General features: G+C 38.3%; 2 protein-coding genes across 5 annotated transcripts in view; one reads left to right on the forward strand and one right to left on the reverse strand.

The window, feature by feature from the left end:
• Positions 1–1,670: 1,670 nt before the first annotated feature.
• CFAP95 (cilia and flagella associated protein 95) lies at positions 1,671–70,205 on the reverse strand. 4 transcript variants are annotated; one of them, XM_046664802.1, is made up of 7 exons: positions 69,918–70,203; positions 49,641–49,749; positions 37,518–37,636; positions 36,475–36,612; positions 18,880–18,946; positions 9,041–9,114; positions 1,911–2,041 (listed from the first exon to the last, which is right to left on the reverse strand). In XM_046664802.1, the coding sequence occupies exons 1-6, from the start codon at positions 70,067–70,069 to the stop codon at positions 9,055–9,057; spliced, it is 645 nt and encodes a 214-aa protein (XP_046520758.1). In that variant the 5' UTR covers positions 70,070–70,203; the 3' UTR covers positions 1,911–2,041; positions 9,041–9,054. The 4 variants fall into 4 exon arrangements, with proteins under 4 accessions (XP_046520756.1, XP_046520757.1, XP_046520758.1 ...); XM_046664803.1 differs by having other exon boundaries at positions 36,544–36,612; positions 69,918–70,195; XM_046664800.1 differs by lacking the exon at positions 9,041–9,114 and having other exon boundaries at positions 1,671–2,041; positions 69,918–70,205.
• A 42,648-nt stretch (positions 70,206–112,853) lies between these two features.
• The window catches only part of PTAR1 (protein prenyltransferase alpha subunit repeat containing 1), a 49,965-nt gene continuing 18,639 nt past the window's right edge, over positions 112,854–144,179 (forward strand). The window contains exons 1-5 of the mRNA XM_046664434.1: positions 112,854–113,027; positions 121,826–121,995; positions 131,724–131,790; positions 141,322–141,426; positions 143,263–143,476. Of these exons, the coding sequence (XP_046520390.1) occupies positions 112,942–113,027; positions 121,826–121,995; positions 131,724–131,790; positions 141,322–141,426; positions 143,263–143,476 (642 nt within the window). The 5' untranslated portion in view covers positions 112,854–112,941. The remainder of the gene's footprint in view (positions 113,028–121,825; positions 121,996–131,723; positions 131,791–141,321; positions 141,427–143,262; positions 143,477–144,179) is intronic.

A 144,179-nucleotide genomic window follows, 5' to 3' on the forward strand; every position in this document is an offset into this window, starting at 1 on the left:
TTCTAAGTTGATCTCTCACAGCAGACCCAGGTCATGTATGCAAAATGTGATGTTAGTCATTGTGACAATATAGAATTCCTATATGAATTTGAACTTTATTTTCCAAGTACTAGGCATTGTTCAAAGGTAATAATATGGCCATTAAGACTATTTCCTTACAAAAAAAAAATCAAATGATGAGTAGCTTCACATCCAGATTCGCATTCTTCAAACAGCTGTCCCCCCTAGATACATTAATGAGCGTTAGGAGGGATTAAACTTGAATTTGTAGCCTGTGGGAGGAAAGGTAACTCCAGGTAGGTATCCACTAGAATAGGCAATATATAAAGAATTAACATTATATATATGTAATATATATATTTATGCATATAAAATATATACGTGTGTGTGTGTCTATACAGAGACATACTTTAAAGCAGCAAGAAATTATAGTAAAACTGCTGGTGAAGGCTTACGTGGCATATCCACATTTTCTTTATTAATTACCATTTCTCCGCTCACAACACTTATAATCTTTCCCATATTTTGCTAATCAAGAGCTGGAGGTTGTGCTAAATTAGCGTTTATTATGAAATGCTATTTGATGAATTTATTTTTTTAAAGAAAAATAATGAGAGTAAATTTAGCTTAGGCTGACCAAATAATTAACCCTGTTCTCAGAAGAAATAAAAGTTCAACTGTACCTCAAAGTCAACTGAATCAAAAGATCAAAAGAATGCACTTTTTATCTAACCCTGGGCAACCTGCTTAAACCTCTTTGGGTCTCTCTTTGCTCATCTGTAAAATAGGAGGGTAAGTCAAAATAATTAATAAGATTTCTTCTAAATCTAACACCAGACGACTCGACTTTCCCATCAAAACCCTAAAGTTTCACTAAGGTTCTGTTTGCATTTCTGCTGTTCCACACACACAAAAAGTATTATCTTGAAAAAGGGCAAACACTACACTGAATAAATAATCACCGTGCAGGTCGCTACCATAGATAAATCAAAGTCCATAAATAGACATTCCCCCCAACACACATACACACACACACATATACACACACAGACACACACACACATGCACACATGCGCACACACACACACACGCACACTCACTGTTATTATAGGGCCAGTGTTGCCCAAACCTCAGCCGTTTGAATTTCATGGCAAATCTAAATACCGCTTATATTTTTATCACTTAAAATTGGAATTTAAATTAGCTCACTTTTTAAAAATTAGCCACATCCTAAGCAATCATAAGCTTGATTGTGCTAGCTTTACGCATTTTTCCAATAAAAACTAAAATAAATATACAGTCCATAAACACAATGAAATAAAATTCTACCAAGTACCATCTAGAATTGCATTGTATACCCTGAGTGCTACACATACTAAACTTTGGAAAGTACCAGAGTAGCTTGTGAAAAGAAGGATGTATACATACTGGTCTAGAATGTACGATTTTGTTCTTGTTTTTTTAACAAATACCATTATTTATTTATTTTTTCTTAAAGATTGGCATCTGAGCTAACATCTGTTGCCAATCTTCTTTGTTTAGTTTTTATTCCTCTTCCCAAGCCCCCCAGTACATAGTCGTATATTGTAGCTGTGAGTGTCTCTGGTTGTGCTATGTGGGACGCCGCCTCAGTATGGCTTGATGAGCGGTGCCATGTCCACGCCCAGGATCTGAACTGGCGAAGCTGAAGCGGAGTGTGCGAACTCAACCACTTGGCCACGGAGCTGGGCCCGAGATTTTGTTTTTAAAGGAACCTATTAAAGTAACATTTCCATTGCATTTATTAGGGTAGAAAACCTTCAGGTGTTACATCCCTTATTCTTTCATTAGTTAGAGAATCTGATTCCATACATTATTTTAAAAAGGGGACAATAGGACCACCAGTCAATGGGAAGAGCTTTTGTTTTACATAAGAATTAGCATAAACCCCACTCTCGTCATGCCAAGTGTGGACACCAAATCTTTTGGAACCATTTAGATCTGTGAACTGAGAACGACATTTTCTGTGGACTATTGAATAATCGTCTTGACAAGGATAATCCTATGGGGAGGGGAAAAAAAAGAGAAATAAAATTGAATGGCTGAAATATGTAAAAAGGAGTGATTTACAAAAGTTGATCTTCAATGTGTTAGCATTATCATGATCCAAGTTTAATTTTCAAACAATTTATTAATTTAATCTTTCAAATGTTTAAATGAAAAAAATGGCTATTGCATTTATAAGTACTTCTAATTCTGAAAGAAGAATGTAGTTCATAATTGTTTTATTTATAAAAGTAAAAAGATAAATTATTATACATTTAAAATTTTTCTAAACCATAAATATACAGCATAAAGAACAATTTAAATTTTATGATCATCTACATAAGACCAAAACAAGCTATCATTACATACTTTTTTAAAATTAATGTTATAATTATTCCAAAGAATAATATCTTCAGATATAACATTAGTAATTGCTATCAAGTCATACTTGCCAGTAAAGCTCAAAGATTCATTCCTGTCAGAAATTTACCTCAGTCTGATGTGGTATAATGTTTAAGGTATATATCCTTAGGTCACTTCATGAAAGCTTCTATTGTAATACAACGAGACACTATCATTGACCATTTCCCAAAGGAAATATGGACTCTTTCAGGTGACATCAAGGGTAATGGTAGACGAGGAACATAAAGCCCTCGAACTGATTATCTAATTTCTGCTTTAAATTGGTACTAATTTTAAAGCACTAAGACAATATTGAAATTAAATCACCCAAACTATAAAACAATGAAAGAACACCCAAATAGTTCTAATCTTAGGTTGACTTTATTGAAAATAACTGAAAAATTTAACCATATGTTCAATTATAACAATCGTTATAGTGTCTATGTATTTACTGAGTGCCTATTACGGGTTGGGCACGGTAGCTGAGTGTTCATATTTTTTAATCCATAACACGACTCTGATGTAGGAATTATGACTCCCACTTTACACATAAGAAAAGGTCATTTGCTTAAAATCTCAGGAGAGAATTTAAAGAATGCCGATATTAAGTAACTCAGCCAGGACTGCCAACTAGTTATTTGACTGTAAGATCCACTATCCCTCCAGGACCCTTGTGAAATTCTTAATAATTAAGAGATGAAAAGAAATACAAACAATAAAATCCTAAAGCTACATAATATCCATGTCACTTTTCATGCAGTTTGGGTTTCTGCTTTTTCTTGGTGGGTTCTATTTCTTTGGGGTTTGTGTGTTTGTTTGGTTTTGGTCAGGCAGAGGCCCTTTAAGTGAGATTGAGCATCACTGGCCCAAACTGCCCCCAGAGGGAGGCAGGATCTGCTCATTCCCACCCCAGCCCTCGTGAAACTGAAGAGAGCTTCAAATGCAAGTTCAACGTGTTCCTTTAGCATCTCCAAGGCGGAGAGGATGATTTATTTTGATAAGATGAGTGACAAGATTAAATGTGATGTTTTAGGAAAAGGATTCTGGCAGCAGAAGGTATTAAAGACTGAAGGTGGTAAGGACTGGGTTCCGGAACTGTGATTAGAATTGGATTTCAACAACTCACATCTCATCAACTGATGGATGGGTAAACAAAATGTCTATCCACACAATGAAACATTATTTGGCAATGAAAGGAATAAAATATGGATAGATTCTATAGCATAGAGGAATCTTGAAAACATTCTGCTGAGTGAAAGAAGCTAAACCAAAAGATCACACGTTGATGATTCCTTATATAAGGTGTCCAAAATAGGCAAGTCTACAGAGACAGAAAGTAACTTTGCGACGGGATGGGGAGGGGGAGGAATAAGGAGTGACTGTTAATGAGTGTGATGGCTAATTTTATGTGTCAACTCTACTGGATTATGGGGGCACCCAGATATTTAGCTAAACCTTATTTCTGAGTTGTGTCTGTGAGAGTATTTCCAATGAAATTAGCATTTGAATTGGTAGATTCATAAAGCAGTTTGCCCTCCCCAAAGTGAGTGGGCATTTCCAATCCATTGAGGGTCTGAATAGAAGAAAAAGGCAGAGGAAGGAAGAATGTAGCTCCTTCCTGCCTGATTGCCTGAGCTGAGATATTAGTCTTATCCTGCTCTTGGTCCTCTGGTTCTCAGGCCTTCAGACTTGGACTGAATGACACCACTGGCCTTCCTGGGTTTCCAGCTTGCAGACAGCAGACTGTTGGACTTCTCAGCCTCCATATTGTGTGAGCCAATTCTTTATAATAAATCTATTTCCACATATATATATCCTATTGGTTCTATTTTTGTAGAGAAACCTGACTAATACAAAGGGCATGGAGTTTTTTTTTGGAGTGATGAAAATGTTGTGAAATTGATCGTGGTGATGACTGTATGACTCTGGATATACTGAAGATCACTGAATTGTATACTTTAAAAGGGTGAATTTTTATGGCATGTGAATTATATCTCAGTAAAGCTGTTATTTTTAAAAAGTGGCTAAGTAGGGGTGAGTAATCTGAAGTTAGGAAAACTGGTTAAGAGACTGTTGCCTATTACCATACACAAAATTGAATACCTCCCATTTTCAGTTGTATTGGTAAACCAGCTCTCCTGGCAAAAAAAAAAAAACCAAAAGCCAACATAACTTATTTGCAATATTTGCCAATTTCTGTGGTATAAATATTCCCACTATGAGTGACTTCAAGCTACCAAAGCGAAGTCAGTGAACACTGAGTTGGGAAGACGTGAGCATAATCAGCTCGTGCAAACTTTAAGAGGTGACTCCAGCTCACCCTGATTCCACTTCTCCCATTTCCCATTGTGTAGCCACCACACAATTTAGGTAGATTGCCCCTCTCCCAGCTCTAGGGGCGAATCTAACTGACCTAAGACAATCAGGATAATCTCACTCTACTCTCAGTGACGGTGATTGGTTCAGTGTTGGGCATGTGGCGTGAGTTTGTCCAAACAGAGTTAAGCCCAAGATTTTTGTTCAATGATTTAGGGGAAAGAAACACTTTTTCCACTATTGGACATAAATGAGGGAGCATCTATCTCAGGTTGCTATTGGCAGCCCTCCTATGACCAGTCTAGCATGAAACCAACATCATAAAAGGCAGATTTGAGAGTCAGTAAGAAGTATGACGACATTGCTGCATCAATCCTTCCTGAAGCCTGACTTTTCAAAAATGTGAGCCAATAAATCACTTTTATTGTCTGACCTGGCTTGAGATGGGTTTTGTACAACCTACTAGAAGCATCCTAAGCAACGTATACCTGAATAATCTGCAATATTGAAACACTGAGGTACTGAGAGTCAGAAGAGAAATGAGTCAAAACCAAGGGAGCAGGGCAAACATAAATAGTAGGAGTAAAGGCAAACAGTAAATTTACGACTAAGCATATAATCAGGAATCAGCAGGATGCAAATATAGAATAGGTGAACAAAGCAGGTTTTCAAAACTAAGAACAAACTATTAGGAACCTGGAGGATATAATCATTATAAGAAAGCAGAGCAAGTACGTTTTTCAAAGTTTAATACAAGAGGCACAAAGTAGAATAGAAGAAAGCAGCTGCACCAGACACCTTACAGGACCTTGATATCGACTGCGGCTCAGACCCAAGGCCAAACTGAGATGGTGGGAGGCTTGGACTAGCAAGTAATTTGGTGTACCACTCAAATGAAGTATACAGGTGGTAATCATTTCAAAATTATTAGTAGCTTTCCCCCTTCACTGTGTGTAGCTACCCATTTGCCTAAGGGGAGATCAAAATTTGTTTCAGAAAAAATGGCAAGCCAACAGTAAAGTGCTATCACCTTCTAACATGCAAAATAGGATTTTTTTTAGCAAGACTCAGATTATAGAGTTCTCCAAATGTCTAGAAAAAATATCCTTTGCCATTAAGGCTTAACTAAGAGTTGGAATGGATATGAAACCGGCTTAACACAAGGTCGACATAAGGGAAGCCATATTGTAAAAAAAGAGCCCATGTTGTAACTTTGAATGACCTCTGACTAACTAACCCAGCTGGATGTGCACCCTCCAGGAGATCCACCTGTTCATAGATTTTATGACCCCTGCTAGTGCATATATCTCCCCGCTGCAATAAGACCGATAACTTCATTCTTTTGAGTTCCTTAGGAATGTGATGACCCCCCAAACAGAGAGTCTATGCTGATAGCCATCATCAGTGAAAACTGAAAGATTTAGTGTGGCAACTCCCAGTCTGTAACACCAGAGGGTCAACATTCCTAATCCCCTCCCCTATAACCCACTGGCCTATATAACTGCTTCAAGTTTCTGTGCCCCCCTTAAGATGGTTCTTTTGGACATTAGTCAGCCATCTTCCCTCTTGCTAGCAAGCTATAATAAAACATCTCTTCTCTGCCACCATCTTGCCTCTTGACGATTGCCTTTTGTCTTGCTGAGAGCAGATCATGCCCTTTGTGTGGTAACAGGAAGACAGAGAAGAGTCTGTCTGGGGAATTGTAGGAAGGAGAAAATAAGCAAAAAGGAGAAAGTAGGATAGCAGAAAGAGCCCATGTATTTCCCAATTTTCCCATCCTTAGACTTTAATCAGGCAGAGTCCCTTTGACCTGGACAGAGAGCAGTGCACGAGATACATAAGAATAATGGCAGAAAGGAATAGAGAGTCTCCTGTCCCCCACCCCTCATGAGAATTCTTTAAACAGAGCACTTCTCAGGCTGCTCTTTCATTTGCCTGCAGCATAGCCCTACCCAAGCAGGTGGAGAAACAGGGTCAGGCAGCAGGAGGCCTGAGAATCATCAATCCTGAGCCACTTTTGGTATCCTGTGGCAAGACAAGATCCTGGAGCTGGCCCCGTGGCCAACTGGTTAAGTTCACTCACTCTGCTTCGGCAGCCCAGGGTTTCACTGGTTCGGATCCTGGGCGTGACCTGGCACAGCTCATCAAGCCATGGTGAGGCAGTGTCCCACATGCCACAACTAGAAGGACCCACAACTAAAATATACAACTGTGTACTAGGGGACTTTGAAGAAGGAAAAGTAAATAAATAAATAAAATCTTAAAAAAAAAAAAAGACAAGATCCTGAAGTAGCTGCAAATCTACAGAGGGGACTACTAACAGGGGCTGCAGAGCAGAACACTGGAACTTGGACTGAATGGGAGTCACAGAAGGTTTCTGTGGGATCTACAGTATCTATGGGAGTGGAAATGAGGCTGAGTCATTCCAAACATGCCATCTGGGCTCCAACCGAGCCCAGAAAGAGAGAAACAAAAAAAGACTGAAGGTTACAATGTCTACAGACTTTAGCTACTGATGCTGGCAAGGAAAAGGGCAACCAGATGGACTAGGGATACCACCCCGGAGACCAGAACAGGCAGAGAACACCGTACAAAAAACCTCACTCTTGTCCTCTGGCGTCAGGATGCTAAATCACATCCCTCTCTCCATATACCTGGATGCCATCTTAGGGAGAATTGCAGTTACTACTGCTGTATAACAAGCCAACCCATTGATAGGGGCGTAAAACAATAGCCATTTCCAGATTCTTTGGGTCAGGAACTTGGAAAGCGTACAGCAAAGACAGCATCTCTCTGCTCCATAGTGTCTGGGGTCTCATCTGGGAAGACTTGAAAGCTGGAAGTGACTTATGGGCTGTGGCTGGAAACCTCTCTCATTCTAAATGGTAGTTATTCTGGCTATCTGCTCAGACCTCAGCTGGCATTGTTGACTGGAACAACTGCACAGGTCTTCTCCATATGGTTGCTTGGGCTTCCTCATGCATAGTAACTGGGTTCTAAGAATGAGGATGGCACAAAGAGAACCAGGAAGTAGTTGAATTGCTACCCTCAGAAGCCACATAGCATCATTTCCACCATCGCCACAGTTCACCCAGATTCTAGAGGTGGTAACACGGACTCTGCCTCTCAATGGAAAGAGTGTCAAAATCACTCTGTAGGAGCATGTGGGATGGCAGCACATGTTGCTGCCATTTTGAGAAAATAACAATCTCCCACAGGGAGAAAAGTAGTTGTATCGGGCTTCCCAACACCACTTCTAGGTTCGATGATTTGCTAGGAGGACTCACAGGACCCAACATATACTCGTATTTGAGGCTATGATTTAGTCAAGCAAATGGCTACAAAGCGAGATCAGCAAAGGGAAAGGGCACATGGGCTGAAGTCCAGAGGAAACCAAGTGCAAACTTCCAAGAGTCTTCTCCCAGTGAGTCACACAGGATGCACTTAATCCCCCAGCAACGAGTTGTAAAATGCTGGGGAAGCTCTCTAAAGACTCAGTAGCCAAGGTTTTCTTGGGGGCTGGTCATGTAGGCAGTCTCTGCTTCGCACATACCAAAATTCCAGAATCCCAGAAGAAAAGCAGGTGTTCAGCATAAACCACGTTGTTTGCACAGTTTAGGCACAGAGAACCATTCTTATTAAGGAATTTTTATCCCGAAAGCCAAGTTTCTAGATGCCAACTAGGGCCAACCTTGCAAGCAGGCTTTTTAACGATTAGCAGTCTCAGTTCTGCTATGTTAGCTCTTTTCTGCAAATGGGATGGGAGAAGATCTCTGAGAATGTGAATTTTTTTTAAAGGAAATTAAACACTGCCTATAGGAACTATTTAAATTATGGAATCAGACTAAGCTTTAAATGGATTGAAGAGTTAGTGTCTTCCCGCTGGTGGCAGGTTCGGGAAGAAGGTCAGTTATTAGTTAGACACATTTCCTCTGCATATGTGAGGTGCAGTCACTTGCTATATTTTCAACACCCTAACGTAATATTTAAATGTTTGTTCAACATCTATTTAGTGGGGGTGAGAAGAAGCGTTTAGAAATTGTGTATAGAAACAGATTCATGAATTACCACATGCTGCTGTTGGCTGGCCCACTATTCTGTGCTACACAGATCCTGAGTTCTGACAAGTTCCCTTAACATAGGACAGCCACTGAAGGCTTCTTCTGAGCCCTTCAGGGAGATGAGGGCAACTGGAAGGATATATCTGAGGTGTGGAACGAGTGGGCATCAGCACACAATGGCTTATGTAGAGCCGGACTGGAAGAGACATTTCACAGGAAGAACTTCAAGGACTTACCTGGCTAACTGGGGCTAAAGAACCAAGATGATCCACGGCTTCAAACCTGGATGGCTGGGAGAGTTATAACACCACTAAAAAGAATAAGAAAGACATGGAGATGGGGAAGGACTTGTTTTAGGAAGGAAATGATGAGTCCATTTTAGATACTTTTAATCTTAGATGACAGTATAAAATCTTTATTTGGAAGGTGGTGCTGTGGGACAGATGGCTGGGACAGAGGTCAATGCCCTATGCACAGTAGTGACCATCGGCTGGGGAAAATATCTATAAAGAACATTATTGAGATCATGGATGATATTTGCATATGGACTGTGGATTACACAATTATACTGTACCAATTTTCCTAAGGTTAAAAACTTTACCATAGCTAAGTGTCTTTGTGCTTAGGAAATACACATTGAACTATTTACTGGTAAAGGGCACAATGTCTCCGGCCAACTCTCAAATGGTAAACAACTGGTAACTCTGGGTAAAGATTATATGGGAGCTCCTTGTGCTACTCTTGGAACTTTCCCACAAGTTTGAAATGACATAAAATAAGTTACCCCAAAAAAGTGATGGTTGGGGAGCCATGGAGTGGATGAATTCTCTGAGATTGTATAAAATGAGAAGAACATTGTTTTGGGATCCAAATCTTATTAGAGACACCCATGGTTGGGTCCATAAAGAAGCCAGGAAGGACAGAGAAGAAGTGTTGCAACGTCATAGATTCTGAAGGGAGAGGGAGGTGGAAGAATGCAGTTGTAGCCAACAATTTCTCACTTTCAAAGAAGCATCTGGAGCACAAGATCTGACAAAATACAACCAACGGTAAGAATCAATCCCATCATCTTTGAGTGTGCTTTTTCAGGGTAGTGTTGAGAAAGCAGAATGAAACATCCTGATAAAAGATGGAAAAGAAAGAGTGTGAGAGAAAGGAACACTGAGGGCAGATGGGCCCTGTGGAAACAGGCAACACTAGAGATGGAGCAAGAGAATCACCACGTGGAAAACCTGCTTTAAGGTTAAGAAAACTTCTTCCTTCCTTTTCTTCTCTTTCTCTTCCTTCTTCTTTTTAACAGATCATGGAAAGACAGGTTAGTATGTTACAGGAGGGTCCTCTTGATGAGTGGGTCCCCCAGTTGACCTTCCCTCATTATGAAGGACAAACAATATGGTTTTATCTCTTATGTCAGTAAGATGTATCACTGTATCTTTAAGTGATGGGTATCTTACTCTTAGATCCCCATCCGCTCCCCACCCCACCCCCTTTGCCCCCTGGGTGCTATATTCTTACTCTAAGCACCGTTATCTCCCAAAGCCTTTTCCAGAATAAAATGACATTGATGTTCTTAGGCAACCTTATACCCAGTCCTCACGTACTTTTTCCCAATCTTCCAAGGTACTGTTCCATGGTTACACTTACTCTTATTTGATTTCATCCTTTTTCTTTAGGACAGTTTCTTTTTGATAGCTTTATTTTTCAAGGTTATTTTCAGTTTTAGGCCTGCCTTATGGAACATCAGTAACTCTGCCTAATTTAATATTATAAGATAATTTGAAAGCATAGCCTCAACTCCTTCATCCAGATCATCCATAAAAATGCATAAGGGGCAATGTTTCCTGGCCAAATCAGTCACTGCAAACTAACCTTGTGACCACCATTAGAGAAAGCTATTAGCCACCTGGCATTCATACAGCAAAGACTGTTCTTCCCTAGCATGCCTGTAAGTGTGCTCATTTGGGGTACTGCATTTACTCTTAAACAGGTATTTGAGGTGACAGGCTTATTTATGTGAATGTCACATTGGATGGAATGAAAGTAGATATAAAAGTAGAGAGCTGTGGTATTTTGTTTCATTATTTTCATTACATATCATATATAAAATTCTTTAGCACTTATATGCATTTGACTGAAGACCTGCCTTCCCCTAATAAGGCTGTGTTCTAAGCACACATGCACAGTGATGTGGGAGGAAAAGAACAATTCCTCTACAGCCAAATCTACTTCATGAACCCTGGGGATCACGGGACATAGGCATCTCAGACAGATCCCTTCATTCATTTCCTTCACTACTTTTAAAATGATTTCATTTCTACTGGATATTTTTTCTCCCAATGACTGCATCACAGACATAGAGTAATTGGCAATGTAGCTATAACAAACACGTAACTAGTTGGATATATTTTTGTTACATCTTCAAGAAACATTTACTACCCCTTTTTATTTAATAAAATTTACAAAGGAAAGCATTTGTAACAAATACAGGTAATTTAACTAAAAGAAAATACTCATGGTAAGTGCAAGGAAGTTTGGGCTATCGATATAAAACTAAATATTTGTATCATTAGTGAATCCGGTCATCATGAAGAAAAATATGGAGCTCTATATGAACAATCACTTCATCAAAAAAGCTGACTTTTAAAGATTAACATCATATAAACTTAGGAATGGCCAGCATCAAAAGCTAAGCAATCCACTATTAAGCCTTATGCACAAATTTTGATTGGTCGTATCATTTTAATCATATGAAACATAAATATCATTTTTCTTACTCCTCAGTCTACATTATGTGAGGATACCTGTTTTTATATTTATAATGGTGTAGTTAGGTATAAATCTGAGGCCCAGGGTTCTCTATTTTTAAATTTTTTGTTTTTTCTTCTTTACAAAGTCAAATATGTTCACTGTAGAAACTAACGATAATCAAAAAGAAGAAAATAAAATCTCCCACAATCTCAAGTTCCTGAAGTAGAACTGAGCTTTTATGACTTGACATAGAAACAAAACAGAGATCATGGACAATTAACCTCAAAGGTAAAGGTATAGTTTCAGAGGAAACTGGTGTCTTTCCACTAAAAGGACACAACACTAAAACATACTTAAGAATCTGAGTTCCTGAGAATTCAGTCCCACAGTTTGTCAACTGTTGGTGACATATGAGATAAGCAGGAGTTAAAATATTTATCTCCTAGTTTTCAAGTAGATTTGAATTGAATGTCTGCCAAGGTCCTTAATCAAAAAGATTACTTAGTCATGAACAACTATTAGGATGGGACAGGATCAATGCAAGAGAATCAAATCAAATAGTAGAATTTGAGAGCCAAAGAGTTAATAAAGTTATTCTGTCTTTATCAGTCAGCATCCCCCAAAGAAAAAGAACCAACAGGAGATAAATATATATGATAGATAGGAAGGATAGCTATCATCTATCATATCTATCCCTATTTGTTCTATTTCTGTATATATCTCTCTCCAAATATAAAGATGTGTATATACATAGAGAGAGAGAAGGAGAGAGATCTTTCCTTCCTTCTGTCCTTCTACTCACCCATCAGCAACTATATAGTCCCCCCAAAAAGACAAATCCTATTGTATCCCAATCAGCTAGGGAAGCTGTGGAAGCCTATGGAGCTATAGGAGCAACTGCCAGGAGATCCTAAGATTGAAACTGGGCCTAGAAAACGTGGTCCCTTAGTGCTGGCAGAATGCCATGAGACTCAGAACAAGAAGTGTCTGCCTGTAAGCTATAAAATCACGCCTACATCTATACATACAAGGTCAGCACACATATGTATGACACACACTGAGATCTTTCAGGTATGGTTTTAGGTTCAGGAAGGCCACCTTCTGCTTCTGAACACAAGTAAGAGAGGGCTGTTTCCATGGTTAACTAATGCTGGTTAGCAGCATTTTGGAACACCTTGACATTGATCAAAAAATACTCGGTACAATCACATGACCCCTTCCCTCTTCTCCAATTCCACCCCCAACAACTACCTCATTTGCAGAAGAATCTAAAACTCTCTCTCATTTCATTTCAGTCAATAGTACATAATAAACTAAACAAACATTTATCAAATGGCCATTATTCTTTTGTTAGTAGATATTGAGTCAGAACATTAAAAGGACAAAAAGGAGAAAATTAAATAGTAGATATAATAAGATGCAGTACAAAGACAAGTAGCACAAAAATAAAAGTCATAAAGACACATCACGGAGTCTGGAACGTTACCTAGTTAAATTTCAGCCTTAATTTTCTGGAAAAAAGTTTGGCAAAACCACACTTTATTCTAGACTACAAGTTTATACACGATAATTTCATGTGGCCAGATTTACATTGCACAACTTTTCATGCTAGTATATTTTCAAAAGAGAACCCCCCCACACACAAAAAGAACAAGAGAAAAATAAAAGGACTGTCTGTGTTGGAATGGAATTATGGAAGATCAGGTGGACACAGAATGGAGCAAAGATACAAGGAAAGGGACTTAAAAAGAAGTGGGGATGAAAGCTAATGTAGTTCAGACACGTGATGGTTCCTACAAAGCCCTCAGTCTGTTCTCGATTCACTTTCTGTCCCAGCTCTTAGTGCTTTTCAGCAAGCCATTCTTTCCCTTATTTTCTTTTCAAGGTCCCTGGTAGGCATCCCATCCTAGGAAGCAGAAAACTAAAGGCAATTCCAGCCTTTGGGAAGTGTCTTTAATGTGAATGAGCCTAACTGAACAACAAAGGCTTTCTAATGATGTTATCCACCTCTGACTCCTAGCCAAGGTGCATTGTGGTCTGGGATGACTGATATTTATCAATCAGTACACACCATCCAGTCAGACTGCACAACTCTTGGAGGCCTCTGGTCAAGCAGGTATTAAAGTTCCAGAGGCCCAGGCTGGGCCCACTCAGCCATGAGGCACAGGTGGCTAGGGCTCACAGGACTTTTAGGAGGCCACAAAAATGTTTTCATTTTTCTTAAAATCAGAATTTTCAAAATGAATATAACAACAATTTGAACATACTCAGTGCCACTAAATTGCACACTAAAAAAGGGCTAAAATATTACATATATTTTACCACAATAAAAAAAATGCAGATGCCATTTTGAAAAACTAACTCTATTAAATGATAGAGGCTCATAGCTAAGCCAGGAAATGATGTGGTAATTTAATATCCATAAACATCTCAGGACAGAAACCAACGGTAGCTATTACACTGAAAATTTTGCTTAAAATAGGGTATACAAGTCCAAAGTACTTCCAAGAAAAAAGTGATTATTATATGCTTTAGTTTTGTGTAATAACATTCATTAGTATATCTGTAATAATTTCAAGAGGGTTAACAATAAGATGCTCATATAACATGGCCTAAAATACAATAACAGAGTCAAAAATAGGCAAGGAGACAGTGTAAAAGAAGGGAAAAAAGGTGGGTAATCTTTACAAAATGCCAATTAGAAATATAACCTAAGAAGTATATTTCTTTAATAAGCCTTTAAATCCCCTCCAAAAAGAATATAATCCAACTTGGATTGTATTTGTCTTTATACTAAAGCAGTTGTAAAATATACTGTTTAATTAATTTATTTTTTTAATGGAAGAAGGAGCCAAAGAAGGCAAAAGTGCTTAGGCCCCAGGAAAGCCATAAAGCAGCCCTGGGTCCCAGGAGTCCAGAGGAGGGGCTGGGGCTACTCAGGTGGCAAGATTCTGAGGGACTTAAGGCCACAGCGAATTTCCAATGAGCACAGAAATATCACTATTTTAACAATGCTATATCCAGACCAGTGCAAGGAGCCCCAGCAGTAGGACAGACCAATCTTGCTGTTGTTGGGAATAATGCTGAGCAGACACAGCCCCTTTTCTTACCTACTCTGCAACACTGCATGGACCCCTTGTGGTCAATTTGGAATGCATGTCAACTTTAAGATGTAATTCTCTCTTAAAAACTTCCTAGGCTTTCCAGCCCTGAATGAACTAGGATATGCAACACTTTTTGGTTTAAAGCTACTCATATGCCTGGAAAGATAATTCAATAGGCATCTCTATTTCGGAAAACAAAATGGTACTTCACACTGGATAACAACCAAACAGATGTACCCCAATGGCAACTGCACAGCTGGGAGGAGCCGTTAACCTCCAAAGTGCTCCCACTGAGGGACTGGTGATTTGACTCAGTCTTTAGCCCCACCCTTCCTTCCTGCTGTCTTGTAGGTTGATTTCTAACACCCATATTTAGAATCTAGCCAACACTCTGTCTTACTATTTTTTTACCTTCTCAAATCAATGGCCTTGATTCCATTATAGAAACACTCCCAGGGCCACCTCCTGGGCTCTGTCATTCCCCAGAATTGTTCTACATCTGAAATTCCAATAAGTTCCAGTATATCCCTTTTGCTCATTCCTCCAATTCTTCTAGTTGTCTCACTCCTTCACTACTGCCATGCTTGCTTTTCTTTTATCTCAACATTTTCATTCCTTTGACCATTCAACTTCCTGAGTTTGCTAGTCCCCGCCTGAACTAATTCTTTTCCTTACTCATCCTGAGTGTGCTGAGTCGGCTCTCTACCATTATTCTCAGCTCACTTAGCCCCTGTTGTAAAGGCTCAGATACCTACAAACAGCCAGTCTTGGACCAATCCTCTAATGTATCTTCACTGCAACTTTTCCTCTATTTTGGTTCTTTGGGAGAAGGATGGCAAAGCTTTTAAGAGAAGGTATTTTTCATTGAAATTGGGATGAGCCATAATAAGTACCAAGCTTAAGAGGTGGAGTTATGAAGAAGTAGCTTGCAATTCGCTTCCATTTCTCTCCTTGGAAATGATTTCATAGTTTCCTAATACTCTGTATTTCCTTACTGATGTCTAGAGCTATGGGGTGTTATCTCGAGTTCCCTTTAGACTTCCTATAACGCTGTCCCACTTTATGCAAATATGAATGAAGCAAATGTAAGAGACCATAATATAAAAATTAATAAGGTCTCAATTCATGCACAAAATCTGAAATAATATGAATCCACATATTTTAAGATTTCTTCAGAAATTGCATAGTTGCAAAGGCTGTGGCCTCAGTGAATGAATGGTGAACTGTGTTTATGCTAAGGCCACATGGTGAAGTCTCCAGCAAGTAAAAATTATTCTCCCTCCTTAGCATTTTATGAATAATACACTTATTTATGTGCTTGGTAACATCTACGTTGGAATTCAGTCACTATTCTATGGTTATTTAACCATCTGCTGTCATGATCATTTAAAATATTTTTTGTATCCTATGACAATGTAATGCAAGCATTCATTAAATGGGGATGCTAGAAGCAGTGCTAAAAGCATGCCTCAAAATCAATCACATTGGCATAGAACTTAGAAGTGAATGAACGAAACTCTAAATAAAGCCAAACAACTGCCACGGCATGCTGTGCTACTAATGTGGAAACAAGCCACATGAGAAATGGTAGAACTAATGCTGAAAAAATTAAAATCACAAATATAGAGCACGATAGCTAAGATTTATACACCCTGAGAATACATCCCACATTCTTTATGTTTACGCCTATGGGGAAATCAGTCCTTTGAATTTTGTGAATTTTTAATTATGTCTTGCAACGTCCTTTTGTTTAGAGATAGAGCTAAATCCCGTGTATATAAGGAAATGAGCCTGAATTGTATTTTTAAACAATATATTTGTTTCCTTGTGGTTTTGCTGACTATAAACCATCATACATGCTGCATTCGAAAAGTCTAAAAAGTGTAAAGATGAAGCAAATCACCTAGAATTCCACTATTCAATAGCGAACTTTATTAGCATTTTGACAGTTCCTTCAGTATATTTTTACATAGTTTAAGTATACATGCAATTTTGTATCTTAAAGTTTCTTTTAACTTTAAATGAAATTTTCCCAAGATACTAAGAAATATCTATGGACATTATAAAGGCTGTAAAGTATCTCATCACATGATTATAATGTATTTAATTAGTACTGCTCCCAATACTAAAACGTTAGGTACCTTCCAAGTTTTGCCATTGTAAATAATTCAGTGATGAGTATCTCTGGATATAAATTTTATCCCTAGTTTGAATTATTTTTCTTTGGGGAAATTTCTTAAAACAAGAATGATGAGATCAAATAGTATCTTGATACCTATTGCCAAATTCCTTTCCAGAAAGATTAAAACAATTTACAATCTCCCTGGCAACAGATAAAAGTGCCCATCTCACCCCATCTTCACTCCACTGAGTATTATTATTTTAAAAAATATTGCCAATTTTATTAGCAAAGTAAATCATTGTTTTAATTCACATCTTTTATTATTTGTAAATTGGGATTTTTACCTACATTTATTAGCTAGTTAATTATATTTCTTACTTTGTAAACTGTCTATATATGTCCTTTGCTCATTTCCCTAGGGTCTTAACATTTTTCCTGCCAATATATATGAGTTCTTTTTGTATATTATCCATAATATACACAATTAACACACAAGGCATATTAACCATAAGCTATCATATTTGCTTTTTTAATGGCTTGAACACTATTTTTTAATAAAATAAATAAATAAGAATATAAGATAAAATGAAGGTGGTATCATGGGTCCTTTACTTCCCTAAATTGGTATGTCACCATTTCGAAAAACTTTCGATTATTCTCAAGCTGTGCTACTGTTTCAAAAAACTTTTGATTATTCTCAATCTGTTTATTCTTTCAAATAAGTCTTAGAATCTTAGAGTTCTTATAGAAAACAAAATCCATTGGGATTTTTATTATAACCATATTAAATTTATAAATTTAACTTACAATTAATTTAGTTTTCCAGTCCCCTAAAATGGTAGTTATTCCCCTGTATTTGAGATTTCTGTCTCTGTTACCTTTGGGTTCATATTAAAAAAAGAAAAGAAAGAAACAATGGCTTCAAACAACAATTTATCATTATCTTCTTCTTGGACTCTCTCATGAGTTGCAATCAGATGGCAGAGAGAGCTGCAGCCCAGGCTCACCTGGGCTAGATGCCCAAGATGGCTTCCTCAATCATAAGTCAAGCTCATCAGTGTTCCTTCTCCTGGCCTCTCTCCAGCAGAGCCACCTCGATGTCTTACATGGTATCTCAGGCCTCCAAGTTGGAAGCAGTCTTAAAGCTAGCCTAGATCTAGCATAGGGTCACTTTTTCCACATTCTATTGATCAAATCAGTCACCTGACAGCCAAGATTCGAAAGGTGGAAGAATATTCACCTCTTGCTGGGGAAGTGGCCTGTGCAAACAGCAAAGTCTGCCATCTTTGGAGACAAACTACCACACCTTCTTTTGTGTTTGATCTAGAATTTTCCTCATAAAAGTATTTTAAATTTGTGTTGCTATCATAGCACAAATCTGTATGTTTTTTCTTTTATAGTTTACTAAGCAGTTAGCGCTGACATGAAGGAGAGATAGGGTATTTGACATACTTATTTCGTATTCAATCACCTTACTAAATGGTCTTATTTACTCTAATTACTTCTTAGTTTAGTATCTTGGTTATCCTAAGAAGATAGTCATACTATGTGAAAATCAAGATGACTTTTTCCTCCCCTTTTGCAACAGTTAAATCTCTTATCTATTGTACTAGTTAAGACTTCCAGAACAAGACTAATAGGAAGCAGCCTTGTCTTGTTTCTGTTATATAATTTTTAAAGTACAAGTATGTTGAAGTTATAAACTAGACATATTTTATCAACATACACATTTCCCAGGGCTAAATTAAGCCACTTTTATGTCTCAATGCAATACAAATGAGTAGAAAGGTAGGTTTTTATTCCAGATAAACTGAATTCAGGAAGGGGACAATAAAACAAGATAGGAAGAAAGTAACTAATATATTTTGGACACTGCAATATTTTCTCCCTGTAATCTATAAACTTCCAAAAATAAATCATAACCATAAAAGATTCCATTGACTCCCACAAATAGCTAATATCTCTAAATAATATAAAACATCACAAATCTCAGCAATTTGTCCTTTCTTCCCAAGCTTGACTATTTACCTTAGATGGAAAGAATCATTTTAAGTATATAAATAAGTATTAGAATATGGCTTTTCAGCCCTCTTATACTCACAAGTGGAGTCGTAGCCTGATAATCATATGGTGGAGCATATTCTTCAGCGTATGTTGTCAATGTACACCTAAGAGGGATAAGTCAGTATTTGAGAAAAGAATGACTCCAAAAAGAAAGACCTTTTAAATTTTTAGTGGTATAACTTTACATGACATAAATACCATTTCATGTAAAGGAAGATTGGCCCTAATAAAACTTTTAAAACCCACAATGCTCCAACACCTTATTTACAGTGCTACCTCCCAGCAGCGGGGTGCTCTTCCTTCAATTACTTTCAATTCAGCACCACCTGCTACTCTCCTGTACTAATGATGCTCTATCAATCCCAAGTCCCTCAACCCAGGGGCAGCCCAGACTTTTGGGATTCTCTTTACCACCCACTTTCTGCCTCTCAAACATTTTTGATGCTATGCCCCATGATCTCTGCTAGATGACAACTGAAGAGATAATAGAAGACAACCCGGTGGACTGAGATCACATGGCTTCCCCAACCTCCACCCCATTAAACACACAGAAATCCTGCATGAACTACATCCGCCCCGCCCCCAGCTCTACAGGCACAGCCAAACTCAAAGGGAAACCCTGAGGTGCTAGAAATGCAGAGGATACTCGTTAGAATGAGTGATGTTCCATTAGAATGTCCCATTAGATGTCCCTCATTAGAATGACACAGAGTGATTAAACTGATGTCCCAAAGCTGAGGCTGGAGTTTGAACTGCACAACAAGGGTAGGAGACACAGTCTTGGGTTCACAGAAGGCAAAGAGCTGAATTCCTGCTTACAGCCAGGAGTCTGTAAAGGGTGTACTTCCACGTAAAAGAGACCAAAGAAACTCCAGCCATCAGTCTAGGGAAACTAGCAAGAAAGTTTCTCTCTTTTTGGAACTCAGGGTGGGGGAAAATATTATTCTCCTATGAGAAGTTAAAGCCCTACTTCTGTTCCTGGCCAGATTATGGGACTAGATGGTCAAAGAAACTCCTCTGAGAACTGCACACCTAAAAATGTTGGGTACAAGGAAATTTAAACATTTTAATGTATGGCTGAGGTGGTGGGGAAGTAAGAGAACTCAACAAGTAAAAAAATTCCAAGACAAGAAGAAAGTCCAACCCAGAATTGTTATTGGGTACAGGTGCTTATATTTTTCTGGTGGTAACCAATTCCTATCAGGCTTTCAAGGTGTGGTTCCAGAGTAGCAGCCTTAGCATTACCTGGGAACTTCTTAGAAATGCAAATACTTGGGTCCTACCTCAGATCTATTGAATTAGAAACTCTGTGGGTAGGGCTCAGCCATCTGATGTGTGTTTTTTTTTTTTGAGAAAGATTAGCCCTGAGCTAACATCTGCTGCCAATCCTCCACTTTTTGCTGAGGAAGACTGGCCCTGAGCTAATAACCATGCCCATCTTTCTCCACTTTATACATGGGACACCTGTCACAGCATGGCTTGACGAGCAGTGAATAGGTCTGCACCTGGAATCTGAACCAGCGAACCCCAGGCCACCAAAGTAGAACGTGCAAACTTAACCACTGTGCCATGGGGTTGGCCCCAGCAATTTGAGTTTTAACAAGCCCTCTAGGTGATCCTGATGAATACTAAAGTTTGAGTGTTGGCAATTAAAAGAACAAAAATTAGAAGTGTAACTTTCAAACCAGCAAAGGGGATTTTTTTTTTCTTTTTTGAGGAAGATTAGACCTGAGCTAACATCTGCTGCCAATCCTCCTCTTTTTCCCAAGGAAGACAGGCCCTGAGCTCACACCGAGGCCCATCTTCCTCTACTTTATATGTGGGATGCCTACCACAGCATGGCTTTACCAAGCAGTGCCATGTCCACACCCAGGATCCAAACCAGCGAACCCCAGGCCGCAGAAGTGGAACATGTGAACTTAACCACTGTGCCAACGGGACGGCCCCACAAATGGGATTTTTAATGTAAAAAACCAACCTAATAGAAAGTAGGAAAGGAGAACAAAAAGAAGAGAAGAAAATCATTTCTGCTTGTAAGACAAATTAAAATCACAAAAATAAAATTAAATATCTTTGCAGCCACAATGAAAGTAAAGAGGTTAAACCTAACAGCGAAAGTATTTTCTCAGACTTAAATTGAAATCAAATTGTATTATATAGTCCAACTCTATGCTTTTATACCTAAAATTATTTTCAAAGAAAGTTTGAAAGTAATGATGAGGATTTTTAGATTGGTTAATTTTAAAACAGTTTATGATGAGGATTTTTAGGCTGGTTAATTTTAAAACTACAGATGAGAAGCAGGCTCTGAGGGGTGGAATTTGCTTGTCCCTTTGTTGGGAAACATTTACATTTCTAAGGGAAACCTCTATCTGTGAAGATGCTTCCCTCTCTGTGCCAAGAAGAAGGAGGATGGTCTTATCTCTAGAAACTCTTAATCACTGCCAGAGGCACGGACTTAAGTTGTTTACTGTCTGGCAACCTCATGTAACTGACTTCCCCCCCAAATCCTCCTTTGTCTTTAGCTGAGGATAATATTCAAGCGGTGACTTCTGCCATTTACTCAATCCGGTTTGATTCTTATCTAAAAGTTGTGGGACCACCAAATGGTCGGACCCTACAGGCACTGATACCATTTTAACTTTTTTACATATTCTTTGTCTTGTAAAGAGATAACTCACATACCTATGCCTTAAATTTAGCTCTAACCCTCAACTTGGGGCAGCAGAAGCTCTGACTGCCCATGGGTCCTGTCCCCATGCTATTCTATTCTCTAAATAAAAGAGCACTACTGCCAGATCTTAAGAGTCTAAGAAATCTTTCTTTCGACTCCTTGGCTCACCAACCCCGCATCAGTAAAAGAATATAAGAAGATATATCCAGCAAGTATTAACCAAAAGCAAGTTAGTGTTCTCATATTAATATCACATGCAATAGACTTTGAGTCAAAAATTATTAGTTATAAAGATCATCAGTTACTGATTAAAGGAACAAGTCATCAAAAAGATATAATAATCCTAAGTCAATAAACCTAAAAACACATGGAATATGTAGGGCAAAAAATGACAGAATCACAAAGATAAAATGACAAACCCACAGTCGGAGAGGAATATTATAACACACCCCTAGATCCTTTGGTTCCTTAAATCCAAATCTCTACTGACATCCTCCAAAACCATACATGTCAACAGCAAAGCAAATAAAATCACACAACCACACATGCGTAGAACACAACAGAGGCTAGAGAAGACTATAAACTTCAGCTTATGTGTAGTTGGGAGAACAATCCAGAATCAGGAGAGCCAGATACGGAGCCCATGCTGGAGCAAAATCAGGCAGAGATTACATGGAAGAGGAGAGAGTGGCAAGTCCCTAGTGAGGATGGAACACAGAGGAGATGGCCCCCAGAGAGAGAGCATCCTTCCCTGATGGAGAAATACTGAAAATGAGTCTGAGACCAGAGGATGTGAATGTTGGCTTTCCAAGAAAGAGGTTTGGAAAGCATGCAAGACAACAATGGCAGTCTTGAGAAGGTGCTGCCTCTGGGAAAGCGGAGGGCAACTTGCAAGGTAAAGAAAAATAAGAAATCAAGCCCAGAAATTAAGAGTCCTAGAACTATCACTCTTCCAAAAGAGACATCATTAAGGAAATAAAGTTCACTTCACTGTTCCAACAGAAGAGGGCAATCTTGAACTAAGATATTGAAGAAACTGCTCAAAGTTCTCATTGCCCCTCCAAAGAATTACCTCACTGCGGCTAGTTCAGGAAAATTCAACATACTTAAATGAACAGAAAAAGGTAACAATACTATGAGAAGAAAACAGTAAATGAGAATCAAAACCAAGGTGATGAAAATATTCTCCCAGAAACATTCCTAAACAGTCACAGAAGTCCTCCATCAGCATTTCTATTCAACGATGTACTGGAGATTCTAGCAAATGCAGTAAAGCAAACAAACGAAAAGCATAAGTATAATAACTAGAACGGAAGAAAAAATTTTTATCTTCCACAGATGATAAGATTGTCTACATTAAAAAAATCCAAGAGAATCGACAAATCATAACAATAGGCAAGTTTCAGGAAGGCTGTTGGACACAAGTCACTATACAAAAATAGCATATCCATATACTAGCAACAAGAAATTAGAAAGCATAATTAAAGTGGAAAAATCCCATTTATAACTGCAATAAAATTTCTAAGGTTCTTATAGGAATACAGCTTACAAGATTTACAAGACGTCTATGGAGAAAATTATAAAATTTGTTGAAGGACACAAAATAATTCCTTTATTTACAGATGGATGATTCAATATATGTTACATATGTGTGTGTGTGTATAATTTCTAAAAGGTGTATAGTCTGACATTTTATATATAGGTATTGATTAAATTATAATTTAAAACTTCCATTGATCAAAGGACATCATAAACAGTGTTACAAGAGAAGCCATAGACAAGAAGATATTTATTATAAAATTAGCCAAAACAAAATTAGTACCCAGAATAAATTAAAAATTTCTACAAATCAATGAGAAAAAATCCCATATAAAATGAAAAAAAAGGCTCTAAACAGTAGAAGACATCAGAATGGCTAATAAATATTGAAGATAAATTCAGGCTTAAAATTCAGTCTTAAATTCAGAAATAAGCAAAACGCAAAGTAAAACAACATTGAGTTACCAGTTTATATCCATTAGATTGGTAAAAATTAAAGATCTTTATAATGTTTACAAGGATATAAAAGAATGAGTACATTCATACACAATTGGTGGCAATATCATGCAAAATTGAAGGTGCATATATCTTAGGACCCAGTAATTCTATTTCTGAGTATAAAGAAACCCTTGCATACATTCTCAAGGAGACATGTATAAGAATATTCAATGCAGCCTTATTGTAATAGTGAAAATTCAGAAGCTAATGTCCATCAATAGGGTAGATATATTGAATGGCTGTTTAAGTCATTTCTCTAAAGAAATATGAAGCAAATATATAAAAGTATTAACTTACATTATATGCAGGTAATGAGTAGACGCGTGTTTGACGAGGATTTTCTATGGAAATATTCCACAATTTTTAAATGTATTAAGTGTTACTAGATGACAATGAACTTGTTTCCCTACTGTATTTTCATCCAAAGTTATGATTCAAATGATATGAATATCAGTCAAACATCAGAGTGTTGCTTTGGGCAGGCCAACCTTGCAAGGCAACACTGAGCATCTCTGAACTCACTTAAAGCAAGCAGAAACCCATTGCACCCATGTTCGGGTCCTCCTCCCTCTCTTTATTATCACCTCCCAGCATAGAGTTAGATACAATGTAGGCACTGAGAAATATTTATTGAATAAATAGAGTAATAAAAATAAAATTAGAATATAAAGAGATATAGATTTATTACAACAAGAATTCAAAGTAAATAGAGGTGGAAGATTAAAATATTCAGTTATCTTTTCGAAAAGACAATGTGGCTCAACAAAATGGAAACTTTTATAATACTGAAGGATGACTTTCAGTCAGTTACTTACAAACTCTTTTTGATCCCCCTTTTCTTAATCTGAAGAACAAGGCAACAATCTTTAAGTGATACATTTCATCAAACTTGAAATAAGATGGTCTTTTGAGAATAAAAATATGGAAAATCAACATGGATCTTCCTCATAGAAATCAGCTTAAGGCTGTAGCAGAATAAAGAATATAAAAAAAGAACAAGTCCATTGGAAGAAAAATGGCCTTCAGAGAAACTCAGAAAACTAAGAGATAAGAAACAAAAGGGGGGCATTCGTTGTCCTCATTGTTTTGGGGAAGAGGTGTCCCAGCTCATAAATAGACCTCTCTGGTTCTTGGAGAAGAGCTGTAGTACATCAAGGCCAGTGCTGCAGTCTGACTTAGGGCAGCCAACAATGACTTTAATTCATTGTCTGGAACCACCAGGAACAAGCCTGTGCCACGTGGCCCTGCTCGATCACTCCATTACTAGCCGTAGCTGTTAAGTCCAACTATCAGCCTCTAGCCCACATCCAGTCAGGGTTCTCCCATGGGATTTCTTAATAGAGACCAACAGGAAAGGGCCACTCACTCTCCTGTGATGAGAACCATGAGATGTAACATCCCTACCTTCAGAGGGAATAAACAAAGCAAACAGAAGAGAATCCTTGAGGTTTTCTAGTCCCAATTCCAGCAGTCTCTGAAGCCCAACTCTTCCATGGACTTTCCCAGAGTTCCATAAGGTATTCCAGTACCCTTTTAACAAACTCACCTTTTGGCCCAAGATAATTTTAATTGTGCACCTGTCACTTACAACTCAATGAGTCCTGACTATTACAATCAGGCAATCAGAGTCAGAAGACATCGATCACTGTAATCGATCATTCTCACTCGGATTCCAAACACAATGAACAACATTCTGATTACTGCTTAGCCTTCTATATGTTTTTTTACCAAGAGACAGAATGCTTTCAAAAAAGTGAAAGATTTATACAATCTGAAGAGAAACCAGAGTATTGAGAATGCTTTTATTAGGCTGACATAACTGATATGCTTGAACATTTTATTTCTCACCATAAATTAACTAATTAAAATTCTGGCTTTTCTTGTGAGTTTAATGAGCACAAGTCAATCTCCATGAGTCAGATAAATTCTGAAGCACAGATAAAATAATCTTTCTGAAAATGTAAAACTGAAGACCAGATGCTAGTAAATTCACCAGGATAATGCCACACTGTAAGGATGCTTGGAAGTTGAACAACTAGCTTTCACCCAGCACCACCTACAATTTGCCACACACATCCTCTTCAACCTTTAATGGTTGTAAGGTAGAGAACAACTAAAGATGTTTTGTAAGATGAGAAAGGAAAAGTCTGATATTGAAGTTAGAATTTAAAGCCACGGTATTAATTAAAATACCAACACTTGCACTAACACTGGTGGTAACGTGCAAATCTATCTTGCCTTTGTACGTCCTATATCCTCTGTCTAGGGTGCCCTTCTCTCCTGTTTATCTGGCTAACTCCAACTCACCCTTCACGACTCCGCTCAGATGTCACTTCTACCTGGAGGCCTTTCCTAACGTTCCAAACCTGAAGTATGTGCTCCCATTGTATCCTATGTTCACCCTAGCATGTCGCAGTGTGTAGACTGGCTCATTTAACACCTATTCCAATCTCCCTTCTCCCTTGTCTTTCTCTAGTTAGAAACGGAAAACATCCATATAGTCAAGGTTGGCCATGTCACAGTCTATCCAAAAGATGTAGGATGAAGATACTGAAGAGGGTTTCCCTTTGCCTCTTCACTTTCCCACTTCTTTCTTTCTAGAACAGATTGATGTTGGGAGGCATAGCAACCATCTTGAGACTATGAGGATGACAGCTACCTAGCAAAGCTTGTAGAGAAGAAAGATAAAAAGTTAGCCAGATCCTTGATGACACTGTTTAGGTGCCTACCAGTCTTGAGCTCCCTTATATTTCATGTCAAGTGACCAAATTCCTTAATTATTCAAGTTGTTATTAGTTAAGTTTTCTCTTACTTTCAGCCAAATGTATTCCTTACTGATACATGATGAGAGTATTGACTGGTTATTTTTCTGTCTCACGTACTAGACAATGAGCTACTTCAGGAATGAGGGTGTCTTTTATCTCTATATCCCAAGAATCTAATTGTTCCTAATACATAGTAGGCACTCATTAAATGTTTAGGTTGAAAGAATGAATTCAGATATGTGAGACAAATTTAACTTCTTCTAATTTTCAAATTTAAATTCTTCTAATAATTTTTGGAAGCCATCTGAAAGAACAATATAAGGCTTACATGTTAGAGTAATAATTTAACTATGTAGGTGCCCAATATGTAATCAAGTTAAATACAGACAGCAGCAAAGATTTTTGTAATTTTGGAAAGTTCTTATTCCTATGAAATAATCTCTATGGTTCAAAGACACATACTATAGTCCTATCCACTGGATCCACTGAAGGCTTTAAGTAACTACAAATAATAATATTTTTATGATAACCACGTAGACTTTCAGTATTAGAAAGAGTAATACTTGTTATTTTGGTCATTACACTAATGTACACGGGATAAAAGGAAACGTTAGTAGTAAGTATAAATTCTACAACATTGACATTCCGAAAATCTTTATCACTTGCTTGTTTTATTAGCTCAGCAGTCCCAAAAGTTTGAACTGCTTACATACCTGATGGATTAGCAATAACAAAAACTATACCTATTGGCCAAATAATAGTAGAAGTAGCCATATAATCACTGTAATGAGGGACACAAAGGTTGTTTCAATTACCTATTGCTGTGGCTTCAAAGTTAATGGCTTAAAATAACAGCCATTTTATTATCTTTGATTATTTTGTGGGAAGACTGGGCTTAGCTGGGTGGTTTTTCTGCTCCATGTGACATTAGCTAGAGCTACAGCCATCCAGGTACTTGACTAGACTGGAATATTCAAGATAGCTCATTCACATGGTTGGCATTTCGTGCTGTCTGTTTTCTGGGAACTTACTTGGTTCTCCTCCCTGTGTCCTCTCCATGTGTCTTGGGCTTCTCACAGCATGTCAGCTAGAGTCCAAGAATTAGAAAGTAGAAACTACCAGTCCCCTAAGGTCTGCACTCAGAAGTCCCAGAACATCTCTTCTGTTACATTCTATTGATCAAAGTCAGTCACAAGTCCACCTCAGATTCAGAGGACAGGCAAATATCCTCCACCTCTTGATGGGAGCTGTGGCATGCATGTACAGAGAGGGAAGGAATGATCAGAGGCCACCTCTGAAGATTAGTGAACACGGTAAGTAAATCAAATAAGCTTATCTTCATAATTTTATCTTGAGGGCCTCATTAAACACACTTGAATATGAAAAAAATCTGGCCTTCAACCTGGTGGATGTAACTTGAATGGCTGTTCTAATGAAGTTAGAGCCAATAAAGACCTATAAGGATGATCTAAGTCAACCATCAATCCATCATGCCAAAACTTTAGATCTAACAGGCACTCTACCAGGTCCTTCACATAAAATTTCTTATCAAATTATTTGAATTACCTGCAAGGACACCAATAGAATAGGTTATTGTTACTCACCATTAAACTCTCCTGTGACAAGGCACGCAAGCCAAGTGAGGATCTGAATCACAACCCCAAATATTAACAAATGGAAAAGTGTCCCATCTACTTAGCCATTGGCTCCATGTACATCAGCTAAGGAAGGATACTCTATGCTGGAGTAATGCAAAGAGAAACAGCATTTAGGTTGACTCTGAAACCATTTCAGCAAATTTGGCCAACTAGAAAACCCATCATCACTCAGCACCAGCCAAGCCACCCACTCCAGGGAGCCCAGCTTGGTAATCTGACCTCACGCAGGATTCCTGCCCCACAGGGGAAAAGAGTCAAGCCAAGACCAAAGCATATCTTTGGAACAAGTAGCCCAGGTTGTTTGAAAAATGGGAAATCTGATTCCAGAAATTTCAAAAGGGATAAAGAATCTTTCACCAGTACTTCCTTTGTAAGCTTGGTGCACAAGGCCTGGACTGCCTAAATGTAGCAATTATCATCTCCACATTTACAGAGGAAAGCAATGTTCAGAGTTTTCCTAGTTGGCCTATCATTCAGAGAGGCAGCATAGAAGAATGGCTAAGACCATGACCTTTACTGCTAGACTGTGTCAGTTCAAATCACGGCTCATTATCACTTATCAGCTGTGAGAGTTTGGACATATTACTTGACTTCCCTGTGCCCTTGTTTTTCCCTCCATAGAATGCAGATAATGATGGAACCAACTGATAGAGTTTTTGTAAGGAGTAAATGAGTTAGCATATGTAAACCCCTTAAAATAATACCTGGCACATAATAAGCACCATATAAGTGTTTGTTATCATTATTATTACTCAAAATTATGTTATTGAAACCCAACTCAAACTTAATTAAAGCAAAAAAAACCCAAAAAACAAAGAAAGGAAAACGTCAGCACATGTGAAAAGGATGTCGTCAGAATTCTGTCTTCTTCCACACATCTGCTTAGCTTCATTTACAAATAGATGCTTCCCCAGCAGCAAGATGCCCTCTGTAACTTGCTACCTGGAGCAAGAGAGGGCATCTTGCCCCAAACTCCAGTTACTATGCTAGAGTGCTTTCTGATTGGCCTGGCCTGGGTCATGTGGCCAACACTTGGGCTTGTGGGGAGGTAGAAGAGGGGAGCAGAATCAGTGCATCCATGAGATGGCCTAACTGGATTACATTGAATGGGAGAGGGGGTGAGGTTCAAAAGAAGAAAGCTCGATACACAAAAACAAAAGGTCCTGCAAAGACTAAAACGGGGAATGAAGAATTGAATTCAGGTCTGTCTCATTCCCCTTCCACGGTGCTTTCACCACACTACTCTCCTCTTCACATTTTCTTTGTCGTAAACTTCATCACCATCATCACCAACAACTGGATGTTATTTTATCAAGAGACAACCCACCACACAAGTGCCTGATTAGAAAAGAAAGTAAACGCCTTGAACTGTACTTTGAGAAAAGAAAGAAAAACCTCTCTTGTTACTCATGTGGAGTCCCTTACCTCTGAAGAGTGCCAAGGGTTTCACTGAGGCTAATGCCACAGTGAGGGGAATAAATTGAAAGGGTTTAAACTGTTGCCTAAGCTTGCTACAGCTACTGTCAAGTAATCACTCCACACACAGATAAGTGCTCTGTGCCGACAATGAACACTCAACTGCTTGAGCTATTTTTTGGCCTCATTTAACTTGTCCATTTATGCAACTACAGATGTTTTTCTCCCTAGGAGTATAAAATTTTAGAGCAGGAAAGGACTTTACAGATCATTTGGTTCAATTCCTTCATTTTCCAGATGGAAACAACTGAAGCCCAGAGAGGGTTATTAGCCAGCACAAGGTCACATAGCAGGGTTAGTGCAGGTCCAGAAGTAGAACCGATGTTTTCTATTTTCCCTTACCATGTCCTTTCTGAAGAACCATACTGTGTCCAAAAATCTACCCAGTGATGCAAAACACTATTAATTTTTTTCTTCTCCAGTCATAGTGATCACATAAGTGCTTGGATGAATTCTAGAAACAAGATACATTTACCAGAAAAATTCAGCAATATACACTAATCACTATCACCTGGAGGCAATGAAATTTGCTAAAAATGACAAGACACAGTGGTTAGGGCTGACCTTGTGAGGGGTTTACCTTGTCTACTTCTCCGTCCTCCCGTAGGTAGCCAGTGCTCCTGGGCTGCCCACAAACTCACCCAGGCTCCCATGGACCTGCTTCTCACCCAGCAAATACTCTAGGCCAGAATTGGCTTTTCCCTGTCAAAAATCTAACTTCTGTGAATCATTATCCCAGGATCATACATGGTTATATACACATATTTAAATAAGGGCTTCTGAGAAAGAAAATATTAAAATTATGTTTATACTACATGTCCCTTTCAAAATCGGATCTGCTTGATAATTTTTGTTCTGTTGTTCCGGGTTCTGGTTGTTTGTTTGTTTAATGGTCACAGACATAGTCCAGATATTATACATGGAAAACCTTACTTATTAGGATGAATCAGCTACAACTGTCTGGTTCTACGGACAAATCACTAAGTGATTTTGTATTATATAATCAGATATCCAGGGGCCTTCTGATAACTAGTGAGTTAGTTTTCCAAGCTTCATAAAGAGTACTTCCAAATTAAGTGGAAGTTGCTTGAGGATTCTTGAAAACAAGGTAGGAAGATAATGAAGGACACTTAAATTAACTTACTAATTATCTTCATGATCCCATCCACTCTTCTTAACGTGCGTTAAAGAAAATATGCCTCTCATTACTTTTCTATACCTTTAATGTCTCTATCCACGTAGTAAAAGTAATGTATGTTACAGACCCCCGAAATATGCAACTGTACCCATTTGAGACTATAAGTGCACTGTTGATATCTAACAGGTCTGTGAGCCTCCTTGACTTTCATCCCCTCCATCATTGGCCAACACCAATTCCTTGGAAACTCAATGGTGGAAATTCAACTAACTCTCAAGAGAAATAATAACTCTAGTTCTAGACGAGCTCAATTGGCCTCAAAGTGTATCAAAGTCATTTCTCAAGTTTAAGTCATTGATACCACTTTTAGTCTCAACCTGACTGCTCCCTATGTTACAATATTAAAGTGTATCTCTGTCTGGGGCATATGCGGAAAGAATCATTCACAGAGGCCTTTTCTCTAGTTAAGATCAGGAGTGATAAGTCCAGTGATGTCAAACATTCTAGTTGTTCTGATTTTCAACATGTTCCACTGAGACGTTTGCTGCCAATTTAAGGAAGAAAGGTGTTGTGCCTTCTCTATACATTGGTCCAAAATAAAGTGGGTTGGCTACTGGTTGAATTGTGAGAAAAGAAAAAGACTGTCATATGCCATCACAACGTAATGGACGCTATCTAAAAGTTAAGATAAACGCATCTGACTATTGTTTCCTTAACAACAAAACTATACCTCTATTCTGTTTTTTTGTTTGTTTTATTAAGAGGTAACCTGAAGTTTAAATTTCCATTATGATTACAGCATTTCTTTTATAAGTTGAAGCACATTATTTTGGTCCATTGAGCAAACTCATTCTTATTCATTGCCTTTTAAAGTTGACATTTAACTTCCACAGCTGTACAGTTGGCAAGAAGCAAAAAAATACTTAATATTCAGGACAGTAGATTCTAAAACACCACAGCACTCTATTATATGGAACATCCTATAATTAGTGTGCATTAACTGAAAGAAAGAATTACATATGGAATTAGCAGAGGATGGTTGAAGGTGCTCATGTATTCATTTCCTTGCTAATCATCATGAATCAAATAAAACCAACAAGTAATTCTAGCAATTCAAACTAATAAGGGTTGATTTTCTAAGAGACTATGTCTTCTAATGCATTTACCAGAATAGAATTAAGAACAACTTTTGGTTCTACAGGCCTTGAAACCCTAAATCAAATCAGATTGGAATTAGCCATACCCCTTTTCCGTTATAATTTGCTGTTCAACATCAAAAATAATTTATGCACTCAAGAAGTAATTATTGTGCATCTGCTGTAAGTCAGGCTCTCTGCTAGGCACTGGGGATAAAGCTTTGACAGTCTTGCCCTTCAGAGCATTGAATTTAGCAAGAAAGACAAACAAGAATGCAAGTAATTGCAACCAAGATGAATAGTGTTAGGACAAAAGAAGTACACGGTGCCACAAACACCCACAAGGGACCTACCATGGGGGCTGTGGGTGGCTGTAGGAAGGGAAGGTCCTCTGGAGGAGGTGACATTTCAAATGAGACTTGATGACTTCAGAGTTAAGATTACATGTACACATGACATCTTGCCTCCTCAAAAAGCTCCACTGAAGCCACATTAAAGAGACTTAAAAAATAATAAACCGACAAGAACAAGGAGAATAGGAAAAGGGACAAGAGAAACAAATTTTGGAAGCTCGAGAGAAGATGGACAAGTGGTCTCTGGCTCAGAAAGCTGAATAAATCCTAAAGCAGCAAAGCAGGATTGAGGGGGAGCTGTTCGAGAAGCAGTTAGCCCTCTAAGCGCTTCCTCAGAACCCACTGCAGGGTTACTGCCCCTCCCCTACTCCAGCAGGAAGCTAGAAATTTATTCACTGGAAAGGGTAAAAGAGAAAGTCCTTGATCAAGAACATGGCTCAGTGACCGAACACAATGAAAGATTAATATCAACATCCCAGCCAACTGCCCTGCTCACTTCAAGAACACAGGTGCCAGCCCTTCACCCTGTAGCTGGGCGATTAGGGGAGCTTCCTCTGGGGGATCTGACCAGCCTACCAGGAAAGACTAAAATACGGAAACCAGGGCTTCTGCCAAAAGAAAAAAGACCCACCTAGATCCCTCCAGCAAAGCAGCAAGTCAACAAGCCTCACTCATAGGCTCCGAGCCTCATCTCCTAATCACGAGCAGGAAACCCAAATTGATTACCAGACATCTGAGGGAAGCTCGTAGCATGGAAGATAAATACCATACCAACAAATAAAAAACGACCAAAAAAGCTTCTTGGTGGAAACAGACTATGCACGGAGAAAAATATTTAAGAAAAACAAATTGTCACCAATACCCCCAAATAGATAAGAGAAGATATTGCAGATATGAAACTGAAAAAAGAAAGGATCATATAAAAACAGAAGGATTCAGAAAACAAAAAGAGAACTCAATAGTAAGGTTGAACAAACAGAGCAAAGTAGATCGTAAGAACAAAAATAAAATAGAAAAGAAAAGAAAATTAATTTCTCTGAACTGATAGATATGAGTTTCTAGACTGAAAGGGTTTACCAAGCGTCTGGCCTAGCTGGCTTGCACAGCCCTTACCATGTATGCATCAGTTACTGTTCTAACTGCTTTACATGTTAACTTGCTTGATCATCGCAACAACCCTATAACACGGGTGCCTTTATAATTATCATCCGCATTTCACAGATGAAGAAACTAAGGTACAAAATGGCTAAGCAACTTGCCCAAGATCATACAGCTAGTAAGTGGCAGGACCAGGATTTGAAGGTAGGTGATGTAGGCCCGGAGCCCACTACACATATTACCAAGCAGGAGGGAGCACCATTGTGAAATTTCAGAATATGCTATAGACAGTTTGTTTGATTTTTTGAAACCAAGGGTATGTATTATTTTGATAGTGCATACAGAGCCCGGCCCTTGACCAAGAACCTGAGGGGAACATCATGCAGACATCTTTTCCCACCTCCATACACAACTTCCTTCTCTCCAATACCCTGTCCTACAAATTCCAGTCACATCAGAAGGTCTAAATACTTATTCCTGCCTCCCAGCTCAACAAAAACACTGCTCTACATGGGCTCTCCTCCCTGCACCACAGTCGGGAAGAGTGTCATTGGTGAGTATGTCAGAGAGAATGTGATGCCCCTCTCACCTCAAGGAGCACAGAGCCACACTGGTCACTATGCAAAACCTGACAACAGCTGCCTGACTTACTTTGCCCAGTTCTATAGTTATTCATGGCAGGATAGTAAGTCTGAAACCAGTTCTGGTATGCTTGAAGATATCTTTATTTGACCCCCACATTTAAATAATTCTAGGTTCAAAATTCTTTCCTTCAACACTTTAATGTTACGCTTTTGCATCCAGTTGCTGTTGGAAAGTTAATGCCAACCTGATTTTTATTATTTTGCCTTATATTTGCAACTGTTTTCTTTATTTCCTTAAGTAATAAAGCTTTAAATTTCTGTTCCATTGGTTTTAAACTCCTGGTGCATTCATTCCTTTGGGTCTGCTTCCTCTGATATAGACTGCCTATATCTTGTCATTCATCAGAATGCTTTTGTTCTTTAGATGTGTCTGACTTTTTTTTGTTTAACTGACACTTCATCTGTATTTTTCCTGAGTCTATCAGTTGCCTCTGCTTTTGATGACAACATAGGTGGCCCATTGAAAAGAGAGGCTCAACTGGCATCTTTACTGCGAGTGTAGGGGATATGAGTTGAGTGCCTCTACTGCAGATCTCTGGGTGTACGTGCACTTGTTTCCCCTGGCATTTCATTCTCCTTAAGATACACTACCCAGTTCCTCTGATGCATGACCTCCTTCTCTAATCGGAGCTGGGGAAGACAACTCCAGGTCCTACTGGCTATCCATGGCTAACATCACAGATTCCGATGCTGAGATCAGAGCTTCAGGGAGGTAGGTTGTTGGCATCAAAACCTCTCTTATGTAGAGCCCTGGGTGTCTCATTTGCTGCCTTGGACTGAACACAGCAAAATCAGTGCAGAAAATCCAACTTTGATCATATAATCTAAGTTTTCAAACACAATAGACAAGACTTGTTCAGTTTCTGTCCAAGCCTGGCCCACTGCGATCACAGCTCCCACCCTAGACTGGCTCAAGACTCCATCTAGAGACTTCAACTCTTGCCTTCTTCCTTCTGACCTCCTCCCATCCCCTCAGACCTCTCCTGCTTTAGCTCATCATTTTCTTAAGAGTTCCTCAGGGTTTTGATAAAGTTGTTAAAGTCTGCCTCTGGATTCATTCTGCCTTCCTATGTCTTGGCTGGAACTTCCAGATTTCAGTGCAGGTAAGAGAACCAGAAGGATGTTTTTAGTTCTTTACTTTGATGGAAGCCAGAAACACATTCTCCTCAAGGATCATCCTGGGGTTACTCGTGGACCTTCCAGCCCATTTAGAGGTCCTACAGCAGGCTGTGGAGGACATAAGCCAGGCCAGTCTTGCTGGAGCCATCAGAGTTAGAACCACAGGGTTAGAACACCTGGCCATAATCACAACAGTTAACTGGGAAATGGGGTGGGATATTATCATTTAGGGCACTCCCCAACCCCACCCCATGCAGACTCTGGCATTAGTTCTAATGCCAGACAGTTCTCAAAGGAAGCAAAAACATCCAAATTTCTGGTGATCATGACAGGCACTTATATCCTTATAATGCACAATCCAATAGAGTCATGCGTTGCTTAATGATGGGGATACATTCTGAGAAATGCATCCTTAGGTGATTTTGTTGTTGTGCGAACACCATAGAGTGTACTTGCACAAACCTAGATGGTAAAGCCTACTACACACGTAGGTTATATGGTACTAATCTTATGGGACCACTGTCATATGTGAGGTCCATCGTTGACTGAAAAGTCGCTATGTGGTCGGTGCATGACCGTACTTAGAATTTTGTCATGCTTGTAAGTACCTATATTTTCACATCAATTATCTATATATCATTACAGAAATTATGAAAGTTTGTCTTCTTTAGAAGGATGAGTGGAAAGGAAATTTCTTTTCTGTAGTAACAAGTCATGCTGCCCCCAAAATAAATTTCTTTCTTTTATCAGTAAAAATAGCACTCTCTTGTTATACAGTCAATTCTCATTATTGACACTAATGTTCTATAAAGTCACTGTGAACACTGAATTGGCAAGTACTGAACCATTGCTGATAGTGGAAATACAGGGTTAGGTTCCTGAGAGCTTCTGGTCACAATATTTTCGTCAACCAATCAATACATAACTTGGTTTTATACTGTTTCTGTTCAAAGACTGTTTATTTAGTATATATAGTTGACTCACTAACATTGAGCTCACAGCCAACAGCACTGTCACTCATGCCTGAATGAAGCTTATGTAACACACATATTTTCTCTGTAAGGCACATCACAGCCTTCTTATGCTTAGGAACATCAGCCAGCACTTTAGCTCTATACTTTGGAGCCATTTCAAACAGCAAAATCACCAAGAAAAAGCACAATAAAATGGTATTAAATAGACCATGCAAAGGACATTTGCTTACAGTATGAGAGCCAAAACGAGAAGGCAGAGCCTCGCCTTGTTCAACCTAAGCTGGGAACATGTGCATGGGGTGGCTCACTTTCTTCACCACTTTATGCATGTCTGTGAATGACTGCAACAGCACCCCAAGTGTTGATTTGGGGTTACAAATACATTTTATTGAGTAGGAGAATTCACAAACATGGAATCTGAGAATAATGAGAATAGACTGTATTATTATTATTAATGCTACGCGTCTTAATGAAAAAAATCCTTTTGTTAAAGGAAAGAAGACTATAAGATGCCACAGAAAGGACATCTTGTTGACCTTGTACACCCCTTGCCTCCTCACCCCAGCAACAAATCTCCTGAATCGTTAAGAAACCTTTGTGCAATCTGCAGTGGTTTAGGGACTACTAACACTTTGCGTCGATCTGGTGGGTGTCTAGTGAAGAGAGCTCCAAAGCCTGTCGCAGGCAATCCAGTGTCCCTGGAAACAAGATAACAATTTTTAGAAATATGTCAGACTGGCATTTATAAACTTTCAAAGCCATACAAAAACTAACTTAGGGCTGACTTTATGATAAATAATTTTTAAAGGATTTTCATGTTTACAACTTTAATACACTTTGCAAAATAAAATTTCCCAATATGTAAATGGAAATTGCAGCATTTGGTCATTACTCTACTGCATTTTCCAATAATGACAATATAAGATAAAGTCTATGTCACACACTTGCATGGAAAGGTGTTCTGCCAGCTTGCAGGACTCCAGATATGACTAATAAACAGTTCCTCCCCTCAAGGAACTCTCTGTCTTGGGGAAAACACACATACATATAAATAACTATAATGTAAGTTCAACTATTATGTAGAACATAAACAAAATGCTCAGGGGGCAAGAATATAAGAGCAATTAATTCTGATTAGTGACAGCTTACCTAATTCTTACTGCATGTCAGGCAATATTTCTGTGCATATTTCATACTTCATTTCATCTAAACTTTGGAACAAACTTGTCAAATAGATACTTTTATAATTCCCATTTTACAAGTGAACAAACTGAGGATTATAGACAAAACAAATTTCACAAGTAAATTATGAGGCTGGGGTTCAAACCTAGATAGACAGAATCCTGACCAGAAAAAACATGTACAGAGGAAATGACATTTTAACTGGACCCAGAATGAGTAGTGCTGATTGGCAAACAACTGAGAGAAAGGGAATTCCAAACGGTGAGAATAGCATGAATAGAAAGCATGGAAGCTTGAGATGTGTTATTGTGCTTGATGTGTTCCTGTAATGTGTAGCTGGGGCCTCTATACCTCTTCACTACTTATTTAATCCTTTCCTGCATGTGCATGCTCTGTAAGCAAAAGGAAGTATTAAAAATACCTTTCAATAATCCCAGAGTTCATTGTTTCCTCATTCAATAAAGGCTTGCTCTTTATTTCAGCCAATTCTTTGTTTAAATAAACTTGTGCCATTTGTTCATGTGTTTCTGATATCCAAATCTGGAAAAATAGAAGCCACAAATAAAAAAATAAATTGTCAAAATAGTCAGTTAGTAAAATATATTTCTGTTGAAGTACATTCTGATTTTAATTGTTGACTCCATTGACATTAAAAAATAAGCAACGTCTCATAGCAGTCAACTATTTCATTGTCAATATGCAAAAATGGCAATTCCTTACTACGTGTTCTTGGAAAATAAAAATCAAATTGGTTGTTTCTGTGAAATGAAAAGTGCTGCATTCAACTAAATACTCTCTCTCCTTTCTACTTCCCTCTCAAGGTTAGTATATTTTAACTGCCCTAAGTGAGAAAAATTTTGTAGCAATCAATTTGTAAATCACATAGAACTTCAGATACCATCATCATCATCATTGTCATCATCATCATTATTATCCATTCTCTATTACAGAAGATAACTCAATAAATTATCAAGCAATTATTACTATGAGGAAAACCTACAGATTGTAAGACGTACTCAAACCAACTGCAGAAGCATCACGGGTTACATCCAGGGGATCTTAGGAACAAAAGTGGATGCTGAGGATTCAACATTTTCTCCCTACAAAACTCAGGAAGATTACCAACATGGTAGAGCAGAGAACCAAAACTCACTACCACCAAGACAGCCTATTATTTAAGACTAGATTCTCCAAGAATGGAAGCTCCAGATCACAATAATCCCACTAGATTTGTGTTTGTTTTTTTAAAAAAGAAATCACTCTTTAGAAATTTGTAGCCTTCAACTTCAAGAATATCATGGCTATAGTCAAACACCTTTGGTCCACTTTGGGTCAGTATAATAAGGCTCTGTTATAACTAGGAATCTACCCTACTCAAAGCAATTTTAACTATAGTCTCTGGTCCTAATTCCCTGGTCTACTCCATGTGTCTATAGATCCTTGGCTTCTCTGACCACTGCTCCCTAAGACCTCAACCTCATGAATCACCATCCTCCCAGCCCAATTTCCCAGCTCTGACTTCTATACCCTTAGCTCAACCACTCTTCCTCGTAGATCCTCAGGTTCACAAGTCAATGGTAGGGGGCACTGTATTGGGTTTCATATTATATACTTAAACAAAAAAGAAGACATAGCTTTTGGGAAAAAAAAATTACTAGTCAACATTTCATTTTAAGGTGTAAGGTTGACCCCAAAATTAACCTTAGATATGCTCTGATCATTTCCAGCAGTATAATATTTCAATAAATCAATCAATACCTTTAAAAATCATGTGAAACAGATGCTAAACATGAAATAATGAGGAGTAAAAGGAAACAACAGCATCAGTGAATCTTAAGTTTATTGAGTGCTTATTCTGTTTCAGACACTGCCTTAAGCACTTTATATGCATTATTTCACTGAATACTCAAAGGCACCCTATGAATGTTGTGTATGAAACATGGTTACAGAAGGAAAAAAACAATCAAATAGGGAAATGAGGAGAGTTAAATGAAAATCTATTTATGGAAATGTGGCCTAGCATTCAGAAAATCAACAAACAATGTGGAAGCACCCTGAGGATAGCACTAGTGGTGAGCCATAGGGTAGGAACAGTTACTGGAACCCAGAAAGACCTACAGCTATAAAGAAAAGGCCACTTGATAGTTGTGGCTTTCAGCACAGACACACAGTGTCTTAGTCCATTCAGGCAGCCATTACAAATACCATAGACTAAGTGGCTTATAAACAACAGAAATTTATTTCTCACAGTTCTGGAAGCTAAGTCCAAGATCAAGAAGCTGACAGATTCAGTGTCTGGAGAGGGCTATCTTTTCACTGAGTCCTCACATGGCAGAAGATGGGAGGGAGCTCTCTCTTTCTTAAGGGCAGTAACCCCATTCATAAGGGCTTCCAAATGCCCCATCTCCTAATACCATCACACTGGAGGTTAGGATTTCAACATTTTAATTTTGGGGGAACACAAATATTCAATCTGTAGCACACAACCACTGCTAAACCATGGCCCTGCAGGGAGAAAACCACCAGAATAAATGTCCAAGCTAACTCTCCACCCACTTATCATCACCTGTCAGTGACTTCCACAGGCCAGTCCCAACTGGAAGCCAGAGGGCAAGGGAGCTCATTGATGCAATCCGTAAAGGTCAGCCTCCTTGGCACTAAGCAGGGTTAAGAAGAGTGGAGAATGCATCTGAAGGGCGAAAGAACACTTGGCACAGTTTATCCCCATTTTAAGTATGGGAAAATTGAGGCTGAAATGGATTAAGTAGCACTCAAGTAAACCAGCAAGAAAGTAGATGTTCCACCATTCAAAACTCATGTATCTGACTCATTCACACATTCATTCATTCATCCATACCTATGAAGTGCCAGGCATCCTACTAGGTTCCAGGGCTAGAGTAGTAAAAACTCCAGAGCTCACTAAGGTGAGTTATAGGAAATCATGGGCATTATGGCAATAACAATAGCACATGGCCAGAAACCATTCTAAATGTCTTCATATTAAATGCTCATGAAAACTCCACTATTCTCACTTTACACCTGAGAAAACAAAGACATGGAAGTTTTAGACTCTTGACCAACATTACAATCTAGTAAACGGTGGAGCCAAGAATCAAAGAGAAGCTGTCTGACTCCAGAGCCCACTGTTAACCTCTGTGTGGCCTGTATTAGAGGCAAATGTTATCCCCTGATATTAGACCTCCCATCTTCATCAGTAACCTCCAGATTTTAGCAGGGTACATGGTGTTTCAGATGACATTTTCCAGCCTCCCTTTAATTAGATATGACTAGTGACTGGTTCTAGACAATGGGACATAAGTGGAAGTAATTTATGTAACCTCCAGGAAAGGTCCTTCTGTTTTTCTCTTCCTGCTACATGGAATGTGGACATAATGACAGGTTTCCAGCAGCCATCTAGGGCCCTGCCCAAGGCATGGCAGAGCAGAAAGCTGGAAGGAATTGGTCCCTGACAATTTTTGGAACTTCCATACCAGTCCTGACCTGCTATCCTCCAGACTGTTTAAATGAAAGAATAAAACCTTATGTGAACAGCCACTGTTGATTTGTGGGTTCTGTTGCATGTAGGCAAACCTAAGCCTATACCATCTTAATGTGAAAAATCACTTTGGTCTAGAAATGTTCATAACCTGACATAAGGGTGGGTAATTTATAAAAGAACTTCCATATGTTTAAAAGTCTTTTGGGCTTTATATATAGATCACAAACTGGAGACTGGCAATTTGGTATGTGAGATAGCTAAATTAACACATCACAAACTCACAGGATAATCACTAAAATTTCCATTTAATTTGCATAATAAAATCTAGCTTGAGTCAAATGGTAATATAAAAAATATCTAATGTTTGTACAGGAAGTTTACTTCATAATATCATTCTTATTCCTCATTTTCCTGAGTATACATTTTTTTTAAAGATCCAATTTCTAATCTTCTAAGATGAATTCTTCCGATATGTGCTGCATTTAAGAAAACCCAGTTGACAGATAACCTGGGTAATTGGTAAAGGGAAAGAGCAGGACTTCCTCTCAAGTTCCACATTTGAGGGTAACCAGCCTCTTTCTGCTGAGGATAACTTACCTGCTGGCAGAATCTCTGTTGGCAAGATTCATTGTAGATGATCCCCAATTGACCTTTCTTTCTCGGGTTGCTTATAAGGGTCCCCAGAAAGCATACTCCTCTGATCCGTGCTGAAGGAAGTGCAGGTACTTCCCAATACAAGTACCCCTCTGATGCCATAGGCTTCTTCAGGAATGAGAGAGAGCCGAGTCCACCACATCCCCCAGCTTCAGGGGAACACCTATCAAATTCCCTCCCTGATATCCTTGAGGCCCTACTCTGCAGCTTAAAGTGAAGAGGACATACTTCCCGCCCCTATCCCATGGGGACAAGAGGGCTGGGACTCAGCATGCATACTCTCTCCAAACAGCTCCTCCAAATTTCAAATACTCTCAGCCAGGTCTCTTCAATTTCAACCTTTTCTTTCCCTCTTTCTTTCCTTCTTTTTTATCTACAAGGTGGATGAGAGACCAATAGGCTCAAAACCAAATACTCCCGAAATTCTTTGCATGTTCTACATCAGTGATCCGGCACTTCACTTTGGAATGAAGGAGAAGTCGGCATCTATCATCTTAGATCTTCAGTCATAACTGAGGAAGAGGCTGATTTTTAAAAAACAACAGTCCCTCTACCAACTGTGGCTTTTTTGCACCGTTGCCAAAAAAGTCATCATCAAAAACAAGTAATACCAAGACTTTGTCAAAAGTCTTTACCTTTAAAAATCATCCAAAAGTCTATTCCTATTTCTCAGCAGTGGCTTTGCCCTTGGAAATTCTGGCTCCGTTTTCCTGTCTAGGTAAACTCAGTAGTGTCATATGCAGATTATTGAAAGGATCCCAGAGAAGAAAAGAGGTCCCCTCTTCATCATTATTTTGAACAGCTGGGACTCAGGGGATGCAATCAGAAAAATAATTTCATCTTTTTTCTCCACTGCCTGTTCAAGCTCGCCTTTATGGGATGGTCCTCTCCCTGCCCCTAGAAATAAATCTTGGACAAGTACATATTTTCTTTTGATCACTCTCAGATAACAAAACCAGTCTCAGTTAAGTAATTAATATTAATAGAATAATCACAAGAGGGACTTTTAGTTGTCTAGTTGTCTGAGGAAAGGGAGAAAAAGAGCAAGTGAAGAAATAGAAAATCAGCCAACCCTCCCCCGACCCCAGCCCCATACACCCACTTCCCTCTGCATACTTCCCTGGAGCAGACCCTAGCTGGAGGAGGAGAATATCTCCAACCTTAAATGAAATTTATAATTTTGATGGGTTATTTTAATTATTGAAATGTGACCAGCAGACATTTTATTATCTAAGAGTGATCATAAAAATTATGGAAACTGCACAAGATTTTATCCAGGGGTAGAGAAAGAATTAATTCCACAAAGTGTGGTGAATAGAGAGTGGAGGCAGAGAATGTCAGGGGGGTGGGGGCGGTATGATTGTACATTTTGAGTCTCATTTGTTCAACTTAACAGTTATGCCTGCTTAAGCAAACTGATATACATGAAAAATTAAAATCTAGTTTCTCTAAAAGTTAAATTTGGGCATGATTATTAATATAGAAAAAGAGTTGCTGAGGAGAGTGATGGGATCAAAATGGCAGACAGCTACCATCACTCCTGCCCCAAATTCCTAGAAATGACAAAGACAATCTTTGCTAGAATAAATAAACACATAGTTGCAGCAGAAGACAAGGAAAGTACACTCAACTGGCCAAAATTTACACAGAATTCCTGAAACAGGAAAGGTGGATGCAATTGTGCTGATATTGGCAAAGACAATCCAAAGTAGATCCAGGAGAGGATGCTGGAACTGGTGGCATCGACTCCAAGCTCAGAGATTATGGAGAGAGGAAGCAAGAGGGGGCCCTGACTCAAATGCCCATCATCCCCGAACATCTTCCTTTCTCCTGGTTTAAGTGGTTCTCCTCCTGCGGCATTTAAAAGTACTCCATTTACAAAAATTTGATCCATATGCCTCTTTTAGGTACTTAGATCTGAATGCAAGGAGCATCTGTAAGATTATATTGCTCAAAACACTATTCTACTATGTCAATCAAAGAAAAAAATACCTGAACCAATTAAGTAAATGATAATTGAATTTCTCAGATCTGGTATAATTATACTCTTCTGTACCCCTTTTAGGGTTATTAACTTTTAAATGTCACATTTTCATCCACTAAAACAGCTCATATTTGAGACCTACTTAGCTATTCTTCATCTATTCATAAAATGAATGTTAGCACACTTTTGTACTGTTCATTTATTTGCCATTTTAAAGTCAAAAATGACTATGATGCTGTTAATACTAATATTAGCCTGATTTGCTCATCAATGTTGTCTTGTTAGTTCCAAAAATGCCTTGGCATTGATCCATTAGCTAAATAAGAAAAATCTGTTTAATAAAATTACTCATGTTTTTCTTTGTTCCTTTATGTCTGAAAAGTTCTCACCTTCTATGACACAACATCAAATGTGTTGTGTACCTAAGCCTTCTGAGTTTATGGAATTCAACACGCACTTTCTCCGAAGTGGTCTTACACGAATGATTGTGACAGGGCCTTTGGTAGTGCTGTGAGGATTCTCGGGTGAGGGATTTCACAAGTGAAGAAACAATGATAGAAGTACTCCTGATAATTTTAGTTTGTGTGGGACTCACTCTGGTATAATTAAGTAGCACCTGAATAAAGTGCAAATAAAATACCAAAACAAAATACTGCTGTTTAAAATACTATTTCCCATGATCGCTTAGACTAGTAAGACAATCAGAGAAACTCCAGTGGCTTGAATTACTGCTCCCCCGTGAATCTGCATCCTCCATGGCCCCACTCGGCCTTCTGAAGTCTGAGGGACTACTGGAGTAGGAATTCAATTATGCCACCACTGAAACCTGAGTGGTACGTTTCCAGATTCCACCAACAGATGGTTCCTTTAGGGTTCATTCAGGAGCTTCACAATGGCCACCTCCACTAGAAAGCCATCCCTGACCCTCCCCTCAACTCATTTCAATTCAGGGGCCCTTCACAGATCCTGATCTTCTCCCTGTCACAGCATCCATCATACACTTTGCCACTGTGGTTGTACGCCCCCTTTCCCCCATAAGCCTGTGAGCTCCTGATGTACAGGGACCTTGTTTTGAATTATATTTCTTACCCCAGCACTAGCATAATAACTTGATATAATGTTTCTTACCCCAGCACTTAGCAAAATAATAAGGCCTCAATACATGTTTGTTGAACGTAGACTTCCTTTCTTCTTTCCTTCCTTCCTCCCTTCCTTCCTTTCTTTCTTCCTTCTTTCTTCCCACAAATATTTATTGAGCACCCACTATGTGCCTGGAAGCATTCCAGGAACTGGAGATCCAGCAGAAAACAAAACAGAACAAAGTCCCTTCTGTCAAAGAGTTTGTATTCTAGTAGAGGGAGACAGACAATTAACAACTAAATAAGTCTAAAATATGTCCAGTGATTTAATTGCCATGAAAAAACCTAACGTAAGGGAAGTGGATAGAGAGTGATGATGTGAATGGGCTGCTCTTTTATATGCAAATGGGCAACTGGCTCATTGAACAAGTGGGACTTGTAAGTAGATACAATCAGAAAACGAATCTATTCTTCCTCCATCATTTGGAGGTCTAATTCTTTCCTATGCTCCTTAATGAAATATAGGACAGGTCCCAGGATTCTTCTGGTCATTCTCAGATAACATAAAAACCTTCTGGCTACTTCTGTCCCAGAGTCTTATTGAGGTAAGTAAAATAACCAGCCCCAGGTACTAGTCAAATCTCACACTTCATTTAAAATGAAAGATTCTCCTTCCTTCACCTTGGGCTGCTGTGGCTTGGACTACCTCAGTGGAAAAGGGGAGCACAGTTGACTTCTTCCCAATTGACCCCCTTGAACTTCTTCCCTACTCCCCAACTCCCTCTGGCTCCTTGGGAGTTGAAGCCAAGGGTATGGGGATACGAGGAAGGAGAGAGGTAAAGGCAAGAAAGGTGGAAGAGTCATCCTGTTTTGGTTTCCTCTTGGCATGTCTGTCTCTGATGCTCTCTGGCATTGGTAGAAGTTCAAAGTTGACTTTCTTGGAGTGTTCTGGTAGATCCTTTCTCGGAGCATTCAATGGCATGTTACATGACACAGGATGCCACTGGCTGGACTTAAATGTCCTGCCTCAGCCCCTGGGAATCCAGCTGATTCCCCTCCCATCCCTAACTGAGGGGCTCTTGGGCAGGCTCTGAATTGGCTCCGTGTTATCTTTCTCTTCCACATGGCCCACACTTGATCCCCAAAAGCCACATCTGGGCCTGACCACTCACTCATCCTCGTTCCACCACTGATGTACATGTGGCTAGTTCCCTTCTTTCTGCTCTACTGCTTCAGACAGATCCCCAGAGCCTTGTAGCTCTAACTTCATCAGGCATCAAAGGTGGTTTTCAGCTGACACTTACAGCACATCTTTTCCAAAACCCTGTCTCTACTCTCAAACTCCTCTTTTGGCTTCTTGGATTTCAATCCTCTTATATCCTTCATGCGAGTGGTGGCCTAAGGGCACCATCTTCTTCGAAGGTCTCACCTAAGTGGCTGAATATTTCACTTTGGCACATGGACTATGGTTCTTTTCTTGGCTTTTTGGAGTCTCAGCCAAAATGTAGACAAACAAAGTTTCATTTTAAATCCTGGTACATATAAATGATGCTCACATTAGCCCCAGCGGCAGCATTTAAGGGCAAGGAGACCTTCAACCAGCTAAACAGAAACACTAGTGGACATAGGAATCAATTACTCAGCAGCAATCTTGCAAAAGAACAAAAATGCTAAGAAGGCAGTTAGGAGGGGAAACAGATGGAAATAGGGCTAGCCAGCACGTGTGTGACATAATTTTAGGAAACTGGACAGAGGTTATAGCTAAGATGCAAGAAATCAAAGCCTCAATACATATGCAGTGAAATGTACACAATGCCCAAGCCAGAGTGAAAAAAAAAAATCAGGTCCATTTTTCTGCAAGGAGGATGATGTAATGTCATGGGGTAAAAAGCCCACCAGGCTGGGAGCGGAGCAATTTGGCTCTCCAAGAGGCAGTTTGGAAAAGCATTTAAGATCTTAGACTTTGGAACCAGAGGAGAAAAATGGATTTTAATTTTTAAAATACTTGCTAGCTGTTTGACTTTGAACAAGTGATTAAGCTTCACTTGCCTCAGTTTCCTCATCTACACAATGCAGGTCTTGTGTGGTACCTGCCTGAAGAATTGTCCAGAGGATGAAATGAGTCACTATTCATGTAATTATCTTATTGAATTGCTCCTACTGCATCAGTAGGATGCAATCATGAAGCAACTTTATTTTAATCAAGCTGCTCCTTCCATCCCACATGGATGGCTGGTTCTTTCCTTTTGCTTAATGGAAATTTTAGGCAAGTCCCATAGCTTTTCTGGGCCCCTCAATCTCAAGAAGGATCTCATTTCAGTTATGAAATTTTCCAGTACAGTGAAATAATCAAAACATTTACCTGTACTAGATGTAAGCTTCTCTCCTTCCCAGTTAGGTCCTGCTTTAGGCCTGAAAGCCTGAAGCAAGTGGGGCTTTGCTCAAGTGCTGTTTCCCTTCTGGGCCTCTCTCATCTACTCCCACCACCACCCCCATAGGCCTCTCCAAGGTCTGGCTAATGGGAGGATGTGAGGCAAAAAGCCATAGTGTTAAGCGGCCCTTATTCTCTTGCCCTGTGCTAGTGGCCCTGGACTTAGAGGACATTCAAAAAGGACTTTTCTCATGGGACACATTTGTAATTGTTTCCAGAGGTTCTGTTACTAGGACCTCCAACTGCAGCTTGCTGGAAGCAGGCAAAGCTTCTCCTCCTGGCTGATTGTAACTCCTTTCCTGAGCTTTGGGTATCTGGTAAGTCTCTTGTGCTGGGTTTCTTTGCCCCCTGCTCCTACCCTAGGCAGCTCTTTCAAGAGTGCTCTAGAAAATTCTGTTCACTAGGTCCAAGGGGTAAACTTACACTCATACATCCTTGACCACCACCATCCCTGCTTCAAGGACTGCTTGCTCTCTCTCCCTCTCGGTCTCTCTCTCTCCCTCTCTGCTCTGTCAGATCAGGTATGATCTCACACCTTTAGGTTCTCAGGTCTGTGTCATATGCCTGGACCCTATGTCCTCCAAATTCCAGGGCACAGATATTAATCTCTCTGAATGGTTCCCTTGAAAGCCCTCTCAAATGAGGAAGGAGAGACACACAATCAGTAACTAAATAAATCCTCTTACGACTCTAGTCTTCAAAGATGTAACCACTCATACTGGCTTGACCTAGTTTAGAATCTCAGTAGGGCCTGCCTAGGTGGTTGAGTATCTTGCTCTAGGATGCGTGTTCTTACCAACTATCAAGAGTGTTCTAGTGTTTAGGCCTCTATCAAAACCCTGTGACAAGAGAAAGAGGAACTCATCCGTCTTCCTGCCACATCCAGCATCCCACCTGACATGAAGGTATGGAGGCTCTGTGCCTCTATCCCTCTCCTTCTTGTTTCACCTGGGACCTCAGGTGAGTCATTTAAGATCAGTGAGTCTAGGTTTAGAACTGGAATAATAATATCTTTCTTGTCAACTGTATAACTTTGTTGAGAAGAACAAGAAACAAGAAGGATGAACAAGTGCTTTATATATGAAAAGTCTATAGAAAAAAAGTAACTTACTATCAAGATATGAGAATAGCAGTTTGATCAGAAACAGTGACTCCTTGATCTATTTTCCTTCCTATCTAATACATCCTACAAAACTAGTAGAGAAAGGACAAGATTTCAATGACCATGAATAAAAGTCATCGAGAAGGTAAATATTATTATATTCATACATCCTCTATTAAACCTGAGGCTTGACTGTTATAATGCATAGAATGTAAGGAGTGAATGTATGAGGTTCCTACAACTCATATTTCACTTCATCTCACTTCCTCCCACAACCCAGAGACAAAGAACATTTTCATTTAGAGACCAAAAATAAATGTATTTTAAGGGACAAAGATGCTAAGAGCATGCCAGGCAATGCCTGCCTTGTCCAACTTGCTCTTGTCCTGACCACAGCCTCATTTTCAAGAAAGCAAGATTCAGCTGGATTTGGGGCAGTGGGGCAGGGTGGCTATTGACTGAGTTGGGCATCAGACTCAAGAGCCCCATCAGACACTGGCTAATGATCAATGAGGCAGCCTGAGGCAAAGGCAAGAGGGCAGGGTGGAATGGAAACTGAGGGAACCATCAGAATGGCTCAGCGATTTGGGTTGTGGGGCGATAGAACAATGGAGCAGAGAGAAATAGAGATGCCAAGAGAGACTGTGCGTGTGTGTGCGTGTGTGCGTGTGTGCGTGTGTGTGTGCGTGTGTGCGTGTGTGTGTGTGTGTGTTAGAGAGAGAGAGTTGTCTTGCTTTAAAGTTGTTTTGTTCCTGTAAGTTTCCTGGTTCCACATATCCAGGCATCTGTATCTTTATAATAAGTCCCCATTTTTCACGCTATCCATATTACTCTCTGTTCATTGAGAAAGGGAGGAAAAGTCACAGACCATGCCAAGCTAATTCATTCCCATAACCTTGGAGAACAGAAAATCTTCTAGAACCATTTCCAATGTAGAATTATGGATCTTCCTAGGCCTGCCCTATTTCAAACTAGCCCAGCTTTTGATGGCAGAATGTGATACAAACCCAGTCTTCTCAACACATTCACATCCACCCTTGTCAAATTACCAGTTCCAAGGGCCCCAAGACCATCCTATAAGGCTAAACTGAGGCTTCAACTATCCACAAAGCTCTTAACATTATAGGACACAATTTGGAGGTTTTTGGGGAGTTGAGCTCCCGCCTCATGCTGATTGGACAGACACCTAAATAGCCAAGCAGTAACCCACTGACAGCAATTCAAACAGAAATTAAACAATGAATATTCGCTTTGTAACTAGGTTGTACAAACGTTATGAGAATATTAGTAGCCTGTTTTAATTCCTCATGACGCCACCACCTTAAGGCAAGTACAAAAGATTGGAAATCAAAGAACTGGGTTCAAACTCTCACTCTTCCACTCCTTAGCTGTGTGACTTTGAGTAAGTTGCTTAACCTCTAGGAGTTTGTCCCTGTCTGTAAAATAGAGATAATAATACCTACTCCACAAGGTTATTGTGAAAGTGAAAAGAGACATCCAACGAGACGCTGCAGGTGCAGCAGCAGCATCACAATCGCAGTAATAATTTTTTGAGCACTTGTATGTGCCAGACACGGAGTTAGCCCCTTATTTGCTTTATCTCATCTAATTTCCCTGATAACCTTATGCAGTGCACACATTTTGCAGGTGAGGTCGCTGAAGCACACAATGGCTGAGTCGCCTTCCTGAGTAACTGCGAGAGGGGTGGCACTGACAAAGTGCTCCTCCCTTTCCTTTTCCATGTTTCACTAGGAGGAAGATTCCAGACCGAAAGGAATTAGCAGCAGCTACTTACTGGGGGCTCATCGGTTCCCAATCGCCAATACGTTGAATTACACAGTTTTTTTACTTCCTCAGGACCCTCTATATCATAATCTTTGGGATAAGCTTCTCTGTCATGGTGCCTTAAGAAAAAATTTAGAATCTGTTAAGGGATAAAGCTTATTTATCATCTGCTGTATTTAAATTTTTAAAAAATTACCCAATGAAAATTTAGTGTATTTGTGACATTGTTTTAATTATAAATTTACTGGATTTGGTACATATACATTATTTTCCATCTCTTTTCAAGTAATGCCGAGCCTACTTCCTAAAAACACCTTAGCACATGTGATAAACCTAATAATATCACAAAACAATACTTATCCAACACAGCAATTATTCAGTGACTCCAATAAAGTGAATCTTAGTTAATAATATAAATTAGTTACTGAAAGTAAATTCTAAAATAAGACACAGTAATATCTCAGAAAGGCAACTTGCCACTTTAGAAATTTTTCCTACCACGAATTTTAACTACAACTTTTTTTCAAAATAAGAGAGAGCGAAGTATCTGCTCATATGGATTTATAACATGTGCTTCCTGCTTCTACAAAGGGTATAAAGGAAGCTGACAATTAAACATAAGCTAGAAAAAACAGTTTTTAAAACACGTAAATGGAAGAAGAAAAAATATTCCAAACATCTTGACTAAAAGGGTGGTTAGAAATAATAATAAAGGAGGGATCTGGGAATAGGGAAGGAAAAGAAAGTGAAGTGGTCTGCGGTAGAAGTAGCTATTTTCACAAAGCTTTCTCCGATGAGATAAAGGAAGCTGAACCTAAACACCCCTCAGAACGGGCCTTGCTATTAAGGGATACAGGGCTAGGATTGTGTAAGGGACACTGAGGTACCCAAGAATTCATCCATCCATCCATCCATCCATCTATCCATTTGTTCGCTCACTCAGCAAATATTTTAAGTACCTACAATACGCCAGGCATTTCGCTAGGTTCAGGGGATGCAATGGGGATGCTCCCTGCCTGGCACGGTCCCTGCTTTCAGTTGCTCACAGTCTGGCGAGAGACACAGATAATTAAACAAGAAAAATGTACAATGTGGTGAGTGTGGGCACAGGGCTGTGTAAACAGAACAGCATTCACTAATCTGGATGAGGTACCCAGCATCCAAATTAAGAGGCCCCTGACAAACTGGCCTCCCACCTCATCCCACTGCACTGGGGGTGGGCCCCTGCATCACACTCAAATTATATTCTTTTCTCTCCACCTCCAAGCATAGATGCAGAGCTCTGCATAGAACACAGCAGCAAAAGAGCCCAGGGTGGAGTGGCAGACCTCTAGCATGTGAGCCCTCTACACTCCTCATATCTGAACATTAAATTGCAAAACACTAAAAGCATTATGGCACCATACCAGCATTATTTGAGAGCCTCACAGTGCTCACTGAAGTCCTTAGGGAGAATACTGAACAACATCAAGAACCAGGATTGATAGAGTAAAAGGGGCCATAAGTTTTAGTCATTGTTCAGCCAAGCCTAGCTGTGTGACCTTGGGCAAGTTGCTTAACCTTTCTGTGCTTCCATTTTCACATGTGTAAAATGAGGACAGAAACAATAGAAACAATTTTTAAGCTCTTTATAAGAGTTAAAATGAAAAAAAATAAAGGTGGAAGGTCCTTCAAATACTGTAAAGTACCATAAACATCTATGTATAATGAATACTAATCTGCTTCAAAAAATTCTGATGAGCAAGAATTGCAATTTTATTTTTCCATAATTGTACTTAATTTTTTTCCAAGTGCTCATATTGTCAAGAGGAAAAACCTTAATCTTGGTCAATTCTGGATCCCTTCCAATTCTAAAGGGTTTGTGTGGTATGACCATGCCAAGAATCCATCTTTGTTGTCATCATCTCTCTTTGCTAGCATCAGTGGAAACATCCTCATTCTCCTGTGATCTTCCATTATGGATCCATGCAGATCTCTGTTGTCCTCCTAGTCCTGCCACACAGACTCTTGTGTAGACCGGCACTTTACCACAAGGGTGCCACTATCTAGCCCACTAAAAACCTTCTTGGGTCCCTCTCCAACCAGGTTCCTGGAAAGCCAGATGCTGTCCCTGAGCTGTTTGCCTGGCCCACCAAAAAGGGGTGTGTTTCCTGTCCCCACCATACTGGACTTGGGGGACACATAGAAGCCCCACACTTCAACAGCTCTGAAAACAGTACCCTGGAAATGGAGGACTAGGCAGTGATAGGTCCAATCTGCTCTAGGATTTCCAAAGTCTTAATTCCAACTTGAGATCCTGGACAAATCCGCATGTTCTTAACTTCTCTGGTTTCCTCCATCTTCAGTACATGAACTCATCTGCGATGGGAGAGAAGCCCAGCTCTTCATCTATCCTTCCAAATCTGTGATGCCATCCTAAGACCCAAGTTTTTGAACCCCAAAGCCAAGAATTTGGCTCTTTTGTTGCCAACTGGGTCATTCTTCCTTGACACAATAAAACTAGAATACCTCCCTATGAGCATAGGAATGAAGGGGCAAAGCACTAATTAACATTTCAATGTATTATCTCCAGGGTCCACCTCTTTATTAGGCACACCATAGGCACAGTGCCCAGGGCTCGCCATACTTTTAGGGGTCCACGAGAGTGTTTTAATTATTTTTAAATCACAAAAAAAGAATATAATCCAGCTTGGATTATATCCATGTCTATACCAATGCAGTCATAAAGTATCATTTTTAACTTTTTTTTTTTATGAAGGAAGGGGTCCATGAAGGTAAAGATAATCAGCTCCCATAAAGATCAGAATGCTGCCTTTATTATCCCACCATATATTTTAAGTTGTATTATAACTAGATTATTACAAAAGATGCAGCAATGTTCCTTTTCTTATGACAATCTCAGATAGCAGCCAAAAGCCCAGCATTGAAAACACAAATCTATAATGAAAGTGTTTCTTTGGAGGACGGGGCTAATGCAACTGGCATTCCCTAATGCCTGCCAGCTGCCCATGATGGTGTGCCCACAGCCCTCAGGCTCTGAGAGATAAACAGCTGAAAAAGATCTACCTCTACTTCTAAGAGGCTGCCAGCCTAGCAAAGAGAAATATACATCTGTAAAAATTATAAACTATAATAAAATACAATATAAAATACAATATAAAAATATATTTAATATACGCTAAACATATACTTACTATACATAAAAATATAGTAAAAATCATTAGCGTGTTATAAAGGAAATGGGAGACCTAATTAATTCCCTGACTTTATTATATTATGTCAGGCAAACATTGGCTTGTGCCTCAGTTTCCCCAAGATGGACTGAGAATCATACACTGAGGAAACAAATGAATCAATGGATTTAGAGTCTCAAGTGAAAAGTGACATAGTAATGCAAAATACTGTTATGTATAATAATATTGTATCTATCTACAATATGCTTCAGTTGGATATTGTTAAATACTTTGTCAATACCAATTAAGCCTTACAGCATCTTTGTGAGACAAAAATATATGTCTATATATGCATAAAAATAACAAAGGTAAAATAATACATACATACTTTATATAGCCCTATTGTCCTTGCTACCTGCATTTATTTATGGTCACCATACAACTGGCCATGACTAGTCATTTATTGCAATAAAAATTCCTTATGAGAGAATAATAAATAAAGCAAAATTTACAATGTCTCTGGAACAGTAACTTTCAAACTTTTTTACCACAGCCGCCACCCACCCACCCCAAGCCACTCTGAGACATTTGCCCAATGTCTGGAGACATTTTCAGTGGTTGGATCTGGATAGGGTGAGTTGTTAACTGGTATCTAGTGGGTAGAGGCCAGCAATGCTGCTAAACATCTTACAAGGCACAGGACAGCTCCCACAACAAAGAAATATCTGGCCCAAAATGTCAAAAATGCCAAGGTTGAGAAAGCTGTAGAGGATGGTTGCATACCAGACTCTTAGATCAGTGGTTCCCAAAACTGAGTGTTTCATGGAGCAGCAAAACCTTCCCCCCAAATTTGTAGAACCAACAAAAAATTGACAACTTTTGTCTTGACAGAACATTAAAAATAAAATAACCATCTATCACCTTTAATAAGAAGACCTTTAACCCTAAAGATAAGTAAAAACAATCTCAGAGTCCTTTCAACTGAATAAATTTGCTATATAAAACACTTGCAGGGCCAGCCCAGTGGTGTAGTGGTTAAGTTCACAAGCTCCACTTTGGCAGGTTTGCGGGTTCGGATCCCAGGCACTGACCCACACTGCTCATCAAGCCATGCTGTGGCAGCATCCCACATACAAAATACAGAAAGACTGGCAAGGATGTTAACTCACAGCCAATCTTCCTCAAAACAAACAAACAAACAAACTTGCTACATTGTCTTTACAATTTGTACATCACCTTGGATTAGTAAAAAGGTCACCGTTGACCAGCACTGGTTTAGTCCACAGACTGGTTTCTGCAGATATTGTTTGCCTAGACACGAATTTGACAGCAGCTGGTCAGCAGTCAGTTCAAGGTCAAAGCAGCTTGAATACAGGTATTCCATGCTGCTGACTGAAGGAAGAGCTGTGTCTTCAATGCCAGGCATGCAGGTACGGGCTGACACTCTTGCTGGGAGGAGGGCTCTCAGGACTTCCTGCCAGCAGGGCCAGAATCTTCTTTGACAAGCAGCCGTGCTTCTGCTGAGGACCTTGCTCTATCAAGCCCAGTGGTGAATGTTGTGGCTTTTTCTTTATATGAGAAATCTTTATGTAAGACATCCTTAATTACAAGAGATGAAATGTACATTCTCTACCCTACTGAGGGAGAAATAATATGAATATGAATAGAATTAAGAATGAGGAAAGCGCTGACAGGACAGGATCAGAGCTGCCAACTGTGTGAAAAGGAGCTTGGAACCATGACCCTGTTGTCAAAAATGCCACTTGGACTGATTCAGAGAGGATTAAGGTCAACAGAATCTAGTAGGGCAAAAACAGCATGAGCAGGTCCCACGCTGGACAAATGCCCAACATATCCGGTTGGTATCCAACTTCTTGCCACCAACCCTACAATCACCGGATCCCTCTAGATCCTGTTCTTCCTATCTCCTCGGGCCCAATGTAGTCCCAAGTAATGCCTTGTCAAAAGGACTTTCTGGGTCTGTTTCTGGGGTCCTTTGGGAGACTGGGTTTTCTACTGTAAGAGGTGGATGATTCCACATCAAATCAGATCTGTAAGGCACCTTGTGTAAACACATGCACATCTTCAAGTGAGTTGCAGAACTAAACAAACTCAAGTCCAGAGCATACTCAGGCAGGGTCCTGCAGCTACTCTCAGGCTTCCCCAAGCCCTAGCAGCCCAGCTCCCAGTAGAGGACAGGGTGGGGTTAGACCATAGGATTCTCCTTGCAGGAAAGTGGACCAAGTTACACTCTAGGGTTTCTGTGCTCCCATGCCTATGTGGGGGAAGAAAAGTGGGGGTTTGCAAAGAAACCATTATCTTTATCACTGCTTCACCTTTCGCATTTTAAAATAATTATCCATTAATGAATTTGCCTTCTCCTTAGACTAAGAGCTTCTTAGACACAGGGATTATTTTTTACTCATCTTTGTGATCTCAGTGCCGAGCATAGTCTAATACATCGTAAATGTTCATTAAATTTTAAATGATTGCTTGATTGATTGAATGTTCTTATATTTTGTTATGTCACTTTAATATAAATGCTGAAAGCAAAGGCTTTCAAGTGTGTCCATAAAAATGAAGAACATCCCAGATCACTCCGCAAAAGTGCACGCAAAGAGGAAGTGACCATGCACATGGATGCTAGTCCTTTACAACAAAAACTTGTCTCCCGAGGAATTACAAACCTACTTGCTGAATGCGAACATTCTCAACATACAAATGCATAACACTGATTGCAAAAGGGGTATGAATCTGAGCAATATCTGATACAAGAACAATGAAAATCTAAGCTGAATTATAGCTTCTGGTTACTTGACAAGAGACACACTTTCTTTGTGTATTTCAAAGATGTTAAAAATGTTTAGTTAAAACTCCAGATGGCAGACTATATTAATTTTGAATTTTAGAATTATTAATGTAGTTTACAACTACTCTGTCAGCTATTGTATTTTCTGATGTAAGTCTAACCGAAATGAGAAGAGAAAGATACCTTTTCTATTAGGTTTTATAATCATCCGCTATCTAGAACTTTAAAAGAAAACTACTCCCCAGAGTCAGCTATATTTCCTGACACATTAGAAGCAGAAAACCAATAGAATCAAAGACTACAAAGAAACATTTGACAATCGTCTTTAAAGATTTCATGGGCAAAGGATTTACATGCCAAGGTAGTTTATTTAGTGGCACATTCATCAAACTGACAAATGAAGACTTCTAGACGTATCTGCAGAGTCATAAAGAAAATCTTAGGTCCTTGGGAGAAATGTGACATTTCAGACTTATGAAGAAGGACTTTGTTTTTCAATGTGTCTCATGCTGTATGTGATTTGTGCATCTATAACCATGAAACCACAGAATTTGAGGTCTAAACTACACTCAAAAATAAAACCATTTGATGCAAACAGATAAGTGAAGTCATTTTCTTCATTCAACATATATTGAGTGGCACATAAATAAGACTCATAATTATTATGAATTTTCTTCATAGAAAATCTTCAAAATCAGGAGATCCTATGGAGAATATTGGGAGGAAACAAAAGGGACACAGCAGTGCAGACATTTTTCTGTCTTAGTTTAAACCTTAAATAAATGTTGTCAGTCTGATTAACTGCCAAACGCATGACTTTTAAAACAGCTGAAGGGACATGTATTAAATAAGGTGACATTATATTGATTATCATCCCTGGGACACTTAGAGGGAAATGAGGTACTAAGTACCCTGGAAATGGTGAAAACCAGGACTGTCCTGGTCAAACCAGGATCAGGACATTCTGTTACCCTGTGTTTCAACAATTGGATCTCGATTATTTTCAAATCCTAGGGTATTTCTTAGGATTTCTTTGATCCTCCCCACCAAAAGCAGCTTATATTGACTGGCTAAATACACTCTGTGTGGTGGAAGAGTAGGACTGAAGAAAGACAGAGTTTTAAAGTGCATTATATTTATATTAGTAATTACTATAGTCCAAAGAACACCTTGACAGTATATCTGGCATGAATGGCATGAAGACCAGTTTGCCTCCTGGCAAAACAAAAGCAAACACCTCATTACCTGTGTAAGCTCCTATCCCGATAGTCTTAATATGGCCAGCTTAAATAATTTGAATTAATTACTCTAGAAACAACATCAAAAGTTTATATTATGTGAGCTTAAGGTCTTTCTTAACGCACACTTCGTGAGTCCATGAGCAACACATATTGAGTAGATAATACAAGGTTCTTTGGTTTCAAAGCAATTCATTTAATTCACACTAAAAACAAAAGAACAAGCCTTTCTTCATGAATAAAATTTAGAGTTAAAACAGTCTTCCATTATGAACATAGCTACATGAATGAGCATTTTCCCTTTTCTTCCTAGAAATCATTCAAAAGCAACAAAGGAAAGAGAAAAATGAAAAGCAAGCTAAATTTTTGGCAAAGTCAAAAGTTATAATTCCCAGATTACATCATGTGCAAGGGCTATCATAAGTGACCAAGATCCAGTCGAAGACAAGTAGAAGAAGTGCAGACAAGAGGCTGCAGCGAGAAATCTCGGTAATGGGATCGCCCAGAGGTGGGAGTTCTCGCAGTGCCAGCCAAAGTACATTTCCATGGTTATGCAGATAAACTCTTTCACTGAAAACAGTGGAAAATGCTAGATAAAGTATATATATTTTACTTCTAACACATTAAAAATATTTAAGAGCTGAAAATCCAGTGGGGAATTTCTGGGCCAATTTTTAGATGAAAGCCTGTAACCAAAGGAGTGAGTAGAACTTCAAAACACCAAATCTGCTGATGTCCTCAGAGTGTTTGCTAGCATTGCACATGGGTAACGGCTTTAGGACTAGACGGGACAAAAGTCTAGCCCTAGAGCTTACCTAGGAGATGAGTTTTACAAGGTCTTCCGTATGTGAGACAGTATGCTCCCCAATACAATTTCCCCTTCTTTCCCCGGAATACAAGAAGTTAAAATTCCCAGCTCCCTTGCAGTGAGTGGGGCCATTTGACTAGTTCTGGCCAATAAAATAAATATGAACAGAAATGATATGTGTCCATTTCTAGGCTAAGACATTGAAAGCTCTTGTATACTTCTCAACTCTTTCTTCCCCTGTCAGAGCAATTGATGACTTTCTAGATGATGGAGCCTCAATCAGCCTGAGTCCCAGAGTATCTATGTGGAGTGCCTACCTCCCATCAAAAACTTACAGTGGACTTTGTGTGAGCAGGAAATAAATGTTTACATGTTAAGCCACTGAGATCTTTGGAGCTGTCCCTTATCACAGATTAAGCCTATTCTATTCTAGCATAGAAATTAGTGCCAGAAGTGGGGTGGGTGATATGTAACAAAAATCTAAAATATATGGCACTGGCTAAAGGCCAGGCAAAGACAATAGGTTTGAAACTGATATCAGCGGCTGGAAAGGTCAAACATTTGACAGCCCCAGTAGGTGAAGAGTCAAATCATGTTCTTAGTGAGATTAGGAAAGAGACTGAAAAACAGCGTATTAGTTCTACATGCGAATTGCTATTGACAATTGTTTTTGCCAAGTTATTTAAAAAAGAGAGAGGGAGATAACTTCAGGAGATTGGCTGGTTTACAAGAAGGTAAAGGGAAATGAGAGATTCCAGAAATTTGGGGCCTTAAAATGTCAAAAGAGTCAACAGTTTTAGATCTCAAATGGTAAGAGAGAAAATTGAGAAAGACTTTTTTTGAGATAAAGTTCCACTAAAGCTTAGTCCTGCAGCAAAGTTCATCCTGCTGATAGGCCCTCCCAGTGAATTAAGTTATATTGGAGCAAGCTAGGAGTCTGCATTTAAATATCCTTTAACTATTCAATATTTGAAATATCCTTGGACATCCAAACTTCTGGGAACAGGAAATGAACTGAGAAAGCTGACCAATCCACAGGAGAGCATATTCTACAACATCCATTGTAGGTGTGGTCAAGGAGAATAATGGAAAAGAAAAGATCACACAGGGCAGAGCCAAGGGACAGACAGACAGCAACGGAAAAGAAAGCTGCTGCCAGAAAGCATACTCAGGGTCTAATCAGAGAAGACTCCTGACACTGATGTAGGGCTCCCTAACAACGTCTGCCCAACAGGATTAAGAATGTGTGGACAAATGACAGCACTGTCACTTTCACCTTTCCTCTTTCTGAACAGGAGTGCTTATTACTGTTAGCTTGTCCCTGTCCCCCAGTTGTATATTGGGTATATGGAGATGCAGCAGAAAATTTGTCTTTTTGCTTTATAGGTTTTTTAACCAAGCAGAGCCACAGCTAGACTTCGTAGAGAGACAATAGCATAACGTGGAGATCTTAGACTTTTGACCTGTGACTAGATAGAAGATTAAGATCATTGTCCTCGGGTAAATGGGTAAACACAGTGCATGTAGAAAGAGTGAAAGCAATATTTGGTAACTTGCCTAAAGAATACAACTTCAAGTGCACATGGAACTTTCATAGAAATTAAGAAAAAAATATTTTGATATGTTTAAAAGATACAAATGACAATGCAATAAAACTAAAAATTCATAACATGTTTTTTAAGAGATCCTTCTTAAATTTGGAAATATTTAAACATTTTATCAAACAACTCTTGAGTCAAAGACAATACAAACTTGAATTGCTGAATTTCTCAAAAATACCAATAAATGGAAAAACCACTTACAAGAACCCGTAGGATATAGCTAAAGAGGTACTCAGAGAAAAATTCAAAGCTTTAAGTACTTATAGCAATAAAAATGAAAATAAATAATCTATTTCAAAAGCACAGAAAAAGAACAAGCAAGCGAAAAGAAATCAGAATTAAGGACTAACTCAAGATAAAGGCAGAATTGAATAAGTTAGAAAACAGAAAAAAATGAATAAGGAGGCAAAATAGACAAACTCCTATCGAAAAAATCAAGCAAAAGGGCAAATATGATGGAGGGATATAACATCCACACAATGAAATAATACTAGGCAATAAAAAGAAATGAGGTACTGATAAATGTTATGACATGGATGAACCTTAAAAACATTATGCCAAGCAAAAGAAGCCAGTCACAAATGACCATGCATTACATGATTCCATCTATATGAAATGTCCAGAATGGGCAAATCTATAGCAATGGAAAGTGGATTGGTGTTTGCCTAGTGCTTGAGGGCCAGGGAGATTCGGAGGCAATGGCTAAAGAGAGCAAGATTTCTTTTGGGGTTAATAAAAATGTCCTAAAATCAATTGTGGTGATGGATATACAACTCTGTGAATATACTAAAGGCCATTGAATTATACAGTTTAAAAGGGTGATTTGTATAGCATGTGAATTTTCTTAATAAAGTTGTTAAAAAATAGGACATAACCATCAAAATAGAAGAAAAAATTTTAAATCATTAAAGACTACTTTCCATAACTCTATGCAAATATATTTGGAAAGCTAGATGACACACAACTTTCTAAGGAAAATAGTTTACCAAAATTATCCTCAATAAGGACAAAAACTCTAAACGGACAATGTCCAAGGAAGAAATAGGAAAGTTGTCAAATAACAAAGTTACTCCCTAAAGCACTACTAGGCCCAGATGGTTTTATAATGGGAGGAAATTTCTGATTTATGCCTGAATGTCTAGCAAGACATTTGACATGGTTGACTTGCTCACTTGTCAGAGGTGCATGGGCATGGATGGGGACAGTAGCGAATCACGTTACCTTCACTACACTGACTTTGACGTGATTGTAAACCAACCAAAGGTAGCCTTTCCCAATTATTTATATTTTTATAGGATTGTTTAACATAAAAAAGTTTCAATTATAAAAACATGCAATCTATCAAGACTAAAGTTTTCTAATAATTCACACAACACTCATACTTATTCTATCGAGGTCTAGGTAGAAAGCCACAATATCATACCCTCTACGAGAATGCCTGCAATGAAATTTTGGTTGCTTTGTTGGCATGCACACCTACAATGAAAGCAGGTGCTACTGAGCTCTGAAATCTCAGAATTCTTGTACAGTAATGAGTGAGGAATTCCTTTTCTGTGACTGGATCTATTAGGGGTTTTACGGTTTACACCATTACTCTGAATGGCCGTATGGAAACTAACTAACCTGAATGTGTTGGCCCTAGATACATGTTAGCTCTGCTGTCTCCACCCATCTGGCTGTGTTTATAGATATGTAAATTAGGCATCATAGGTAGATGGATAAATGCTGTTAAGATGCTGTGGCCACCCCTAGAACTAAGAGTCACAATTCTTGCAATCACACATTCAGCATCACTACATACCAGTCATTATGCAATAAAAAATGCCCATACATATTTCCAAACACTCTAGGGGAAGGGATAAAATTACCTTCAGTTGAAAACTAACACGCCATCTTTAGTTCTCCTTGTGAATCCCAGAGACTAGGATAATCTCCTCTATGAAACTTTCCCCAGTCCAATGGGTCTAAGTTAAGTGCTCCTCTTGGATGTTCCCAGACCACCCTGCTCACCCCAATCCTAGCACACATCACAGCACACAGTAATTGCCAGGTTAGCTCTCCCCACTCCTGTCTCTCAGTAATCTTTGACCTCCTAAGACAGGGAGATGTCTTGTTCCCTGTCAAATCCCAGACCAGCAGAGTGCCTGCAATATAGCAACGGCTCAAAAAATATATATATATATATATTTTTAACAAATGCCATTCAAAAAAGAGCTCTTTACTTAAAAAGAACATTTTTTTAAAAACTGATTTTTTAAAGCTCATTTAATGCTCCTAGCTGAGCATCTCAGTGTTTTTCCAAGTGTTTAAAAAATTGTGACATCATTCATACATTTTAATTCCAAAATATTCTTCCTACCATTTTCTATAGAAGGAGGCTAAATTCTTTTCAATAAATAAATGACATTATATTAATTCTTCCCTTTGATTGAACCTGGAACAATCTGATTGGGGATCTTACCAAAGAAACATACGATTTTTCTGCCAAGTAATTATCTTTGGAAATGCATCAAAATTTAGTTAAATCAAAATAAAGAAAATACACTGTGTGACTAATAAGAATTAAAATGCAATTCTATTTCAAGATGAAATAAAGGAAACTGTAATGAAGATTAGTGTCTATCAAAAACAGTAACACAATGTTCAAATTTACTCAGAACTAACTTTTTCAAAGCACCACAAAGATATATTCATCTAATATCTACATGAGATTTCTGTTTTCTGCCCATTACTTCTATGGTCAATTGTTTTAAACTACATTGGGTGGGTGCTGGTTTGGGGAGGGGGAAGTTTAAAGCCAAAATAATAGCAAATGTAGGAAATCTCCAAAAATGAAGGGGTTATAGTCTAAACTTTTGCTATAAAATTGGGTGTTTGGAATTTAGAATTTATCCTCCGCAAGAGTAGCCATCTATAGGATATAGTAGATACAGCAGACATCTATAGGATAGGACGCGATGTAGTAGATATCTATAAGATTGCCAGCCTAACACTCCTTTCTCCTGGGTATATCCATCTTGTCCCATGGCTACTGGAGAACTGCCATATTTCCACCTAACGTTGCCCAGTCAGATGACCCAAACAGATACTTGGCCCAGGAATGGATATCTGATCTGGAATTTTTGAATTCCTTAAAACCAACCTTTCTTTACGGGATGAAAATGTAAGATATAAATTCCAGAACTGCAGCAGCCATGTTTCCCATAGTCTTCAATGATAAGATGAAGCAGACACACAAAGAGAAGGAGAGAAGAGAAACAAAGCGAGACCTGGTTGCACTTAGATCCCTTGTTGCAGTTGTTCCTAAGTTCCAGTTGTAACTTTGCCCTTCTTCTTATCTGGTAATCAACCATTCCATGAACATTGTGAGCTAATGCATTCTTTTACTTCCTTAGGCTAATGCAAGCTGAGTATCTGTCGTTTGCAACCCAAAGAAGTCTTACTAGTACACAGAAAATGGTACCAACCGGGTGGCTTCCCAGGCCGACTCAGAGAAGTTTATCTAACAATACTAGTTCTAATGCTATCAAAAACCCTGAGCCTGGGTATCCTGATGTCCACAGAGGAACCTCTCCTTATTATAACGTCACCAAGCCCTACAGTCTTATTATCTCCTCCCTCACTCCCCACGCCCTTACCTAGAAAGGGAACATCAGTGAGGTGAGAGAAAGAAAGCTTGGTGAAAAAGTACTTGTGACTATCCGTGAAAGGAAAGACTACAGCAGCAGATGATGAGGAGGGGGCTCTGATGGCTCCTGTGGCCCAGGTAGGAGATGACCCCAAGGGTAGGGGGTTGGCTCAGGCAGAAGTACTTATATACAGCAATGCTCTGTCCTAGTTCAAGTGCATCCACGTGAGCAAATGCCTGCCCTGTAATACTCTGCATTACAAGGGTTCATCTTGCAAGCAAAACTGTTTTATTTTGACTAACGCCAGTTAAGTTGAGCAAAACCTCACATGTAGGTCAAGGCACAACAATTCCATAACTATTGGTTTTCCAAAAAAGAATTCAATTAGAATTTCATAAAAGAGAATAGCATTGAAAGAAAAATGTAGCCAGGGCAAAAGGATGAAGAGTCTCCTGAATTCATCTTTAAAAACAGAAAATAAGGTGCCTCCCCCCCAAAACTACTACATTCAAAAGCATTTGTGAGTATGTGCGTATGCTGAGAATTAAGAATGTAGGACTAGATTAAAAATAACCATGGCGTAGGATCTACCATTTTAACACACAGACAAGAATGAAAGTGTGGTTAAATGAAGTGAATGGGAATAGCATCATCCTTTTTACCCAACATAAACTAGCAATTAAAAAGATACTTTAAAAAGACTCATAAAAACTGTGAAGAGTGACTCAGACTCTGGGAAAGATGAAGTATTGTGTTTAAATTCAGATCATTCAGAGTGTTTGCTTCTGGGGAGAAGCTATAGAAAATGACATCAAAAATTTTTAAGTAATTTTACTTTATTCTTATTATGAAAATAATACATGTTCATTACGGAAAACATAGAAGTGGCAAAGACAAAAAAAGAAAAGGACAAATAGCCCATAAATCCACCTTCCAGTGATAAATATTCTGTGTTATATGATGAATATCATCCTTTCGGTCTCTTTTCAATGCATATAGACACATACTTTTTAACAAAAGAGAGAATCCATTACACGCTTTTTTTTTTTACTTATAGTGAGATTCTATTTTCAAATGTTAACCTTTGCACATTTCTTTACTGAACTGCTTTAAATAAGCTTTGCTCCAATAAATCAGAGGCATCCACATTTACCCTGGGAATAATTAAGACTGCTTTGCCAAAAATACGAAGAAAAATAAAGTATTGCTGATTAACTTCTTACTAACAAAATAGAATTTTTGAATCCCGAGTGAGGAATTTTCTTGAAAGTCAGGCATTGCTGAGAAATGAAAGCTCTAAATTTCTTAAGCTTCTATTAACGACAAGATCCAGAAGTTCCCAAATATGGCACAGGTGGGCTGATCTTATAAGTTATCTTTTAAAGCCGGACACTTTAGAAAATGAAAGACGAGCTTTTAAGAAGTCTCAGGCCAGTGAGAGTAAACTGTCTTGAGCAAACCAGGACATAACGCTCACCCTCTCTAGAGAGTGTTAGATGGAAGTTGAGTGTCAGTGGGCCAGCTGTAGGGCCGCCATGTTGAGGGATGAGGTGCCTCTACCACAGTGGCTGTAGGGTCACCAGCCCTTCGCAGGGATCTGTAGTGCCAGCAAAAGGCAAAATGGAACTGATCTGTAAGCAAAGACATCAGGTCCTCAACAAACTAAGTGTATTAGTCACAAATTCACCAGCAACAGGTACAGCAGCCGGACAAAAGATGAGTTGAGCAAGAACAAGGACCCAAACATAGATCCAGGGGTCTCACTCCACCCCCACCAAAATATCACATAACCTCTGTCCCTCACACACACATACATGCCACTGGGGGAAGGAGAAGGTAGAGGAGGAAGGACTCAGAAAGAGTGGGCACTGTTCTGAAAGAGACTATTTTAGCCTAAAACAAGCTGTTTAAACTTCATGAGACAGAGATATCCTTTAATTGGCATGTCTGAATTTTTCTCTGCTAACCAACAGTTGAAAAGCTATGAGAATCAGTTTTAGAAAATAAATTTTATATATGCATCTGAAGTGTATGCAAATTTCTAATTCTGCTACCCACTAGATGGCGAATATATTTCCACGTCATTGGTCTACTATTACATCATCTTAAACAGTCACATGATATTATAATTTAGAGGATTTTTAAAGTATGAGTTCAGAAATAAAAATATGTCTTTAAAGTATAAATATCATTTGCCTCTGTATTAACTAAAAATCTTCTTAGTACCTGTCAGTCCCTCGTGGGAAGTCATGCACTGCAACTAGGAAAAGCACAAGTTTAGCTCCCATTTTTAAATTCTTTATCATATGAATTGGTAGTCTGATGCATTATACCGTCATAAGCTCATTTCCACAGAGGAGACCAAACACGCTTCAGTGTCCTTCTGTTGCATCAGGATCACGGCTGTGAAAACCAACGCTGGTCTTATTATTGGATGTGTGCTCTGCTGTAATTGTTTACCTTAGGGCCTTTAAAGTATGAAATACAGGGCCCCAGCCTGCAGTGCCCTTTGGGTTCCTGTGTGTGTTCTTTCTACCTGCTCATTTGTTTATTTCTTTGATAAACATTAATTGAGCACCCACTGTGTTCTTACGCCTCATCCTAAGGTTTGCTCTTCTCACTTCTCATTATTGACCTGAAAGCCTCTTTAAGTCTCTTCTCTCCCCTCTCGAAATTCTATGCTGTGTGTATGGAAACCACACAACCAACTTATTTAAAATGTGCAGAAAGTAAGAGCTGAGAAGCTTTTGATTGAGGGCCTGAGTTGTTAAAGGTAGAAGGATGGAGGCTTGACGGGAAGGGAAGCATTTATGGATTTTAACAAAGAGGCCCGCTGTAACGTGGTTGCTAAGGGGCTTTAGCTTTACTTTCTGTTTTTATTCTGGTGTTTGAGTGTGTGTGGAGATGTGAGGAGATGGGATTACTGACTAGTGAGGATCTACGCAACTCTAGCTTGGTCCTCAGTGATGGGAAGGATTCTAAACACTTCCAGGTCAGTCCCCAAAAAAGTTTTTGGTTAAATACAGGAAGATCAACATAGCAAATTACAAAACTCATCTCTATTTTCTAATTAAGTACACTAATGACATGCTGGTGCCTTGAAACTGGGCTCTCCTCTGAATGTGGAGTACCTTAAATACATATGAACTCCCAGTTCAAACAGCACAATAGGGCCTAAGTCTGAAAAGCGTCACAGAAAGCTCTTTAATTTCCTTCCCCTGATTTTGTGTAATAATCTTTAAAACTATGAAGTTTCTTACCCCACAATTATTGCCACATTTTATTTTTCTTCCTTTCCACCCTTACTCTTTCTGTTTTCTTCCTATTATGAGGGTGGGGGAGAACATAAAATGCCTAGGCTGTTTAATTTAGGGCTTAGGTAGGAGAGAAAAGTAATTGAAATTACAAATAAATAAAATTAATCTGACTCAAAACTCTTAAGTGTCACTATGGAGACCAGAGCACAAACTGTCTCCATGGAGATTCACATGAATTTTTTCACTTTAAATTATCATCACTCATTACCAGATGTCAATTTGGCCAAGGAAGAGATGAGTAAAAACAGATAAATCAATATAAATATTACGACTAGCCTCACAACAGAGAATTTATTAAGGGCAAGTCTAGTTTGTTCTGGTTCTTAGTACTCCATTATTCCAATGAGTGGGAAGATATCCCAAGAGAATATTTCCCTTCAACTCAGAATTTCTGATGGAAACATCTGCTAATATAGCTCAATAAATGCTACAGGAATTCATAGGGAAAGACAATTTCTAGAAAAGGCATCTCTCACCCAGAAGCATCAAGGTGTGATGCAAGTGATATGGCTCTCCATCTACCACTCCAGCTGCAAGGAAAAGATGGTTCCTTGGGCTGTGTCTCATCTCAGTAATGGACCAGAGGTACCTCTAACCACCATTCTAGGCACATCACTTTATCATGTCTATTATACACAGCTGTTTTTAATATGTGTGGTGAAGTCAGACAGACCTGTATTATATGCCAGATAAAGAGAAACACAGGAATCATCCAAATGTTTAAACTATACAAGCAGAGGTAAGTCAGAATTTCTCCCAGTTACAAACTTTATCTTGCAAATGTGTAGGTGCAGGTGACCGAATTCATCAAATACTCAGTTGAGAGGCCACCCTAGATAGTAGGTGTCCATCAATTAAATAAAAAATCACTGACAAAAGATTAAAATTCAATAAAAGTTTTAATATATAACAAAATAAGTCAATAGAAAGTGAATAATTTTGATCAGAATGCATAAAAACAACATGGTTCCTTATTCATTTGGAAGTTTATACAATTTGAACTTTGTGCAGTTTTTTTAGGACAGATCTTGGTGACTGGTTGAATATGGAAGGAAAATAAGGATGCCAGCTCAGAAAAATGCAAGTGTTTCTCACATTTTACAGTTGATTCTCACTATTCCCAGTAGTTATGTTTTATAATGTTGTCACAGCAAATACTGAACCGTTGCTCCTAGGGGAAATACAGGATGAGGCTCCAATGAGCCTTTGGTCACAAAAGTTTCATCAACCAATCAATCCATAACCTGGTTTTATGCATGTTTGTGTCTGAAGACACCTTATTTTATATATATTGTTGACTCACTAACATTGAGCTCACAGCCAACAGCACTATAACTCAAGCCTGAATGAACCTTAAGCAACAAATATTTTCTGTGTTAGGCACATCACAGCCTTCTTTCACTCAGGAACAGTAGACAGTACATCAGCCCTATGCTTGGGGGACATTTTAACAATGAAATGAGCAACAAAAAGCACAAAAATGCAAAAAACGAGGCATTAAATAGACTATGAAAAGAATACTTGTTTACAGCACAAGAGCTAAAACAAGAAGGCAGAGTGTCACTTTGATCTCAACTGGGAACCTATGTGGGATGACTCAAAATTTTTGCCACTCTCCATGTCCACAAATGACCATGAAAGTGCTGCAAGCATTGATTGGAGATTATAAACAAATTTTAGCAAGTAGGTAAGTTCGCAAATACAGAATCCACAAATAATGACTTTCAGTGTTACACCACCTTTCCCCCCCCCCACCAAGTTCCTCATCTCCTTCCCATTTACGTCCTTCTGTGGGTTTGCTATTGATGTCTATGATGTTCACAGGCAACTTTTCTTTTTTTTTTCTTTTAAAGATTGGTCCTGAGCTAACATCTGTTGCCAATTTTCCTCTTTTTTTTTTCTTCTCCCCAAATCCCCCCCAGTACATAGTTGTATATATTTTAGTTGTGGGTCCTTCTAGTTGTGGCACATAGGATGCCGCCTCAGTGTGGCCTGACGAGTGGTGCCATGTCCGCGTCCACGATCTGAACCAGTCAAACCCTGGGCCGCTGAAGCAGAGCGCGTGAACTTAACCACTTGGCCACGGGGCCGGTCCTACAAGGCAACTTTTCAAAGCATCGTAGTGCAGAAGAGAGCAAAAGCACTGTCCACTTGAAAAAGATTTCTCTTTAACAATACTTTCTAACAGTGATTTATATTCTGACCTAAATCCTTATGGAGTAACAGAACCATGGAAGGGCTAAGTGTTTTGCTTGAGAACCGTGAGGTAAGCCCTGTATGAAGCTAAAAAAGGATTTTCTGTTTCCCAATGTAGCTTTTGATTCCAGATCTATAGAATCTCTCACACTGAGTTCAAATAGGTAGAAAGCCAGTTTTAGTGATGAGAAGTGAAAGTAGGGGAGTAAGCTTGTGGGAAAGCGAGGAGTAGGCTGTAGACAGTGTGCAAGGCAGAAACTTCAGGACTCACATACATTACACGAATACATGAGAGTGAGGAGGACTTAGCTGTAGATCATTCATCTTCTCTCAAAAGCAAAAGTTTAATGGAGACAAGATTTGAGACTTCTTTCATTTCTCTCTTTCCGCCCTCTTCTCCAGAATATTCCAAATACCCCAAAAGTAACTACTGTCAACAGTGCAGCCAGGAAAATCAACCCAAAGGACAGAATCCTAACTCCCCTAAAAATCCCCGTTTTTCTCCCAGTTATATGCCACGGTTTTGCTATTGGTCACTGCAATACTTAATAAAACAAGATAATTGCTAAGTGAATTCCAAGCCAAGGTCAAAGGCAGAGGAATAAAGTAAATGTCTCCTGGGACCAGGCAAGAACCTACATGAGGGAAGTTCCAGAGAGAGAGAACTCTCATCTTGACTAGCCATCATCAGCTCCAGTACACTCATAGTTGCCAGAAAGAATAAAATCTTCTGTTGCCAGGCCTTTCAACTTTTCAAGAGAAGACATAATCCTGGATTTTTATGTGAAATCTCCTGGCTTTAAATGTGGGCAATTAATTTAAAAGCAAAAATGTAAACACAGGGCATGCCAAACAAACTATGTCTGTTGGCCTTACCCAGTGGGAGACACCAGTTTGCAATCTCTGGCCAGAAGAGTCCTATTTAGGGATCTCTTTCAAATCACTCAATGTGCGTCACTGCCCCCAAGAAACGGCAGTCCTGGAGGCCATCTTCTGAACAAACATCTCCCTCCTGCTGTGCCCCTGGCCTCTTCGTGGACTTTGCCTTTTATCAGAAGGTACTTGTCTTGGAAACGTGATTTCCAAGCCTCTGCAAACACCCTGCGGTCTATCCTGTGTGTACGTGGTCTATGACTTCTGGCTGCAGCAGTTCTCCGTGTGTGCTGGGGAGCCATTCTTGGAGGGCTCTCCTATGTGCTCCTCACTGCCCCAACTCTCACTCCCACCCTGTCCATCTCTCCTTTCAAGATTTGTTTCCCTTCGTTTTTTCTCTCTTCTCTCCTCTCCCAGTTCCCTCTCTTGTCTCATGTTTTTCTTTCTTATCTCTTCCTTCTCTCTCTGCTCTTCTCTTCCTCTTTTCTCCTTCTCTTATTTATTCTCTCCTCTCTCCCATTGTCCTCTATTACTCTTCTTTCCTTTCCACCCCCCCACCCCCCACCCCGTGCCACCCGCCGCCGTCCCCCGCCCTGGTCCCTTCCCTCCCCCAGCACCCGGAAACTACGGAGAGCTCGCTCACCAGGAATACACCAACACCGGTTTCGAGTATTTCTTGCTACGGGAGCGGAGGGTCAGGGAGCCCTTGCGCTCCAGCAAGTCCGTGGGTCCGAGCTCAAACCAGTATTGCCCACTGCTGCACCAATCCTGGCAGGAGCTGTGAGAGCTCTGCATGGCCGCCCTCGAAGTACAGACCTCAGAGGGGTTTCCTCTGCCCCTGTCCTGCTCCCCGCGCCGCCTGCATGGACCAAGATTCGGCGTCTCTCATCTCCTAAGAAACCTGGGGCGGGGTCAATGGAGAGGGCGGGGTCAATGGAGGGGCGGATGCCTCAAATCTAATAGTTCTGGTTTCCTAGACAGCGTAACTACTGATTAAAAGGAAACTACACTTCCCAGAATGCAACGAGGGGAGAGACCAGGCTGCATGGAGGGAGAACGGGGAGAAAGAATTGCATCCTGGGATCTGTAGTTTCGCTCGCCACCAACTTTATCCCCAGAGTGGCTGGGCGGAGTTAAGGGGGAGCCGCGGGTCAGTTAAGGTCTAAGGGGACCTGAGCCCGAAGCTGGGTCTGTTCCAGCTATCCTTGCGAAAGTTCTTTTTACCGTCCGTCATCTGTTGCCACCACACCTTTTACTTACAAGTTCTGTAAATTTAACTATAGAGGAGCAAGAGAACAATCCTCAAACCCTAGCATGTGTCATTTCTATACAGTTTTTCTGAGAAAGAGGAGGCGCGGAATCTTTCAGCAAATCAGCTAAAAAGTCTGAGGATGAAAAAGCCTGGCCGGTTCCAATTTCAGCTGTTCTCTCAACCTTTCTCCGCCCGACTTTCTTCCTCTGAAAAACGAAGGAGCGGGTGGGACCGTGGAGAGGGCAGGATGGACACAATAATCTTAGAACCCTTCAGAGTATAACGCTGAAAGACCCAACCTTTAGGTACAGTTAGGGCTCCGAGGACTTCAGTTCCCCAAGACTTGCCAAGTTCTCCTCATTTTAACATTTGTTATTTTGTGACAACATAAATTCATCACATTATTGTGTTGTGAGTTATATGCGAGAAGGAAATTTCAAAAAGATTATCTATGGCATTGCCTTCAAGAAATCATTGGATAGCTGTCTTGTAGAAGGAAGGTACTTATATCATCTTTGACTTTCCAAGAGAATATTTAACGCATCAGAATTCTCCTTCCCAACCTCACTTGAGCACCTTAAGAGCGTTAATGGACTTAATCATGGCCATCCCTCTGACCTGGCATAGTGCTTAGTACATAGCATCGTTTCAGAGTGTGGAATGAACAAATGAATGAATATCATGTTTGATTACCTTAGATTTTACTGGTCTTCCATAAATTTCAGAAGTGTCTTACTTTAAAAAGACCACATTTACACAAAAATTCAAATCTAACAAATTAAGAGATATTTCACATTACAAATAGATTCTTTCCTTTGCAAAAGATTTATTGTGGCACTCCTGTAAATAGTAAGGTGCTCTTCTGGATCAGTTTTCACAAATTTGATTACACACAACTACCAAGTGCTTTTCTGTGGCCTGTGGTGCCCAGCGTGGGTGCCTGTGGTATGCTAAGGCCCCTATTTTACCGACAGCCACAGTTAAGCTAAGTGCTAGTACAGTGCTGACCACTACTTTAGCTCTTTCCTTCTTGAAGGAATGAAAAGAAAAATAGAAATTAACTTTAAAAGGTAAATAAGATCCACGTTTAGTTCAATTCTGTCCAATCAAAACATAGCATATAGCTGTTGCTCCAAAAATATTACCATTGTTACTATCACTGTTTGTTCGTGTGTTTATTTTACTTATGCTTAAAGTGGTGGCAACCTAATGAACGTGCAACCAGCATGTCAGGTCTGTGCGGCTGATTTGGCTTGGAGATGGAAGCTGCCCAGACCCAGCCCTTTCTGCAGTGCACAGGTGCTGCAGAGATTGAAAAGCTTTTCAGTGCACCAAGGAGCAGTTAAGAAAACAAACAAAACAAACGAAGCTTGTTATTTCAGAGTTCCTCAAGGCAAGCTGACAGCCTTTGAGTCTATGAATATGCTGTTTTGTTATACTCTCTTTCCCCTTTATATCAGCTTTATGAACTTTATTGTCTTCTGTGTCTACTAAATGCTTCTCAACATCCTCATGTTGGGATGTAGGAGATTAACTCTCTGATACCCTCAAATTCAGATGCTTTCCATTCTCATTCTGTAGAATTTTTGATTTGTTGATTCCTTATCAATAAAATAGCAATAAAATGGTATTTATCGCAGAGGAGTTTTGTGAGAATTAAGTAAGATAATAAATACATTGAAAGCAGGTAGAACAGTGCCTAAGAGATGCTCAGCCCTCTCAGCAGCTATTAGGCACTGTTATCATTATACCCGATTATTACTGTTATTATTATAGCCTAATTTTGTCCTTTTCATTTGGGAAAAGTACCCAAAAATGTGATTGTTGTTTGTGTAAAATTTCCTAAGTATACTCATTGTTTTTCAAGCTTTGCCTGTTTACAAAGTCTTTTTAGTGAATATCTTATCACATTTTAATACGAAATTTAGTAGTCTGAATCAGAAAAATGTTGGAAAGATATTTGAATATGTTACCAATGATAACGCTGGTTTTGTAGTCATATAGAATCTTTTCTCTTCAAAACTATTAATAGGGGCCGGCCCGGTGGCGCAGCGGTTAAGCGCGCACGTTCCACTTTGGATCCCGGGTGCAAACATGGCACCGCTTGGCAAGCCATGCTGTGGTAGGCGTCCCACATATAAAGGAGAGGAAGATGGGCACGGATGTTAGCTCAGGGCTAATTTTCCTCAAAAAGAAAATAATAAAATAAAATTTAAAAACCATTAATAAGCTTTATGCTTTATAAATGTGAAATACTGATCCTCAACACATTTGACTTATTCCTGTTTTCCTCAAACTTCATCAAACCAATGAAGTGTAGGGCTTAAAGCAATGCCCTCTATTTATATTAGTCTCTTTCACCGTAATAGTCTTGCAGTGGGAAAGTTTCACCTCAGGTAGCTCACACTGGATTTTTCTGTAGGATTAGTGCAGGCAGACCAGCTCAGGAAGCGGGAATCTCGTCATCTGAGCCTAGGCTAATGTATTTCTTTATTAGAATTATCAGATCCTTAAAGAGGTTACCAAGAAGACCTGAGCAGGACTGCAAACCTAAAACAGATGTAAATGAGCCAGATGTAAATGGCCATGGAGGCAAACCTCTCCAACACCTCCTTTCCCTTCCTGTCTTAACAGTCGTCTCCTCGATTCCCAGAAAAGCCCCTGCTCAGAACCTTCCAAAGTCACCAGCAGCATATTCTACCCCCAGCATTAAAATTTCCTCTCTCTACCAAATATCATTCAATGAAGCTGAGAGACAAAATTTAAAATTACATAAGAAAATTAATTTGTATTATCTCTATGTTGAATCTAGTTTAAATATACTAAAAACTTGTATTTAACTTGTATAACACCCAGAAGTTAAAAACTAAGTATTTATGTCCTAATCAAGGGTTGCATAGTATTTTTTTAGTTCTCCAGGAATAAAAGCCTCTCGTTACTCACCATATATACATCTAGGGGTTCACTTTTGAATATTTTATATAAAAAAGTTGGAGTCCACCTGCTATGTCAAAATGGATGGGAATTGTCTGGTTACCCCTTCCTCTTCCGGGCTCTACTCCTTCTCTTCTTCTCTTCTTTCTCTCTCTCCTCCTTCCTTCTCTCCGTTTTCCTTGTCCTCCGCTTCCTCCTTTGAGAAGAGGTATGGATTTTAGAGTCAGAATCCATTGCTGAACACCCAAGAGAATCTGGTACAATTCAAAGTTATATGAAAAATATGAAAGAAAAATAATAAGACCTAGAAACCAGGGCCAAAATTTATGTGAATAAGCTCATGCTTAATGACCCAGGTATTCTCAAGAGTCAACTCCGACGAAACCTTCAATCTTTTCTTTCCTTTAACTATTCATTACTACCAATGGTGTTTTTTAGAATATTTTAACCTTGAGTATGATTCCTTTGTGCTTCTAATTTGGACTGTGAACCCATTAGGCATCAACTTGTTCCCAATCCATTATTATTAACCAGTATTGATTAAGTGCTGTCATGAAACAGGCATTATTTCTGAACTCCTACTATCAGCATGGGGGATTAATTTCTTAAATTATTCAATGTATAGTATTCTATAATTCAGCATTTTCCTAATTTTGATATCTAATACAGCCAATAAGTGAAATTCTTTGGCAGAATTGTCCATAACTATTACAATAAAACTTTAATGTCCTGGATAAGTAATGACATGCTCTAGCATAAATGTAGATTAGGGATTTCTTTAATATCCTGCAAATTGGATGTCCTTAATTATTCAGACTGAATATCCATTTCCACAAATGATCTAAGCCCTTGGTTTCTTCCTTTTCTCCTCTGTGCTGCTTTGGTTTTTTGGCGCTTTCATTGTTTAGTAGCAGCAAGAGCGAGATGATTTAGCTACCAGTTAACAGTTCTTATGAAAGGAGTTTGTGCTTGAAATTAAGTTCAGCATTGCTATGGCTTTCTTTGTTTCTCATGGTCTCTAATCTGGATAATGGAACCTTTTCTCCCAGAGAAGAAGCTCAGATGCTGGATTTGGTTTCCTTTCTGCTCCTGGCAGTAGTGGACATTTTCCCATATCCCCCCCACAAGACCCACACCCAGCTGCATGGTGAGCAGGCTGATAAGGAAGTGACTGAAATGCTTCTCCCAGAGGGTCAGATGTATGCAGATGGTTTCTGGTTGTTGAGTAAGCCAAACACACAGCTGAGGATGCCCACAGTCATCAGTCAAGGGTAGGGTGGGGAGCTTAGGCAAGAAGCTGGAAATCTTCCTGAACCTTGAGAGACTCTCTGAGCTTTGCATGATTTTGAGTTTCTGGTGTTCAGTTGGCATATGTCAGACTTGTGTTGTTGTGTCCTCTGTCACTAAATCTCTTTCTATAGCATCATGTGTAGGTTGCTTTAAAGTAGGAAGGCTTGGGCAGTTTCAAGAGAAGGATCATTTTCTAAAGAGGCATGAGGGGACTAAAAGCAAACATGATAACATTGAAAGTAATAACAATAAAGGAAACTGAGACTTAGAATAAGGATTTTCAAGACCAAGAGCTCATTTAGTTTCTTATCGACCATTCTATGACTAATTAGCATATTCCTTACAATTTTGAGCATGGTTCAAGTTGGGGAAAAGAGAGTTGAAATGTTTCTTTTCATAGGAAGCTGGAGGTACCACTTAACAAATAGTGTTTGCCAGAAAAGGAGTGTTTTTGCAGTGCTGTGCGGAGGGGACTATAAAGGTGAGAGTCCACTGTGGAGCCCAGCTGTCTAGGGGAATTGGAAGCAGCATCAGCTGTTTCATTATTCCCCCACCTTGACTACCTGTGTCTTCCTCCTCAGCTCAGCCTGCAGCTTCAGGCCCTGCTAGGATTGAAGAAAGGAGGAGAAGTAAGGGGAAGAAGGTCTCATTTGACTGCTGACCTTGGCATCTGGTGTCAAGGCCCTCTGGGTGAGGATGTGCAAATGTGACTCATGGGTAGCTTTTGTGGGTTCCTCTAGGGCCTTCTGAGAGCACTGCATCCTCCTGATTGTTGAGGTCGCCTCCTCCTAGCAGGCAGACTTCTTGGGCAGAGTCCTTCGAAATGAGTTCATGCCCACGTAATCTCTCCAGTATCCATTCTTGGCCAAGGGTAACACTCGGCACTTTTGGTGCCCTCCAAACCCTGGAACACAGGCTGCTCCTCTCCATGCTCTGCCATCATACACACCTCCAGGATGTCTCTGACCTTTAGACATTTCTAGGCTAGAAATAAGCTCCACTCACCAGGTGCTCCAAAACCTGGGACACATGTCAAGCTCTCAGAGAGAATTTTAAAATCTCTCTCACTTGGCTTGAATGAAGAGGGGAGAAGAGAAGAGGAAACTACAGCATTATGCCAACTCTCTCCAAAGAAATCCTCACTACTGCTCTCCCTCCCCTCCATCAGTCTGACCTTCACATATATATAAACTGAGGGTGGGTGATGGTGGACCCTTAGCAAAACCAATCAAACTGGTTTGGCACCTCATTTCAACACTCAGCACAGTATCAACTACTCTATGGAAGTGTGCCTCCCCCTCTCCACTGCCCACCCCCACATTCTCCAGCTAGAAGTGATCACGCCCTCCTCTCGGCTCCTGCAGCATCGTGAATATGTTTTATGATGGCACCCATCACACTGTACAAAAGTTAATTATTTTTATGTCTGTCTTCCCTGCTAGAGTGATTTGAGAACACCATCACTTTGGCATCCTCAGTGTGTAACACAATGCCTGGAACCTGGATAATAATCGAGAAAAAGCAAAGTCAACATTCACTGAACACTTTCTAGTTGCCATGACTATACCAGGCACTCCAACATTTATATTATCTCATTTAATCATCACAGGAGCCTTATGAAGTTGGAACTATTTTAGATCTATTTTAAAGATGGGGAAAAAAATAGGGCTTATTTAATTCAAGTGACTTTCCAAAATCATGCAGCCACTAAATAGTAAAGATAAGATTTGAATACAGTCGGTTGGACTCCCAACCCAGTCTTTACATAATATTGCCCCTCAATGTCATAGAACACTAATTAGTTATAGTGAAAATTGTAACTTATTTTCCAAATAATTAGAAATTAATTTTTAAAAATCAATTCAAAATTAATTTCAAAATTTCTTCTAATTAAAATATCATTTGAGGGGTTGGCCCACTGGTGCAGTGGTTGAGTTCATGCCCTCTGCTTCAGAGGCCCAGGGTTCAGTGGATTTGGATCCCTGATGTGGACCTACACACGGCTCATCAAGCCATTCTGTGGCAGCATCCCACATACAAACAATAGAGGAAGACTGGTACAGATGTTAGCTCAGGGACAATCTTTCTCAAGCAAGAAGAGGAAGATTGGAAACAGGTGTTAGCTCAGGGCCAATCTTCCTCACCAAAAAAAATTTTAAAAAAATAAAATATCATTTGACTGTACATTTTATTCCAAATTTACTTTGAAAATTTTATTTAACATGTATCATTTATATGAAAATATTTAGAACAGGTATCCTTAATCTGGAAGTTGTAACTCAGACAAAAAAAATTACAGCTTGATTTTTGCTAACCTCTAATTGAAATCCTCATTTCCTTCAACTATCAATGTAGGCAACAGACCATAACAGCATTAGCAATACCTGTGACTCTGTCACAAATAGAAATCACAGATATCTTCTTGTTACATTGTTGCTGTTGCAAATATCCCAAAATAGCATTTATACTCATACTACTTTGAAATTCTGGTAGTTACTAATCCATACTGGATCTTGTTAATTAACGCATTAATAAAAAATACAATATAATATATACTATATAATACTATATCACATACAATAGTATAATATAATAGTATATCACAAATTTGTGTACTCTTTTAGCATTTGGATAAGTTACTATGATCAGTTCCCTTTGTGATCCTATGTATTATTTTATGCATTTTAAAAGCATTATTCAGAAAAGAATTTACCAGATGCTCAAAAGTTCAATTTCACACACACCAAACAAGTTAAGAATCTCTGGTTTTGAGTTTAACATATACATAATTTATTAAATATTAGCTAAATTCTCAGTTACTTTTTAGTTTTTAAAAAAGTCTGCTATTTGTCCTGAATCTACATTTTTTCCTCCCAAGAGAAAAAGTAATAAAGATCTAGACCTTGCTTAGAGCAGTTTGAATATATTTTTGATGAATGAAAAAGTAAATAAATAATAATTTAAAAAATTATGAAGAATTTTACATCATCAACCAAAAACATTATGAAAGATTAGTATTGATCAAAGATAGGCTGAAATTATGATATTCAAACTATTTGGAAAGAATTTGACCAAAAGGAAACTTTTCTATGTCCTCAAGATCTTTCTATTATGCCAACACTGGAAGACATAGTCTGAGAAAGAAAAAAGAGCAGAAGGAAATGAAAATTTCCCAGCTTTTAGGCTTGATTTAGAAGTAGTCATATAACTGCTTTAATATAAATTGGGTCTAGAGATTTTCCAGGGAGTACTGATGCTTTCCAGTTAAAGCTCCTCTGCTCGTATGACTCAGCCAGTACACTGTGGATGACAAATGACAGAAAGCCAAATCTAACTAGTTACACAAAAAGAGGGGTTTTTAGCCTCATGTAACCAGGAATTCCAGGGGCACTCTGGCTTCAGGCATATCTGAATCCCAGGACTGGAGGATGTCTTTGGGATGCCATTTCTCTATTTCTTCGTTCTGCTTTTCTTCTTGGGTTAGCTTATTCTCAGGCAAGCCCTCCCCAAAAGGCCACCAACTTACATTGTTCCCCCACTCTTTCACACATAAAGTGTTCCTCTTCCCTCTAGTTCCAAACATAAGTCCTAGACACCAACTGGCCTGACTTGGCACATGTGATTATTCTGAAAAAATCACTAGGCAGGCCCAGGGGTAATGTGGTACTCTCCTCAGTTTGGTCTGTGTCATGGGCTCCCCACAGGGGATGAGATCTGCCCCTTCTGAGCAATCTAGACTGAAAGTATGGGATTGAACTACAGGGAAAAATAGGTTGCTATTTCCAAAATACGGGGAAAGCGTGCCTGATAGGTAAAAACAACAGTACTCTCTGTAGATAACAATAAGACATCCCATCCATATATCACTTTGTAAAATATTTTTACTTATACTCTCCTACTTGGCCCTTACAAAAACTATGTGGGTATGTATTATCATTTCTATTTCTAAGATGAGTAAACTGAATCACACATCTAGTAAGAGACAAAGCCAATCTTATATTCTTATCTTTAGACTCTAAGGAATGTTCTCATTCTCATGCTACTACAGACACTGTATGTATATAGTTGTCTGTTTGCAGGAGTCTGGTCTCTAGGACTACAGGACTACTTCCTCAGCTTAGCCTTTACCTCTGTAACTTTTGTCTCCTCTGGATATGTTATGACTTTTCCACCTAGGTAAAAGTTATTAGGTAGCTGTATGTTAGGTTATCAGTATGTTTTCGAAATTCCTCTCTTGTTAATTTCCTCTGAGCTTACACAATTCAATACCCCAAAGCTTTCATAAAATATAGTCAAATAGTATGGGTCTCTTTTCCCTTTGCCTTGTCATTTGGGATCAAATTTCATTTTTGTCCTGAAGAACATCTGGCTTACATTTTGCCTTCTTTTGCTCTCATCCTCTACCCATCTGGACTGATTTTCCTTTCTCTGAGTAACCTTATCCCCCTGTGGTGTGTCCATTGTCCCTGATAGGACTAGAGGACTTGAGTCTTTCTTCCTCAGAGTTCACATGTCACTCTAGCATCCAGAGATGGAAAAGGGTATCTGGATTTCTAAAACACTTCATCATAGCTTTTATTCCATACTGGAAGGTTCAATGCTCTGTTTTCCAAAGCCATGATTTTAGAACAAGTATGATTTTATTTTCATATAAAATTCTAAGAAAAAAAAATCAAGATCTCAATACCCTGTATAAAAATATTCAAAAGGCCTGTATCCAGTTCTGTCAAGAATTACAGTTTTAATAGTAAAGGAAACTACCCTGAGATGCATTTTAAATTTAATTATATAGCTCATGCTGTATCATCTCTTCTCATTTACCAGTGTCTATTCTATTTCATTTAAGATGAACTAAATTTCTATTTCTGACTGTGTCTTATTATTATTGAAAAATGCATCATATTTTCTCCCAGTGTAGGTATGCATGAGGAGAATATTTTGTGTAAAAATTAATTGCTTTTTTTTTTCTTGACCTATTAGAAGGAGGACTATTTTGGAAGTAAAATATATCAATGATTACTCTGATTCACCAATTTGAAAGATTTCTTCAATACTGTGATGTAAAATTTCCGTCCATTATAGTCAGAATATGGGCTAAATGTTTTTTCCCAGATGGCTATAATTTCTTATTTTCTGTCTAAACTTATAAGAATAATGGAATAAACAACCCTAGAATCAGAGTTCACTGGAAGGGATAGTAAAGGTTATTTCGTACAGCATCTTAGCCAAAGTAGAAATGTACTCCTGGCGTCTAAACTACTGCTGAGAATACTCATCCTCCCTCCACGTGAGCTCAGAGGAAGGCGCTCACACTTCACAAAGGCAGCCCATTCCAATTTTGTACAAGTATAATCATAAGTTCCATCTTATGTTGAGCTAACATGAACTTTCTTGCTAGATGCACCTGTTGGTTCTGCTTCTGGAAAATAAAAGATGTCTTATTTCTCTCATGAGATCCTTTCAGATATTTGAAAGAGTTAATATGCCTTCTCTTTTCACAGCTAAACGAAGTAAACAAACCTAACTGTTCTTCATCTTTTTTTTATGGCTGACACCTCTGGATGTGCATCACTTTGATCATGATCCCCTTAAAAAAGGCTTCTTGGAAAAGTACACAGTGTTTCACTTTGATCAATGCAGAGTACAGTGGGGCTACTGTGTTCCATATATTTGGTTCTGTGCTTTTATTAGCACAGCCTAAACAGAGGAGGAAGTAAGCAAGAAAGGAAAGGGGAAAGGAAGGAAGAAAGGTAGAGAGGGAAGGCAGAAGGGAGAAACGGAAAACAGGTGAACTGAAACCGGATCAGGGAGAAATAAACAATTTGAAATATATGTATGCCTCGAGGCTAGTACTAGGATCAGAACTACCACCTGGAGACTAAGCTTTGGACTGCTGGCAAGGTTGGGGAGCTAACATCAAGTCTCCTCCATTAAGCCAGGGGCCTTTGAAGCAAACATTGAAGGGGTCTGTGAAAATACAAATCCTCTCTGAAGCAAAATATCCCCAGTTTAGACACTCAGGATTGCCCCAGGTTAAATTCAACAAACGTGAGCTCACAAAAACTATTGGCAAATATAGAAGGAAATAAGCTAGGATGAGCAAAAACAACAAAGAACAGATGTAGGTCCCCCGCCGCTCCCCAACTCACATGTTTGAATTATTAGATGCAGCACTGAGACAACTCTGAATGGAAATTCTAAAGAAACAGTCCTGGAATTATAAAACAATCTGATCAAGGGATAAATCACTATCAAAAATGGTCAGAGAAACTTTCAATGTGAACATGGATGCATTAATCAGCAGTTTCCCCCTCTCATCATGAAAAACTTCTGAAAGCTAAAAGAAATGTGGAAAACAAAAATTCAAATTTTGGTAAAATTGAGAGAGACTCCAAAATACTTGTAAAGGCTGCTGAACCTTCAGGATTCACATGGCAGCAAGTTGAGAGAAGCTGAAGAGTGATGTGGTAGGCAGAAACCTAAAATCCATGCCCCTCACCAAGATTTCCTGCCCTAATCAGAGGGAGTGTGACTATGATGAATGCAATATCACACCTGTGATTATGTTATGTTACATGACAAATGGGATTTTGCAGATGAAAGTAAGAGTACTAATCAGTTGACTTTGAGTTAATCAAAAGGGAGATTATCTGGGTAGACCTAATCTAATCACATGAGCCCTTTGAAAGCAGAAGGTTTTCTCTGGATGGTGGCAGAAGTGAAAGTCAGAGAGATCTGAAACACAAGGATTTGGGGTATCATTGCTAGCTTTGCAGATAGAGAGACCATGTGAGGGGTGGGAGAGTGGCCTGTAGGAGCTGTAAGAGTGATCTACAGCTGAGAGCTAGCAGGAAAATGGAGACCTCCGTCCTACAATTGCAAGGAAATGAATTCTACCAACAACCAGAATGAGCTTGGAAGTGATTTTTTCCCCAGAGACTCCAGATAAGAGCCTAGTCCAGCTAACACCTTGATCATGGCCTTGTGAGACCCTAATCAGAGAACCCGGTGAAGCCTGCCCAGACTTCTGACCTACAGAACGGTGAACTAATAAATGAGTGTGGTTTTAAGCCATTACATTTGTGGTAATTTGTTATGTAGCAATAGAAAACTAAAATAAGTGATATTTCAGGAAGTACTATTTCTTTAAAACTTCCTAAAGATGACAAAGCACATCTTGAGGAACAAAAAGTATCCCTAATGAGCAGAAAATGGATTGGGAAGAAGAGGTGAAGGGTGTCAGGTGGCCTCTTATGACTGACATAAGTAGAAGAGAAGGGCTGGAAAAGAGTCTGCTAGTTGATACTCTCCAACGAACCTAGTTCTGATCATCTTCGCTAAAAGAGGACGTTTTGATTGCTCTTTTCACCTGTGTAAAATTGTCCTTTGTTCCATTTTACTCCTTTTGACTTTGAATTGTACTTGTTTGATATTAATATTGCAATAGCCACTCTTTGGTTATTTGTGTTCTCCTGGCGCACCTTCGCTTATCTTTTTATGTTTAGCCATCTGGCATTATTTAGGATGGGGTTCATTTATAGACAGAATGTAGTCAATCTTTGCTTTTCAAAAGGGAATTTAAACCATTTTATTTGGTTGTCATAACTTATTTTTTATCTAGTTACCTTATCTTTTTTCTTTCTTTTCAATGTTTTCTTGCTTTCCTTCTATTTCTGTCTACTCTGTGGACTATGCTTTATTTGCTATTATATTTTCCATTGATTTAAAAGAAGTTTACATTCTATTTTTAATTGTACTAGTGGTTCCTATAAATCTTTTCCAACATATTCATTAACCTGTACTTCCCCATTTTTCAAGATTAGGAATGAAATGTCACCTTTTGACATTATGTAAAATGACAGTGCTAAGAACAATGTATGCCATCAACAAATGCTTATTTGATTGGACTGAGTTGAAATTAGTTCGTTCTTCAATCTCATTTGAAATTATTTGAGACATGGGATTCACACATCTCAGACAGCTGGGAGTCGGCGGGGTGGGGGGGCTTGGGGGGTTTAAGCAGTAGGCCTCTGGTAATGCAAGCAGAAATGTTTCCAATGAATGCTTAGAAAGCACTGCCAAAGTTTCATTATTGTTACTTACTGCTCTTTGTTGTGAGCCATCCAAGCGCTACATTTTAAAATGTATGTATAAGAATCAGTTCAGTAGTTGACAATCAATCTCTCTTCCTATGCAAACAAAACCCGAGGAAGAAAGATTGTTTCATTTACTTTTTAGTGTCATTTGCTTCCTTCTAGTCTAACCTCCCACGCCAGGAGTATAACAGGACCTACACAATTCCCAGAATGAGTCTCTGAGCACCTGTGTGTGCCATGCTATCCATGGGCAATTTGACTGTCAGGATATATCATCATCAAGTCCCTCAACAAGTTGCCCAACTTACCACTACAACTCCATAAATAGCTTTGTCTGGATGACACAGTCCTAATGCCTAAATCCAACAAAGAGTAGTGGAAAGCAGTTTCAAAGACCCACACAGTAGTTGCATTAAGGTTTATGGATAAGACATGATGGCCATGAAGCTGGTTTGGGAGAAAAATCAGTCATCACTTCTCTTTGCCTTCTATTTCTTGCCCATGTTACTCTTCCAATTGCAGGATATGCTTTATAGCTGATCTAAGTGTTTGTTAGCATGACTCCCAAAGGCTTCTGGGAAAGTAAGCCCTATTCTGGCTCTGCAGTGCTGTTTAAGAGTATACTTGGATCAGGATGCAGTAGTCTGGAGAGACCAAGAGTGATGAATGGGGACTATTCATGCTTAAGTTTACTGTACTGTACTGCCTCCTATAACCATATTGTGTGTTGTATTGAGAGACTGAATATACAAATAACAATGACCAGATCATATATAAAAATAGAAGTCTGATCTACAACCCACGACATCCTGCCCAGGAAATCAACCAGCCCAGGAAGCTGGTCTGCTATAAGTCCAACTTGCAGGAATTGAGACTGCTATCTCGAGTGATGTTCCAGGAAGCCAAACAATAACACCTACAACAATCAACCTCAAATGGGCAGGACTTGATTAATAACTGACAGCTTTCCTGATTTTTGTCCCCAAGCTGCCCACCGCTTCCCCATGCCAAAAGGCTCCAATCAGGGCTTACCTGAAGCCTGCTCTTTTTTTCACTCCTCTGCCTGCCTTTGAGTCTCTGCCATAACTCAGGTGATGATGGTTGACTTCTTTCCTATAGCAAGCTCTGAATAAATAACATTTGCTTGTTCTCATTTGGTTTGTCTTCATTTGTCTCTACAGTATAAAGCTGAGTTTAAGGAGGTGCTCCTAGCTCTGAAGAATGGTCCCAGCACACACCCAGGCCAGTCTACTTAGAGAACTGACCCAGTCTGTGTATTTAAGTCTAGATGTAAAAAGAAAGACCATTAAGTTGCCAGAAGGTCTGATTCGACCCTTACTCAGATGTTATCACCTGTAACTATGCACCCAGTGGTGAGGATTTCAGAAGCCAGAACCTCCATCTGTCCTGAATAATGTTGCTGACCTCTGTGATGTGTATCATGACTATGATTTCCTTTAGATAATTAAACCCCATTTGATCTACCTGAGGAGCACGTGTCTGATCTTTCCATCCTGAGTTTACAACTGACATTGGCAATATAGTGGTCATGCATGTCCCAGTTCTCAGTCTGGGTGGGAAGGGTTATATATTTGGAAGACGAATATAAAGATTTTTGTCTTTGGTCCAAGACTAGAATTTGTAAACAGATGACTGCTTACAGTAGTACTTCTTAACCTGGGACTAGGTACAATTTAGGGGAGAAAGGGTAATATAGGCAGAAAGAGCAGCATAAGAAGGTGACAAGGTAGGAACGGATAGAGCAATGCTGAGCATCTCACAGGCCTCCAAAATATGCATACGGTTTACATCTAATTTCAAATGCAGATTTCCATCTTCTACAATCAGATGATTAGCGGAAGGAAAGACCCTGGAGCAACTACACCTGCCCTGAGGGGATCCTTTTTAAGACCACTTATTTCTGGGTTCTCTTGCATTAAAAGGATAAGCAACACCCATACAGACTCCACTGAGCTCCCAAGACATCCTCATCTGGATGTTGTTCTCCTTCATTCCCACTGCACAAGGACCACAATCACATTTGACTCTAAGTGGAAACTTGACACAATCCAGATGTCCATTTTCAATCATCTGAGACCTAAATATGTCAGAAAATATTTTCAGAGGGAACATTAAGTAAAGAAATTACTTGCCAAATATGAATGTCTACTTCTCTCTTTGCATTGCCAATTCCCTATTTGGTATTAATCACGGTTTACTAATATTCATGTCATCATGTGTAATAGAGCTCCCAATTCTGTCAATTTGCAATATATCATTCAAGTAGCAGCAGTTTTTTTCTTAAGATTTTTTAAAAATCTTATGTGCATTCTAGAAAATAAGAAAGAAAGGGAACAAAGGAAAAAGAAAGGGAGAAAGGAAGGAAGGAGGAGAGAGAGAAAGGGAAGAAGGAAGGAAGGAATAGTAGCATCATGTCCTCTCTGTTTAAAAAAAATTCAATGGCTTCCTATGGCTCTTGGAATAAAATCACAACTCCTATGTGCTTTATAAGTCTTTGCACATGAATGGGATCCCGTTTACCTCTCCAACTCAATTTGGTATTACTCTCCTCTTCCATCACTCTACATCAACCACACAGGCATCATTTCTGCTTGTATAGCAAGCTGAGTTCTTTTCCACGTTACGATTTTTGTTTTTGCTATTCCACCTCCTTGATCACTATTCTCCTCACTTTTTGTATGGGCAGCTCTTCTCATTCATCATGTCCCATCTTGACAACCCTATCTAAGGTCACCCTCAACCATGAACCCATTCACTCTCCATCACACAACCCTATCTTTTTCCTTTGTTAGGAAACCAAAACCACTTTCTTTATTTCTTTGTCTAATTGGTTATTGTCTTCCTCTCTAGAATGTAATCTCTATGAATCCAGTGACTTAGTTTTCATTCACCCACTGTATCTCCAGCATCTAGTAGAATGCCTAGCACATTGTTGACACTCAAAAGTTGTTTGATGAATAAATAAACGGAAAGAATATTCACGATCAACTAAAACCATGTTTTCTACATGGTAATAGATTTTCTTACATGCACATACAGTCATAGGCATAAACAAAGAGTTACTTGATTTTTAAATAATTTTTAATTTGGCGAAAAGGAGTATGGCATCATTCGAACATTCTAAAACAACTTAATCCTTGTCTCTTATTATTGGAAATTTAGTTTTTACCATTTTTCATTATTATAAGCACTATTACAATACATAAACTTGAAGCTAATATAATTATAAAAATTACTTACTAAAGTGGCTTTGCTAGATCAAAATCTTTTTATATGTTTCATCAAATTTCTGTCTGAAAATATAAGCCAATTGATTTTCCATCAGCAGTGAAATAAAGTTCTCACATACATATGGTGCATCAGATAGCATTAGTTAAAAGGAACAGAAAACCCCACTGGAGACTGGTTAATAAGGAAAAATATCTCATTTAACAAAAGACCAATGATAGAGCAGTTTTCAAGACTGCTTGACTCAATGGCTTAGTAATGTCATTCTTCTTCTCCATACTTTGTCCTCAGGCTAACTCCCCTCAGGATTACAAGATAGCTGCAGCACTTCTTGGCTGAACCTCTCAGCAAGACCATAAAAAATGGATCATATCTTCTGGTGTCTCCTTCATAGGATGAGGAAATCCTTCCCAGAAGCCCAATAGCAGACATCCCTCAGGTCCCATTGGCTGGAAATGAGTGATATGTCCTCTCTTAAACCAGCCACCGATAAGGAGAATGAGACTACCAGGAAGAGTATATAGCTAAGCCTTAAACCAATCTTGATTTTACCCTAGAGTAAATTCTGGGATTCTGCCAGTAAGCAAGAAGTTGAGGTGGGATAGATCTTGGTAGGCAACTAATAGTATCATTAAAAAATATCTTTGGGGGCGGGCTCCGTGGCCGAGTGCTTAAGTTCGCGCTCCGCTGCGGCGGCCCAGGGTTTGGATCCTGGGAGCGGACATGGCACCCTCATCAGGCCACGTTGAGGCGGCGTCCCACATCCCACAACTAGAAGGACCTGCAACTAAGATAGACAACCGTGTATAGGGGGCGGTTTGGGGAGATAAAGCAGAAAAAAAATATATCTTTGACAATTTGTTTGCTGAAGAGCTATTATTTAAAATTGCATTTCTTTACTACTAGTTTGCAATAATATCTTCTCATACGTTCTGCTAAATCTCTATTCTATCTTTTACTAACTCCTTTGGGAGGGCTCAACACTTCTTGGTGGCAGTAAAAAAGAAAAGAAAAATACAGGAAAATGAATCCAAGTTTCAGGCTGATATCGTTGCTAAAATCTTAAGCTAGTTTAGAAGAGCCACCACTTCAGAATTCCCTCAATAGCTGCCAAGTCCTTGAGTCCATCCAAGCACACTGACTGTTCAGTATAACAGGTGAGGTAATATGAATTCACAAAGCATTCATTAAATGCACTAACCACATCTCCATTAGCAGGAGAATTAATAGGACTGCAGCTCCCAAGAAATTTCTTAGGTTTTGCTGACAATCCAAGACCATTCCCTTGTAATTTCATATTATAATCTATGTCCCAGATCTCTCCCAAACTCATCCCCAGATTTTCCTTAGGGTATAAGTCAGATTACACATTGCTTCAGCTCCAGTTCACTTTGACTTGTTTGCTTGTGGATTTTCTATTATAATAGCATTAACTTGAGAAGTAAGTAAGGCCACTGAGAGTGGAATCCACACAGTTTAGTCTAGTTGGACCATCAGCTCCATTAATTTGAAATCCAACAAGAAATAGTCTGCAGTCTCTCTCTCCTCCTTATCTTTACCTGTTTTCCTCCAAAAATTCCATTTTAGTTACTAATTACATTTTAATTATAATAGCTAAATAATAATACATTCCCTCCTTTTAAAAAAATTTCCTTTGGAACCATAATACTCAACATGTTCCTTGGACAATTATTGGATTATTTACATTTGCTTATTGGTATATAGTCTACTTCTATATTAAGAATATTGATTATATGTCATATGGATTACCGTCTTTTTTTTCCTTATTTTGTTTTTTGTCTTTCAAAAAGTATATATTTATATATATAAATAATATATATTACATATAAATATATATTTAATATATAATGTAATATATAAAAATATATATTTATGATATATATGTTTTTTCTTTATGTTTTCTGCCTTCGGTGACATGTTTAAGAAGACCTTCCACTCTGAGATCAGATATATCCTCTCATTCTTTTCAAGGACCTTAAGCCTTTTGATTTTATGGTAAATGCCAGACTTTATTTACGTGTATAATTATATATTTAGCCAATGAAAACCTTTCAAATACCAACAAGAAAATTATTTGAGGCAAGACATTAAAGTAGACATGATAAATGAGAGCTTTTGTGTAGGGCATTGTCCTATTGAGGGCATTCTTCTCTTTTATATTTAGTGGCTCTCCGTGGATGACGTAATCACTCATAGCTACTGCATCCACACCAATCTCCACCAAATCCCGATTTCCAGGCCAAGATACAAAGGAATTCTCCCTGCCCATCAGAAGTAGGAGAAAGTCAAAATCAGGAGGAAAGAATTGAGACCCAGGGGCAAAAGGCCCAAAGGGGAAAGGTGATTGTTGTGAGTGGTGTGCTGGCTTTGGCATCCAGAAGCTGGGGGTCAGCTCTATTTCACTAATCTTCAGTTTGCTCTGGCCAAGGTCAAAGTGATTCCACCTATAATCTGCTGCTGCAAGAAACATGGATACTATTTAGAACCAGAAAATAAAGAAATGTGGGGAGGACTGAGGAAGGAAAATATTATTCATTGCTTCTTAAAATGTGCGGTGGTGGGAAAATCAGCTTTCATAACAACTAATGAATATACACCTACTTAACTGTCATTATTGTAATTCATGAACTGAAAGGGAGGGAAAGGTATTCAAGAGTCATTGCCCTCTGAGTATGTCTTAAACATCTACTTTTTACAAAAAGAGATTGTTACACTTGCTGATATTTAAAGAAAAACCATCTTTATTCAAAAATCAAAACCTGCAAACCAAAAAGAGAGAGATCAGTTGGGCTTAATTTTCCAGAGATAAATCAATGAAATTCTTTTTTTTTTTTTTTTTTTTTGAGGAAGATTAGCCCTGAGCTAACATCTGCCACCAATCCTCCTCTTTTTGCCAAGGAAGACTGGCCCTGAGCTAACATCCATGCCCATCTTCCTCTCCTTTATATGTGGGACACCTACCACAGCATGGCTTGCCAAGTGGTGCCATGTCCACACCCAGGATCCGAACCAGTGAACCCTGGGCCACTGAAGCAGAATGTGCACACTTAACTGCTGTGCCCCTGGGCCAGCCCCACAATGAAATTCTTAAAATATTCTTACATGGTGATCTGAGGGTGTTCCTAGAAACTGACTTAAAAGTGAGAGAATTCAGGATACAGGTGTTTGGTGTTGTTTTGTTTTGGTTTTACTGAATTACTGACTAAGCTGATTGGTTTAACCTTCCACATGTTCTATGAGGGGAGGCATGGGGGAAACTGTTACTGACAATTTAAAGAAAATAGACACCTTAAAAAAGGTTAAAAGGGGGCCATCCCCACAGCTAGAGGTTAAGTTCAGCATGGTCCTCTTCGGCAGCCCGGGTTTGGTTTCTGGGCACAGGCCTACATGACTTGTCTGCAGCCATACTGTGGTGGAGACCCACATACAAAATAGAGGAAGATTGGCATGGATAGTTCAGGGTGAACCTTCCTCAAGCAAAAAGAGGAAAATTGGCAACAGATGTTAGCTCAGGGTGAATCTTCCTCAGAAAGAAAAAAACAGTTGAAAAGGCTTCACCAAGAACATATAGCTACAAAGGGGAAGAATTAGGACTAGAAATCAGGTTTTCAGATTCTACTTTTGGTGTTGTTTCTACTCTACTGCTCCTTTCACTATTGTTAACAATAGTGCTGGCCCTGTGGCCGAGGGTTAAGTTCATGCACTCTGCTTCCAGCGCCCAGGGTTTCACCAGTTTGGATCCTGGGTGCAGACATGGCCCCACTCATCAAACGATGTTGAGGCAGCATTCCACATAGCACAACTAGAGGCATTCATAACTAGAATATATAACCATGCACTGGGGGTCTTTGGGGAGAAGAAGAAGAAAAAAAGAAGATTGGTAACAGATGTTAGTTCAGGTGCCAATCTTTAAAAAAAAAAACAAAATCAAATGAGTAGATTTTAAAGATCTGACTGGCTTTATTCAATGAGTCATGAATTGGGCAGCCTCCCATCTAGCAAATAGAAAGGAGCTCTGAAGAGCTGTACAAAATGAAAGACTGTTATAGGCAGAAGGGGGTGGGACACGGAAGTTATACTGGCAAAGGAGCTGATTGTTTGTGGCAAGGTCATCTTTCTTTGGGGGCTGGTAGGGGTCTACCAAAGAGATTACCTCCCTAGTGCTGACCACGTTAATTCTGGACTGACTGGTTTAAGATTCCATTCCTGGGGGAGGCTGAAACTGCAATTAACTTAGGTATTAAGTCTCGGTTTGGTGACAGGGTTAGCACAAGTGGCTCCATTTTGGATCTGTTGTCTCTTTTTTAACACTATAAAATTCTTGTTTTCTAGGATTTATACTAAAGTTAAATAATAAACTGATTTTAAACAATTTCAATGGCTTGTTAAAATTAGAGCACCAAGAACATAAGGTTGAGGAGATGAGGAGAATCACAGAAGGAACAAGTTGTCATTATACCCTTCCATTTAATCAGTATGGCTTTGACCCAAAGAGACAAGAGGAGGGACTCTGTAAAAAGCTGCTGTGTGACACCCAAAATCCTTGAAATAGTTATCCTAGATTTTAAAAAGAAAAAACCCTAACTTCTAACCATTCTCTTAGAGGGAGGCATGCACTAGGTCGTAAAGCTTAAGAGAAAAACATGGGCTCTTGCACAAAGCTGACCTGGGTTCAAGTCCCACTTCAGTCACTAACTCATTGTGTGACTTTGGGCTAAGCTGCTTATCTAAGCCCCACTTTCCTCATGAAGACAATGGAGAAAAATAAAGCAGCTAGGTCATAGGGTTGCTGAGGATTAAATGCAAAAATATATGTAAAATATCTAGCACAGAGCTGGGCACAAGGTAAACACAGTATATGTATACATACAAATATATGTATGTGAATATATATATATATTTTATTCGTTCATCCGTTGATGGACACTTAGGTTGTTTCCATGTCTTGGCTATTGTAAATAATGCTGCAATGAACATAGGGGTGCAGATACCTCTTCAAGACAGTGATTTCAAATATACCTAGAAGTGGAATTACTGGATCATATGGTAGTTCTATTTTTAATATTTTGAAGAACCTCCATACTGTTTTCCATAGTGACTGCACCAATTTACATTCCTACTAACAGTGTACAAGGTTCCCTTTACTCCATATCCTCTTCAGTACTTATCTTGTTTTTTTTTTTTATAATAGCCAGTGTAACAGGTGAGAGATGATATCTCATTGTGATTTTGATTTGCATTTCCCTGGTGATTTGTAATGTTATGCACCTTTTCAAGTATTTGTTGAGTATCTTCTTTTGGAAAAATGTCTATTCAAGTCCTTTGCCCCTTTTTAAACTGGAATGTTTGTTTTTTTGTCGTTGAATTGTATGAGTTCCATATATTTTGGATAGTAACCCTTTATCAGATATGTGGTTTAGAAATATTTTCTCCCATTCCATAGGTTGCCTTTTCATTTTATTAATACTTTCTTTTGCTGATGTAGTCCCACTTGTTTTTTACTTCTGTTGCTTGTACTTTGGGTGTCATATCCAGAAAATCATTGCCAAGACCAAGGTCAAGGAGCTTTTTCCCTATGTTTTCTTCTAGGAGTTTAGTCATTTCAGAACTTACATTTAAGTCTTTAATCCATTTTGAGTTAATTTCTGTGAGTGCTGTAAGACAGGGGTCCAGTTTCATTCTTTTGCATGTGAATATCCAGTTTTCCCAGAACCACTTATTGAAGAGACTATCTTTTCTCCATTGAGGTTTCTTAAATGCCTTATCAAAAATTAGCTGATTGTAAATGCATGATCTCTGGGATCTTGATTGTGTTCCATTGGTCTGTGTGTCTGTTTTTACCTAGTATTGTACTGTTTTGATTACTATAGCTTTGTAATATAGTTTGAAATAAGGACATGTGATGCCTCTGTCTTTGCTGTTCTTTTTCAGGATTGCTTTGGCTATTCAGTGTGTTTTGTGGTTTCATACACATTTTAGGATGTTTTTTCTATTTCTGTAAAAAATGCCATTGGAATCTTGATAGAGATTGCATTGAATCTATAGATTACTTTGGGTAGTGTGGACATTTTAACAGTATTAATTCTTCCAATCCATCAGCACAGGATAGCTTTCTATTTATTTGCACCTTCTTCAATTTACTTCATCAGTGGCATCGTTTTTGGTATACAGACCTTTCACCTCCTTGGTTAAATTTATTTCTAAGCATTTTATTCTTTTTGATGCTATTGGATATGGGATTGTTTTCTTTATTTCTTTTCTGATAATTCATTGTTAGTGTATAGAAATTTTTTTTAAAAAATTTCCTTTATTGAGATATAATTCACATGCCATGCAGTTCACCCTTCTAAAGTGTATAAATCAATGACTTACAGCATATTCACAGAGTTGTATGACAAAAACCACAATTTTAGAACATTTTCATCACTCCAAAAAGAACTCCTGGACCCCTTAGCTGTCACCCTCCAATCCTCCAAATGAAATCACACTACATGTGGTCCTTTGTAGCTGGCTTCTTTCTCTTAGCAAAATATTTTCAAGATTCATTCATGTTGTAGCATGAGATTTTTACTTTTAATTTAAACTTCTCTGTACTAGATTACTTGATTTTGTATGTACCATAGGCAGTTGTTGCTTTTATAATCTAAAAAATTAAAAGTAGAAAAATATATTTTATGCATATTGTTAGATACCAATGTGATAATACTTTCTACAATCTGTATTTTTCACTTTAAACTATGTGGCAAATGAGAGTAATTAATGTGTATTAAACCAGGTACTGTATTGTGCTAAGTACTCTATGCATTGTCTTAGTTAATATGCACAATAAATCTTTGAAGTATTGCACTCATTCTACAGAAGAAGAAACTGAGGCATTTTATAGAAGAAGTCGCAGAGTTAGTAAGTTGTGGGTCCTGGATTTTAAAATCGAGCATTCAGTCTGCAGAGCCTGAATTCTTCAGAGCAGTGATATAGATGCCTTAACAGTGTTTAACAATATTAGAACTGAAAAATGTAAACCTCACTCATATAAAATAACTCCAGTTATGTAGAGTAACTTATCTTTGAATAGAACACAATGCTTTGCATGTAGCATTAATAATTTTAAAACTCAAAGCCCACAGGGAGAGAAATTATTCGTGATTCCATAGACTGCAAAAGGATTCCTTACAGGTTGTTTTTAACTCTTCCACAGTACATTTAGGATGTTTTTCAATATATAAAGGCTGAGTTATATGCAACCTGTCTTTTCAGAGATATTCTACTACATAACACAAGATACCTCTGAATTTGTACAGCTATTCTTTTGCAAAGTACAGCACTAGAATGGTAATCTACCTTTTCCTGGCTACAAAGAGAGCCATCCTTAGGTATACTATTTCTTATTCCCTCAGAACAGAGGGATAGTCTCAGATAATAAATGCTCTCCCAATGCAGCAATGTGGAGCCAAGAATGTAAATCAAAATATTTAGTAATTCTGTGTTTGTGTTCTTTATTAATACATATTGTTCCTGTTAAGACTTCCCTTTTGGTAGAACTATTACAGACTGAAGAAAAAGATGCTGTTTGTGCATGATTATCCATATGGCAAAAAAAAAACCCTATTTAAGGGGTAAAATTAATCCATCTGTGCTGGTGTTAATTTTCTTCTTGTAAACTGGTCCTTTTAATGGTAAATCATTAAAATACACAAACTGGGGCCGGCCCCGTGGCTGAGTGGTTAAGTCTGCATGCTCCGCTTCGGCAGCCCAGAGTTTCACCAGTCAGATCCTGGGCACAGACATGGCACCGCTCATCAGGCCACGCTGAGGCAGCATCCCACATGCCACAACTAGAAGGACCCACCACTAAAATATACAACTATGTACTGGAGGGATTTGGGGAGAAAAAGCAGAAAAAAAAAAAAAAGATTGGCAACAGTTGTTAGCTCAGGTGCCAATCTTTAAAAAAAAAAAATTATAAGTACATAAACTTATTTCACCTTCATTGGATGTCTTCATCATAAGCAAAATTGTGTGTAACCTGCACAGGGTGCATAGCCATTTTTATTTTTTACTTTCTGATGGATTTTGATAACCATACAGTCACTTCTCCTTCAAAAGCAAAATGCAATAATAATAAATAGTAATACCATCAATTTTATATCTATTTCTTCCCAAAGAAAAGCTAAAAATGTCATCGCAGGCTTTTATATGTTTGTTTTTCTTCTACTGGTTTCTGTTAAGTCCTGGAAATGAACAACAAAAGAATGAATTATTAATTCCTTATTCATCACCAAAGTGATGAAGTTGTCACTGCTGGGAAATACTTAAGGGATATAATGCATATAAAGCCATGTTATTAAATAAAGGCACTTAGAGAACTGATTCAAAGTAGGTATTCAGTAAAAATATATGTTGAATGAATGAATAAATGAATAAACAAATGAAGTTGAATCAAGGTTCCTAAGTTCAATTTTTTATTTTCCTTTATTCTTGAGAGAAAGTATTTTTTGGACATCTCAAAATGTTGGAATGTTATGTTGGATCTACGAGACAATTACAAAAGGAATAACATATACATAATAGGAATATCAGAAAGAGAAGAAAGAGGAAAAGGAAGAGAAAAAAGGTTTGAAGTAATGATGGCTGAGAATTTTTTTAAATTAATGACAAACATCAAATCACAGATCCAGGAAGCTCAGAAAACACTAAGCAGGATAAAACACACAAAAAATTTACACATTGGCATATCATATTCAAACTTCAGAAAATCAAAAACAAAGAGAAAATCGTGAAAGAAGCCAGAAGAGAAAAACCCACCTTATCAATAGAGGAACGAGGATAAGAATTTATTAGACTATTCTTCCGAAACCATGCAAGCAAGAAGAGAGTAGAATGAAATATTCAGTTTTGAAAGAAAAATACACCAACCTAGAATTCTATATCTAGTGAAATTATCCTCCAAAATGAAGGAGAAATACTTTCTCAGATAAACACATATTGAGGGAGTTATCACCAAGTTAAAAGAAGTTCTTCAGAAAGAAGAAAAATTATGTCACAAACTCAGATCTACATAAAGAAGAGAAGAACCTCAGAGAAGGAATATGAGAGCAAACTAAATTTTTTTATTTTTCTTACTCAATTGATCTAACAAATAACAGTTTGTTTAAAATAATAGCAACAGTATAGTAGGTGATCATTGCTCATGGATAAATGAAATGAATAAGAGCAATGTTGTAAGAGACAGGAGGAGGAATTGGGAATACACTGTTACGAGGTACTTGCACTACCCTTGAAGCAGTATAGTGTTCTTTGAAAGTGGACTTGGATTAGTTGTAAATATATACTGCAAACTCTAGGACATTAAATGTTTCTGTGCCTTCACTTTGGGTTTTCTTCAGAGTTTAGTGTTAGCTTTATTCAGAGTTTAGCCTGCCTTATATGGAACCTTTAGAAACAAAAAGAGAAATTAAAGAAATAGAATGTAGAAAGAAACACTTTCAACTCTAATCTCCTTTTCCATTCTCTCTCCATATTCAAGTGTGGAAGACTGAAGGCCAGTAGCATGAAATAGACTTTTCTCCTATATATATGATTTAAAAATAGACACACATACACACACACACACACAAAATGATGTCTCAAAATACCACACAGAGCTCGTTAGTTCCAGTTTTTTTCTTGCAGTAGACTCAATCTAAATGCTGATAGAAAAGGGAAGAATCTAGGAATTAAGAAAACCAGTTTCCCCATCCAGATAATTCATGAGTTTCCAGTGTCATATCTACCAGCAAATAGCTATCCAGAATAAAGTAAATTGTTTTTGAAATTTTTCCCTCTATCAGTTCTTGAAAGCTTTAAATATCCTAGGCTAGAAGATTACTTATTCTAAAAACATAAGTTCTTGTCTTAAAGTCAATATACAGGAATGGACTGAGAACTTCTTGTAAAACCCTGTGCTACAATTTAAAAAAGACAAATTTAGATTTTCTTAAAGCCACCTTAATTTTAAAGTCTACATTTGGCTGCTAATAATATAAAATTAACTCCTTCTTAAAAGCAAAGGAATTAAATTGCATGGCATTGAGTTCCAATTTTGGTTTACAATTTAAAAGGAAAAAGTCTTATTTACATAGTCAAAAAGGTTTCAGGGAGCAGTTTAGATTTTTCCAAATATAATTTCTGAAATAAAAGCCTGAAACATATTTTGTTTAAACAAGTTACATCTCCTTTATTAGGATGGTACTGATGGAAAGTTTTTGATCTTTCAATGAGTGGATAAACAAAAGTTTTTGTTTGGTCTATTTCAAAAGAAAGTCTTGATATGCAAATTAGATTTGCATCTAAATAAGACAGCAGGTAAATAAGGTTAATTTGCTTTAGAAAACAAGTTTCTTGGGAGAAGTGTCTACATTTTGGTCATCTTTGTCACCTCTAGGGACACGCCATGCACATAGCAGATACCCAACAAACGTTTGCTCCATTGAAATGCTTCATTAAATAGACTGTTGATGTGAAGATAGATGCTGCTAAACATAAATGAACCTCATCTTTTTATTGCATCAAGCTAAAAATAATTACTTAATAGTTCCAGCTATTGAATATAGAGTACTTGAAAGACATAAAATCACACTAAAATTAATTCTACAATTCAGGTTTATCACTAGTCAGACTGACTCTCCCCAGATAACTAATTTTTTTTTAAGTTTTAAAGAGAGTATAAAATTAATTTCTAAAATGGCTTCACTCATTTTTCGTGAAAGTAAAAACATTTATGAAATAACGCTTTTCTTGTTGAAATGGAAGAGAGTTATCAACTCTGTTCGAGTCAGAAATAAAGAGCCAATCCTTTCTTGATGTTGGTAGTGCGTTGGCCTGTTTCTTGGACTTATGTAAGGATTTTAATGATTAAAAGATAGCTTATATTAACTGGTTCCATTATTGGGGTATGGTCTGTTGGCTCAAATGTATGTTATGAATGGCAGCGAGAAACCTAACTCACTCTGACACAGATATAAATGAATGTGGGCTACTAGAGGACCCTGAAGTGTAATGTGGTCAGAACTACTCTTGGTCAAAATTAAATCTCGTCCAAAAATTTGAGAGAATATATAAAACCATTTTAACTGAAAAGCATTTTTAATATTTTATATGAACTTTCATATAAAGAACAGATTCAATAGCACAGGAGTAAACTCAAGTAACAAAGTCATTTTAACTAGAGTTTATAAAATACAGGAAGATTTTCAAGCAAATAATATTCATAAGACTGTATGATTTCGTTAGGATTCATTAAGATAATTCTTGTGCATTAAAAGTGGCTGTAAGCCAGCTTTCCACCTTATATTAAAAATATAAGATACATATGAACACAATAGCTTATGTGTTTAGTTCAATTTTCATGTCTTTGCTGTCAAGTGGCAAAAGAAATGGAAGGAAATTTTTGAAAAGTCACACTGTATTTAATATTCATAATTCCCATTCATTATAACTAAACTATAGAAACTATAGATTTTTTATAGTAAATGGGTTATCAAAACATATTCTATACTGGGGCCTGCCCAGGGGTGAGTGGTCGAGTTCACGCACTCCGCTTCGGCAGCCCAGGGTTCGCAGGTCTGGATCCCAGTCGCAGACCTAGTACTGCTCATCAAGCCATGGTACGGCGGCATCCTACATGAAATAGAGGAAGACTGGCACAGATGTCAGCTCAGGGCCGATCTTCCTCACACACACACACACACACACGCACAAATTCTATACTCTTACGAGAAGTTTCCTGTCTGTTTCTCTTCTCTTTCATGCATCTGAGAACCAGGTTGACACCATTTCCATGATGCCACTTCCACCATGTACCATGTGACAGCTAAGCCTCCCTACAGTCTTTATAACACTAAGAAACCACAATTGCATAACACAATTTAGCATGGTGAAAATTTAGGTTTTTATAAAACAGAAAATAGAATGTCAAGAATGTCCTTAAAGTCTATCTCACAATAAATTTCATATGAATTAGCTTCCTATAAAATAAATGAATTTAAGTGAATTAAGAAGACAAAATGTAATTAAAACATCTGAGCAACATTGCACGTATTGATGGCGATTTTCATCACTCAACCTAAAATGGAATAAGGAAAAAAGAATCTCAGAATTTTTACATTAGTTTTCTTTACAGTGATTCATTACACCTTTAATGAAATATTTCAAGATATTTTAAGAATATAAATCAATTAGCATTCCTTCTTATACCTCGTTAATAGCTAATAAATGGTTACTTGGATTAAAAATGCTATAGTTGCTAAATCATTGCTGGTATTTATTAAATTATACAGCAAAGAAACATCTCTATTAACTTACTGCCCAAGTTTTTTCATGATCCCATATGTTGTTAAGAACAAAATACCTTCTCTGCAAACAAAATAATTTGTCATAACACACACACAAAAATCAACTTATGTTTAATTCGTGGTTAGTGAATTACATCTAATGAATCCAAAAACACCTCAATAGGGCTGTTGTACAAATTCTGAATAGAAATCTTTGCTGTATTAATGTAGTGCATGTTGAGCTTTCTTAAACACCTTACATTCTTTTTTAAAGTTAAAAATCCATCAATCAGTGATTTGTGGCTTTATACCAAGTTTCCTTTTCACATATACTTCAAATGAACCATTGTATTGAAAGACAACAGGACTTCATAAACTTGGCAGATATATAAGAGAGTAAATACCATAAACAAAACCAAACCATTAATCTTGTCTATAAAATATAGGGTCCCTGAAGAAAATGTAAAAAATTAATGCTTTCTTTATATGATACAAAACTAAAGTGTGAAAAAAAGAAACTTGGTTTATAGCCATTTAAAGTAAAATAAATAAATTTATTGTTTAAGTAAAATACTGCTTAATAATTCCATTTAATAACTTCCTGTTTAAGTAATATAACCTGTCTAATAAAATAACCTATTTAAATAAGTGTAACTATGCAATCCTAACGGTAGGCCCACAGCACATTGAGATTTTAAGAGGGTGAGACGGCATAATTGTTCCTGTAAACGAGTTAATCCTAAAAGGTAATTTAGTTAAAAGTGACACTAAAATTTCAAAATTACTAGAAAAAAAAGATGCCTAATGAACATATTCGTGCTGTTTAAAATTTTGTATCCTTCCAGCACACAGCCTTCTACAAAACAGCAAGTAATTCATCAAACATTTATAAATGAAAGACTTTTTGTGATTAATTCAAAAATCTAAAAAATGTCTTTCTAGGGGCTGGCCCCGTGGCTGAGTGGTTAAGTTCGCGTGCTCCGCTGCAGGTGGCCCAGTGTTTCGTTGGTTCGAATCCTGGGCACGGACATGGCACTGCTCATCAAACCACGCTGAGGCAGCGTCCCACATGCCACAACTAGAAGGACCCACAACGAAGAATATACAACTATGTACCAGGGGGCTTTGGGGAGAAAAAGGAAAAAAATAAAATCTTTAAAAAATAAAATATAAAATAAAAATAAAAAAATAAAAAATGTCTTTCTAACCTCCTATTCCAATCTTTGTCTCTTATGATATATAATAAGAGAAGATTTCAGGTAGTATTTTTATAGATTTATCATTAAAGAAACTTTGCAGACTTCTATTTCTAGTAATGGTGGGCTAGATTGTTCAATCTAATCATCCAGTTGAAAACAATGGATATGCTAGTTAAATGCTAGTTAAACATCTCCTCAGAGCATTGAAGAGCTATCAAAAGACTGGAAAGCAAAAGGTCATAAATCTAAGGGAAAGAAAAACCCAGATAGCTACATGAACACCTGAACTCCTCAACCATGTTTGTCCTGAAGACATTTACTGATCCAGGGAAACGTCCTTTGGTTTTGGCAGTCTCACCTGCAACAGGAACAGATGTCAAGGCCAGGGGCCAACTCAAGATGAGGAATCAAATAGGATCTTAAAGGGACACACCAATTAGAGTATGGATAAACCAGACATAAACACACCCCCACCTCTCACTCCCACTTGTAGCACACTGTGGAACATGGGAGGCTGAGAGAGTAAAGGAAAAATATCCTGAGAACTTGAGGCCATGGGATTTTTAAAAGGTTCGTATTCAGGAAACTTAAGCTGTCAACTGGTTTTAAGATGGTGACAGACTGGTGGTGTACCAGGCACCAGGCAGAAGCAAAAGTAAATCATTCCATGAGGAGGCATCTTTACTCTAGGCTTTATAAAATCCCCCAAAAATATTTTTTCAGGAATAAGAAGCACGCAATGACACAGTATCATGAAGGAAAGAACCAAAACAATAATTTAAAGAAACAGATATGCAGAGACTGCAGACATTGGAAATATTATATACAGATTATAAAATAACTATGGCTATTCTACTTAAACAAATAAAAAGATAACCCTGAAGGTATCTCAGAGGAACAGGTAACTCTAAAAAGAAACCTAGCATATTTGTAAAAGAACTTCTAGAAATAAAAAATGTAATAAATTATAAGCATATTTAACAGTGCTAGAGAGATTTAGAAAGAAAAGAGACAGAGAAAGGGGCAGACAGAATATTTGAAGAAATATTGATTGAAAAACTTCTCAAATTTGATGAAACTTATTAATACATGCAAGAAACTCAACAAAACTCCAAGTGGTATTAATTCAAAGAAAACCACAATTAGACACATCATAATCAAATTGTCAAAAAACAGAGAAAAGCTTGAAGGCAGCAAAACAGAAGCACTTCATCATATACAAGGGATCCTTAATAAAATTAACAGCTGATTTCTCATCAAGAAACATTAGAGGTCAGAAGGCAGTGGGATGACATACTCGAAGTGCAGGAAGAAAAAGATTATCAACAAAGAATCCTATATCCAGCAAAACTATCCTTCAAAAATTAAGGCAAAACATTACCAGATACAGAACTGAGAGAATGTATCACAAACAGCCTGCCATACAAGAAATATCAGGGGCTGGCCCCATGGCAGAGTGGTTGAGTTCACGAGCTCTACTTCAGAGACCCAGGGTTTTGCCAGTTTGAATCCTGGGTATAGACATGGCACCGCTCATCAAGCCATGCTGAGGCAGCATCTCACATGCCATAACTAGAAGGTCTCACATCTAAAAAAAAAAATACAACTATGTACCGGGGGGCTTTGGGGAGAAAAAGTAAAAATGAAAAATCTTAAAAAAAAAAAAGAAATATCAAAGGGAGTCCTTTAGGCTGAAATGAAAAGACATTAGACAGTAACTCAAATCTATATGAAGAAATAAAGAGCACTAGTCAGGGTAACTAAATAGGTAAATAGGAAAAGCAGTACAAATGTATTTTTTAGTTTGGAATTCTTCTTTTATATCTCCTATCTGATTTTTAAAACTATATAAAGGAGGGCCCAGCCCCATGGCCGAGTGGTTAGGTTCGCATGCTCTGCTTTGGCCAGGGTTTCACCAGTTTGAATCCTAGGTGCAGACATGACACCGCTCATCAAGCCATGCTGAGGCAGCATCCCACATGCCACAACTAGAAGGACCCACAACTAAAAAATACACAACTATGTACCAGGGGGCTTTGGGGAGAAAAAAGGAAAAATAAAATTCTTAAAAACAAAAAACCTATATAAAGGAATGATTACAATTGGTGTTGATGGGCATACAATATATAAAAATGTAATATGCATGATAGTAACAGCACAAAGGATGAAGGAGGAAATGGAAATATATAGGAGCAAATACTATATATATATATTTATATACAGTATTTATATACTGTTGTAATTAAATTGTTATTTTGAACTATATTGTTATAAGGTAAGGTTTTAATTGTAATCCCTAGGAAACCTAACAAAAAAAACAACTCAAAAAACAGATACAATAAAAGAAATGACAAGGTAATTAAAATGGAACACTATAAGATATTCATTTACTAAAAAAGAAGGCAGTAATGGAGGAATAGAGGAACAAAAACACATAAGACATATAGAAAACAAATACCAAAATGTAGATCTAAATCATTCCTTATCAGTAATTACAGTAAATGTAAATAGATCAATATCTCCAATTAAAAAGCAGCAATTAGAAGAATGGATTTTATCTTTAAAAAAAGACGTAATCCAACTATTACTGTCTACAAGACACACATTTTAGATTCAAGACATAGATTCAAAGACATAAATAACTTAAAAGGGAAAGAATGGGAAAAGATACTTCACACAAACAGTATCCAAAAGAGAACTAGAGTGACTATACTGATATCATAAAATAGACTTTAAGACAAAATTTGTCACTAGAGATAGAGACAAAGAATGATATTTTACAATGATAAAAGGATTGATTCATCAAGATATAAAAATTATAAACATATCTACACCTATCAACAAAGACCCAAATACAAGAGGTAAAAATAGATAGAATTAAAAGAGAAATTGACAACTCAACAATAACAGTTGGAGAATTCAATGTCTTACTTTCAAAAATGAAAAGAACAACTAGAAAAAAGATCAACAAGGAAAAAGAAGACTTGCACAACACTATCAACTAACTAGAACTAATAGATGTCTATAGAACATTCTACCTAAGAAAAGCAGAATACATATTCTTCTCAAGAGCACAGGGAACATTCTCCAGAATAGACCATACGTTAAGCCATAAAAGAAGCCTCAATAAAGTTAAAACTATTGAAATCATACAAAGTATGTTCTCTGAAGAAATAGAATTAAATTAGACATGACATATAAATTAGGGAAATTCACAAATACGTGGAAATTAAATACCACATTCTTAAATAACCAATACGTCAAAGAAAATATCACAAGGGATATTAGAAAATACCAAGATAACTGAAAATAAAAACACAACATACCGAAAGTTATGGGATTCAGCTAAAATAGTGCTTAGAGGGAAATGTATAGCTCTAAATACCTATATAAAAAGATCTTGAATCAATAACATAATCTTTGTTAAAATTAATAAAGAAAACCTCAACTAAAATTGGAGTCAGGAAGGCCTGTAGACGGAACTCTCACACCCTACCACTTGTTGTCAATTACCCCAAAAAAGGGAGCTATCAATCACCCCCAACAGAAAGATGTCAACTACCCCAAAGAGGAAGATGTCAATTACAGTGTCAGTTAATTACAGAGTCAGTTACAGACCCTAATAGGAAGAGACGACTTTGCACTCCCAAACAGGAAGTGTAACCAGTTAACTGCTCCAGCAGGAGGAAGGAAGAATTCCTTCTTGCCCAGCAACAAGCCTAGCCAATGAGAGATGCTGCAGCTCAGCCAATGAGAAGATGTCCTCACCTAAACTTTTACTTTCCTCCAATGAACTTTCATTTTTCCTTGCTGATGACTTCCTTTCCTTGTCCCACTCTCCTTACTATAGAAGCATTCTATGTGGTGTAACCCCTCTGATTGTGTCTCAGCTGGTCAGATGAGACACTGCCTGAGTCAGGAATCATTTAATAAAGCCAACTAGATCTTCGAATGTACTCAGTCAAATTTTGTTTTTTAACACCTTCCACCTTAAGAAACTAGAAAAAATAGAGACAACTAAACCCAAAGTAAGCAGAAGGAAGGAAATAGTAAAGATTAGAGAAGAAATAAATGAAATAATAGAAAAACAATATAGAGATTCTCATTAATTTATGTATTGCCTATGGCTGCTTTCATGCTACAACAGTAGAGCTGAGTAATTGGAACAGAGACCATGCAACCTGCAAAGTCTAAAATATGTCCTATTTAACCCTTTAAAATAAAGTTTGGGAAACTTGTAGTGTCAGCTCCAACATGTAAAGAGTTTGGAAGTCTTCATTCCCAGTCTTACAACAAGACAAAAAGTAAACAAACTGAAAATAAATGAATTTTCTTAGACTCATCACAGAACTAAAATCACCCAGAAATCACAGAGCAAACTGTCACCCAGAAATTTGAGAGCCAGGCAAATACAGAGAATCACAGCTGAGATCAGCTTACTGGAGCAAAAGATGCTGGAGCCCTAATCTGCTTTGAACACTGAGGTGATAATTCTGACAAACTGCTGTAGGTTAAGTATGGACTCGCTCAAGATTGAGAAACTCTTTGGGGTTCCAATCTTAGGGGAACCCAAACACTTTTATGGGTTTTACCTCAAGGAATCCCACCAGGTTCTCAAGGTGATGACCCCCCAAAAATGCCCTCCCATTTTAGTCAGAGGGAGGGGTTAAGTAATATTCTGAAATACACCCAAAGCATTCTCTGTAATCAGGGCCAACGCTCCAGGTGAAGTCATGTTACCAGAACCTTATATGACCAAGGGAAAGGCAATTAGCCAACTCCAGCCCCTCCATCTTTCCTCCCTATCTCACTTAAGAGAAAAGAAAAAAGCTAGGAAGCACTGCTGAAGGTCCAAGCCCAAGAACTCAGGCCCACTAAAAGACTGAGAGTTAATCATAAAATTATAGAACAATTCCTCTCCTGCAATACTTTATCACACCAATAGGACTCAGTATAATAACAGTGGGTTGCAACTGAAAGAGTGGCAAGACACAGATTCTATTTAAGAAGAAATTCTCAGAGAAACCTAAGACAACAGGGGAGAAAAAAATACAAGTACACTTGCAGAAAATGAATCCTGTGGCACCTACAGCTACAGTAAACATCAAACACAGCCCAGCTCCTAACAAGATTAACATAAAACCTCTTACCATATGCCTATTTACTTTGGTTTCTACTATCCCGTATACCATGTCCCTTTTTCAACAAAAGATTACAAGCCATGCTAAAAGGAGAAAAAAAAAAATAAACGGTCTGAAATGACTAAGCTATCCTTAGAACCAGATTCAGTAGCAGGTGATGAAAATGTCATGGAATTAATTAGTGGTGATGGTTGCATAACCTTGTGAATATACTAAAAACCACTAAATTTTACACTTTAAAAGGGTAAACTTTATGGTATGGGAATATCTCAATTAAAAAGTGGTTTTAAAAAAGACTTACATGATTTATAACTTTTTCCACAACAAAAGCTTTCCTGTACTGTCCACACCCATTCAATTTGTGAAAATAATATCAAATTATAGAATAAAATACATGTATGGAAATTATAACAACTGAATGATAGATTTTAAGAATTATGATTCTCATTGCATAAGTCTTTGCTATCCATTACATTAACAACAAAAGAGTAAATATATATTTTTTTCCATTCAATAAATATAAACTTAAAGTCTGCCTCATATAAGAAACTGATACTATGTTGTTGAGATACAAAAGTCAAGTTACAACCCCTTCCAACTTAGTAAAAGATATACATAAATAACCGTAAAACAAGGCAATATATGAAAAGTGCCAAGCAAACACTACACAGAGTCCAGTGGAGTTCAAGAATATAGAAGAGCATTTCTAGCTGGGGTGATCACGAAAGACTTCGTGGTTGAGGCGGCATTTTAATTGGGCCTTTATTTGCTCATTTGACAAATGTTGAAGTGCTTACTATGTTCAGGTAATATGCCAGATGCTGGGAAAACAAAACTAAAAATGAAATGGATTCTCCTGTTATGTAATAAAACTCAAAAGTGTGTATGTGTGTGCTCATTTACGTATGTATGTATAACTAAACAAAGGATAAAGTAATGAGAGCACCCTTGCAGAATGAATGGATTTCAACAAAGAAGCACAAACTCCTTCAATGGCTCCCTGCAATGTGTTAGAAAAATTTCAACTGCAAAAATATGGCCTCAAGTTTCCTCATGATTAAGCCTCTGACTAAATTCCTACATGACGTCCTCTACTGTTTCTTCATTACATCTATATTACATGTTGGCTATTCTATTCTTTCCTATTTTCACCCATCCTTTCCGTCCATCCATTTATCCATTTTAGTATTAATTGAGAATCCACTATATGCAAGGAAGGTACAGGGACACAGCACTGTACATGACGAATAGGGTTCCAGCTCTTGTGGAGTTTACATTCTATAGAAGGATAAAGATGTTGAACTAGTTGCACAACTCTTAATTACATTTGATACATACTACAAAGAGAAAATACCGGAGTCTATAAGTGTATAACAAGAGTTTTACTGCTTTTTTCTTCCTTTGGAGGTATTTGACTTCATGTGTAGTAAGTACCAAATACTCTACGTGTCTTGGTAAAACACATACAGGACAGAGGATGGAAGATAAACCCTTAAAATATTAAAGGGTCTATGAGCATGGCGAAGCTTCTAAGAGTCCAGTAGTCTGGGACATGTCACAATATTTCTACCAAGATGAACGGCAAGTTGCTTCATCTTGTACACTCTACCACTGAGAAAGAGACATTCAGGCCACTCGGGATTCAGGAGGCAACATACACTCTATTTGAATGTTTTAGTTTGAGTAATTTACTGAACAACTCAGTTTTGAATGGATCCCAGAGCTTCCGTGCAAGCTGATCTTGGGCCACATGACCCAGAAGACCCAAGGGTAGCAAATTTTAAAAAAATGTAATAGCAATAACCTTAGGGCTTTGAAAGAAAGACTGTCATCCTCCTCTTTTGATAAATATTATCCTTTTGGGAAAACAGTTCTAGGCTTGCTACTGGGCTCTTAGGACTAAACACCTGATCATGGGATACCACATAACCGTGTGACATGAGCTATCCATGGTGAGCCATTCAGTGTAGCACTACAAAAAACAGAAGATACAGAAAGGAAGAAAAATTGGAGCTAGGCAATCATGCTCATAGTAGACATTCAGACAACAGCAGTATTGAATCTGAAATCACTTTACAAACACTGTCAGGTCAGTAGAAGTTATTAGTTTGGCTTTCTTTCAATTCCTGAGACATGCTATGTAAGCTCTTTTCTTCTTAAGGCCTTCACACATACTGTTTCCACTACAGGTGAGGCTCTTCTGCTTTTCACAGGGCTGGTTCCTTCTCATCTTTCAAGCCTCAGCTTAAACATCACCACCCGGAACAGACCTCCCTGACCACACCGTCTAAAATTTTGCCCTTCTTCCCACACTGTTATCATCTTTCATGGTATCTTGCTTTTACTTTTGTGTCATGTATTACAATTTTTCATTATAGATTTGTCTGTTTACTTGAATATTGTGTATCTCTTCCATCAGACTGTAAGTCCCACAGGAAGGCAAGAACACTGTCTGTTTTTCTCACCATTGTACACCAGCAGCTAGCCCAATGTCTTATACACAGTAACACTCATTAAAATTTGTGGAATAAGTAAGTACAATTGGTTGGAGTCTCATACTCTCAGGCATGGTATTTAGCCTTCTCTTCCTATAAACACAATGCACTAACTTTGGCACTTTTTTGCACACTGATGGTGACTTGGGAGGCTCACCAGAGAAATTAAAGTGCCTGAAGTCAGAAGACATTAACTAGGAGTTACCCTTTGGCATTCCTTCCTAAAACTCAGACTATCTGTCTCTATAAATACTACACTGCAAATCAGAGCATAATTCAACATTTAACGAAGTTCATCATTTTCTATGGGTGACTTTGTCCTAATATTAATAATTCTAATGATTCTCAGAGGTGGCTTAAAACACAGAAACAGGAAGAAACTGAGAAATAAGGTTTCTTTTTATTACAAGATTTCTGAGTTGAAAAATTAATTTAAGAAGTGAGATAAAGAAGAGAAGGTGTTGCCCTGTCTTACTTTTAGGCAGTTACTGAAGAATTCTCAGAGTGAACCCCTCCTGTAGTCAAAGTGAGGCTTTTACTAGCTTTCTAAATTTTCAGTTATGATTTTTTTTAATCTAAATCTATGGTTTTCATTATTGTCATATTTACACTGAAGAATAATTAAAACATAAAGGAGAAAAAAAACCCCTAAGAATGTACTCATATTTGGGTACTTCTTTCATTTAGTCATACATTAAAAGGCACATTACTAACAAAATTCCTACAACAATTCGACATCTTCAGTGCGTGAGAAACATTCATTGCATCATAGAGACATAGCCATCTCTCTAGCTGTTTCCACACACAGGCCTAGGATTGGCTCTTTTTCTCTCCAGACATTTTCTCCTGTTCTTTTCTAAACATTACATCATGAGTCTCCTGGGCCTCTGTGGTAGGAAGAAAGAAGAGGGCAAAGGGGACGAGTGACATTTTGAAAATAGCAAATGTCAAGAAAAAGAAGGCATCACATACTCAGCAACAAAAACCATGTTATGCAATGAGTACCTCATTCTTGTATCCTCATGGATTCTAACATCAGTATTAACAGGTCATTTAAAGTTATCTTCATGATTATTATTTTGATAACATTTGCCTATCTTGTCAGGTTAAAAAAAGTTCATGTTTTATGTAGCAGATTAATTGTAATTGCTGTATAATAATTCTCTTTAGAAATGTTAAACCATAGAGTCTCATATTGAAAGTTAGTATTTAGCTTAGTTTACCATTGTGTTTTAATAATGATTTACTCATAATGATGCTTTCTTTATTCATAGAAATAAATAATCATTTGTAGAGTGCTTCAGTTTAAAGATGCTATCACACACATTTTCTCATCTTTATCTCAACAATTAGAATAATGAAGTGCTAGAGCTATCAACTAAATATAAGAATAGATGGCATTCACATTCATAGGTGTTCTTGTGACTCTTTAAGAAGATAGTTCTTGATTATATATGAAGTTTTCTATTTGGGAAAATAAACCCACACACTCAGGCAAAGGGCATACCAAAACTTTCTTAAGTTTAATGTACAATTGTCTTTTTAAATTCATGTATTAATTTTTATTCCTTTTCTTGAAATGGTCTTTAATAAAAACTTTAAAGATGACATCACTCCTATTGACTATTCTTAAGAATTCATAAGAAGATACTGATATTGTGGCTTGATGGTATTATATTTCCCTTCTTCTATTTCTTTGTTAGTAAGTTCTTGGATTTTAAATTTTAGGATAGTGATAAGGTTGAGGTTTGGCATACTGTAAGTAGATAGTTAGCCATAATGGTAATATTATAATGAAGGATTTAAAATTGAGCACTTATACCTTTTTTTTTTTTGATGAGGAAGATCGGCCCTGACCTAACATCTGTTGCCAATCTTCTTCTTTTTGCTTGAGGAAGATTGTCACTGAGTTAACATCTGTGCCAATCTTCCTTTGTTTTGTATGTGGGATGCTTCCAGAGCATGGCTTGATGAGGGGTGTGTAAGTCCATGAGCGGGATCTGAATCTGTAAACCCCAGGGTTGCCAAAGCAGGGTGCAAACTTAAACACTACACCACCAGGCCAGCTGCCAAGCGTTTACTTTTTTAATGGGGGTAATAAGCTTGTTTTTTTTTATCATAATACTCAGCACACAGTAGGAACGTGTTTAGTACTATTTGCACTCTATCTTGCACAATGTTACGAGAAAATGGACTTCAAATCCAAATAAACAGAGTAAACAGACAACACATAGTGATTTAAGTAGAATAATACAGAGCAAAGACAGAAACAGATTATAAGGTCATCTCCAATTCTTCACAACAGTAATTACTCAGCCTGTCATTAAAACCACCTTGGTGTCTTCCTTCCTACCAGAGCCCTCAACACATACACCAGGTTTTTACTGTAGAAAGTTTGGAACGTACAGAAGAGTATAAAGAATGTATATTTATACATCTTAATTATCTCCAGTAATTCTATCATACAGAGATAACTATTGTTAACATCTCAGTTTATATCTTCCAAACCTATTATATATATGATTATGTTATTTACAATTCATTTTGTATATACAAAATTAGGACTGTCTTGTGTGCTGTTTTTGTACTTGTTTTTGTCACTACATATCTACTTTTTCCCCTGCCATCAAATTATCTTCTAAAATATGAAAAGCACGATTTTTGGGGGGTGTAGGAGGATTGCCAAAATACATTCATGGCCATGTGAACAATAACTAGAGGCACGGTCTTAAAAATCAGTACATCTCTAAGAAAATTAATATGCATAAGAGATAGTTGGCTAGTGAACAAATATATCTATGTCTTTATTAACATATACTCCTAAAAACTTTTCTTAAATTACAAAAAATGTATTTTGTTCTTTGTGTTACTTAGAAAGTAAAATTCTCCTATAAACATACCTCTCTCTAGGAGTTTGGTATATATTCTAATTATAATGTGCTTTTAAATGACTAAATAGTATTTCATCACATAGATTTACTGTAATTTAATCAATCCCCAACGTTGGGCATTTAAGCGATTTACAATATTTCATTATTATCAGTAAATGTATTTTGCAGATCCCTGAACATAAATCTGAGTCTTTCAGCAAAATCATGCTAAATTTATCATATCCTATTCTCATATACATATTATTATTAAAGTCTCATGAATTTCAATTCTCTAACTTCTTTGAACCCCAGTTGCCTTATCTGCAAAAGTAGGGGTTGGATCAGAGTTCTAATATGCTTCAATTCAAAAAATCCAAATTCTAAACATAGTAGATCCTTAATGATTGGGTGAAACAATTGGTGTATTTTTAGAAGAAACATGGGACCTATGAGACCCATGCCTTTCAAATGAGTACAAACAGGGTGTGTGTATGTATGTGTGTATATGTGGGGAGGGCATACACAGAATCATATAGAATTATCTTTCTGGAATATCCATTTTACTTCAGGCTTTAGGGACAAAATTTGGTTTTCTCCTGTTAAATATATAGGGTGAAATACAAAAATCACACTAATTTTTCAGACTAAAAATAGAATCTTTGAAAAAAATTTTGTACTTCTGAGTGTGCTGCTTTGAGCACTGCCTCCTAAAGTCAGGATTTATTTCCCACTTTATTAGGAAAGGATGTAAGGCTTTGATTAAGTGGGAAGAAGACTTGGTTAACTCAAATCATTTGAGAATTGGTATCACATTCTTAGAGTAACTAGGATATTTGAAGTTGTTCTTGGCCTTGGGATGGAAACACACCTTCACTCACTTCACTGCCTCATCTGAGAACTTGTTAAGAGGTTAAGGTTTGTTTGATTTTACTAATTCAAATCTGTCCCATCTTGCTTTTCTACAATTTTGTGAAACTTTCAGCTTGTTTCTTTGAAAACCAGAAAGCCAATGTCCATACAGCAGGTCTAGCCTCTATAAACATACCCACAGAGAGTATCGACCACTGAACATAATTTATATTTCTCATTCAATGCTTTATAATTTGGTATCCAATGGATGTTTTTTACTTTCACAATCATCAACCCTAATTCAGATACTGCACATATGTTCACACTATGAGCTTGCTTATAAAAGTTTTTAAAAGATACAAATTTCAAGGGTTAAGTAAAAAGAACTGAACCAAAGGCATCCAGATTTTTCTCTCACAGAAAGTTGAAGGAAAATCTGATGTATGAAAATCTGAATTATGGTATTTCAAAATCCAAATGGACTAGAAAGCAAGTTTTTCTTACCAAAATTATTTGTAGCAAAGTAAATCGCTATTCAGAGCAAACCTTGTCAGGGCCTTGCTTTTTTAACTCCAAAACTGACACACAACGTTCAAAGGACACCAAATGATGTACAAAGTAGACTCAAAGTAGAAAATCTAAAAAAGATTTCTCTACTTCTACTCTTTATATCCGAGGGGCAAATAACTTTTCCTTTACCTTCTTTTTCCTTCCTTTAATGCGTCAATTACATTTTTAAAATTAATTTCTTGAAAACGGCCGCTCAAAGGCCGAAATTGGCAGGCAGGTCCAACAGGAGGTCACCAACACGGTCCAATGGGCACTCACTCCGCCACGAGCATCTCTGGACCAACTCATCCCTCCAGCTAGAAAAATAAGGTGAACCAGCTCTCAAAGCGCCACGGCACTAGCGACTCAAGAAGACCAGCACTCTCAGTGAGACTTTCCTCCCGAAGCTCCCGAGGACCTGGCAGGTTCCCTGAACAGCTGAGAATGGGGTGCCAGTGATGTGGATTAAGGCTGTCCCAGGTAGAGAAGCCCAAGGTGACCTGGCCTACATGCCGACCTATATGACCTGGTGGATTTTTACGGTATGAATTAGGGCTGCCCCAGGGAGAGAAGCCCAGGGCATCCTCACCTACACGCCGATCTACATGACCAGATTCATATCTAGTTACACGACCGCACAATAACCAGACCCCATGTGCACTGAAATCATTTAATGACTTTTTACATCATCTTTTCTTTTTCCAGTAAAAATAAGTCACGTACCCTGTGCCTTATAAATTTAGCCCTAAGCCTCAACTTGGGGCAGCAGCAGGAGCTCTGACTGCCCATGGGTCCTGTCCCCATGCAGCAGCGGCAGCAGCTCTTCACCACCCATGGGTCCTGTCCCCATGCCTGCAGTTCTTCACTACCCATGGATCCTGTCCCCATGCAGCAGCTCTTTACTGCCCATGGGTCCTGTCCCCATGCTATTCCATACTATTCTCTAAATAAAAGAGCACTACTGCCAGACCTTGAGAGTCCAAGAAAATCTTTCTTTCCACTCCTCGGCTCACCGACCCCGCAACATCAGGGGGTTCAGGCCAGTCTCTGACTCTCGGGGAGTGACTTGAGGACCCTTTCTTCCTAGAATTAGACTAGAAATTAAAATAAAATGTTTAACACAGCCACCTGAGGCAACTTTCCAACTGAACCCACAGCATCTTCTCAGACACTAAGAAATTCGGTTACCATACCCCCCCAGTGGAAGTCGGGGACCAACCAAACCGCCCTAGCTTCAGCGGGCACGACGCCCCCGTTGCCAGCGGGCTCACCCGGAAGTGCTCGGCGGCCGGCGCGGCGGCGCGGGCGGGGGCGCGGCCACACCGGCGCACACGCGCGCGCTCCCCGCGGAACTCCCGCCGGCGGTTCGGCGCTCTCCCGAAGGCGCGCTTGGGCCGCCGCGGCCGCCGCCAACATGGCCGAGACTAGCGAGGAGGTGGCCGTGCTGGTGCAGCGGGTGGTGAAGGACATCACCAACGCCTTCAGGAGGAACCCGCACATGTGAGTGGCGCGCGGGCGGTGCCCCCGCCGCCTCCGGGGGTCGTCGGGGGCGGGCGGAGGGAGGCGGAGCCGAGCCTCGATCTGACTTCGGGCGGCGAGTCCCGGCCCGCGCGCCCCTCGCAGGAGGGGACAGAGCGAGGTCGCGGCCGGACCTCTGTCGGCCGCCGCGGGGCCCGCTTTCCGCTACCGGAGCGCGCTCCCGGGCGAGTCCCAGAAGTGACCTCGGAAAATCACAACGGAGCGACTTTGTTTCCCTCTCCCTCCCACCCCTTTGCCAGGAGTTCACGAAACTCGAAAGACTTCACCTGTGTGTCCACATCCTACATCCAAAAGTACAGGGGCGCACACACGATGTGGGTCGGTCTATGATCTGTACACACAACTCTTTTGAGGTTCATCCTGATCGTTGGTAAGAGGGGGTTACCGATCATCTTACTCTCAATCATCTTATTCTCGAGTAGCCAAAGGTAGTTTGAGGCTGCTTTTGACTTTTGTCTTGCTGGTCCCAAGATTGTCGAGGGATTCGGATGAAACAGTTTATTTTGAAGGTGAGCAGAGCATTCTCAAGAGTGTAGCTTGTGGGTCTGGTGTAAAGCAGATGAAACCTCGACACTTTTTAGCATTAGCTGATTCATAGTTGCAGGGAGCATATTAAGGCTTTTTGTGTCCAAACACTGCTGCCCTCTTTTAGTAGGACACCACAGGACTGACACACGTTATTTTTTCCCTCCTTCCTTTCCATTTTGCTTGGAGGACTCCGGGAAGATACCAGAAGAGACTATTCCTTCTGACACTTCTGCTTTTATGTAACGAGTGAAAAGGAAACTATTAAAAGAGAGAGATACCTACAGCATTATACAAAAGAGTTAGGAAGAAGCAAGATTGTAGCTCTTTTCCCATCCCTCCTCCCTCCAAAAGAAAGAAACATGGCATCCAGTTGTACTTTTCCCCCGCTTTATCTAATTGTTTGTGGGGTTTATTTTTAATATTTTATTCTTTAAACTGGAATACTTGAATTATTCTTTTTAAGCATTCTAACCCCTTAAGCCTTTCTACCTAAAAGAAGTGCCAAACCTACATCTGAATGCTCTTTTCCTTCAAGGTGATGCTTATAAAAGAATTAAGAAGCCCTCATATGTCTTGTTCCCTTGTGGCACACATTTGGAGACCTGCAACTGTGCCTCATTAAAAACAAAACACTGCTGGCCTCCAAACACGCCTGTCCCCTCTACCAGCGCCCGCTTCCTTTCCCCTTGTGACTGCTGCCTTTTTCAAAATGACTGTTTGGAATGATTTCCTGGCAGTAACCATAGTGGGTCCTGGGCCTTCTAAAGAATGCTTTGATGCCTTGTTGTGTGTTGGTCTTTTAATCCTTTTTTGAGAATGAGAACTTTAGTGCGGAGACATCCTCAAGAAAAAAAAGAAAATTGGACAAATGAAGGGCCTATTTTCTCATCATTGCTGTTATTTTTCTTGAAGAAATTATAGCAGAGGTTAGAAAGAAGTCTAATAAGTACAGTAAGCATCTTAGTTTCTCATCTTTGAGGTAGACTACAAAAGCTTCCAGTATTTTCTTTTTGGAGAAACTGAGATTGAGTGTTCCTTGGCTTGACAGCTTGACACAGTGCAATTTGGGACACATGCCAGTGCTTCTGGAGTACAGTTATTGAAATTCATAAAGGACTTTAATAACCCTCCTTAGTCATATTTTAATGGTGAAATCTCATTAATATGCGTAATTTATAATTACTAATAAGCATTTGGGTCATTCAAGATTTAAAAGTGTGAAGTAAGTTGGGCATTTGAAATAATTTGAAATAATATATAATATAGATCTGAACATTTAAATAGCCTAATTCATTTTTAATATTAATCTTGAGCTATATTTTAGTACATATTCCCTACAGTAACGATATCGCCAATAATATTACTACACATCTTTTAAAGTGTCTTATAATTTGGACTTTTTAAAATTGCTCGTATTTCTTCCCCAATCTAGCCCTTTTTTCCTGCAAAATAAAGAGTCTATAATTCTAGTTGAAAGGGAAAAAAAGAGATCATTTATGTTGAAAGTTAGTAGTACCTAATTACACTTTCAGTATTACAAAATAAAATTTTTCCTCCTTTATTTTTTTTTTCCTTTTTCTCCAAACACAGATTGTAATTTTATTAGCCAACATCTACTCCATTAAAGTTATTGACTTTGTCTCTGTAGAAATATTTAGGAGTCAAGATGTGGTGGTTGAGATGTGGATTTTGTTACCCTCTCTCAGCCTCAATTTCCTCTTGATACAGGCTGATGAGAACACAGGAAAATCATCTTATACAGTGTCTGGCACTTAGTTGCTGCTAGGTAAATGTTAGATGTAACCTGAATCCCTGTATTCCTCAGAAAATAACTGGCCAACTAAATGATGAATGTGAAGTACATTAAAGACTGAAAAATACCATACAAATGTTGTTTGTATTGTTGATTGCTAGAGTTTACTATTGGAAAAACAACTGAAGGCTTAACCCAGAGATGGGCACTAGCTTAATGTATGGACCTTAAATTGCTGTTGTGGAAGACAACTGTTTACAGTGCAGTTAGGGCCATGTCAAAGTTCTCTTATCCAGCAAGTTATTTTTTATTACTCTGTTAAATATTTACTAAACTCTCACTGTTTATGAAGTGCTGTAGGTACCATCTTCACAGAATGGAATAGGAAGAAGTATAAAATACAGTGCTTGTACGTAAGGCACAGAAATATCTGTGATAATGAAAATGTTCTCTCTCTGTCCTATTCAACATGATAGCCACTAGCCATATGTAGCTGTTGAGTGCTTGAAATGTGGCCACTGAATGAGGAACTGAATTTTAAATTTTATTTAATTTTAATTGATTTATACACAGTAGCCACATATGCCTAGTGACAACTATTGCACAGTGCCGGTCTAGCTGGAGACCAGAGACCTACCTGCAGGAGTAGTCAGTTAATCCGCAAAGCAGTTTATGGTAGAGGCTGGGCTAGCAGTACGGTGAGCAAGTGCTGTGTGAGTCTAATAAAAGTAGAAGGGAGGCTAGGTATGTCTTGGCCAGGGCTCTTAGAGGAGGTGGATTTTGAGCTGAACTTTGAAAACAAGGTAGCATTTACAGTCTCAGGGAGCCAAAGATCGCCACAGGGACAGTAAATTAATCCAAAGTAGCAAAATGTGATTGAAAAGATACTGTAGGGCCAGATTTTGGAAGTCCTTGACTGTCTGGCTTAATTTCTTTCATTCCATGCATGCATTCAGCAAAAGAGCACCTCTGTTTTACAGGGATACAATGCTAGCCTCTGTGCATACAGGGCTAGGAGCAGAATGTATGTAGATTGCTGAACACACCACCCATGGTCCCTGCCCTAATGAAACTTTAGACAAATCAACACACAGATTATGAAAAGAACCCAAAAGGATAAGAAAAATACTTCGAAATAATAATAACAGAGACAGGCCTAATTAAATGAGAAGGTCAAGATAGTTCTTAGGAAATAGCAGTTAAATTGAGACATGAGGGATGGATGAGTTGGCTTAGGGAAAATACACTTGTTAGGCAGTGGGTAGGCCCCAATAAAAAATTTTGAGTAAAGGAGTAGTAATGAAAGGCAGTTTTAGATTGTCTGCAAGTTGAACTGAAGAATAGATAACCATAGAGTCTTAATTGTCTCCTTATACTTGGTTTTTATCTATTTATTTAAACACTAGTATAATTGTAAAAGTTTGGATGTAGAGTCTGACAGTCCTGGATTTGAACCTTGGCTTGTCATTTACTAGCTGGGTAGACTTAGACAAGACTCTTTCTTCATCTATAAAGTGGACTTAATATTCCTACTTTTTAAGATAATTGTGTGGAATAAGTGAAATAGTGTATGTAAAACCTAACACAGAGCATCACATATAATAAACACTCAATATAACAGTAGTAATTTTGGTGGCTGTTTGCTAAATAAGGTCAGTAATATAATTTCAGTTATATACAAAGTTAGTGGCATTTTGAATTGAGAAAGCCTACGAGGTCTCTGAAATATCTTAATTTAGTCACCGTGAAGTTTTATCAATATGCAAGGGTCAAGTCCTTTAGATATTTTGATAAATTTCCTTTTTGGTCATTCTGGAAAGAATTCCAGTTTGAAGGGGAAAAAAAAACCCAAAATAAATATTAGATCAATAAGTTTTGGACCATTTCTTGAATCCTTGGGCTTTTTGTTTGGTCGCTCCACATTACACGGTTCAGTTTTAGTATTTGGGGACCATCCTTTCCTCCCAAAAGGGAAGCTGGTTGATATTACTTTCGTAAATAATAAGTGGGCCTACTCTAATTGATGATGTTTCTGAAAAGTGCAGACAGGAGAAGCTGTCTAAACATGAAGAACAAAGTCAATAGCAGTGTTATATGAACCTTGAACTTCATCTGGAAGGCAGTGAATCCACATTGTAAAGTGAAGCACTCAGAGAGATGTACCATGCTGTGTACAGTCTTTTTAAGTAAATATGTTGGTTCATTCTATGTTGCTGTTCCTTTGGAGCAGCCTTCGAAGGAACCTAAACAATGAGCGTCATGGTATCTCTTTGAGAAGACTAGAATTTGATCACTATTTCAAACCTGCATGTTTTTAGAAACCCTATGACCTTGGTAATGCAGGTATTTACGTGAGTATCCTTGTTAAGTACAAGGAATCTAAATTGCCAGAAACCTAAAAATACAAATAAGTGAAATTTGGTGGTAGTGAAAGCGTTAGAAATTTCTTATACTAAAGAAATAACTGGAGATATATTTGATATTTATAGCATATTTGTTGCAACCATTAAAAATGTAAAAATTAATTATGTAGGAAAATATTTAATGTGAATTCCATTTTAAAAAAGAATTATAGAAGAGTATGTCCAATATAATCCCACTTTTGTAAAATTCTTAGAACAAAAGGGTGTGTACCCAACCGTAAGTAGTGGTAGAGGGATGACAAAAGACTTTTTGTTTTTTCCCTGAGTTTTCCAACTTTTCTTGAGTATGAAATTAGAATTTAAATAGCCAGAAATCTAGAAGGAATTAATCTAAATCCTGCTTGCTTTCATGGATGTCTTTATCTTCACTCTAGAGGGTTTTGGGCTAAGTATTAGGAGGTCAGATTTTTAACCTAGCTGCCAGCTGTGTGACCTTGGGTAATCATCTTAACCTCACTGGACCTCAGTTTTCTCATCTGATAAAATGAGAGACTGGAGGAATGAGGTCCCTTCCAATTTTAAAATGATTCTGGAATGCTATTCTAAATTGTCTGAAAAAAAAGTGGACTATGACCTAGGGGACTAGGCATAGAAGTCTGAAGTCAAACACACTGTTATTTGGACGCTTACTGACCTACCTATCTTTATAAAGTAGACGTTATATTTTTAGGAAGCAGCAAAGCGCTGTGTCTTACAGTCAGATAACTTGACAAAGGCTTAACTGTCTTTGCCTCAGCTTCTCATTATCTCTTAACCAAGGAACTTTTCTGGTTGACCTCAGGCTCTTAACTGAATTAATAATAATATACTTTATCTTTGCCTGGCACTGTGTAGCTTACCATATTCTTTACATTGTATTATTTGCTTTTCATACTAGGCAGGAACAGGACAGCATTATTATTCCTGTATTTCAGATGAGGATGCTGGTGGCAAGTAACTTGCCAGATTCACTTTGACTGTGAGTGGTAGAATGGAGACTAACTAGAACCATGGACCTCTGAAGATCAAGTGCTTTTGTCTCTACATCCTACTACCTTTCTTTTAATGTTTTTTTCCTAGTGCTTTATATTCCCTGGTATGACCGTTTTCATTCTCCTTCGATGAGAGTGGTTTCTCATTCAAAATTGAGGTCTATTAGAGGCCGTGACATGAGATATATATAGGTATATGTCACATACTGACAGAGCTGGGAGTGGACTCACTGCATTAGAAAGATGTCAGAGGTCATGTTCTTTTGGAGAGTCAAGAAGCAATATTCTTTGAAAACTATTATTTGAATAGTATCACTGAAGCGCAGTGGTAATCAGCTTTTCAGGAGCAGGTATTGAGCACCTGCTACAGCAAAGCATTCTTGTAGTTTTTAATTGTTTCTTGGACTGATGGTACCAAACTAAAGTTTTTTATTTGTGCAGATGGCTCTGTCCTTTGATTTAGGAACCAAATTATTAGTTGAGCATTTTATTTTTGGTATGAATAGTGAGCAAGGCAGGTTTTTACATGGTGAATTTAAGTAAAAAATCCCTCCATCCCCCAAAACAGAGTATACCCAGAAGGTAAGATTCTTTTCTCCTTGGTACCCTAACATTCATGTTGTTGACTTGCAGTTCTTTGAAGTGCTGTAAGTAGTGATTAGATCTCAGAGAACAGACTTTCTTGAAATAATTACAGTGAGTTTATTTTTTTCTGTAATTCTAGTTTATTTTTTCAATGTTCTATTTTATATAGTAAAACCTGAACACCAGGAAACACCAGAGATGCAGACACACGTTAGTCAGGCGTACATCTAGATGTGGCTGGTTGTCCTAATAGTGAACTAGACAGAGCTGAGGTTAATATCACCAAATACAAATGCAAAAATATATTTCGAAATCCTAGATGTTGACCTCAGATGCTCTCTTAGCATTGCCTCATTCTTCTGACAGAACTTTATTTATATTACTGGAGTGGCAAATGTTAACATTTTATTATGGATATTGACACAACTCCCCAGCAAAAATATCAGCTCTGTGAAGTCAGGACACCTTGTTTTACTCATTTTTGCATTTTCAGAACCTAGCACTGTACCCAGTACATTGCAGTACTCAGAAAATGTTTAGATAATATTGACATGGCATATCAAAACACCTCTGAATCAACTGAGCCAGTTGTCAGGACAAACAGCCTGAGGTCTCAAACTCTGCTTGTGAGTTAAATCAGCTTGAAAGAATGGTTAGTGACTTGCAACCCCTAGGGTACTGCTGTTTATTGATATATCGCTGTGTCACTAATGAAGTGATCAGTAGAAAGTAGGTTACCCTTGAGCTCTCCAGTGTGGAGTGTCCAGGAGGGGTTTCATTTTAGTTCCACAGACTCCCACCAATTCGTGACGGCAGCCTAGCAAAAAAAGAGGACTTTTCTTATAACCTGTAATTAAACAAGTTTCCCCTCTTTGCATCTATCAAACTACTGTCTTGGCACAGGAATTCCAGGGACGTAATAGATGATGTCACACACAGCATCACTAGTTTTCAACCCACTCTAAAAACCATTTCTTTATTTAAAAAAAAAAAACAACTTCAAAAAAAATCAATTTAGACACTCTAAAACTATCGTTATTTATGTCAGCTCATTTTGTTAAAAAGTTCTTGTTAGTTATTCATTAATTAAAGGAAGGACATACCATTTGAGAAAGAATGCTTCATGTAGGCAAGAATTTTACCCTCGTTATAGTTGAAAGGCACGTGTGTGGGTTTTACAAAAACATTTTTGTATTTGCTGGTTCATTTACTGAACAAGTCAACTGCCCTACATATTGTTTATTAAATCTCGGCCTGTAATGTAAATTTTCACCTTAAGCTGAGGTGGATGGAGGGATGTAGATACTGCCTTAGATGAAAATGATCAAATTATGAAATGTATTTGTGTTTTAACAACATTTATTAGTTTCTTTTTAATTCAGAAAAGTAAAAAGGATTATAAAGAAGAAAAGAAAAAATGGCCCACAATCTCATTGACAAGATAACTTTTATTGATAATTTATTTCTGCTCCATGTACATTTATTAGCAGACAAGCATAAATACATTTTTTTTTCCTTTCTTTCTCTCTTTTTTTTTGGGGGAGGGGGGGTGGTCAGGAAGATTCACCCTGAGCTAACATCCGTTACCAATCTTCCTGCTTTTTTTTTTTTTTTTTTTGCTTGAGGAAGATTAGCCATCTTTGCTAGTCTTCCTCTATTTTGGATGTGGGATGCCTCCACAGCATGGCTGGTGAGTGGAATAGGTTCATGCCTAGGATCCGAACCTATGAACCCCAGGCTGCTGAAGCAGAGTCCTCAGAACTTTAACCACTCGGCCACAGGGCTGGCCCCCAAGCATAAATACATTTATTGACATTTTTTAAAAATAGAAATAATACATACAAGTGATTAGAAAATTTAAACTGTATAAAAATAAAATCCTTCCTCTCCTTGAAAGAAATTTTTTAATGCATATATGTATCTCTTAAAAAATATATACAGAAGGCTTTGTGCTGTACATTGTGTTTGGCATTTTGCTTTTTTTGTTTCATATGTCTTGGCACCATTCCCTACCAGCATATGCAGATCTACCTCATTTTTTACACTCTGTTACACGGAGAAGCCACATTTATTTTACCAGTTTTGTATTGATACACATTTAGATTGTTTCCAGTTTTGTTGCAGTGTTGCAGTAAACATCCTGTTGCTATATCTCAGCGTAGGGTAATTTCTGAGCAGTAGAATTGCCAGGTCAAAGAGAATGTACATTTAAAATTTTGAAAGTCATTTTCAGATTTCCATCCAAAGATTAGATCAATTTTCTTTCCTGTTAACAGGGAGTACAGCATACTGATTTTCCCTTACTCTTGTCAGTATTAAAAAACTGGTGTGTATTTTTTTCTTTTTTTTTTTAGTTTCTACCAATCTAGTAGGCGAGCTAAATAATATTTTTAAGAAAGGGAAATATGTGAATTTTTAAAAAAATACTCTAGGATTTGAAAAATTTTGAAAGGGCTAGTATTCTTAACTTTAATTCTTTTTCGTGTTTTATATATTAAGAGATGAAATTGGCCTGATCCCATGTCCTGAAGCAAGGTATAACCGGAGTCCTATAGTCCTGGTTGAAAACAAACTTGGTGTGGAGAGCTGGTGTGTCAAGTTCCTTTTACCGTATGTCCACAACAAGCTCCTTTTGTACAGAACAAGAAAGCAATGGCTGAACAAAGATGGTAAGTATGAACTCTGTCCTCCTTTGGTTTGTAGAAGCAGCATGGAATAAAGTGGGAAGAACCCTCTCTGAGTGTTGGCATTCCTGGATTCTAGTTCTGGCTCTTTCATGCACTCCCGGGCAGGTCCCCCACTTCTCTGTCGAGTGGGGAGTTTACACTCATCGGTAGTTTTCAAATTTTGCATCCATAAGTGATTGTATGGAAGGTGCTTCAAACAGGGTGCCAGGCCACCTACTGCAACCTGAGTAGGAAATTGGAGCAATTCTTCTTTTTTTTATTGTAGTTGACATACAATAGTATGTTAGTTTTAGGTGTACAGCACAGTGATTCGACGTTTATATACATTACGAAATGGTCACCATGATAAATCTAGTAACTATCTGTCACCATAAAATTAGAGCAATTCTAACTTTATCTTTTTATGCATTGGGGTCATTTATAAAATTTTATTTGAAGAAAACATCCTATGGCTAAAAAATGTTTGAAAATCACTGAAGAGGGCTCTGGTGCCTACAAGCTCAGATTTCTAATCCTTTCATACTTTATGAGCAATAGAACACATTGTGGTAGCAGTCCGAATGAGATAATGGAGGCGTGATGGTGGTAGTTATGCTGCGAACCAGCTCAGTGATTTATGAAGGTGAATCTCGATTAGCTCCGGCCCTCTGTGTCCTGTTCCTATGCTAATATGAGCAAAAGAAAACCACCCCAGCATTCGCTTCTTCCACTCCTCTGAGATTGCTCTTTGCTGCGTCAGACAATTCGTCCCACCTGGTCTCTTTTCTTAGTTCTCCGCTTATATGTGATATTAAGCCTCCATGTGCACAAATTCTCTTTACTTTTTAGGTAAAAGTAAGACTTGAGGTCTCACTTTTCTGGAGAGTCATCCAAGATCGCGTTCTGAACTGTTTTTGTACAGCTCCTGTCCCTTCCCACATACAGCAGTACCTTAAAAGTGCTCAGTATGCTTGGTGGCTAATTTGGACTGAGAAATTTGTTTCCTAGAGAATTTTAATTACCAGTTCAGTAGCCATTACCAAGGGCCTACTCATAACTGAAGCTGTTCTAAATACTTTGTGGGATAAAAGGTGAAAAGTACATGTTCCCTTTACTCAAGAAGCTTACAGTTGAGTGAAAAACAATCGCTTTGTGGAGTGTTGCCAAAGGTATGACATACCGATTTCCTTGTATTCTCTCAGTATTGTCCTTAACATACTGCATTATAGGTTAATAGCACTTTTCCTTGTTTAAACCAGTAGAAAAGGAGTCTGATTTGAAGATGTAATTTGAAATAGTTTCTATTTTCTGTGTTTCACTCAATTAGTCCTGTGACATATATTTCTTCATTATAAGGCTATGCCTGAGTTTATAGCATAGCTTAAGTTTTTGGCATAAACTTAAAGGTAAGGATATTTATCTGTTGTCAGGCCCTCTTTTGTTGTCCATTCCATAACTCTGTAGTAGATTTCGGTAACATTAAGGTGCAAAGTAACACCATATGAATCCATCGTTTTTTTTTTGCCAAACAAAACTGTATTCTGTATGTTCTGGTACACAGAAATGTATAATTGAACCAATACATAACTAACTCGGGGCCGGGAGACAGAAGATTCTCTTGTAGAGAAGAAACAGTGTGAATTTTAAAACATCAAAGGCTATTATTGTTTCAGATCATTATTTTTTGCACGTTTTTGTAGGCTAGCCTAACCTGCCTTCTTCCTGTAGCCTTCCACGTCCTTCTCTCCATTTTTCCCTGTCTGCAGGCTTTGCTGAATCTCCTCATCACGTCGTTTTAGTCTTGATGGGCCCTGGAGGACCCAGACAGAAGAGCAAATGGTTCAGCTCACTCACACAAACGGAACGTTGAATTCTAACACAGCTGTGCCTGTGTACAAAAGTAGCTTGATTTTATTCTAACCTTTTCCTCCTGGAAGCAGTTTTCAGCTTCACTTTTTTGGTGGGTGGGGACAGCATGATTTAGTGTGGTATCATATACTACTCAAGTTGTGTATTGTATTATTGGTAAAAATATGGAAGTGAATGTCTGATTTGACAGAAAAAGATAGCTGAAGATGCTAACGTAAGAGTATTCTGCCAGATTTGTGAACTGAAGCAATTAGAACACAGAGGTGAATCTTGCTAAAAAAAAAAAGTAAAAAATATTAGGAAAAAGCAGTTACTTCATGAAAATGCTGTATGTTTAAAGCTGTTTTTATAGAGAATATATGTATAAAAAGAGCCAAGTGAAGAAAGCTGGCAATTTAAGGACAATTTCAGAAATGTCAGTGTCTGTGTGATTGATCATGCCAAAATCCTAGGCACCTCTGAAGAATGTATTCTGTAACTGAAGGTGACCTTTATTTTGGGGATAGATTTTTTTTGTTTTAACCAAACTGAATTCATGCTCTCATTAATGTGCTGAATTCCTTAGATGTTTGGAGAGCATCTCTATTAGTCAGGATTCTCCAGAGAAACAACCAGTAGAAAATTTATGTATTTGTAAGGTTTTATATAAATACATATAAAAGATTTATTGTGACAAATTGGCTCACGTGATGATGGAGGCTGAGAAGTTCCATGATCTGCTCTCTGCAAGCTGAAGAGCCAGGAAAGCCGGTGATGTAATTTAATCTGAGTCTGAGGGCCTGCGCACCAGGGGAGCCAGTGGTTCAAATCCCAGTCTGAAGGCTGGAGAAGATATGATGAGATATCCCAACTCAAGCAGACAGACAGGAAGTTAAAAAAGATGGTGAATTCCTCCTCCTTCCTCCTCCTGTTCTATTCAAACCCTCAACAGATCGGATGATGCCCACCCACGCTGGGGAGGGCTATCTGCTTTCCTGAGTCTGCTGATTCAACTGCTAATCTCATCTGGAAACATCCTCACAGACACTCAGAAATGTTTAATAATGTTTAACCTGGGCACCCCATAGCTCGTCAAGTTTACCCATAGTTTAACCAAAACTGACCATCTTAGCATCACTGTTTAATTACTTAGAGAGACTGATTTTTTTAAAAAGTCTGCCCCAGTAATAGCCATATTGAGTATGGGAGAGGAATGTTACTGTAGTCTTGACTTTTGAGAAATCTGACAAAAACAAAAATCACGAGAGATGTCCACAGCATTGGAGTCCTGACTGGGCAGAGCTCTGTCCCGTGCTGTCTCCCCCAGTGTGCCCTTCTGCCATCTTCTTCTGTTCCTCCCTCTTTCTCACAAGCTCTGCTCCATATCTGAGCTAGCTCTTTAAAAACCATCTTCTGCTCTCCATTTCTTGTATCTCCTCTGGACAAATGTTATCATCTCATGACTGGTCTACCCCATTTTCAGTCTTTCGTCTGTAATCCTTGTCCATCATGTCACTAGCCAGTCATTTCAAACAACACTTCTTAGAAACAGTTTGAGGGATGCTTTTCTGAAATATATATCTGTTCATCTTATTTCCTGATGCCTACAGGGTCAAGGTGGAGTTCAAACTCCTTGGCATGGTATTCAAGGTTGTTCACGATCTGTCTGCAGCCTATGTTACCAGCCTTTTCCTCTTCTTTCTATTCAGCATCAGGGGTTGTAGATTCTCAGCCCCCAGGCTGAAGCTAGCCTGCAGATAATATTTCGTTTTGACTTGTATAATGTTTTTAAAATTAGTTATAATTAGTTGGATAAAATTTAAAATCATGATGAACTTTTTTCTTGTTTCTTATTTTTTTTGTTGTTGAGGAAGATTGTCCCTGAGCAAACATCTGTGCCAGTCTCCCTCTACCATGTATGTGGGATGCTGCCACAGCATGGCTTGATGAGTGATGTGTAGGTCCGTGCCTGGGATCTGAACCTTGGAACCCTGGGTTGCTGAAGCATAGCGCATGAAACTAACCACTGTACTGCTGGGCTCTCCCAGGATGAACTTTTAAAATTAGGATGGAAATCTGGATTTTTGTCTTCACTTGAAAAATCAGAAGCTTTGGGTGCATAAGCTTCTGCATGGCAACGATTGGCTAAGGCTCATAGCCTCAGCTTTTCTTGACTAGGCAAGGCTGTCCCAGTTTACTATAACCTCCTCATGTCCTTTAGACACTGAGACAGAGTATCAGTTGCTGCTTATCAACAGATTTGTTTTACTACTTTTTTGAGCTTCATTTGAACCCTAGAAGCATTTGAATTTGCAGCCGTTTGATATGCATTCCCACCACAACATACACTGTTCCATTCTTTGACTTTGCTCTGTACTGTTGCCTTACTTTCATGCCTTTCCTAAGGCCATGATCATGTCTTATGTTGTCATCGTTGTGTTTGCCAGCACACACGCACACACCTGTGAGGCCTCTGCTCCAGGAAGCAGCGGTTACTTCTCCGCACTCCTTTGGAGTCCTTTATTCAGACTGCTTGCATAGTAGCACTTACCATACTTTTTCATAGTTGATTATTTAAACGTTTTTCCCAGCTAGATTGTGAGTTTGTTAGGAAGAGGGTTTATGGCTTGTCTTTATTTACTCTGCACCTTTATGTGTTCAATAGACATTTGTCAAATAAGTAACGGGTTTGGTAAGCAAGAGTTTTTAGCTTAGTCTGGTTATCAGTTCAATAACGATATTCTGTAATAAACAGGGCCTTTCTGGTGTTTACCACATAACTTTACCTCAAGCCTCTCTTGTGGTAACCTGAATTTCTTTTAGAGGAAGAGATTAACCAATACAAGTTGACCTTGTGTTTATTTCTAGATGCATGAAAACACATCTGCGTCAGAGACAGTTGTCAAACCCAGTGACTGTTATCAGGTGACTGCTGGTTTTGAGCCATTTCCAGAATTTAATGCAGCAAGGAAGCATATTGATTTTTCTCTGACTTTTCTGTACCATCCTTATATTTTCTCCTTGTTACAGCTGGAATTTAGCTACTTTCCTGTGTATAATGTGCCCTGATCATTTCCTCCTTGTGATATGATGATGAGTTAGTCATATCTTGGAGTGTGTGTAGCAGAGGAAAATTTATTTGCTGATATATATTCTGGTGTTTGGGGAGAAAGCTGTTTAACTTCAAGAGACTATAGGGGTATCAGTAGCTCCCATATTCTGGGTAAAACTGCAGGAAATGTTACATAGTTGATGAAACATGGATAGTGAAATAATTATAGTCAGCTGGTGATTACACATGTTTATCTTTAGATCTTTGGTTCAGTCCACACTCAAAGAGGGCAAAGTAATCGTAGACAGTGTGCTGGACTGGAAAGAGCATCTGCTTTGCAGGAGACCAGACCTGGTTTAGATTCACCTAAGACCAGATTTAGATTCAGTTCATCAGCACACTTAAGTCACGTAGCAGTGACTTCAGGCAAATTACTTAACCTCTTCCTATTTCCACACCAAAAGAAGGGAATTCTACTAGGTCTCAGAGGCTTGTTGTGAGGATCCCATGAATTAGTGTGTAAAGCACCCAGCATGGTGCTTGGCATGTGGCAGGCTCTCGAGAAACACTAGTTTCCTTCCGTTTAGCTGGAGCCAGTGGGGAGGAAGAGCAGAAAAATACATGTAATTCAGGAAGGATTCTGTATGTCCAATATTTCTGACCTAGTTATTTCTCCTGCTTCTCCTTTCACCGTCTTCTTCGGGGGGGACCTTGCAGTAAAGGAAGTGTTAGTTTGATTAGCCTTCCTCTCTCTTCACACAGCCACAAATGAAAAGTGGGGACGTAGGTATTTTCTGTGTTTATTTGTTAGTTTTGCCTTGTGCTCCTGTGTAGCATTATGTCTCTCAGAGGATGAACTTATCTTCATTTATGTGGCAGGGAGGAGAGTTGCAGCTACCACTGGTCACACACGTTTTTTTTTTTTTCAATGCAGAAAAGGAGAGTCCAAGGGACTAAATACCAGTTTAGCTAAGTAGAGTAATGGATGTTGAAAAATTGTAGGCTTCAAAAGAAATTCTAGAGACCTTCCCATCGTGCACAAATATTTCCCTATAACCACTTAACTCTCAAGTCGTTTTTTGTTATTGTTGCTTATTTTACAAGTTTAGAAATTTGGACAATTTCACAATAGGAAGCACTGCCTCATTTCTGACTTCTTTGATTAATTGATGTTGAAAATACTAATTTGTTGGTTGGTAAGTAGCAATGGTGTTTAGTTAAGAGCACTCAATGTGTGTCAAATAACTATGGAGAAATGGAATGAATTTTGTTGCTCACAACACTGAGGTTGATGTTATCATCCTCATTTCACAGATAAGGAAACTGAAATTCGTTTATGTTGTGTAGGCAGTAAGTGGAGAAGCTGGGATTTGAACCCAGGTGTTGTGGCTATAGGCTTATGCAGTTACCACTCCTCTATGGTGTGCGTAGATGTGGGACTTCTTTTGGGCAGGAGCCATATTTTTCTCATCTTTGATGTATTAGAGAAGACCTACCTCCAAAAAATTATAGTCTCATCAGGAGGATAATGTTTATGCAAGATCAGTAACCAAGCAAGATATACACAGAGCGTAGAGATGAAAGATTGCCTCCAGCTAGGTAGGTCAGGAAAGCCTTTATGAAGAAAGATGCCTTCCTTTTTTTTTTTTTTTTTTTTGATATTTAGAGTCAGAAGGACATTTCTGGCAGAGAGAGCAGCAATCAAGTAAATCTGATTTATATCCAAAGGAGAGAAAGTAAAGGGTGTGTTTAGAGAATGCTGGGGTTTGGTTCAGGTGGAGTGTAGCATGTGAGGGGAAAGTAGTGGGAGGCCAGGCTGAGGAGGAGATTGGGACTGGACTCTAGTCTCCTGGTACCTTTCTCCAGCACCCTGTGCTCTAGTCACCCTCTGGTACCAGTAACCTTTTGGAGAGCACCCTGTATGTGAACTCTATGTCTTTTGCTGATACTTTTTTCCCATGGTCTGCAGTGCCCTTTCCTGCCTTATTCTTTTATGGCCTTCCCTGGCGCTCCAGTAAGAATTAATTTGCAGCTTCTTTGGTGGTCCCCAAAATGTGGTATATATTTTTACTTCACAATTATTTCATCTTATATAATTAGTAGTTTGTATGTTCTCTCTAACTAAAGGTTAACCATCTAGAGGGCCAGATCAGGTCTTATTTATCATTGTATCTATTCTCTCAGTCCTAAGGGCCCAGTTTAATCTTTGCAGATAGTCAATTCTTGGAATATCTGTGGAATTAAATGAATAATGGTATAGAAAATTGTATTTATTTTCCCTGGCAAATATTAAATTAGTGCCAAAACTACCAAGATTAAACGAATCCGAAGAGGTTCATTAGACTGCTTTTTTTTTGAGGAAGACTAGCCCTGAGCTAACTACTGCCAGTCCTCCTCTTTTTTGCTGAGGAAGCCTGGCCCTGAGCTAACATCGTGCCCATCTTCCTCTCCTTTATCCGTGGGACGCCTACCACAGCATGGTGTGCCAAGCGGTGCCATGTCCGCACCTGGGATCTGAACTGGCAAACCCTGGGCCGCCGAAGCAGGGCATGCATACTTAACCGCTGGGCAACTGGGCAGGCTCCCATTAGACTATTCTTTATAGATATATTGTTTATGCATGTAATGACTTGCAAAGAGGAGGATAGAGGTCAAAAATAAATATGTGCTAATCCCACCCTTTTTTGCTCATTTGTTGAATGTTATACTCAGTAGTAATGAAATCATGGGCTCACAATAAGTGTTAATTCATGGTTAAGAATGGAATAACTTATTTTCTTTTTCACTATTTTAAATTGTGGCTATTTTAAAATGACTATAGGGATGTATTTATGTGTATTCTTAGATTTTAAAAAGTTTATCTTATACACTGAGAATGTCCCAATTATTTGTTGTAGATACACATTTCATTGCAGTATAATTGAGTTATTAGAAGCATTCAGATGCTGACTTTGCCACATACTAATTGGATGACTATGGGCAAATTGCTTAAACTCGCTAAATGTCAGTTTCCCTGTTTGTAAAATGAACTAAGAATATCTTGGACTGTGGTTGTGAGAATTCAGTGAAATAATGTAAGTAAAGTATTTATTATTGAACCCGATAAACAATGCTAAATAATTATAACAATTACTTTTATTATTTTATTTACTTAGCATTTAACATGAGCTTGGTAGAGATTATCTTTATTGGTATGCCCTACGTTGATCATCCTAATCCTGGAATTCTCTTTTCAGTTTTAGTAAAATGAAGGTAATATGTCTAAACATTATTGATTTTATTCTATTAAATATAGGGTTATGGAACTTACGTGACTAGGAATTCTGTCAAGACTATAATAGATAAATAGCTAGTGAATATGAATAGGCTGCTCATAAAATGAAAGTAGAAAATAGTAAACAAAAATGAAAAAATGTTTATATTAATAATTACAAACTAAAAATGTAAATTAAAACAGAAACAAAATACAGTGTTTTATCTGCTGCATTCATTTTTTTAAATAGTCATGTGCCACATAATGACGTTTTGGTCAACGACAGACCGCATATACGACAGTGAGCCCATAAGATTAGTCCTGTGTAGCCTAGACATGTGGTAGGCTATATAACATCTAGGTTGTGTAAGTACACTCTGTGATGTTTGCACAGTCATGAAATCATCTTAACGATGCATTTCTCAGAACATATCCCTGTCATTAAGTAACACATGATCATACAATTATATAGGTCATAGTTACAGGAACCTAAGTATTCTCATGTTACTCTTGGCAATATAAATAGATACAGTCTATTTGGAGGACAACTCGGAAATGCTTAGTAGGAGCCATACTGATATTTATATTGTTTGACGTAGTTCTGCTCCCGAAAATATATCCTAAGAAAATAATCTATGAGACAAAAAGTATATTTAAAAATGTTTGTAGGGCTGGCCTGGTGGTGTATCGCTGAAGTTCCCCTGCTCCCCTTTGGTGGCCTGGAATTCACAGATTTGGATCCCGGATGTGGACCTATTCATCAAGCCATGCTGTGGCAGCATCCCACATACAAAATAGAAGACGACTGGCACAGATGTTAGCTCAGGGCCAATATTCCTCACTAAAAAAAAAAAAAGTTTGTAGCAATGTTATCTGTAACAGTAAAAAACAAACAGAAAGCAGCCTAAAGAATAAGATAAATGATGTATATTAAACTAAGGGTTTGTTACAGCTGTTAAAAATGCATACTGTAGCAATATAGGAGAATGCATATAAAATAATATTGAATAAAAAAACAAAATTGTACATTTATCTTTGCTATATCTATGTGAAAAGCTGTGTGAGAAAGTATAATCTTTGCAGGGGAATGTAAATGAATTGCGTTAAGTAAGTTGGGTTACAAGCGATTTTTTTTCCCCCTTTTGAAAATTTGCACATAGTTCTTGAAATATTTGTGGAATTAAATGAATAGTGGTATAGAAATTGCATTTTTTCTCCTTGTTAAATATTTAATTAGTACCAAAAACTAAAAGAATGGATAGGTTAATTTGATTATTCTTTATAGGGATATTCTGTGGTAAAGTTATTTCAGCGTCAACTTTTAAAAGAGTTACACTTATAAGTAGAAGAAAATCTTGAGGATAATGTTCCTATTCCTGACAGTGTAGAACAAAGTATCTGTCATTAAAATCATTATAACATGAAATATTTTTAGTGAAATGTGAGATATACATATGTGTATGTGTGTATGTGTATATATAAATAAAAATATAAAATAAAGGGGACTTTAAAAGAAAGAGAAGCCGAACTTTAAAGGGTAGGACTATTTGTTTTTAATATGACTTCTCTTTATTTTAGAATTGATAGATGTCACATGCACCCTGCTGCTTCTAAACCCAGACTTTACCACTGCATGGAACGTGAGGTACGTCATTCTCATCAGTGATAAAATGAAATTGCCCAAGTTTCTGAAGACGTATAAGCCCCATGAGTTTAGTGTTTTGAAAAATGAAAAATAAACCATATATCCATGGCATCTTACACTTATTTCTTCTCCTGATTCTTTATAATATCTCCATTACAATTCTGACATACGTTGTGCCCCTCTTTGCATGTTTGTGTCTGTTCTCTGTAAACTTTGCCCGAAATACGGATTGTCAAGTTTAATTACAGTGTGCCGTTTGAGACATGCTTTTATTTTCTTTCCTTTCTAGGGGGATGGGGCAGTCAGCATAATTGGTTGGACTGTAGGACGTTAGTATATTTGAGAAGCAGGGCAGCGCAGTGGACAGTGTGGAGGAGGAGGCAAGGCTACGGACGTTTCGTCTCAGTTTAGTCCCTAACACTGTGACCTCTTGAAGTCTCTGACGCTCATTTTTTTGGAGAGGGATTATATTTTATTCATATCTTAAGTTCTTTAATTCTGATTGTTGTAGCTTTCAACACAAAATACTTTATAGAAATATTAAAATTCAGACCAGGTTTATTTTTTCATTGAAGTTCTTTCAGTCAGTGTGTATGGTTTTAAAAAATTGGTAGTCCCCTAGATTAACACAAATTCTCTTAGAGGACAGCAGGATCCAAATTATGGATAAATAAAAGTGAAGTCTTGTTGAACATTGTGAATGCGTTTTAAGTTTTCCTAGGAGAAAGAGCCATAGATTATAGCTCTTTATCTTTAATGACTTAAACAATACTTTATTTAATTTTCTGTGTATTTCAAGCAAGGCTACATTCTGAGATAGTGTTTTATGATACCTACTGAATTTTCTATTTGTAACTGATTTTTAAAAATTTAGGTAACTCCTATTGTATGTCTTGTTAAAATTGTCTTTTGAATAATTAATGATCAGATATTTAGAGTCCAGGGTAAGAAAAGTATTGAATGATGTATAAGGCTTTAAAAATTTACATAGTTTTAGAATTGTGATTTTCTTTTATGGAAAGCACCACAGTGGTTATGGAATAAACTAATGTTTATGAATGGCTACTATATTCCTGGGACCATAGTACAACTTTATATGTTATCTCATTTAATCCACACAGTACTTGACAACATTTGTTCACTCATTCATCAAATGTTTGTTGATTAACTACTATGTACTGGGTTCTAGGCACCAGGAATAGAGCCATAAACAGAACAAACAAAAATCCCTGTGCTTATGGAGTTTTCATTCCAGTAGAGGAAGAAAAGCAGTAAGGACATTAATAAGTAAAATAAATAGTAGATCAACTGTTGGTAAATCCTATGGAACAAAAGTGGGGAAGGCCAGAAAGAGGATGGAAAGAGTGGTACTGCAGTTTAAATAGGGGAACATCTGAGCAAAGACTGGCATGAAGTCGGGGATCAATCTTTGTGGATTCTGGGGTAAAAGTAGCATTAAGTGGAGGGAACAGCAAGTGGAAAAGCCCTCAGTCATGCCTAAAATGTTCCTGGGTGTTCTGGGACAGCAAGGAAGCCAGTGTCACTGGAGTAGCATGAATAAGGGAGACAGTAACAGGAGATGAGGCCAGAGAGTCAATGGGCCACGTCTCATAGGGCTTTCTAGATCTTCGTAAGCTGCTCTGGGAACTTCAGCTTTCATTCTAGGTGAGACAGAGAGTCACTGAGGTTTTCAAGCTGAGGAGGGACAGTGTCTTCCTTAGGTTTTAAAACCCTGGCTCCTGTGTGCAAAGTAGACTGCAGGAGTGCAGGCAGTGGTTAGGGAGGGACTGCAGTAATTCAGGTGAGAGATGGTGGTGACTTGATGTGGAGCTCACCAGTAGGAGTGGTGAGAAGTATTAAGATTCTCACTGTATTTTATAAGCTATACAAGCTTTGACTATATTTAATAAACTGATTTTAAAGACACAGAGGATGAATTGGATATGAGAGAACAAAGAGGGTCCAGGCTGACTCTGGTTTTTGGCCTTGGCACCTGAAAGGATGGAGTTAGCATTAACTGAATTGGGGATGCCTGGAAGAGGAGCAGATGGGAGTGGGGCTCGGGGGCAGTGGGAGGGGTGCAGGCTGGAAGTCACGAATTCAGTTTGGGACATGTTAGGTTTGTATCTAGGTAGTTGTATATGAATCTAAAATTCAGATGAGAGTTGTGGGCCAGGTATAGATTTGGGAATCACTAGAAAATGTATAGTATTTAAAGCCATGAGATTGTTTGAGATACCCAACGGATGGGTATAAATAGGGAAGAGAACCAGTCCAAAGACTGAGCACTGGGACACTACAGGTTTCTAGAGTTGCACAATCCAGTATAGTAGCCACTTGCCACATATGGCTTGAAATGTGACCATTCTCAATTAAGATGTGCTGTAAATGTAAGCTATGCATCAGATACCAAAGACTACTCAAAAAAAAAAAATCTTAATAATTCTTATATTGATTACATGTTGAAATTATAACATTTTGCATATATTGAGTTAAATAAATGTATTACTTTACACTTGTTTTGAATGTAGCTGTTAAAAAATTTTAAATTACATGTGGCTCCCCTTCGTGACTCACATTGTATTTCCATCGGACAGCACTGCTCTAGAGTTTGCGAGGTGAGGGAGAATCAGCGCTGGAGGCTTTAGGACGGCAGCACAGACTTACAGCCGAGAGCTTTCTTAAGGGCAGGGACCGCGTGCGGTTTTATTTCCCTTTGTTTCCCTAGCATCTCACACTCTAGTGCCTGGCGCATGATAGATACTCAGTTTGCAGACTGGGCACTGAAAGAATCAGTGAAAAAGAAATGAGGGTAATAATAGAGAAGCGGGAGTACCATTTCTATTCATGTTCTCATATTCCTCATCATTAAAGAAGAGTTGAAAATCCTCCAACAAAAAGAGATTCTCACTAGCATAATGTATATGCATACAGACATATGTATTATTCATTGTATATTCTGTAAGGCAGTTCAGTATAGGAGAAAGAACCTAGTCTTAAAACATATGGATCTTAGTACTGTTATCATCAGTTAGCTAGAAGTTGACTTTGGACAAAACCTTTAACTTCTCAAGAGTTTTAGTATACATATCTGTGCAATAAAAGATTTGAACTAGGTGATATTTTTATGATTCTTCTGAAACTGTTTTTTGATTATGTGTGGTTTGGTCTTATGAAGGGAAATTGCTCCATAAATCTAACTTCGGTGATGTTAATAGCAGTTGATCTTGAAAATTGTTCCAGTAAGATGACTAGTAAAGTTTTGTGCTAGATGAGTAGAAAGGAAATCTTGATTTTTAAAAAATCCATTGTGGGCATGCATTCTAGTAAATTCTAATTTGTGTTAGTAAGATTGACTGACTTTTGAAGATAGAGAATCATGAATATATTTTGACCAAAAAACAGCCAGCTTTGGAAGTAACCCTGTAAGTTCCATTACAAATCAAGTACTTAACTCTTTATGTTTAATTGTTAGTGTATTTCTTCTGCAGTAATTCTGAGAAGCATTGAGTGATTTTTACTGTATTTTATCAGCTGCTAAAAGATGGTATAATACATTGGTAGTTCAATTTATAGATGTTGCAGGCTTAGGGAAAAAAATAGGGGCAAGAGTAAGGTTTTGAACTGATCTCCTGTGATTACAGTGAGTGATGCATGTAATTTTAAAATCCAGCTGATTATAGAAAAAAACGACTGGTACTTCTTTTTTTGTTTTGAATTTGCTTTGAAAATTGGTGAATTACTTGATGAAAGAGGTGGACTTCATAATAATGTCCTATTTTTTCGTCAGTCTGTGAACACAGAATAAGCAGAACATCTTTGAGCAATTAGAATAGTTGACACCCAGCCTCAGTGATTCATGTCCTTTACTCATGGCCTGTTGATTTAAATTGGTAACCTTATTTTATGCACATTTATGTTTGGTTCTGAAACTTTGAGCTTGGAGACCTTGAGCAGGTTACTGGATCTCTCCCAACTTCAGTTTTCTCATCTGTAAAATTAAGATAATTTTAGGTAGCACCATATGAAACTTGTTTTTGTAGATCAAAAATGATTAAATGCAAGCATGTAAGATCTAGTTTCTATCACCATTCTCTAATAAAAGGAACTGGGCTTCTTGGAGAAATGGCTGATTCTAGGACCAGGGCAGGAAATATACAGGATGAGCCTAGAGCATCACATAGAGCCAAAAAGTAAGGAAGTGCTCAAAAACAATATGATGGGGCTGTGTCAAAGGGCTTCTGGTAGCCAAAGCTGGAACCATTTGAGCAAGAAATTAATGTAGTACTGTATTATACCCCAGAGTATAAAATGAATATCCGTAAGTCCATACTGACATAAATAAATGATTGATAAACAAACAAATAAATAGGAGACAATAGATGAATCTCCCATATAGAAGAATTCCAAATAATTTATCTAGATAACCTCCCTCAGGGAGATGGAGCATAACTCCCTACTCAAGTGTGACTTCCTTCCAAAAAGTACAGTGGAGAAACCTGGCATACACTGCCTCATCCAGGTAATCAAGGTTAACATCAGCAGTGGCAAATCGTGCTGATACTATGTGCTCCTGATATGATGTGATGAAAATGGCATTTTACCTCTGTGGTCTCTTCCTCCTCAAAACCCATAACTCTTGTCTAACCATGAGAAAAACATCATATAGCATACCTAATCAGTACTCCTCAAAACTGTCAAGGCCATCGAAAACAAGGTATCCCTGAGGGGCCGAGAGGAGCCTAAGGAGGCATAACAACCAAATGTAATATGCTACCCTGGGCAAGACCCTGGAATAGAAAAAGGACATTTGGTAAAAACTAAGGAATTCTGAATAAAGCATGACTTCCAGTAGTAACCTGTCAATATTGGTTCATCATTTGTGACAATTGCACATAATGGCATAAGATGTTAATCGTAAAGAAAACTGGGTACAGGGCATCCAGGAATTCTCTATACTATCCTTACAACTTTTCTATAAATTAGAAACAGTTCTAAAATAAAGTTTATTTTAAAAAACAGTTAGCAATTGAATATTGGCAGTTCCATATGGTTCAATATAATACTTACAGGATTGTAGAATTAAGTTAGATAATGTATGTAAATCACTTAATGCAGTACCTGGCTCAGGAGAACTGTTCAATAAATGGTAGTTTTTATGAGGATGACTTTTATTATTATCATTGTTATTTCAGGCAGAATAACTGAAGATTGAGAAAGAAAAAAAAGGTGGCATTTCTTCTTCCTTTTTTTTTTTTTGAGGAAGATTAGCCCCTGAGCTAACATCTGCTGCCAATCCTCCTCATTTTGCTGAGGAAGACTGGCCTTGAGCTAACATACGTGCCCATCTTCCTCCATTTTACATGTAGGACACCTGCCACAGCATGGCTTGCTAAACGGTGTATAGATTCACACCCAGGATCCAAAAAAGTGAACCCCGGGCCGCTGAAGCAGAACGTGCGAATTTAACCGCTGCGCCACCAGGCTGGCCCCAAGTGGCATTTCTTTATTCAGTATTTACAGTGTGCCAAGTACGGAGCTAACCAGTGGAGATTTACCCACAGCCAGATACACATGGCCCCTGGGCTCCTACACATCTTGGATAGAGTGACAGCAGAGAGAAGTCATAACTAATAGTTTAAGATGGAGAGAAGACAGAAAAACTTAAAAATATAAAATAGACTTTGCAGAAACATAAAAGCACAATACCTCCTATAGAGAAAACACGCCCCTCATATTAGTGACCCCTGGAACTTCCCATGGGTGTTTTTTAGCTCCAGCACAAAAGCTGATTTTCCTAACAATGAACCGTAGTCTTCAAGGGAAAGTGATGAGATTTTTCATATACTGTTTAATTGGTAAGTGAAATATGTAGCAAAAATTTTAAAGGAGTAACTTTTATTGTTTGAACAATCTGCTAATATGGAAAACCTCATTGGTCTTATAATTCTACTTTTTGTTGTTTCTTAAAACTTCGTTAGTCTGCTCCCTTCTCCCACCTTTTAAACAAGTCAGCCCTCACATGATTTCATCCTAGACCAGGTTGCACAGGCCACATGGCACTGTTCCTTCCACCCTGCTCTCTCCGCCCCAAACAACACGGTGCCTTCTCCTTTCCTAGTCAGTTTTCCCCACATTTATTTGATGATGGTCGCTTCATTCCTTCTCCCTGTTAGCAACGTACCACCTGAGGCTTGTAGGATGAATATCGAAGCCTGCTAGTTCAAAATGCCTGAAAATAAAGCCACATCAAATTTAAGGCAGTACTCCATTTCCTCAAAAAGTCCAAAAGTATGTTTTTAGGCTGTTATCAGTATGTAAACTTTAAGGTATGTGCATGAAATAAGCAAATATCTTCTTATGATATTTAATTTTTCGATTTAGTTACCTTCAAAATAACATTATGTGAAATACTTTATAAATTCTTCAGCTCCATACTCAGATTTCATTAAGCAATTTAATTCAAATTCCTCACCTGGCTTATCACCGTCGGTGACTTTTTTAAGTCATCTAGCACGGTTTTCCAGAACACATCACGTTTACTTACATCTGAGTGAGATGCAGAGCTTTTTGAATCCATGTGTGACTGGAACTTTTATCTCAAGCCAGATTCCTTCTTAAATACTTCAGAGCAATTGATTTTCTTATTGTATCTCTAGTTATGTGATAGCCATAACTTAACCACTTAGCGTACTTCTTTTTCAAGGGATCTTTAAAAATCTTGTTCATGACTATAACCAACACCTACAATGTTCAGTCCTGCCCCCAGGAATGTTCATTAAATTGATATTAAAATTTTGCTTCATTTTTTTTGGATTCTATCAGGTGATCTTTTCTCAGCATCCATTAGTACTGTTGATTTGAGGTTTTTTCGGGCTAAGATGTCTTCCCAAATACTTCTTTGTTGTTCAAAATGAAGATATTGAGAACACCCCTAATTTAAGAAACTTTGTAAAGATTCACTTATAAGGTGACTTCCTCTTTTCTGAAGAAAATTTTGATTATTTCCACTTATATTGAGACATATATGGGAATATAGGTAGGCAGTTGTAAAGAAGGAAAGCCTTTGAATTTAGTAAGTAGAAATTAGGCTTAATCCAATCAGTTCTCTACAGTGGTGGTTTTTCAACGTTCGTGCGCTTCCCCTGGAGGGCTTGATAAAACACACTGCTTTGTCCCACTGGAGTTTCTGCTTCAGTGGATCTGGGCTGAGGCCTCAGGATCTGCATTTCTCACGAGTTCCAGATGATGCTGATGTTGCAGTTAAGGAACCTAATTTGAGAAATACTGCTCTACAAAGCAGTTAAAATTACATAGAGTAATATTTTGCCTCCTTTTACTTTATAGGTGTCCTGACTTATTGTATGAACAAGACGTTACTGATTTCAGAAGAAAAAGGATCTAGGACTGCAAAAACAGTTGGCTGTTACATTAAATATTCTTTTAATGATGGATAGATTTTCTGTTTATTGAAAGGAAAATAGTCAATAAATCCATTTGTTAAAGCAGCCATAACCTTCTCAGTATCACTTCAAATTATTTTATAGTGAAGATACGTAAAAATGATTGTAAAATACAAGTATTTATTATCACTATTTAGTATTTTCATTAAAAAGGAAGTTATTTTCCTTATCAAATAAAAATTTAGAAATAGTGCATTGCTGTTGGGAAGAAAATGTATTGTGTTATTAGGAAATAAATCCATCTAAATAGGTGATATATAAGAGCTGGGCTCTGGTATTGTGGGGATTAAACTTCTCTAAAATAAATGAATTATCAGCCCGACCACAGGAAGAACATTTTAAGATTAAAAAATACTAGCAAGTGTGGGCCAGCCCCGGTGGCCCAGTGGTTAAGTTTGGCGCACTCCACTTTGGCAGCCCAGGTTTGGTTCCCAGGTGCCAACTTGCACCACTGGTCGCTGGCCACACTGTGGCCCACATACGAAATAGAGGAAGATTTGCCACAGATGTTAGTTTAGGGCAAATCTTCCTAAAGCAAAAAAAAAAAAAAAAAAATTACTAGCAAATGACCTAATTTTATTATAAAATAACAGGTTCGTTGCAAATTAATTGGGAATGTAATCAGTAATATCAGAGCTTATTATCAAAAACTTATCTGAGAAATTAAATCTAAACCTAAATTATATTTACCTGAGAAATAGATGGAGGGCTCTTGTGTGGCATTCTTTATACAGTCATACACCACATAACCACGTTTCAATCAACAATGGACCACATATATGATGGTGGTCCCATAAGATCAGTACCATGTAGCCTATGCGTGTAGTAGGCTGTACCATCTAGGTTTGTGTAAGTACACTGTATGATCACACAACGACGAAATTGCCTAATGATGCATTTCTCAGAATGTATCCCCATCCTTAAGTGATGCACGAATGTAATTGCATTGAAGCTTTGAACAGTTTTAAAACAACAGAAACCTTACATGGGTAGTCTGTTTATATTTCAAAAAGGAATGACCTAGAGAATTAAAGGGCCATAAGGGTGTTTCACCAGGTAACATATCTTTAGGAAACTTATCCTAAGTAATAGTACAGATGAAAAAAGTTATAAGCACAAAGCTCTTTCAGAATTCTGTTAGAATAGCAACTTGGAAGCAATCTAGATGTCTAACAATAGGGAGAAAGGTCATTAAATGAGAGCATAGCCACTGAATGAAAACTATTCAGCCATTTAAAATGTTCATTATAGGGCTGGCCCCATGGCCAAGTAGTTAAGTTCACATGCTCTGCTTCAGCAGCCCAGGGTTTTGCTGGTTCGGATCCTGGGCACAGACATGACACTGCTCATCAAGCCATGCTGTGGCAGCATCCCACATAGCACAACCAGAAGGACATGCAAGTAGGATATACAACTACGCACTGGGGGGGGCTTTGGAGAGAAGAAGAAGAAGAAAAACTGAAAAATAAAATGTTCATTATAAAGATTATGTAGAACCATGGGGCAATTCTTAAGATAAAACGAGCAGATATGAAATTATATGTTAAAATATATATGCATATGAGGGAAGGTAGAAGGGAAAATTCAAAAATAAAAATAGTAATTTTTGTTAGGGTCATAATTGAGTGAATGATTTTTTCCTTACATCTCAATTCTACTGTGTTTGTTGTATGTCTGTTTTCTGGTAATGAACTAGACTATATCAAGTCCTACTTAGAAGCTAGAGCGATTCTTGACTGGTGTTGGATCGGCCCTACAGATAGTAATGTTAGGCCTTGTAAGTTTTGGAATTGCAACAGGCCTGAAAATCCCTTGGCCCACTCTCAAATAGGTAACTGAAGTTCCACTGTGGATTTAAGAGCTTCTGTTTCTGCTTATTAATTTATTATTTCAAGATTATGAAAACACATTCTTGATTACTGTGTTACATTTATGAAAGTTTTATATTTTTTCTCTCTTTTTTTTTTACTTCTTGGAAATTCACTTCACAATGAGGTTATATTAATAGCTATGCAGTATTTTTGGATAGAAAGATAAACTAATAGTTCTTTTTATTTTTCTTTTACAGAAAGGAGCTGATCCTCTCTGGCACTTTAAATCCAATTAAGGACTTACATCTGGGAAAACTGGCCTTAACTAAGTTTCCAAAGAGTCCAGAAACATGGATTCATAGGTGTGCTTAATCTATGCCATATGATTCTTATTTAGGGTTCAGAATGGCTGGAGGAAGAAAGACACAGTGTGAAGCAAGGTCACATATTTGTTCAGAGTATGAATTCTGAAGTCAAGCTACCTGTGTTTAAATCTAGATGCAACTTGTGTAACCCTCGGAAGTTATTTAACCTCAGTTTTTTATTTGTAAAATGGGAATAATAATTAGACCCAGCTCAGAGTTAATGGTTGAGTTTACATGAGATAATGCATATAAACACTACCACAGTGCCTGGCATGTATTAAATACTCAATAAATTTTGGCCATTGTTATCCATCTGAGCAAGTGGAGATTGCATTTAGATATTCAACTATAATGAGCAACTTGGGATTTAAAATGCATTCAAGCGTGCTCCTGGTTAAGATGGTGGTGGTGATGGTTGTGGTTATAAAAATTAATCAAATAAGGAAAATAAGGCTAACTGAGGTGAGTGGTGTGTAGGCGGAGCTAAAGGTTGCTAAGACCATAAATGCAAAGAATATTTTTAGGTTAAGGGCCTGAGGCAGATAGCCAGAATGCACAGAAGGACTCTTCAAAACCTTGGTTCTCCAGAAGCATCTTTCTTTTGGACTCCATGTAACTACTCTGTTTTGACTAAAATGAATGGTGTGGGCTTGCTGGTCGGCGTCAGTGGGAAAATTCTCTGAAGAAGTCTGTTTTCAGTTTATTAAGCCACTTATAACTTTTCTTAAATCCTGAGCACTTTTAGGATCTTAATGTCAGTTCAAGGTATCTTAGCTGTAATCTTGCCTTTGGCTAGCATTGCAAATCAACTACTTCCAAACCACATAGTTATATTTTCTTCTGTAGTAGAAATTGAGATAGCGTACTTCAGGTATATGACTGTGTGTATAGAGGTTTAGAAAGTGTTGGTGACAAGGAAAGGAGGTGATTAAATTTGTATCCAATAATTTATTGGCTTGTCTAAGATTTGATAAAGCAAGGTTTTGTTTAGTAAAACACTTCTTTTATTTGAAAATGGCAAAATGAGTTTTCTTACTCAGTTTCCTATACCTTTGGGTTGGAAATTATTTGTCTAAAAGAATGCTTTCTTATGAGAAAATATTTGTGAAAATTACAGACATTAAGTGGTTAGAGACACCTTCTTTAGTGCTTTTCGTTTAAATGTATGCTAATGAAAATCTTAAATGGGGAAAATCTGAATAAAGACATTTTGAAACCTCCTTGATGGTTTAACTAATTATATTTGTTTCCTTCCAGATTCTATGCTATAATTTAGAAATTTTGCTAATGAAAGTTGTCATAATGCAGCTTGTTTGCAACCAAATACACACAGGGTGAGGCATGCCATGTAATAAAAGATGTGGCCTAGGACTCCTCTGCTAGTATGTACCAGCCGTTGATTAATATCTGCTCCTCACCACCGCTACCTCTCCCACCACGCGCGTGCACACACACACACACACACACACCCACCCCCACCCCCACCCCCCCCCCCCCCCCCCCCAACTGCCTTTGCATTTCCTGGCCAAATGGAGTTTCGGAGTTGTCATTTTGGAAGTGATGGCATTCTCTTTGGGGCAAATTTTTAACATTTTAGAAAAGTTCTTCTTTTCTCTTTGTTCTCCCCCACAATCCATACTGCTAAAGTTATTTATGTCTTTAAAAACAAAAACGACAAAACAACAACCCCCCCCCCCAAAAAAAAACCCCTGGGCTTATAGACAGGTAATATTTTGCGTTGTCTCTGAATGGAAATTAAGAACAAAGCTCCAGTTGTTTTCCTCTCTGGTTTATGTTCTCTCCTATTCTCTTTCCCATGTGCTACCTTAACAGGCGATGGGTGCTACAGCAGTTAATTCAGGAAACCTCCCTGCCTTCCTTTGTGAACAACGGAAACTTGGGAACAATTCCTGCAGAAAGGACACAGCGACTAATACGAGAAGAGATGGAGGTCTGTGGTGAAGCGGCGGGGAGATACCCAAGCAACTATAATGCCTGGTCCCATCGCATCTGGGTTTTACAACACCTGGCCAAGCTAGACGTCAAGGTAGGGCTGTTACTCCGTCTCCTGACTGCTCTTTAAGTCTTCTGATAGCACTTCCTCCTCAGAGGAGCCTTAAAGGAGGAGGAAAGTAGAGGAATGAGTGGCCCAGCAGCCTGGAGAGGATCCCGACAGCTGATGCCTCTAGGGAAACCCTGGCAATTAAGAAACAAGTTTGCACTCCTTACCAGCACAGTTTTTGGCCCTCCTCAGCCTAGTGCATTGGTAGAACAAAGGCAGGTTTAAGCAATAAGGAGGACTGAGCATAACTCATTTTGTCCTGAAGAAGGAAAGGATAATTAAACCTTAGAGAGTTGAAATTGTTCTTTCTTGGTAGGCTTTGATTATGTGACTTAATGTGCTGAATCAGCTGGTGCCTTTTCACACACTCCTCTCCTGGGGAGTGATCAGAAGACCTCCCCCAGCTGTTCCCAAACTTAGCCGAGTCTATAAATTACCTGAGGACTCCTAAGTCCCAGCCCAAACCTACTAAGTCAGAGTGAGGGTAGGGTTTAGAGAGCAGTATTTGTCATAGGCTCAGGGGGTTATTTGCATGCAGAGCCAGGACGGAAACTGTCACAGCCTAATCCTTTCAGTTTAGGAATGAGGAGATGGGAGTTTCCAGAGAATTTCAGTGACTCAGACTTAGCCACAGTTGCACTACTTATCATTCATCAGAATGAGAGCCCCAGGTATCCTTGTGCTCCTT

The sequence above is a fragment of the Equus quagga genome, chromosome 6, assembly GCF_021613505.1.
Source record: "Equus quagga isolate Etosha38 chromosome 6, UCLA_HA_Equagga_1.0, whole genome shotgun sequence".
NCBI lineage: Eukaryota > Metazoa > Chordata > Mammalia > Perissodactyla > Equidae > Equus > Equus quagga.

What these genes read in the sequence shown, in the direction of transcription:
- CFAP95 (XM_046664800.1), bottom strand. Translation starts at nt 70,069, where the DNA reads ATGCAGAGCTCTCACAGCTCCTGCCAGGATTGGTGCAGCAGTGGGCAA. An exon ending in TCAGGAGATTTGTTGCTGGG is followed by an intron (nt 18,947 to 36,474) that starts GTGAGGAGGCAA and finishes TATCCCTCTTAG; the next exon opens with GTGTACATTGACAACATACG. An exon ending in ATCAGGCTACGACTCCACTT is followed by an intron (nt 2,042 to 18,879) that starts GTGAGTATAAGA and finishes CCCTCCCCATAG; the next exon opens with GATTATCCTTGTCAAGACGA.